The sequence below is a fragment of the Amblyomma mixtum genome, chromosome 1 (genome assembly GCF_055824585.1).
Source record: "Amblyomma mixtum isolate Tamu chromosome 1, ASM5582458v1, whole genome shotgun sequence".
NCBI classification, from domain to species: Eukaryota; Metazoa; Arthropoda; class Arachnida; order Ixodida; family Ixodidae; genus Amblyomma; species Amblyomma mixtum.
The window spans coordinates 198,255,304-198,377,199 of record NC_143012.1 but is presented as its reverse complement, the minus strand read 5'-3'; the positions used below and the strand labels follow the sequence as shown (position 1 = coordinate 198,377,199).

General features: G+C 45.3%; 1 protein-coding gene across 1 annotated transcript; it reads right to left on the bottom strand.

The window, feature by feature from the left end:
• Nucleotides 1–2,785: 2,785 nt before the first annotated feature.
• LOC149370510 (MAM and LDL-receptor class A domain-containing protein 2-like) lies at nucleotides 2,786–96,850 on the bottom strand. The gene is made up of 28 exons (XM_089577884.1): nucleotides 96,821–96,850; nucleotides 94,931–95,030; nucleotides 88,864–88,995; nucleotides 80,225–80,475; nucleotides 73,129–73,219; nucleotides 72,103–72,240; nucleotides 67,232–67,396; nucleotides 66,509–66,615; nucleotides 65,000–65,096; nucleotides 62,550–62,705; nucleotides 58,594–58,739; nucleotides 54,100–54,216; nucleotides 53,043–53,166; nucleotides 49,546–49,683; nucleotides 45,300–45,583; nucleotides 44,200–44,308; nucleotides 40,320–40,442; nucleotides 34,771–34,910; nucleotides 34,067–34,177; nucleotides 27,607–27,823; nucleotides 24,883–25,047; nucleotides 19,273–19,488; nucleotides 18,593–18,787; nucleotides 15,291–15,422; nucleotides 11,517–11,663; nucleotides 10,097–10,205; nucleotides 3,519–3,574; nucleotides 2,786–2,799 (listed from the first exon to the last, which is right to left on the bottom strand). The coding sequence occupies exons 1-28, from the start codon at nucleotides 96,848–96,850 to the stop codon at nucleotides 2,786–2,788; spliced, it is 3,810 nt and encodes a 1,269-aa protein (XP_089434010.1).
• Between the last annotated feature and the right edge of the window lie 25,046 nt (nucleotides 96,851–121,896).

The following is a 121,896-nucleotide window of genomic DNA, read 5'->3' as shown; positions in this document are numbered from 1 at the left end:
GCCTCTTTCATGGAAGGCAAGCAGAGCTGCCTGCGAGTCTGTATAGACAACGTATTGGGGGGCGGGGGGTAAGGGGGCAAAGTGTGTGATGGCATCGGCGATCCCGTGTATTTCTAGGGCGAGCGTGGAGGGTGGGGAGGTGTATGGACTGGTTGTGTGAGTGTTGGTTGTAGAGAGGAAAGAGTAGAGGAAGAAGGCTGCTGTGGATCCCGCGGTTTCCGTGAGGCAGGCGTCTGTATAGGCCACCGCTGCAGCGTCCAAAGGTGGCTTGTCGTTGTATGCGTCTGCTTCGCGGCGGCCTGCGTGTGTGTGCGGACATGTTGCGTGGAATGGGTGCGAGGCGGAGGTTAGGGGGGTAGATCGGAGACTGCGGTGGGTCTGGAAAAGAGATTGGTGCGTAGGGAGTATGGGATAGGATCCACCGCCCAGCTGGTGTACTGGACAGGCGGATGATTTGCCTCTCCCGGTGCAGGTTAAGGAGGGTTTGAAAATGGTGGAAAAGGCCTGTTCTGTACAGGGTGTCTGTAGAAGCCTGAGGGGGGAGTCCTAGTGTTGCTTTATATTGTGTTTTGAGGGCCAGGGTTAGTTTGTCTTGTTGTACATGTAAGTGGGCAGTAAGGTATTTAGTACAGGAATTTGTTCAGAGCCAGCGCTTGAGCAAGGCGGCTGGCGTGTGTCTCGGAGAGGCCTGCATGTTTTAAAACTACGCGGCGCAGTAAGTGTGTTATTGAGTGGCATGTGCGTATGGACTCATTGATGGCAGAGGTGAAAGTGTTGGAGTTGAGTGGCATACCCAGGACGCGACAAGATTCGACGCGGAGGATGCGCTGTCCGGCAAGGGTGAGGGAGATGGAGGGGTTCATCGTCCGTTGATATTTACTGCGTATTATGAGTAGAAGTTCTGATTTCTCCGGAGCGGGTTGCAGGCCCGCTTGGGAGAGGTGTGAGGAAATGGTGTTAAGTGCATGTTGGAGTGTGGTTTGGACCTCTCCCGGTGAGCCAGTGGTGACCCACAAGGTGGGATCGTCTGCATAGAAGACAAAATGAAGGTCGGGAATATCGGCTTAGGCCCGGGCGAGCGGGACCATGCCTAGGTTAAAGAGAATGGGAGAGAAAACGGCACCTTGTGGAGGGCCACGAGTGAGTGGGATGGGGTGAGACAATTTGTCGAGGTAGCGCATGCGGGCTGCAGAGCGGTGGGAGAGGAAAGCTCTTATGTAATTGTGCATGCTGTGTCCGCACTGCGTGTCAGCTAGTATGGTGAGGATGTGGTGTCTGATAGTGGTAGTGAAGAACGTATCCATTCCGTAGAGAAATAACGACGAGGATTAAGTGATGATCTGCGTAGTGGTGTTAAAAACAGAGGTGAAGAGAAGAGCATGAGAAGAACATGATGTCGCCGTTTACTTACATGAACAGCATGTTACTGAAGGCTAAATTGAAGCGCTCGCTTTTGCGATTCGTCTGGGGATTGATGGCCTCGTGCGTTGCACTGATACATCAGCATTACCGACCGACTTCAGTTACTCTGTTCATCATAAGTCACCTGATCCTTTGCCACGACGCCCTGAAAGAGCAGCTCCTCGATTGAGGTCATGTATTTCATTGCGGTTTTTTAACTGTTTTAGTTGTGGAAGGGTAGTACCGGAACTTGAATGCACCAATGTGAGCACGCGATAAGCTTTTGATCACTTGTGAATATAAAAAAAAGACGCTGCTTGCGGAGCATTCATATCGTAATTTATTTTAAAAAGTGGTTTTAAACATGTGAAACTGAAGTTTACTACGCGTTCCCGTGAAACGTCTTAGTCGTCATAAGGAGGTTTAAGCTATCGCAGATGCTTTCCATTCGCTGGCCATAAGAGGTTTATGAAATTAAGAATAACGATGATAAGTCTCCCTACTGCCCGTGTTTGTTGTGCGGTTGTGAATCATTAACGCTGATATTTGGGCAACAGTGCTGATCACTGCTCTGAATAGTTTGCAACTGTTAACTTTATATGTTTGAGACGGTGGCAGGCAGTAAGTGTGGGGCACATCAATAAGTGAGTTGTGAAAGCGAATTTCCATATGGCACGGAATAAATTTTCATATTTTATACTTTGAGTCAAGAAAAACAAAGGCAAAATGTTATAGATCCAAAAAGTGTGAACTGAAAGAAAATTGGTCGGGTATAAATCATCAAGTTCGCTCCGATATAAACATCAACCACTCAATGCTTTATGCTTAGTCATTTCATCGAATTTCTTAGAGGCAGCTATCCTTTATCATGTATCAAAATTGTGTAAAATTGCACCAAGCCGTACAATTTCAATTTCGATTGTCAAGGCTTAAGAAGAATTGCCATCCGAGAAGGTTGCTCCATATTGGGAGAGATAAAAATGGCAGGAGAACGAGAGGTTTCCATAATGGTATTCTAGTTGACTACACTATTAATTCACGTCAGAGGAATAGCATTCATAAAACTAAAAGAAAAAGCATCACTCACGTTGCTAACTGCTTGCCTCTTAAACACCTCTGTATAAATCAAGGCATTCTAGTTTTTCACAGCAAACAGTCCACTCCAATAATGTTTTTTTTTCCACTTAGTAGAAACAATAATATGAAGTATTTTCCTGAAGATGAAGTCGAAAACCGGAAAATATACGCAGAAACTTTTAAATAATCTACTTTATTGCGCACATAAACTTGTACACTTTCTGCCCCGCAAAGACGTTTACATTTTCAGGGAGCTACACGCCACAAAGCTTGCAGCATTATAACCATGGCAAACAGTTCCTCCGGGTCAGTTCACAAAATCTGCAAAGAAATGAAAGTTGCACATATGACAATCGCTCGTGACCTAGAGTTACACTGTTCGCAGTGCTCTACTTCCTGAGGAACGGAAATGATTTCTCGTTTATGTAAAGTACGGGATTGAAATTAACTCTGGTTTTTGCAGAGCGAACTACTTACTTTAAGCCATAGAAATATCTTCCTGACCTTCTCTAAGAAAGCGGCAGATAAACTTTGTAATAAACGTCTATTTATAGAAATTAGTTCAAATGTCAAGCGTTATTTTTATACGCGAATTTTCTCATATATACCAGAATACAATCGTGCAGTACCAATTTCAAATAAAAATTCCAGCATTTTTGTTGTTTTTATTGGCAAAACATCATGCAGTTAACCCAAACGATACGATGCATGCTCTTCGCAACTACAGAATATTTTAGCGTGTAATGTAACGGTGGCGGGTCTGTTAAGGAGAGGGGGATAACAGAATGATAGCTCACACTGGCAGCTGACGCCGATCAACTGATTCTAACAGAGTGCCGCAATAAGTTCAATTGTGCCTTAAAAGGCGCAATATCTAAAAATGCAGTCAAATGAACACACGTGTGTTCAAGATAAGCAAATGCTTGCAGCAGTTCAGTGCAGTACTGATAGAATAGCCACATATATTTGGTAATAAAAATAGTGGTCTTTTCTTCGGCCTTGACCGGCATTTAGAAGCGCTAATAGGCTGAAACGCTCACGTGTTTCCTGTGTGGATGCATCATATGCTGTTGCACCGAAAAGCATTTCTGAGCGCCTGCAAGAGAAGAACAAATGGTGCACAATGCACCCATTCAAAACACTTCATTTTTGCTGCTGAAGTTAACTTACCCGAAAGCAAAGGTAGGCAGTTTTGATTCGCTTTTTTAAAATGAACGACCTTCACTTTGTGCTAGACATGTCCTACTAGAATTGAAGTTGCGTGTGGATTATGCCGGGCACCATCTCGGTATGCTCCACACTGAACAAAAATCTAGTCTTGGGTACCTCAAGCACTGCATTGATATATGCGATGCTGGGGACAATAAATGGTGGTACAAGGAAACAATTTTGGCCACCAGATGGTTTTTTTTTTCTTTTCGTTTCATGATTTCAAGATTTTCCGCATTGGTGATTCTGGATACTCGTTCCCTTAGGTAATGAATGTAGGCTGTGCTTATTTTTAGAGTGACAGTGAATAGCACATGCTTGTTTTTACATTCCACCATCAACCATCATAGTCACAGAGAATGCTCTGAATGCCGCAGCCCCGTGCTCTGTGGTTAGAACGGTTATGCAATTGCAATGAGTTGGTTTAGTTCGAACCATATCATCAGGAGGAACACGACTCGAATTCGCTGATAGCACCATTTTGACCTATCTGCTCGCGAACCATGAACTCTGGAGCTATGATTGGTCGAAAATTTGAGAATATATGCATGTTGCGATATCCCACACCTTTTTGTCACTTTCAGAGAAGGAATATGTGGAAATAAATAAGAGCTGTGTTGATAAAATGGCAGGCTAGGAATATTCCTTTTCCGGACTAACGCTCGGCTCTACCCCTCATAGGAATGCAATAACTGCGAACTAAAAGCACATTCACACCGGCCATTTGCGGAAGTCGTGTGACCGCTTCCGAACGATTCCTTACGCTCCTCGAGCACTAGAAAAGCGCGGTCGTGCCACAACTAATCGGCCAAAACCAGCTGAACGAATACCGCGACTCGCAGGTGTGAATGCGCCTTAACTCATCCCCATGGCATGATTTAACGCGCACCAACAATTGAGCACACCAACGTTCCTCTCGCTTTGCATCATACTCTACTTCTCCGCGTATGCACGGTATTGAACATGCAAACTGTTTCCGAGCAAAACAATTCCCTATGTACAGAGCCAGACCGGAGTCCCAAAATCCCTCTTGTCATCATTTCAACGTGGTAAGCTACGTTGTAAGCTTCTTTGTTTCTTGGATCAATGGCCTGCCGAAGTCGGAGCTGAATGTGTTCAGCTGCTAATTATCGCCGCTACGTGAGCTCTGGAGAGCCCTACAATTCCGTTAGCTTCACCACAGCTAAGTTTCCTCAAGATAGTGCTGTGATTCGCGATACCAACTACAAGCTTCTTCACGCTTGCTTGGCCTCGCAACTTATTCTTTTAATATGTTGCCGCGAATCTTTGTAGTGATTGTTTTTTTATTCCTCAAATATGCCGGCACGCCGCTTTATCTCTTTGTTTGTGATGCAAGACGCGACCAGATTTATCTCAATTGATCACATCCACGAGGAGCCGAGTCTACATTGTTTCAGAATGTCCTATAAACTTGGCGCGCTTTATCTCGGAAGTTCGCTATCATATTTAAATTGAGCACGTCTGATAACGGCAGGCATTAGGTTCCACGATCGCCGAGCACGCTTGGTGCTACAACGCCGCCGATTGACTCAGTTATTTGCTGGCGCAAGTCTGCATCTATAAAGTTTTGCTTAGAAGCCATTTTCACCGTCTTCTTGCTCTCCGGACTGAAATCACCACAACGTGACATCTGGTGGAGGTGCTAACAAATGTCCCTGTCGGCCTGACCCCCTGGGAACCGCCAAAGCAGCACGAGCCGTCTCGAAGAAGCAGATCACGAGAAAGCCTCAGAAGTCGTCATAACCGAAGGCGAAGTGCGAAGCAGCCGTTGTCTCCACAGGCGTTCACCTGGGTACGGACTACTACCGGACCGCATGCGAACAAAGAAGGACTATTTAATTCCGATGTCAACCATGGCTACGAAACCAGCCGCCTTTATTTTTCTCCACCCACCACTGCCGCCGACGTTCAACGGCTCACCGGGCGAGGATCCTGAAGAATGGCTGGAACAGTTTAACCCTGTCGCCGTATTCAAATGTTGGGATGACCAGACTAAAGTAAGCCACCTTTTCTTCGCCCTGGAAAGGGTAGCCAGAATTTCGTTCGAAAACCATGAAGCTTCTCTGGCGACGTGGGAATTACACAAGCGAGAGTTCCTGAAGGCATTCACAAGCATCATCAGGAAACAAAGAGCTCAGTTATTTCTACAATCACGCATCCCGCGCCCGAATGAGTCAGTGACCGCGTACGTAGACGACGTGAAGCGCCTTTTTCAACGTATAGATTCTGACATGGCGGAAGAGAAGAAGGTGGAGCTTTTGATTCCTGGTGCTAAACAGGCCCTTTTTGGTGATCTGACCCGCAATCCTCCTAAGACGGTGGCTGAATTCACTAGCAAAGCAGCCACTATTGAAAAAACCTTGGAGGCGCGAGCCCGCCATTTCTATCGATAGCTCCAAGTGACCTCCACTACCCTGTCAGCATTCGCAGCATTCGCAGGCAACCTGCGAGATGTCGACCGCGCAGTTGTGCAGGAAGAGCTGCGTCGCCTGTTACCCCTGAGGAAATCGTCCGCGAAGAAGTGCAGCATGCGCTTGGCACCCCGTCATCTGCGCCTTCAGCTGCTGCTCCAGCCTTGACCTACGCCAGCTGTTCCCGAACGCCGCCCTCATACCCCGCCCTCCCAGCCTACGAACGACGCCCGAGACCCAGGAAATGAGACACCTGGAGGATTTCAGACAACCGCCCGCTGTGCTTCCATCGTGGTGGAGCCGGTCATATTCTTCCTCACTGCCCGTACCGCCGTATCGGTCTTCGTGGAATTTGCCATTTTCTTGCACCCTCCGCCGCATTCAAGACAAGTATTACTAGCCTCGACTGTCTGCCGATGTCGAAAATTATGTGGAACCCTGCCGAGATTCTCAGCGAAGAAAATGTAGATTTCACATAGTGGTGATTGCAGTCTGGAGAGCAGGAAGGCAGCGAAAATGGCATCCAAACGAAACCATTTGGGCTGGGTTGCGCCTGCAAAGAACCGAATCAGTCGGCGGCGGCGTAGCAAGAAGCGTGCTCGGCGGTCGTCGAACCGAATGCCCGCCGCTCTTGGTCGTGCTCTATTTAAAGCTGATAGCGAACTTTCGAGATAAAGCTTGCAAAGTTACAAGGACATTCTGGAATAACGTAGAAGCGGCTCCGCCTGCATGCGATCAATCGAGATAAACCTGGTCGCATCTTGCACCACAAACAAAGCGATAAAGCGGCGTGCAGGCAGCTTTAATGAACGAACAAACAACAACTACATATATTCGCGGTTATATACAGGTTATACAATAACACTGGAACGGTAGGTAATAATGACAATGTAGAATGAAAGCTTGAGCTTAGAGCAAAAGTAAGTGAGATCTGCAGCTAAATGTTTTTTTTTTTTCTAAAAACCAATGCCACAATCATGTCTTATCTCCAGGGAATGTACAGTCGTTGTCAAAAATATACAGCCCAAGGGGTTTGCTTCCAAGCAGCTCTTAAGCCCTTAAGCAGTTTTGACAGTCCTAAACTTGGGAGGATTGAGGACTTAAGTTCCTTTCCCCTTCACGAGATTAGGGTCCCTGAGTATTCAATAGGAGCCGCACTGCGGGGCTCAGAAGCAGACCCCTTGCGCTGTATACTTTTGATACAGACTGTACTTATTGCGATGAACGATGGGAGATTACATAGATTACGAGGGTCACATTACAGCAGTTGTGTCACATCAATTTATCGCGCGTTTTGGGTTTCCTTCTAATAAATTTGACGTATCCCTATAATAGTAGCATGCGGCACCGGTTCCTAACTAGTATAACCACATGTAAGTAATATCTAGGTTATTAATAACCTTTATTTGCAGAAAACATATAGACATTGTCAGTCTAATGTGCAGGATTGATGCGATCGGTCCAGGTAGTTGAATTTGTCTCGATGCGCTAACTATAGCTTTAGAAATTTGCATACAACGCAGGAGAACTCGAACTTTACTGTGCGCAGACAAAAAGAAGCGAAAACCATATTAAAAAATGTAGCACCCCACATAGCTGTGAACTGAAGGTCTTGGAAGACGCTCAAGAACCCCCCCCCCCCCCCCCCCCCCCCCCCCCCCCACCCCGCCTCCACGATAATTCCTCGAACCTCGAGAAGGCGGCGCATAAAAGCGTGGAACTCTAGAATGTACATACCGCCACAACGTAAAAGGGAACACACGATTACCATTGAACGAATCATAACTCTGCATATATAAGGAACAAGTACACTTTCATCTTTTCTCGGACAAGCTTGCTTCCGAACGAATAATACCCCGAAAGCCTTTTCTTCTTCAGTGTAAAAGTAACTGCAGAATTCATTATTCTGGGCATACGTGATGCTTCATTTTGTATTGGAGTTCCCTGTACCTGTTCACCGCTTCTCACGGAGTGCTGATTCACTTGACCACACCCCCTTCTGGCAAGGACCATAAGGGCGTAAACATTCAAGCACATGGCAGCGCTGCCTCACTGCTGATGAGGAAATCTTTAGATGACGTGACCTTTTTTTGGTAACGTGTCACAAAAACATTTTTAGTGTCTCTACAAGTGGCATATTTCTTTGCCAAATTTTATTGAATTAGTAAGCCTTTTATTCCAGTTCGTGCATACAGACTAGAGGTACCGAAGAAAATGCAGCGAATTATACACTGCTTAACAGGCTTCACCACCCATACAAGTCAGGAGCGGCACAAGGCAGTAAACTAATGGACAGATAATTAAAATGTTATGTGCACTTCAATAGAACAAAAGTGATAATGACACAAATATTTCACACAGTCGGCAGGAATAGTTACTGTAAAAAGTAAGCTGAAACATACAGTTGCGCAATATATGTAAATGTGAGCATGTTTCACATCATGGTAGCATATTGCTGAACTGCGCTCTTGCGCATGGCCGAAACATATTAAATAATTGTTCATGACTGAACACAGACTGTATTATTCAAATTTTATAACATTATAGAAGGCGATATCATAATGTCGGATACTAATCGGCGCCAACACAGAGCACACATTCAGGCTTATTGGTTTCGTTTGGTTTATTGGGGCCACATGGGGCCACTGGCAACCAGTCCGCGAGGTCATCCTAGCTTCTTCAAACGTCTGCTTAAGGCAGAAGAGCATGGAGAATTGAAGGCCCTCTCACCGATGTCCCTACTAGAGCAAAGAGACGAATTCTACAACTGGAAGGACACGGGAGAGGAGATTCTGACAAAGTAGGCATCTCTTCTTTCTTCTGAAAATGAAACGACCAGCTGCTGTCTACCTTGATCTGATCAATGGGACATACAGCGTCATGGCCTTGACAGTTTACTTCACCCTGGTGTGAGCGATTTCCACAAATATAGCAATATAAATAAACACTACTAAGGCGTTGGGGCAAGCGACCATATGTAGCTTATTTTTAAATTCCCACCATAGTGTGCATAACTCACTATATATATATATATATATATATATATATATATATATATATATATATATATATATATATATATATATATATATATATATAAATCAATCCCTATTTTTCGTTTCGTTGCTCGTAGCTTGTCTCCACTTGATCGGCACTGCACCGCCAGCGGTGGTTAGGTATAAACCCAGAATCACTATTGTCCGCGTAGATTCGCGCAATCCACTATTTAATACACTTCAAGCACACTCCATGAAACGGCTGCGGACTGGCTCTTCTGTGGGTTGAGCGGTGTCGCTGTCGCTGCAAACGATCATGAGACCACGCTATGCGCAGAGGCCCTGTTTTGTGGATTATGAAATTTACAAGGCCTTCAGTATTGGGTTTTGCAGTCGTAGAACGTCACCACATGCCTCACAGAAATTCTCAGGCATTGTGTGCGCAGCGGTGAAGGAGTTGTAAGCAGTTATGAGGAAAGGAATGGCAGGAGCTACTGGGGCGAGAACAACGGACTATGGCTAGGTATTTCTAGAGCATTCCTAAAGCACTCGTAATGTTTGTTAAAGCGCCGCTGGGCACTACACCAAGCGTGCTTTCAGGTACTGTCCCACATTTTTATGCAATCGTTCGGTGCCCGTCTCTGAGATCAGGTCCCCCAAGGAATAAGAAATATTGTATTGCGCTCATGCCATGCTTAAGGGTTCAGGAAGTAAACTGGTTAGAAAATTTTTGTTATAATAAACTTTGAACCATCTGTATCGATGAAACTTCTCGTAAAGCTGTGAAACAGCGCCTGAGCAGTGGGACAGTATTGGTGCGGGATTCTGTACAACTTTTTTAAGGTTTTTAGCTATTAGTGATTCCTCGAATGCGCGTACGAGCTTATTGTTCCTCATGTCGCCTATTGCAATGAACAGGGATTGATATCTAGTCTCTCAACGTTGCAAATAACATATTAACATTACAGTAATAAGACTTACCGATGTTTAACGGGTCTTCTCAGGAACAAGAAAGCAAGTAGCGCTCCGAAAATGGTCACAGCTGACACAGCCACAACGCTTGTCACAAGAGTAACGGTAGTGCTGGAACCTAAAAAAATAAGCGAACAAAGAGAAGTTTCGCATGCGCTGTCATGTTTGAAATGAAGCTGCAAGAGCATGTAAACATGGCGCTTTCGCGGTATATACGGAAACCACTTATACCTTCATCTCATAGGGTCGCAAATAAGAATTACCCCTAGACTGATAATATTATGCTTTCTAGAATGACCAAATCTAGCATCGTTACCTAAACTTTTTGAACAAAACGTGGTGTCTTACTACGCGCGTCTTCTCATCATGTTGCACGAACAGCTTTGCACTTGTTATCACGGACGAGTGGTGTGTACAAGCGAAACTCATCAAGTGCCGTGTTTTAACCAATTGGAATGGTGGGAGACTAGTGTCAACCAGAATTAAATAAAATTTGCACAAAATGCAGGTACGTTTGAAGAGCGCAAGGTCAGGAACAACTGGCAAGTTTGGACAATGTCACCCTTACAAACATCACAGATTTCTGTTATCGAACATCGACACACACACAAACACACACACACACACACACACACACACACACGCGCGCGCGCGCGCGCGCGCGCGCGCGCGCACGCACGCACGCACGCACACACACACATTGGATTGAAACTTGTGACGCTTACACCAAAAATGACTCCGTGATGACTTTTTTAACGTTAATTCTGAGGTTACAGGCACTGTGAGAATTAACACCATTAGTGTCACCCCACGTTTCAGCATTGCGCAAAAACCTTAAAAAATACACCTTTATATTGCCGGGCACATAACAAAGCTTAATCCTCCGCTCCTTTCACATTTCTCTTCTGAGTTGAATATTAGGCGATACTACAGTTAACTGGGCACGAGAAACCATATGTTTTCGAGTTAAACTTTTCTGCATGATGATTTGACTTACATGCTCTCACGCGCAACAGTAGCTACGGTATGAGAAAATAAGTGCATGAGCCTTGCCCGGAGCATAAAGAGACAGCTGTATTATAAATTTCCTAGTTATCACAATCCCGCCGACATTTTTTTTCTGCATTCACCAAGCTTCATCAGCGAGTGTTCAGTATTAAAGGAACTTTCCCGAGACTGACAAGCCTGACTTGGAAGAAGGCAGCACGATCTCCGTCGATAAACTGTAGCTTTGAAGAGAGAAAGGCATTAGACTGCCCGTCTTGAGCCTCGCGTGCGAGACAAGCACGTTGCATGAATGCTGTCTGATCTTAGGGGATATTTTTGCTGAGTTTTGTGCTACTGATTTAGTTTCACTACCAGCACTCTTTATTAAAACATGACTAACAAATGTTGGGATTAAGAGACTATCTTATCGCGATCAGATTACCTGTGACGGCCTCCTTGTCTCTCGCTGGCTTGGAGACGAGCTGGCAACGCCTGCCCTCGTAGCCATTGGAACAGTTGCATACGGGGCTCCGTTCGTAATAAGTCCACGTGCAAAAGCCTCCATTCAAGCACAGCTGGTTTGGGCAGACTGGCGGGTAGGTCAGATAGAAAAAGGTAAGTATTTTGATGAAACAAAAAAATGTAATAGTTCTACTCTGTTTCCTGGAACAAAGACAGGTCTGCCGAAGCACGACTGATTAGTACAAAATTTTCGAGCCAATGCACTCTCAGGTAACAACAAGCTTTTTTTTTTAGCTCTGAGTACTGCCATTAAAATGAAGACGCAGCTTCCATAGGAGCCCTGTTGCTCGAGAAACTATAATCAAAACACAAGAATGGACTGGAGCACGTCTTCAACAGTTTTGGAGTATGCCGATGTATGAGCAAACGAATATAGCTGTCTCTGCTTCGTGCTCCTAGTCTTCGTCAGTACATTGCAGCACATGCGATGGTGCATGCAGGTTGCTGCCCGACGATTGCTTCCTAAAATGGTACGTTCTTGTGTGCAAATTATACCATGCGAAACAAAGCCTTAGAACACAATCTTCGGCTTCGTACGACAAAAAACAACAGTACTTTGACCGTGTTTTAGCCGAACATACCCGTTGCTTTCTATTATGTCAGCTGTCCCGATTGCAAGTTAGTTTTAGGTTCTTTCTGTTTCAAGCCATAGCCAGCCAACATTTGGATGCACAATCGTGTGTACTTGGATTCGTGTACCTTGTTTTTATAGAGAAAGCCTGGGCTGTTGAAACCATGGCGGTCACCACTGAACTAGCAGCTAATGCGTCGAAACAGACTGTTTCATTTTTGAACATCAGATGACTACTACAGCCTTGTCACTATGAAATCACTTATTCTTATTAGATAAGAACCTGCAGCCAAAAAAGAAGATCATAAGATTCAAATCTGACGTGCGGACCTTTCTTTGTGATAATTTTTTTTTTTTACTCTTTAGGCGTAGCTTAAAGGACCTGTCAAGAAGTTAACTTTTTACTGACGTGGAAACTTCAACATTTCACTCCTACAGTTCTTACTGCCAGGCACTTCTAGGAATTAAAATGAAGAGCAAAGCAAAAAGTGAAGGCTTACCCTAAAATATTTACTTTTTTTTTAAAGTAACTGTTCTACGCAACATGTGGATCCGGCTGATTACTGTTATTCAGATTCGCCCTGAGGTTCGAGGACGCAGAAACATCGCTAAATTCTTGTTCTCCTGCTTGACGGTTTGAGAGCACACTGCGAAAATGGTGAGCATGACTCGCGAGAAAGGCTATAAGATGACCCTAAGAGACATTGGGCTGGCATACTGAAAAATATTGCGTCAGATTCGTGAGTGAATAACCTAAGTAGTCTATCAAGAGTTCAACCGCGCTCGTAGTACCATATTCAATCAGATAATGAGCGCGCGTTTGTTTTCTCTCAAATCTCTTAAAATTAAGAGGTGCATTCGTTACGCATGGTTGAAGGTTCGGTAAAATGTTGAAGCGGTGAAACCGGGACAAAAAGTGGGCCAGTGGAATGAAGTGGAAGCATGATTTTCGTGCGGGAGAGCATAGGCAAATACTTTTCTCTTCAGCATGAAAGCTTAACTCGCGTCCCGGCCAATAATGCTGTCCAATGAGACCGAAACAAGACTTAATTCTGGCACAACTTGCTGCATTGAAGCGAAGCCCAGTCGCGACAACTGTCTTCAACAGAGGACGCGTTACAGCATGGCCTTGTTATTTTGCCGAAAAAGTGAAGTGCATTTAGTAGGCAATTAAAAAAAAAAGCACTTTCTGACATCCAAATACGGTGGTGCATTCTTTTGTAAGTGCGTTCATTACGCGAGTAAATACGGTATGCCGTAATGCAGGAAGCCGTTGGCGATAACAGTCATGCTGCTTTGTACATATCGCGCTATGTAGCAATATCCCGAATATCATTTATTCTTATGTTTCTTTCAACAGCTCGGCCTAACGAGCGGCGTGTGCCCTCTAACATGACTACACTCCGTTTTATACATCAGGTGCAACGCCGTCAAAGCAAGCGATCTTTTTCGCGCTGACTAAACCCGCGATAAAAAAGTAATGCGTACTTTGTGGAGAGCAAAAAATAGTCAGTGTTTTGCTTGCAAGCTTCTTACATAATATATTTGTCATGAGCTTGATTAAACTGGCTCTTATTGTTGACGACACGCTGCTGCTTTATCGTGTCGGACAACTCAACCACAAAACGAGGGCGGAGAAACAAGCCCTTCTCTAGTTTGTCATGCGGTCCTTCCGTACCTCTGACAACGTTGCACCTTATTTATGTCAGCAACTTTAGGTAAGCGTGCGTAAAAAACATTGCGAGAATCTTGGAGCTCCTCCAGTTTTTGTTGATTTCGAAATATTATTCCTGTTTAACTGAAACTTTGCAAACTTAGCACCCGAAAAGTTTCTTTGCTGACATTCAGTCTTTATCTCTAAGTGAAAATAAGCTGCACGAGCAATCATTTAGCGCTCCATTTTAGGCACGCATGTTTACGGCTCAAGAAGAAATTATACGTAATTTTTATTGAAAAGAAAATATTCTTTTTCAGACTTTAGGAAAGCGCACAAGCTCAAGCGGCAAACAAAAGTATTTTTGTTATTTTTTACTCGGTTTGAAGAGTCTTCCTATATATATTCTTAAAAAAAAACGTGCTGCATAATATTACTGGTGTATAGGCGCAGCACACCTCACGGGAACTTTTTTGTCCACCCTGCTGCCTTCGCCATCTTCAGCTATTATAAGCTAAACTATCCATAAAGAACGCGCCTGAAAATTTTTGAGAGCAGTTTCGTTTCCTGTATAGTGTTTCTGGTTATTATTAGGAACTTTTCAATTTTCTTCTTCCCTTCGAACTTTACAAATTTACTACACAGGATGTTTTTGCTAAATGCTAAATATCAATGTATTTATCTTTGAAAAAAAAAAACTAAAACCCTACCTAGGTTACTCTGCGCTCTGTATATGCTTATCTCCTGAAGAATTTAAAATTTACTAGATGATGTTTTGCGCTTATGACATTTAAGAAACCACTATAAAATAAACGTACTGAATGAAAAAAAGCAACGCATTTTTAATGTACTGTTTTTATTCATTCTAGGTATCCCAGGAATGAGCGGTCTTTACTTCGGCCAAATGAACCAAAGCGTTGAAGTGCGTTCTAACTAGAGAGCAACAGTCTACGATTACCAAGCAAGCGCTGCAATTACAAAACAATAGTCTAGTTTTCAAGATCCTCATTTTAACAGATGGTCGCCCATAAATGCATTCGTAGATCACAGGTGAACGACCGGGAGTCTGCAATCTGCAGTAACTTCACAACGCAGTCAAAAAGGTGAAACGCCTATCCAACAACTTTATAGGTAAAAAAAAATTTAAAAAACCGGGCTTCATACAGGAAAAAGTAGGAACAGAAAGACACGCGAAAGTTTGCAGACGTTTAATTAACATTGCGTTCAGAAACATTTAGACAATGATGTTGACAGTGCGTTTTTTTTTCTTTTTTTAGACTTAAATATCAGCAGAAGCCTTGTTTTGGTCGCAGTTTTTCGCAACGAGAAATGGGCTACTAAGTGATAATGATGATAGTATTCATATCAAACTCAGGCCAAATGCAGTGATGCAAATGAATGCCTTCAAATGTTGTCGGTACATAGTTGGTTTCAACTCTGAAAGCAAAAAAAAAAAACAATTTACGCACCCCCACACAAGAACTCATCCGCACCGCCGAAGCAGTCGTCCTGGCCGTCGCAAAGAAGTGAACGTGGCAGGCACCGAGGAGACGCTTCGCCAGCACAGAAAAATTCATCTTCCCGGCACTGGTCGACGCTTCCTGCGTTCAGAACACAAAACTATATTAAAATGAAATCAGATTCGCAACGTTATGATTATTTTTATTATTCGAACAGCAGTTTCTGATTCCTACTTCCTAGCAGCAGCAATCATTTGTCACTAAATCCTTTCCCGCGAAAATGTCGAAGTCCCCCTGTCTCGACTTACCGCTATGAAACATAGAAGTATGCTTTTTAATTTACCATACTTCAGTAAAAGCGTAAGAGAGTCTGAATGCAGTCTAAATGATCCTCTCTGAAATTGATATCTTGAGCAGACAGATTGAGTATAGACACAATGCCTATCTGCACAACGTACTTTTAAAGGTTAAACAGAAAAGAAATAATCCTAGCCTGAATTCTAAAAACTGTGCAAACCAAGTGGTTTTATGTTAATGCGCGTTCCTGACGCAGCCGACATAGTTGCTTCAATCAAAGGCACTCTCAACTGAACTATAAGTAGACGGCGCTAGGTGCTGTACTTTTGGGGGCAGATGTCTCCAGCACGCAAGAAAAGTAATTTTGGTGCCTAGGCCATCCCAAGACTGTCAGGGACCACCCCGATTTCCTGAGATGGATGCCAACCTATGAAGTGTGGTCTCGAAGCACTGGCTAATGACAGAAAGTATTTGTTTCATCTGTTGCTCTACCGCCCTACCACAACTAATTCATCATCTCCAAGTGACTTCACACATTCGAAGTTTCCACGATAATCCAATTACAGCTAACTTCCTCGCCTTTAACACCGCTGTCCCGGGTAAGAAAACATTTCACATCGTCAAAAGCCTCAGGAGAAGGCAACATCTTGCAGCAACCATACCCACTGAAAGTCTGCCCTACCCTTACGCATACACCTAATTTGCGCGTGCCTTTAACGCGCCGGTACTTTCATGTGACTAGTTGTGCAGCCTCAACAAGCTCTGCTTCGTTCCGCAGCCCTGAAACCATTATCTCGTATTCGCATATAGACAGAAGACACAAGCACCACACGAATAAAGAAAAGAAAATCTCATGTAAATTAAATAAGACAACCCATGCATGCCTCTGAGTGCTGGCCGTTCCCTTGCTTGCGGAGCTGGTGATGTTGCATCCATCTTTTCCTCTTCACCTCCCCTTCCTTGTTCATCTTTTTTTTTAATAATTCTTTTCTGCACTAGACTAGTTTATACATTTTACAACTGGATTCTTTCTAACCGCGATATATTAGCGGTGCAGGCGACGTTTTCTCCGTTACCTCAACCTAATATGCGCAATTTTCAAGCACAAAAAAAGGAGGATATCAGCAACTTGCGTGCCGTTTTTTGATACCAGGATATAATACTGCGGATATAACACTGCAGGCTTCGCTGGAGTTTTGGAAATTTCTACACGCAGTGCTGGTGTGACTTCCCTTTAAGCATTACTGGCCTCGACCCAAGGCTTCGATCCGGTAAGCTGGCGATGTGCTTTCATATATCCCACTTCTTTTGTGCCATCGTTCTATACTACTGACATCTCACTCACTCACGAAAACAAATCCTACCGATTTCGAAGCAACTTGCAGTAATTTCGAAAGATGGTAAATACTGTATGATAAGGCAAAAAACCTAGTTCCTCATCGATGCTGGCGGGTTAATTAAAATGAAATTTATTACAAAACAAAGTTTTCAAAAGATTCGGTCATTCAATACAAAAATAACTCAAAACAATATCTCCATCCCCCCTAACCTTACTTCGATGCCGTCATTAACTTATGAAAACAGGTGCCAGGTTATCGAAAGCAGCCTTTGTCTCATATATGTCTAATGTTCCTCTGAACAGCGCTGCTTCTAGGAAATGTGTAGAAAGTTTCCGGCCGTGGCATGCTACGACAGAGAAGGCATTTGCGCGGAGAAAGTCGTTCATGAATTTATGGTGTGAACGAAAAAATTTGGACGTGCACGTAAGCTCCGCCTTCAAGGGTGTGTCGTTACAACGTTAGTGTGTCCCGTCACTGGCCCATTTTGCCCACGCACACGGTTGCTATGTTACGTGAAAGACCACTGGACACACATACATAAAGCGCGGCTTTAACGAAGCCGTACGAACGTGCCTGCGGCACCTAGGGGTAGCGCGTGATGAGCACCCGAAGAAACAGGGGTTTAATTTTCGAATAATTATTCCAGTTTTCTTTTCAGCGCTATTTATTTTATATACTTACATGTCATGATGACGTTTCAGTCATAGTGAGACATGTGACCATCAGTTTTATAATGCTTTAACCCCTTTTAACTCCACATCTCCGCGCGTGGCGTCACGACCTATTAAATCAATTGGGCTTTCCCGCAAACAATGGCGACGACGGGCACGTCGGATTCTATCCGGAACGGGATCCTTAACAGTGTCATAAAAAAATCAGATACACGACGAATTGCGCCCGCGTGTAATCATTGTCCCTGAAACCGAACATGAGCTTCAAGCATGAGTCTTTCCTTGGCGATGGCAGCTGGCACTTTCAGCACCGTCTGTCGTCTTTGCAATCGATATATTAAGTTAAATACCTTTAAACTTATGTTTATTTCCGGTCACCTTCCAGACGACACACTTAAAGTGCGCTGTATGAAGTACATATGCATTCTAATGTGTATTTCCTCTGTAACTCTCGCTTTTTTTTCCTTATGTGACCCAATTCAGTTTCAGTCCTGCCTTCAAGTGATCGTTTAGTTAGGTAGATGTGCTATGCTACTTACAGTAATGTGGAGCAAGGCCTACACATATTGAGTTCGCCGAATGTTTTTGCTTCAAGTCACTGTAAACTGCCGTCTCTAGGCGTTTTGAAGTAGGACGCATTGTTCCTCCATTAATGCTCATGACATAACCTTTTCACGCATTTCCCCTTTCCAGATTCTGGGTGTTATCATGCGAACACACATGCGCCCACTCGGTTTCATCGCCAATAATGCGGTCGCAGTAAAAAAATAATTAATTTTAAATGCATAGACTGCTCTTAAGATTCCCCGTAAGCAGAGAAAGACTTTGGACTGGCCTTGAAAAAAATTGCAAAAATTGAAACTAAGTACGCTCATTTATATTTTTTCTATGCGGTCCGTCTTCTTTACCGCCAGACCGACCATTACTGTTCGAAGAACTTTCACTTTAGCTGCCGGTGTCGTAAAAAAAAAAGTCCATATTTCTTATGCCCGTGTTCACGCACCGCAGTTTTCGTCCAGTCGGTTGGGACAGTCCTGGACGCCATCGCACAGAAACACCGCCGGGATGCAGGTCGCACCGTCACGGCAGCTGAACTGGCCGCGGGAGCACTTCACCGATGTCTTCGGCGTTGAGGGAGTGGGATCCGTACTCGTCACTTTCGAAGGAGTAGCGTCTTGGGACGGGGAAGTGTGCCGTTCTGGAGCCAGCGAGGAAATCGTGTTTGAAAAAGTGTTACAGCAGCGAAAATAAATACAGCAGTCATAAAGCATTGCAGCCTCTGGCTGCAGAAAATAAAGATTTTTGGGGAAAAACGGTCTTTGAAGGCCGGAAATGCTAGGAAGACCAACACTACAAAAATAACTTCGAAACATTTGTGTGCAGGATAGTCTGTCTGTGTTACTACAGAGACGCAATAACCGCATGCCGCCTGACTACATCGTTTTAACCCAGGGAGCAAACTCAGCACCGTTAACTATTACTGTTCTAGTGGCAGTCCAATTAGATTTGTTTGCATATTCACGAAAATCCCTTGGAACTTCCACAATAAGCGTATCTTTTTTTTTCTTGCCTTTACAGGCAACGGGAGACTCATGTGAATTGAATGCACTTGGACGATAAGCATCTGAGAGCGTTGCTGCTGGATGCGGTGGAGGCACAGGCTACCGAAGTGAACTGCCTTACCTGACACAGGTTGGATGCGGTCCACGGCCATCGCCCCGTCAGTCCCTTCTCCTCGAGTGACTTCCACTGACAACCGGCAGTTTGTACCACGCTTGAGTGGCACGTCCAACGCTTTCCATTCCGACACTTCGTCTAACTCCCGAGAATACTGCATTTCGGTTTCTACCAAGGCGCCGTGCCCGTAGCATAGGACGGAGACTTTCGCTGCCACGATATCTGTAGAATTAAGAGAAGAGCGAGGAACATTAGTATTTTAGTGGGTAGCTTTTATTGGTAAATTCTTATTAGACAAGTAAGCCGAACCTGGCCACGCTTAATGCTAGAAACATATCTGGTTTGCCTAGCCTACAAGTGCTGTTATAGGAACTAGGGGGTAATAAATGGGATATCCCAGGGCTTAGCAAAGTTAGGAGGCCAGATGGGGAGCATAACTAAATACTAAGGGGAGTTAATCTACACTGCTATCATCGATTCGCGGACAGACGAGAATTAGGAGTGGGATTCCTCATCAATCAGGATCCTGCCTTGGCCACCAAATGGAGGCTGGCAGTATTGAATAAATAAAAAAAAAATATAGCTGGCAACGTACAGGACTTCTATAGTATTAACGAGAAGTTGGCAGCTATCGTAATTAAGCTTAATAAGAATTACAAGCTGAAGGTGGTGCACGCCTACCCGCCTGCATCCGGCCATAATTACCTGATGGTTGTAAGATTCTATAAAGACGTGGAATCGGCAATGAATAAAGTAAAATCAAAGCACACTGTACTGATGGGCTACTTTAATGCAAAGGTAGGCAAGAAGTAGGCCGGAGACCAGGCGTTAGGTGACTAGGGCATAGGCTCCAGGATTAGCAGGCGCGAGTTATTAGTAGAGTTCGCAAATAGATATAACATACGGATCAAAAATATCTTCTTCCTGAAACGAAAGAACAGGAAGTGCACATGGAAAAGCTATGAATTATGAGAGTAAAATGAAACAGACTTCTTATTATGCGCTCACCCTGGCATCATGCGGGATGTGGAGTTCCTTAGAAAGATACGTCGTAGAGACCACTGAATGGTAAGGTCTCGATTTAGCTTAGGCTTGAACCGGAAGACGATCTTATTGCGTAATCAATGAACGATAATCTAAAAGCTATTAATATCAGTGAGCACTAGAAGCAGGCGGAAGGATATGGTTCGACAGAATACCGGCAAGCTATGTAAGGAGAAGAAATACTTGATTAAGAAGCGCAAAGGCATGAAAGCATTTAACCGCACAGACAGAACAGAACTGGCAGCGTCATCCGAGTTAACCAATAAGCACAAGCTAGCCGACATAAGGAAATATGGAGAGAATCGAGAGTACTCCAAACAACGGAGGAAGCCTAAAAGAGATCAAGAGGAAACTAGGCAATGGTAAAAGCCATGTGTATGCCTTAAGTGACAAAGAGGGCAATGTTATTAGCAATATGAATGAGATAGTTAAAGTATCCGGAGTTCTACACAACTCTATACATTAGCAAATGTAATCGGAACGTTAATGAGAGAGGCACAGTAATGGGACATCCCGGCAGCAACGAAAGTGGAAGAAAGCCTTAGGAGCAATGGAAATAGGGAAAGCAGCTGGTGAGGATCAGGTAACAGCACATCTGTTGAAGCACGGAGAGATTGTGCTAAAAAAAACTAGCCACCCTATATACGCGATGCCTCATGACATTGCGCGTGCCAGAAGCTTTTAAAAACGCTAATATAATCTTAATTCATAAGAAAAGATGACATCAAGGACTTCCATAATTACAGACAATCAGCGCAATGTTCGTTTTTTACAAGGTATCTACTAAAGCAATGGATAGTAAATTCAAGACAACCATATACTTCAAGTTACTAAATGACCAGGTAGGCTTTCATGAAGGATACTGCACAATTGACCATATTCACACTATCAATCAGATGACAGAGAAATGCGCGGAATACAACAAGCCCCTATATATAGTCTTCACTGATTACGAGAAAGCATTTGACTCAGTGTAAACCGCGGCAATCATACAGACAGTGCCGAATCAGTGTGTAAAAGAGTGTTATGTGAAAATACTGGAAGTTATCTATAACAACCGCCCAGCTACCACGTCATTCCTTAAGTCAGCAATAAAATTGTACTAAGAAAGGGTGCCAGGCAAGGAGGCACAATCTCTCCAATGCTATTTACCGCCTGTTTACACCAGATATTCCCCAGCCTAGATTGGGAACAGTTGGGGATAAAAGTAAATGGAATATACCTAAGTAATGTGCAATTCTCTGATGACATTACCTTGCTAAGTCAGTCAGGAGATGAACTGCAAAGCATGATCAATGAATTAGACAGGCAGAGCAGTACGGTTGTTCTAAAAATTAACGCGCAGAAAATAAAACTAATATTCCACAGGTTCGCAAGGGAACAGCAGTTCACGATTTTAACGAGGTGCTGGATGGGCTAGAGTAATGCGCCTACTTAGGGCAGGTAATGACCGCTGATGGGATCATGAGAGGGAAATAACAAAAAGAATAAAAATGGGGTGGAGCGCATATGGCAGGTTCTCTCAGAACTTGAATGGCAGTTTACCAATATCGCTCCGGTGAAAAGTATTGTCACCTACTGGAGATCGCAATCCAAGCAGTGAGGTAGACAGCGAAAGAAGGCTTCCAAAAGAAACTGTTTATTGGGCTTACCTGCCCCCACAGTGAACTGAATGACTCGGCGGCAGCGAAAGCAACAAGCGTTTTCGGCGGTCGCCGAATGGAATGCCAGCCGCTCTTGGCTATGCTCAATTTAAAGCTGATAGCGAGCTTTCGAGATACGACGTGCAATGAAACCACAACAGTCTGGAGCAATGTAGAATCGGCTAGGCCTAGATGCGATCAAACGAGATAAATCTGGTCACATCTTGCATCACAAACAAAGCGATAATGCCGCGTGCTGGCAGCTTCGACGAATGAACAAGTAAACTGAACAAAGATTCGCGGCACTATACAATAGTTTTATCTTATCGATGCTGACCTATGGGGCAGAAACATGGCGGCTAACGAAAAGTGTTCAGCTTAAGTTTAGGACAACGCAACGAGCTATGGAAAGAAAAATGATAGGTGTGACCTAAGAGACCGGAAGTGGAAAGAGTGAGAGAGGGAACAAACGCTGGTTAAGGATATCCTGGTCGAAATGAAGAGGAAGAAATGGGCTTGGGCACGAATGCAAAGGCAAGATAACCGCTGGTAACTGAGTGGGTTCCGAGAGAAGGCAAGCGTAGCAGAGGGTGGCAGAAGGTTAGGTGGGCGGATGAGATTAATAAGTTTTGGGGGATGAGAGAGGCCTTTTCCCTGCAGTGGTCGTAGTCAGGCTCAGGATAATGATGATTAGTTAACGAGCCGACTAGGTAGCGCGTCTTGGCTGTATTCTGATGCTCAGCGCAACTGATAAGGCTATGCCGAAAAAGCGCTATTTTAAACTTTGCAGAACATCTTCAGCGAAACACCCCGCATAAAGACTACACTTTTCTGAGCACTCTTGACTCTGCTTGATTGCATAGCTGATGGCTTCTCGTAATTAGTGGTATGCCTGAAATGCACACATCATGCAAGTGAAAACTATCGCGAGGAACAGGTGTCAATCAAACTTTGTCTTGCAATATTTTTGGAAAAACGACTAGCACCATTGAATCCAAGAGAAGGCAAGCGTAGCAGGGGTCACCGGAAAATTAGTTCGGTGGATGAGGTTTAGATGTTTGCGGGGATACGGTGGCTGCAGCTGGCAAAAGAAAGGGTTAATCGGAGAGGCATGGGAGAGGCATTTGCCCTGCAGTGGGCGTAGTGAGTCTGATGATGATGATGATGATTTTGCTCACGACCAGTTGAGCTGTGCATTCAGCGAACCGTAAGGTCTTTCATGTTCTCTTATAACAACACCCAATATAGTAACTCCAGTCATAGTAGGATTATATTTTGAGTAAATACGAGTAGATAAGGTTCTATCAATTTTTCTGACGCTTTCGTAGGGGAGTATAACTGATATAATAACCAGTAAAAGACGACAGACCCGCAACGTAACAACGAACACCTGTCCTCTCAACTGCGTTTTGCCTTAATAGCCAAGGTTGAGAAAGTGGCTTATGCGCATACTATTGTAGAAGGCTCCTGACTAATTTCTTCAATCAAAGCTGTTTAAAAACTTTCAGTGTTACAAATGATTTGTTCGATGCCTAATAATTCAACCTTTATCTATTGCTAATAATGGAAACAGCAGCTGATGTTTATTCACAGCCCACTGCACTTTGCTCAAGTGTAGCACGCAATGCGACTTCCGAATTTGTTACTGCTAAATGTTGGGAAATCAAACAGGACCATACAAAATTAATTTGAGCCCTTAATGGCATTAATCCATGTATGCCTTGGGTTCTATATTGTGGAAAGCGCTTTTTTCAGCAGTAACTCAAACTTTCATTGTGTAGAGAGGTTTCTGCCGCTATCATGTAATAAGGGAGTAATTACTCATTGGCATCCACCCAAGCGCAGCCATACGGCTGCAAAGGAAAGCTGCATATCTTTCTAAGAACCTTCTTAGTTAAAGGAAAATTCGTCCTGGTCCGAGATTCGAACCCGGGACCTCTGCTTCACCGGAGCAGTCGCTCTACCAATTGAGCTAACTGGGACGAGAAGCTTAACCAGGGCGAGAGCGAATTGATCATTGACTCGAAGAGGGAACAGTGTTGGTCAAATCTTTAAGGGAATCTCCCAAGGTGGAGTAGATCTGTAATAAAGTAATTACTCACTGGCATCCACCAAAGCGCAGCCCTAAACCTGCTTACGTTCAAAAGGCTCTAAACTTTTCCAGTAGACGCTTTGCGTTTTGTGCGCTCACTTTTTGTACTGTGTACGTACAGTAAGAGCTTCTAGTCTACTCTGGCAGCAGTGACCTGATACGACTGCATTGTCTACGCTGTGATTTCTTAAGAAAATCAAGTAAGACTTGAGCATTCAAATAAAAAAGACACCAAGGAAGGAATGGATAAACTTTATTCCAATCAAAAGTGATTATAAATAGGTCTATAGAGCCGCTGAACAATGTTTCAAGATTTACCACTTGCAAGAGGTAGCGCATTTGCCAGGTCTCTTCCTACAGAAGACGCTACTGAGAGAACTATTTCTATCAGTAAAAGCTTTATTCTCAATTCTCAGGTGAAAAAAAGAACATTTCATATAAGAAATATTTTATTACTTCTGATTTGCTGAAGTTCAGGCGTACATCGGATAAATTTTGCGGATTCGCTTTGTCAGTAGACCGAGTAAGGCGACTGAGAGGCGCCCAGTTGGGCTAGTATAAAGGGGAAAAATAGTCTTTTTATTGAAAGGATTGGAAATAGAATGATTGAGTGCGAGGTTGGGTGTTTATCCTACTCGCACAATCTAGACCTTTTCCTGTTCTGAAATAAAATAGGTCGTATAGAGATGAAAAGTTTTAGAGTGCCAAGCATTGCACAAAATACCGAAAGATAAGTCTGAATGGCATACCGTGAGGAGTAGCTTCTCCTGGTTGTGCAACAGGTGCAACATGGCTACAGATTTATTAACAGTGACGAATCAGACGGAGTCCACTTACCTGGCCCGTTCCTGAAGTACTTGACGGCTATCTTCGTGTTGTCATCAAGGATATCAAATGGTGCACTCAATAGGCCCGCTGTTTTCGCCAGAAGAGACTTCGGAATCAGCCGGTTGCCTTTTATACCTACTGTCAAGTCGAGGTATGCAAACGACGATGATTGATCTGCACATCAGATTTCGGAACTCAGACATAGATCATCCCTTTTGAGATTCCACTTGTCTCATGCGTTTCCCACACACCCGCACACGCAAAAACCCTTAAGCTTGCGCACTTAATTTATTGTCAGAAGTGTTTCAGAAGTTAAGTCCGCATTGTTCCGCTCTCTCCCCAGTTGGCTATGTTACGCAGTAAATTGAAATGGTTTAACATGCAGTTATTGACATCCGACTCTAAATCAAGAAGGAAGTTCGAAGGGCGGCTGTAACTGGTATAGACCGCTGTTGTTCTGTGGTTCTTAGCAGAGGCATACGCCCATCAGTGGAAGTGCTTGCGCTAATTATGGTGATTACGTTAATGGCGGCAATGACGACGTCAGCATCTGATGTCAATGTAATTGGATAATTCTTGCCATGATAGTTTACTTTGTTGCGCCCCATGACAGACTGAACGAGTTACACTGTATTATAACACCGTGACAGGAGCGGATATATGCGGGCCTGTTGAGCAGGCAAGAGCAATATTTGCAGAATGCATTTTTTGCGCTTCCTTAGTCAAAAGAATATAAACCAATGCCCCTTAATTCCGAATTAAAAACAATTACGGCCCTCTTAAATCTGCTTTGTTCCCGAGCTGTATTCGGCGTACGCACTTGATTCGGAGGAAAAAGGGGCTAGCGTGACATGCATCGAATCTTTCTTTCTTTCTTCCTTTTTTATTGGAGAAAATTTAAAACAAATTGTCTCAGGAGGCAATAGCAAAAGGCCCGGATGCGGCCTGACCAGACTATGCCGCTCTGACAGCATAGGCAGCATGTGTGTACTTATGACTATACATCATGCGTAGACCCAAGTGTAAAACATCAATCAAATATAGTAAGGCACACGCCGTCTTAGGTTACACTCTAATCTTTTGTAGAAGGAAGAGGAAAATAACTTATTTGAATTGTGATAATACAAAAGCAATCTCTTATCTGCTGCATTAAGTTTATCAGTAAATAAAAATGTTTCACCAAACAAATCTTGATAATGCTGAATGTAATCCGGTGTACATAAGTAATGGGATATGATCTATAGTGCATGATGGTAGTACAACATAATAATGGTTAATAGCACCAAGAGTTTGCTCAGTAGTTTAACCCATGCACCTCCTGCTCAGATAAAAATATTACTTTAATTTGCTTTTTGAATCGGACTGCAGAGACTACATAACTTAGTAAGTTTAATATGTCAAGGTACTTACTGAAGAGTTCTGGTATTTGCGACAATAACATCTGTATGCCGTAATTGGTACGTGATGTGGTCTAAACTATTTCGCTCTGTCCAAGTTCATACGGGGACTGTCTAGCTTGATAGTTTTCTTGAAATTTCGTTATATCTGCACGGTATTGGCGTAGCTCTTCCAGAGATAGTTCTTGTTTAAACAGTTTTTTTTATCTGAAGCAAGCTATATATGGTAAAATATGGCGCCGTGCTTTCCGTGTAGGGCACGTTTCCAATCGCCCGCATAGCTCGCTTTTGTAATGGTAATTGGCATTTCACATTTGTCTCAGTTGTCGTTGACCACACCGGAGAACAATAAATGAGACGGGAGTGGACAAGTACATAGTATATTTTACGTTTATTCTCTTGTGTTGCATCGATGGCTTAATAAAAGATTACTGAACGCCAAGTTTTTCGGCCTGGATACTGGGCGGTGGCTCAATGTTAAAAAGCTTGCTTACTAATTTCCGACACTGAGTCAGAAACCTGAAGGTGCTGCAGGATGGTCACTATATTGAACGAATGCTGTTCAGAACCGGTAACTAAAGAACTTCTGAGTGGAAACTAATTTCAAGCGGGTGTCAGTCCATATTTTTTCTTCACTATTAATCAGAAATTTGCATCAGTTCCGTGTGCTTAGAGTGCGCAGTATACCTTCCTGAGCAAGCAGGCATGCTGTCTTATATTACGAATAGCGGAGTTTTGCTAGTTACCGAACGTTCCTGAATACATTATCTTCCATTCGAAGAGTCTTTTGTCGTGCAGTGTTTGAGTGTTGTCTGATTATGTTGGTGTCAAATCTACACACTGACAGAAGCTACGAGGATTTGGTACTTACTATGCGTGAACAGTCGCGACAAACTCATTACGTGTCAAGGCGGACATCATGAACAAGAAGGGTACCAAGTGGCCTCAAAAGTGCAAACTAAATTAGTCTGACTTGATGGTAATGGATTCTTATGGCGCAAGGGAACTGTGGCCAAAGCGCGCCATGGGACAAGGTTTTTTTTTTTTCAAGCTGGGGTCAAGGATTCATTTCCCAAGTATTTCACCCTAAAGAAGCCGAGCACCAGCCATGGGAAAGCTTGTACCCTTGTGTCACCCGTGGGTACTCGGTGGCACTGGGAATCGAACCCCGCACCTCCCGCATGCGAGGTGGATGCTCAATTGACCAGGTCACCAATTCGGTTAATTGGTCTGACTTAAAGTGTCCATTTATTCAGCGGCCCCTAAGCCGATTAAGCCCCTTTCATTTCGCTGTATTTGCATCGCCATGAATTGAGCCGTTTCAAGCCGTTTATACCTGTAGGAATGGGAACATTGGGCTTGAGGCTGGGATTTTCGAGACGGCCCGTGCCGACAAGCCAGCGGAACTCGTCTTTGAATTTGTTGATGTAGCCGCAAAGCCCGTCAGTGAAGTTGCACTCGACAGGGTGGACACATGGCTCAGGTCGTAGTGCCACGTCGTCCACAGCGAAAGAACGGTAATCTTCAACAGGAAGTAGAGCTCGGAACACGACCTGCATGAGGCAGTGTGACAGAAAAGAAGGTGAAGGTTAGAAGGGAACAGGAGTCCTCAGTGAGTGCACCTTCAAAGCGCGATGTAAGAAAGTAGCCTGCCTTCAAAGGCCTTATCGAACACGAAGGTTTCCATCTAGTGGTTATTTCTGTAAGCCGGTTATGACATCTCAATACCTCAGTGCTATCCATGAGGTTATACTGACGGCTATTGACTAGGACAATCTATCTCATAAATCGGTGGGGAGAATAATGATTGCAAAAACGTTTGCAGACACATCAACTTAATTTAGGATAACTTAAATTCCGGCTAGCTGGTGCATAGTACTTGAGGCAGGAAACAATAGCTCTTACAGAAACAAACATAACGGAAGAACGAAGCAGGGCAAGCGCTAACTTCATCTATCTTTATTCGCTGCGAAGCGAGCAAATATAAGGAAACCCACGGCACGCACTGGAGCAAGGCCGCACACAATCAATCAAACCGCTCAAGATACGACATCTCGGTCTTAATGAAAGGTCACAGAGGTATCGCTGACAAAATCTACTCTCATGTGCAAAACTTCCAAAACCTCCGCTGCCTTAGTATCGTTGCTCCTGCCCAGAATCATTATCTCATGAAACCATGGTTCACTCTTTATGAAGTGGTAGCATTTTTCCAGCGGCGAATGTGGTGCCGCTCGGTGACATATATTTCATTCTGCACAGTACTGCTTAAGTTAGTGCATGTTGCTGCGGTTGGGCCTAGTTGGTACATGTTGCTGTGAAGGTGAAGGTTGCGCAAACACGGGACGAATTACAAAGAAGAGACACAGAGACACATACAGGCACACTAACAACTGCTTTTTTCTTCTTGAGAACGCAAACTTATGCACCTGACCACGCATGCTCAAACGCTATCTTTAACCACAATAGTCATGCAAAGGGCTGTTAAAGCGGACGCGGACGCCAAAAAAAAAAATTGATTTCAGCTGCGTACAGAGCCTCGGACGTATCACTAATATCCGGCTTTCGGCAGCAGGTTTGCCTATGTCGCTATTGACGGTGGTTGCCGAGGCCCTGATACGAGAGATGAAGACCGGTATGCCAAGCATGAGGGGTACGAGTGAACGTGAAGCATTCGGACCTGTGGTGGTACCTTATCTGCATAAGGTGTCTCATCGCCTCAAGAGAGTTGCAGGCAGGCATGATGTCCCTGTGGCGTTTTCCGCACCGAATAAACTGGCAAAGCTGTGGTCGTCCCGCACGTACGGAGATAGAAGGAGTGGCTGCCTAATCAGGCACGGGACATCATACAACCCTTGCGCCGCCGGGGTGGTATATGCCTTCCCTCTTTCATGTAGTAAGACCAACATCGGGCAGACAGGGCAGTGCATAAACGAGCGACTCAGGGAGCATGCGAATAAAGTTAAGAACAGCACAGACAAAGGGGCACATCTTGTGTCCCACCTTAGTTATTGCAGCAATTGCGCAACGCGAATTGACGAGACCGTGATACCTGGCAAAAGCAGAAACGAACACGCGTGCCTAACTTTGGAAGCTTTCCACATAAAGGAAAAAGCAGTAGACTGTAATAGTGATACGTACGTGGCTCTGTACGCAGCTGAAATTAATTTTTTTGCGTTCACGTCGTCTGCGTGTACAGCCCTTGGCATGACTATTATGGTTAAAGATAGCGTTTGAGCATGCGTGGTCAGGTGTATAAATATGCGTTCTCGCGAAGAGAAACCAGTTGTTAGTGCGCAGTGTGTGTCTCTATGTCTCTTCTTTGTGGTTCGTACCGTGTTTTCGCAACCTTCACAGCCTCCTTATAGCGACCACTCGTACTCAGCTGCCCATTCATTCCCGCATCGCCCCCTTTGGCCCGCATATGCTTTCCCGCAAGTCAATGGTATCTGATACGCCACACCGGTGCTGCACTTTGAAAACGGTTTGTCGTGTTTTTATGGCAAGCGCTCTTAGTACCTTCCCTCGTAATGCGCGCGCAGAGCAAGTTTTCGTGGAGACGAAAACGTGATTAGTACGCTGTCTATTCGCCACCTTTTTCACATTTATGGCGACCCTCTGAACATACGGGAGCACTTCTGGTTTCACAGCTTGCTTTCTTGGCTCACACGGCTTTTCAAACAAGGTACCTTTGATTTTTCGTAGGAGTGCATCAGCAACAGCTGTGATGACCGAGCTTTGAAGCCTCCGCTACCTGCTCCTGGATGACGCGCCGAATCGAGAGCGCGAAGCATGGCGTAGGCTGCTCGGAAACAGGCAATAGGGAAGTTGGTGTCCCCTTCGCATATGAATGCCTGGATCTCTAGGAGCAACGGGGACGGATCGGCACGGAGACCGCCAAAGGCCAACCAGGCGGGGGACTAGTCAAGAACACAGGAAGGGTGAGTAGAAGCCCGTTGTTTCTTCAGTACGTCGTAGCTTTTACAAAGCTTAATCACGTTGCCGATGGTTTGGGAATTCTTGGCTAGTAACATGTGGAAGGTTTCGTCAGATATGGCCTTCAAAGTGTTGTTAATCTTGTTGCCTTCAGTGATCGAGGGATTGAGGTTCGTTTACACAGATGGACAACATCCTCGGTGTAATTGATAATTGGCTCTTCTCCCTGTTGAGCGTGAGCATAGGAGCGTTGTGCTGTGCGTAGCTCACTGAAGGTATTTCGGCCGAAGACATCTGAGAAAATGGTCTTGAAAAAATCCCACGTATGAAGGTCTGCCTCATGGCTGTAGGACTAGAATTTGGCACCGTCAACAATGTAGAAAGGACGTTTCCGAGCTCAGTCGAATTGTCCCATTCGTTGTAGACGCTCACGTGTTCATATAACGACTACCAGTCGTCGGCATCGTGGTCGTAAGTGCAGCTAAAGATGTTGGGGTCGGGCTAACGGAGCACACCAGAACAGAAGACGACAAGGGGGGGGGGGACCTGGGAGTTAGTCGGGCTGGCGTCATTGGGAATGGCTTACTCCAAGAGCAGGGGGTTGCTTCGAAGCTCCAGTGTGAGGTGGAAGAAATATCCGCACCTCACCAAACGTAAAAAAGACTTTATTCAGGCCAGCCGCAGCAATCGGGAAGCCTAAAGAGACCAATCCTAGCATTTGTTTTGTATGAAAGCCTCGGAATTCGTTGTCGTCATCGCCTTCAAATCCAACTGCGTGGGTTGGCTGTGACACTTCTCAGTAGGAGAAATTGAATATATTTTACTGGAATGTCGCAGTATAAATCCAGATCTTGACACAACCACAGTCACTATCCAAGTCGCCCTTGGGTTTAGCGACAAAAAAGGTAATGCGAATCTGCAGCAGTCTTGATCAAAAAGCTTTTCGAAGATTGGCGGCTTAAAACTACTTCAGCACAGTAAGGGCAAAAGTTCATGATTAAAAATTTCTCAAGCTTGAAAGTCAATAAAATTTGCATTTAAAGAAAGATGAGAAATTTTTAGAAAGTACCTGTAAGTTTGACAGGCAGGTTCAAGAATTATAGCCAAAAATGCACCCAGCATGGCAGCGCCGCCACCACCTTATTTCAAAGGGGACGCTCCGAATATCACCAGTCTATCCTCACATTCATCCACCACAGAATGCGCTGCTGCATTATTCATCCCCTTAACCCAAAATTCACGGCGTTCGTGTAACACACAAGGTCGCTGCGTAAAGTGCTGAGCTTCGAGGTGGCGCTGTCCAACCGTGGCGCAGCGAGCTGTCGTTGCGCGGTGATATACTGTATAAAGAACACTTGTGGCATAGCGCGGTCTTCCCGTGCGGCACACAGGAAGCTGAAGAGGCTTTTGCTCGACAGTGTGCTTTGGAATTGCTGCCCAATCGACGTCACCGCGTAGCTACCGTTTAGAGGGAAGCTCAGCGCACAGCAGATAAGCATTGAGAGCCTAACGACTACCGGCAGCAATGGCTTCGTGATCCAGTAGGGCTAGTCCGTAAAGGCGCTTCTGCATGTGAGCTACGTAAATGAAGCGTCGTGAGAAACGTCGTCGCCGCCAATGGGGCCTTCGTCTTTCATTGCCACCGGGGCATAGACATCGGCTCCTAGTGGCCGTGTAATGGTAAAGTGCAGCATGCAAGTTTGTGCTAAAGTGCCTCACTATCCAGTAGATACTCATGCTTTGTGTAAGACATATTGCGGCTCCTGCGAGACCTCAAATCTGGCATAACTCAGCTCTTGCTGTATTTCCCTTTTAAGCATCAACAGTAAGCACTAGTATTTTTTTTTCGCGAGTTCTTGTTATTATACGGGTAAAAACGAGCTGAAAAAAAAATCTTTTGCTACTCTCATTGAAAACAGTCGAAGCTTAAATGACCTAAGCTTCGCGTCCGGTGGCGCCTCTAGTGCTCTTCGCTCATACTCTGCCACTGCTGCACCTTGTAAAATGAGCAACACTGGCCATTATTGTAACAAATATTCAAAATTCCTTTATAACGCCTCATATCCATGGTCGACAGTCCTCACTGGAAGGAGTACAACTGAACTGGCCTTGAGCCAGCATGTGGAAAAAGCATGATGCGATAAAAAATCAAGCCTCGCGCATGTTTCCTTTATTCGTAGTCATTAAGGAATTCTTTGCGGCTCGTTTTGAAGAGTGTGCTGTTGAAAAGCTTAGATCATCAAGAAATCTTAACTGGCTCTGCAAGCCAGCACCCCAATGCCTCTGCTACTGTACAAAGAGCAGGTAACCACTGGTCATAATCAAAGGAGGTGTGTAATTCTAATTACTGAAGCAATCTTCAAAGCTCACTCTATAGCAGTCAGCGTGAGCCTCAGGCTTCTTGATCTTTTCTCGACCGAACACCTCGTTCGCGAAGTTCTTCTCTGATCTCTCAAAAACGGAGCCGATGAGGGCACTCACGACGCAGGAGAAAATGGCCGTATATATCGCTCTGCTTCAGGGGTCCAAAAGTCTTGTTCCGTGCTCAGCACACACTAGGTATTCAACCGCCTTATCCTGAAGGCTGTGAGACAAATAACACATGCTAGGGCTGTGAAGCCTTCGGCGGCGCTCGGAAGTGATTTTAGTGCAAAGTATATTCAGCCGTCGGGAGGTACTCTACACACTGACGTCGATTTAACTCATCTGAAGAGAGATAACTGCTTCAGCGTCATGCAAGGCCACAATTTTTAAAATCTAAAATCAATATATCTATCACAAACTGCCATGTGCCGTCTTTACGGAAATGTGCCCATTTGCAGTAGATAAAATTTGCCCGTGATATATTAGTTAACTAAATTTTTACGCATGTATATACCAGTTCCCAAACAGTGGAATAAGCGCTTTGATACATTCAGCCAGTCCCACGCGAGGCACTTCACGCCTGTAGGAGACAGCGTCGACTCAAGCATAATATTTCATTTAAAGAAAGCAAAGCCAGTCTAAAATTGGTAAACAATAATAAAAGAGTGCTCAAGCCCACCTCACAGTGCGATCATTATTGTTAATATGAACGAGTAGATCGCGGAGAAATGGATGCATTCAATTGGCTGACCTTGCGCTCTCTAAGGAACTTGAAGAGGCCCTTGATCCACAGTTCACTTCAGTATCACAGTGGCTCTTGCGAAATTTTTGATAGAAAGAAGCAGCGCTTAAAACAAAATGAGTTCCATTCTTTCACTGAACGCGATCGCAGGCTTGTTCTACGCGTTACCAAAATTGCACAATGCCACCCGGCACGACCACTTCTTTCAGATGTAGGAACTTTTACCGATAACTTTCATCTTTTATTGACTGCCTAGTCAGGCATATCCCTTCTACATATCCATGGTATGTAAAAGATGGCGACCACCTTTGCTGGGTGGTACAGTTTTGTGAAAAGTTTAGAGCCCAGGGGGTTCACTTCCGAGCTTTATATTGGGACTCCAGGAGCATTCATGGAAGTCCTATCTATTGCAGGAGGCAGTACCAGAAATCTTCTCATGGCCAGGAAATTTAGAGTGCTAGAGATCCATTAAGAATGACAAAGTGTGACTCAAAAGAAAACCCCCTGGGCTCCAAACTTTTGACAAAGGCTGTAAATGCCCACCAACAGTACTGCCAAGAAAATTAATGGAAGGGGATTAGCTTGATTTCGGGAGGGGGACGGGCGTAAGAGATGGCGCAAGAAAAAAAGAAAAGCAAGAAATAGTTCAATTTCATCGACCCGTCTACTACATTCCCAACGAATTAATATTTCCGCAACAAAAACAAAAGCCTTAGAAAAAAATGTGGTTTCATTTTTTGCTTGACATTATCCTCACCTGAAAATCCTCCCGCTGAACGAACTGCACTCGCGCCAGCGTCCATTCTCTGTCCGAATGAACTGGAATGCTCCACAGAATTTCGCTCTTGCCGTTCGCCAGCATTTCCGCCTGGGTGAAAGGAATTTCACACCTTTTAAGGCACTCAGGAGTAGAGCACGTCTGCACACTAAAATAGATCTGAAAGAGCCGTGGCATGTGAAGCTAGCGGTATACAGTACAAATACCTGACTGCACAGCATGCGCTGAAGCAACAGGCCTGAACGCTAATAATGGGAGCCCGGAAAACCGTAAATATTTTTCGCATAAACCCGTTCCTCAAGTTTTTTTTCATGTTTCTTTTATTATAATATCATTTTTGTCTTGAACCAGGTCTGTATTTCTCCAGAACACTTACAGCGGTTCTTACACTGATCTATGAAGTTTCCTACAGGTAACATGTTTATCAACCTGGTTGGTGCTGTCATTTATCAAATCTCACAAATCGGTCAGTTCAGTAGCTGTCCAGATGTTTTCATTCTTCTGGTTCCGTCAGCGCCACCCAGCGGCAATAAAAATGAATGGATGTCCTGTGCATGCCGTCCATGAACTTGTCCATGCGATGTGTTAAGCAACTTTTTCTTCGGCACAATGAAACCGTGTGTATAGCGATTTGTTTATTACGGTGGCAGTTCACTGAGCTTTTTTCTCCCTGTTAGGCTCACCTGCAGATGAGCGTCTTTGTTTTCGGCAGGCAAGTACCAGAACTCGAGGCACTGCGCACCGCTCTGGCCCGTCCACATGGGGCTCTTCACTGTGCAGCTTGACTTGGGGCAAGAGTACTGGTTCGTCGCCAGGCCGTACTCTGCGAGAGCAAGCAATATTTTACGAGCAGCACCGTTCGTATGTTCAGTACAAACAATTTTCTGATCTTCAGACTGCCCCCCTCGAGGATGCTGTCGCAAAATGGAAGTATGAGTAGGGCCTGTTGCCAATGCAAGCATTGTATTTTCCGTAACCTGATGTGCGAGTTCTGAGTTCGCTTCATTATATGACAGTCCAGCGCAAGCTAACAATATTATAAAAGTTTAGTATGTACTGACTCAGTATAAGCGTCCCTTTTATTCGATTGCATTGGCCTGTTCTTAACAACTTCTGCCTATTGTTTCACAGGAAATCGACGCGGCATGTTTATCTCTCGTGCACAGGGGCAGTGGTGCACAGTGAACTTGTGATTTCGCTGTGGCGGTGCTCCGAGGAGTCACAGAGACCGACATTGAGCCCGTTGCCTAGCAACCGCCGCAGCTGGCGGACGCAGTGCGCTCGTCGCGCCATCTGGCATGACGTCACACCGCGCGCCTCGCTGCGGAGCCACCGCCGCCGATTGTTATGACGTCACATGCTCGCCTGCTCCTTGCGCTCGCCTCCGCTCGCTTCGCCAGCTGTGTCGCATGCCTGATAACATGTCGGAGGATTGAAAAGGAGAGCTTGCATGCGCCGCAACCACAATTGAGGCGGCAGTATGGACGGCGACAAGCCTCCTAAGCAGAGGGAGGCCTGGAAACGACATCGGGACGAGATGAAGAGGAAACGAATCGCCCAGAAAAGAGAGAAACAGCGTGTCGAACGGCTGGCTAAACGCCGTGAATATGCCGCCGCGAGACGGCTTTCGCTACGTATATCCTGGCATAACCGAGCTAAGCCACTGCCAATTTTTTATTGCATGCCACGAGTGCCTTTACGCTGAAAAAGCACTGACGGTAGTAAGAAACCAAAACGGAGCTTCCGAGCACTCACACAATTTGATCGCTGCGAGCCGCTTGCCAGCCTGTTCTCGAAACTTCCTCCCATGTATGGGCAGGGATGCTCACGTGCTAACTTTTTCATGGCTTATTTTCAGATTTGCCATGTGGAGTGACGCTTTATAAATCGCCGCTGTGCTTTGGTGTCGGCCGGTGTTGCAGTTTCCAGTGAATCCCTAAGATAAACTTTTAACACATGCGGCTACGATGCTTCCATGGGATCCCGTATAAAAAGCGGCTCGTCTTCTCGAGGCACTAAAGCTTCGTGACCTGTCGTATGAGCAGCTATTACACGATTATCAAGAGAGGAATAGCGTCGCTATGCTTGGAATCTTATCTCCAAAAATCGTGCCCACATCAGATGTTTCAGAGCTTTAATTATCAGATAAGCCGGCTTGTGGCTGCAGGGTTTCTCTGGTCGGTTCGGACAGCAATCTCTGAGGCCATCCTTCAGAAGCTCAAACGTGGAACGAGACGAAAAACGGCTGGTGCTCTTCAAGAGGCCCCTAGGCCAGAGGTTGTGCCCTACCATCACAAAATCTCACATAACCTCAAAAAAGTTGCTAGCAGGCATGGAGTACCTGTTTTGTTCTCGGCTCCCAAGAAGCTGCGAAAGCTCTGCCCGCGCATTTGGACTGCAAAAAAGCGCGAGCGCCTGAAAAAGCATCAGAAGGCGTTTGTAAGGTGTTCCACTGGAGTGGTTTATTCCAATTCCTTGTCTTCTGGAAAGTTTTATGTAGGCCAAACTGGACGTTGTGTCAACGACTGTCTAGGGGAACACGCCCTCAATTTAGAAAACAAAAACGATAAATACAAGCATCTTGTTGCCCATGTAAGTAATGGTGGAGCATGTGTGGCCCGGTTTGAGGAGACGAAGGTTCTTGGTAAAAGTAAAGACAGGACAGCACGGATAAACTTAGAAGGCTACCACATACAGAAACTTGGCAGCGAGTGCATCAGCGAACCTTCTTTATCTCTGTTCCAGGCTGAGATTGAGTTCTTTAATGCCGCTACCTGTTGATTACATGGAAGAAAAACGGAAGTGTGATGCCCTTGCCTACCGGCGCATGCGCTCGCGATTTGATGGCTCTGACACAACCCTTGTTTTTGCTTTTGGTCATCTTTTCTGTCACGATCCTTCGGCCTATAAAAGGTGTGGCTTTCGTCGAATAAATCCAGTTGACAGTTAGCGCTTGTGTGTGTTTCGTCTCTCTTGTCCGTGTCTTTGTTAGCGCTATAACATTTCTACTTCAAGATGAACTACCAGCTCGCCCGACAGGAAGTTTTAATGAGCAGCGAAAACTGGGATATAGCCTTGTACTTAGCTGAGAGGGGGAAGCAGGGAAAATTTTATACGAGCATGACTGATATTCTCAAAGGGTAACCAGAACGCTGGGGAGCACCGCGGTGCCGTCGGTCAACGCCTGCCTTCTCCCCATACGATTTTTATTCAAGTATGCTCTCCCGATTATAAGCAATATGCGTGTATTTAAGGAAGTAGACATCTCAATCTACGATGGGAATTCGCGTTCTTGTTTCATGAGGCTTCCTAAGGGATCACTATTTCCGCGAACGTAAGCTGCCGGAACATGCAGATAACAAAATATTCGTTTTCTTTTTATTTGTGTCCTTCTCAGCAAACTATCATTAGTCTTGTGAGTATTGTTCTAATTTTGTCAAAGTTAATTCATTACCAGGAAACGTTTTCATTCGCACTTTGAGAAGGGCAGAATGTTCTATAGTACTTTAAAAAAACGTTGGAACAACGGGCACACATTACAAGGGCAACATAAATCGAGGGAAGCTGCGATAATCGAACAGAACAAATGCCCTCTGAAAGCAAGGAGGAACCAATCTTTTTTGGGGAGCTCTAGCACAGATCGCAAATTGTGCTAGGCTTCACTTTCCATTCAGCGTTCTTAGGGTCGGAGGAAAGCTATCTTCCGTGCTTTTCGAGACATGCACTAAGAAGGTAGGCATGACCGTTTACATGGAACTGGATGACAACTTCAGTCCAAACCGGTGCCGATGTATTTAAACTGCAGATCAGATACGAGGTCTGTTAGAAAAGTATCCGACCTTTGGCCGAAGAAAAAAAACTGGCATAACTGGAGCGTTAGAAACCTCATAACCTTCAAAGTAGTCTCCTTGGGGCTCCATATACATCTCCCAGCGGTGCTGCCATTGTTGGAAGTATTCCGAAAAGGCCCTTTTCGGAATAGAATTTAGCTCTGCTGTCGTTGCAGCCATAATGTCCTTTCTTTTCTGAAATCGCGCTCTTTCCAATGGCCTCTTGATTTTAGGAAACAGCCAGAAGTCGTAGGGGGACATATCAGGAGAGTAAGGAGCCTGTTGAACTACAGGATGCTGGTTTTTCGCCAGAAAATCTGAATCAAATGCGAGGAATGTGCAGGAGCAATGCCGCTAGGGATGCGCCAATTTCTTGTTGACCTCAATTCCGGTCTCTTGCGCCGCACAGCACCACGTAGGCGATGGACGACATCCCTGTAGTACTCTTTAGTCATTCTTTGACCCTGTGGGGTGTGTACTCGTGGTGTGCCACACAGAGGGAGTCAAAAAAGCAGCCAGCATCACTTTGGCAGTGCTGCGCACTTGGCGGGCCTTCTTTGGTCTTGGTGACGTGGAATGCGTCCTCTGTGACGACTGGGATTTGGTTTCCGGGTCGTACCCGTACACCCAAGACTCGTCACTAGTGATTACGGCGTCGGTGAAGTCAGGGTAACTGTTTGTGGAATCCAGCATCTCCTGTGGGACTTCAACACGAAGCTGTTTTTTCTCGACCGTCAGCAGCTTCGGCACGAATTTCGCTGCCACTCTTTCCATGGCCAAATTTTCGGTGATAAGGGAATGTGCAGAAAAAATGTTGATGTCCACCTCTCCCGCAATTTCTCGGATAGTCACACAACAGTCCCGCATCACCACAGCGTTCACTTCGGAAATTACCTGGTCATTTCGGCATGTTGATGGCCGACCGGAGCGTGGCCCTCTCTCCACGGATGTGCGGCCGTCTTTAAACCAGTTGCACCACAGCTTAATCAGTGTGCTGCTCATAGTATCATCACTGAAAGCCGTCTGAACATTTCGAATGGTTTTCACTTGGCTATCGCCAAGTTTCTGGCAAAATTTGAGGTAGTAGCGCTGCTCCTCTCGCTCCGCCATTTTCCTTGCAACAAAAAACCGACGAGAGCACTGCGCACTGCTTCACTCAAACGCTGCTTCCCAGCGACTGACGCTATCGGCAGGCGGGAAAAAATTCGTGCATGCGCACGAGGGTTCAAGGTCGGCTGCTGTAAGCGCACTTGTTTCATATCCATCAGGTGTTCGCAAAAAGAATAAAGTCGGATACTTTTCTAACAGACCTCGTATACGCCAATTTGTCACAACGCCCGTTAATATGATGTGCATTCTCGAAAAGCCTTGCCTTTTCGGAAGCCCAGAAATGAACACCCTATTCAGTGTAGCCCTCAAGATAGACCAGTAAACGACCGGCCTAGCAGTGTTGGTTGCATGGGATCTGTTTTTGTGTAGTCCATATGCTGGGGATAATCTTTAGTTTTAAACAACCGGTAAGTTCATACTTGTTTGTATCACATGCTGACCAAATGATTAGTAACAAAGCCTTTGAAATCGAAAACGCGTACTTAGTTGTTTGAAAGCAACTTAGAAGGTTTAGAGAGAGGGTCATTTGGTGGTAACTTCATTTCAACATACTGCTGTGTGTTCTCTGCAACGCGTTCTGATTTATTTTCATGGATTTAACATGCAAAAGTGTTCCCTTGCGTTTCTTTTCATTTTTTATTTTCTCTCCACGCGCGCGAAAATATTATAGGAGATTTTACTACTGTCTACAGCATGATGAAAAAGAGCCTTTGTGGCTCTACTTACTTTGAAGACTAACAAAAATCAAAGCAAGCATGCGAAAAATAACCGCATTGTTATCTAAAGCATGCGCAAGAATTGCCGCGGAATAAGTTTTTTCTAAAAACTCTACACAGTTAGTACTGACCGAACGCGAAATGCTAACGGTACAAGCAACAAACTTTGTGTCAAACGCGTGCAGTTTTTTACACTTATTGCCGCCAGACTCGTTTAGGTCAACCGCGCATCCAACCAATGGTGCTAGAACCATCGAAACATTGATCAATGGGACAGAGCTCTCCCCAGCTGTTGTTGGAATGCCTAATGAAATGGGGTTAGACAGCAATTATGTGTTGCTTCCAATCCCTTCTGTTTTTCAGTGTGCACTGTACGCATAACTTCCACTCATTTTTGTCTTGCATGGTTATGAAACAAATACTGAGGCACTTTCACAAACCTGTCTTGCTTTATATCATTTGTGTTCTGCGCCTACTAGTGACTTTATGTTACTAGAGTGACATAAAGGGTGCATGCCGATGCAAAGGGTGCATCGGCATGCCAGCAACGAAATACATTTCAATAGGTTCACTTACCCGAAGTGACAGGACCGGAATGTAAATGTGGATCCCGGTCGAAGAAGAAATAGCGCATCGTTTTCACACTCCAGCCCTTGCTGGCCACCCAGCCGCACAGGTCAACCTCAAAGTCGCAGTAGCCTGCGCAGGATTGATCAGATCATCTTTATCAAAGAATTAAAATGAATAACGTGCACACTGACAACATTTAGGTTCCATCAATATGCCTCCTTCGTTTCACGATGTCACCGCTTTAGAAAACTGTTTTCAGCACTATGCCTGTAAAATTGTATCACGTAGCAGAGAGACACGATCTTACAGCCGTTCTATATGCCTAATTCACTACAAGGAGGTTATTGTATATCCGAGCCTAAATAAGGTTCGTCGTGCTGATCTGCCCGAGAAATTGGTGAGCTCGTGTTTCAATCCTATCAGGCCTTGATGTATTTGCCAAAGTTTGTTATTCTGCTGTATTAGCAAGTCTCATTCTTTGACTATAATTTAGAACATTTTGAATTCTCCTCCTGACACTTACCAGTAAAATGCGCCAATGCTGAAGCCATCATAATAGCTCTTTCCTTGCCGTATATATTAGGAAGGGGATAGCGGTGGCACACTAACAACAGGTGCTATTTCAACACAGCAAATGCACGTTCAGATTTCTAACACGAAACTTGCATGCTAAGGTTTTAGTACTTCCGTCGAGATGGCTCAGTGGTTAAGGCGCCGGGCTGCCGACCCGAAAGACGCGGGTTCAGTCCCTGCCGCGCTGGTCAAATTTCTATGGAGGCGAAATGATAGAGGCTCGTGTACTGTGCGATGTCAGTGCACGTTAAAGAACCCCAGGTGGTCACAATTTCCGAAGACCTTCAAAACGGTCTCCATCATAGCCCGAGTCACTCTGAGACGTTAAATTCCCGTCAACTAAACTAAGATTTCTAGCCTTCATCTGAGAGCACTTAGGATCGAGGCCAAGCGCTGACGGATTTTAGCGCGCCTCCAAAGAGTGATGATGAGTGTGACTTTCGTTAGCGACAATGGCATATTCTCATCCACCCCGGAACTTTTTCAAGCAATCTCGGGTTCTTAATTTCGTTGCGTCTACGTAAACTTTTTATGCCGCCGGTAGCATTGAGTGTCATGATTATATCTGATACTCAGATGTGGGCGACGGAAATGACACGGAAAAACCAGCCCAGGACAAAAAATCTAACAATATTTTTTACAACCTTCTTTAAGTATTCGGGATCCTAGCAGTAATATGACCGATACTTGCGGCATGTCTACATGGTGAAGAAATGACGGCGCCTTCACTTCAAAGCGTGCTGTTTCTGCATGAGAAAAAGATCCTGCAACCATGGTTGACGCTTTTCGGTGACTACTTACGCCGTGCTCAAGTTTTTCTGTGAAACAGGCCTGGATGCCCGTCTGTGACCGCCTGTGCACTGCCCACATGGTTCACAAAGTTTATACGGTTTACATTTGGGTTTTCATGGAGTCCCTACTCCAGTATGTGTTAATGACATGTGTCGATGTGTGTGTTGAAGACCCAAGTTTTGCGTGCATCTACTGACCGCGATGCGAGTGACAGCCAGTGTGTGTGTGGACATCACCCACGAAACTCATTGTATTATGCCATCATCAACCTTCATTCGCACTTTCCCTTTCCTCCCCTTCTGTTTCCCCAATGTGGAGTAGCAGGCCAGGGCCATGTTACCACCGGCCGACCTCTCCACCTTCTCCTCTCATTAAAATTCCTTTCTCTCTCTCTCTGTGGGGCACCAAGTAGGATAAACCTAATATATTTCAGGATCAACCAAACTTGTCTGTCTTTTTGTCATGTAAATACGAAATTATTCAGTCACTATGAATAAGTACCTTTTGATGCGCATTCTGAGGAAGTGACCTTATCCTAAAGGCAATGACTTATAAAAGAGATCGCATATTACGCAAGTGATTTCATGCATGATTTGTGTAGGGAGCACCGTGGAGCTTCTACGACTGCATTTGTACTTTAGTGAAGTCAGCATGTTTTCTGGCTTCCTTATTTTCAGGTTATTGTTCACGACGCAGTATAGTGCTCTTGTGTGCATGATGAACGTTTGTGTGCTTCTTACAACCGTAAAGGTCCCTTACAGTTCCGTTTAGGTCACACGAACAGCCCGTACTGCGATAACTGCGGCTTAATAGAAACTGTGGATAATAATTTGTTAGAATGCTCAGCCTACGCTAAGGAGCGGGCGGGCCCATTATAAACATTCATTCAAGCTCCTCTAACACTGGACTGTGTATTAAGACCCTTAGCTTGCCACAGGCAGCAGAGACGCTGCATGAACTTTTTATTTGATTATTTAGATTGCGCTGGTGCTCTAGATATATTCTAATCCATCCGTTCAGCACTCCCACGGCCCATTCATATATTGGTTTCGTTTATGGGTTCGGTTTATGGGGCTTTAACGTCTAAAGCGACTGAGGCTATGAGAGACGCCGTAGTTAAGGGCTCCGGAAATTTCGACCACCTTGGGTTCTTTGACGTGCACTCAAATCACACAGCGCATTCATATATGCAATGAACATTGTCCTCCCGTTTCTCGCTCCGAATTCCTTCCTCACGCAGAGTAGCAAGTCAGTGGATTTAAACAGCGACTAAATTCTCTGTTTTTCAATTAAGGAGCTTTTATCGCTCTCTCTTTACGGATCTTTTTTCGATCAGTGGTACGCGAGCGCTGTTGATGATGATGATGATCATGTCTTCAGGCTTCATGGCACATACCCACTGCGGGGGACTGGCCAGGGTATGCAGCATAGCGGATACAAACGCACCCATGTACAAGGAATGGTGTATTTTGATAACTGTGCGGGCTCTCGCTTTCATCGTTGTCTCTTTCGCACTGAATTTTCCAGACATGCACGGGACCCTTGGCTCACAGTTAAGATTTTCTTCCATCTAATATTCTATTTTGATGCGTAACCGTAACTCACTTGAGGTATAAAGGCTTTGTCTATTAAATATATCTGATTTTTTTTTTGTTCAGACATTTTCCTATGATTCTATCACTAGCTGTCATGTTCATTACTTACTCATACAAGTAATTTTACTTTCTATGACAATTCCGTATTCATTCGAATCTTCAACTTTCAGAAGCATAGCTGTGGTAGGTGTGTCGATGTATTTAGTGCTTCCAAATTAAATTTCTGGAGAAACAAAATTTTTTAACCCGCCCAAAATATCGCTATACGGCCAGTAAAAGTATTTTACAGATATCACTATTATTATGTCAGCAAAATGAAACTTTCAGCAATTATAGAAATTAGCGCCGAGAACATTTTGCAGTTTAAGAATAGCTTAATTTTGTTTCAAGTCATAAGCATCGCGTTCAGAGTGTCTGTCAAAATTTGCGTAAGACCTCGAATTGGCGATATAACTAATATTCACCCTTAAAAGATGTATTGTGTAACAGAATACACATATTTGATTTTTACCGGATTAATATTACTGCAATTGGTGCACAAATTTATATAAAAATATTAAACAGAACCTGCAAAAAACGCTCATTTTTCGCTCTGTACGCGAAAGAGTTGACTGGCACCTGGCTTAGTTTTGGCGCCGAATACGAGCGTATCGACGATTCTTAAGCAGTTTGTCTCTTATAGGCTTCAAGGTCTAAGTCCAGGCTTTCAGTTCTGATGCGAAAACTTGTAAACACACTCCTCATTTACATCTGGAAACCTTTTATGATTTACTTCCTTTTTGCTTTTAAAAAAAGCAAAAATATTCGTTTGCACATTGGTTTCCGCGGCCGTCATGGGTTATGTCTTTAACAGCCATCCAAGAAGAATGTCGATCAAGCCAATATCAGCCAACATGCTGGAAAAAAAAGAATGTGGTTCCACTTACTTTTCGCATCTGTCAGCACGTCGCACGCACCAAGACTGAAATCTAGTGGCCCCAGGGCCACTACCGCTGCGTCTTGACTTTCGTCGGTGATCTTCAGATCAAATACGAGCTGCACCGAGATGCAAACATTGTCTTAATGATGCGATGTGCTTTTTTTCGGATATCAAGGTGAAAATTTAGTCACTGGTCACGCTTACAGTCATTAATGTCACCTTTCAATCAATACGCCGCTCAAACATGCAGACCGTGAAGCATCTTTTGGTTCGGATTCAATAACCAGCCCTTGCATATCAAGACAGCCGTAAGCGTAGTCATGGCGTTAGCTCATTCGAGGATGACACGGAATATAATTCTCAAATTAACACTTCTCTCGACTACTGTTAACGGGATATTCTGCCCTTAATTTCGAGAAGCATTAGAGAAAACTGTCATCCTACGTACAAAAAGAACCACTTTTGACCTGTGTGGCCAAGTAGTGATTAGCCTCTTGACTGAGTACTAAGCGACAAAAAAAAATTGGAAGCAGCGCCGCCAGGTTTTGAAATTTTAACGGCCTTATTACTATTGCGCAGTAGAATGCTCAAGCTCACACGCGATTCTAGATGGATACAAAAAATGAAATCTAGGTGCCACAATATCGGCGCAGATTTTAAATACGCGTGCATGGTGGAATGAAAAAGTTCACTGACTGCACTAGTTACATGCCCAGCTACGGCTTGGCGCAGTTATCTGTGCTGAACGTTGGTAGCACGTTGGTACGAACCGTACAAAATGCAACTTTCATGTTCCTTTATTTTTTGTTGTTGTGCGAGGTTGGCTTTGTTGCTCTATATACTTGGCATTGTCCTCATCACACTCTGTACGGAACGTGTAGATGACGATAGGTTCCCAAGGTTGACCAGTGCCCTTTGGGCGTCAGCACTTCATAAACAATCGCATGTTCGGCATCCCGATAAAACATTACGTTAAACTTCTAGTCGAAAGCACTAATATTCATAAACGCTTCGCGTACTGCAAATATAGAGGATGACTTACGTGTCATACAGATAGCAGGCATGCAGTAGATCGAATGCACTAAAATATGAGGGAATCTGGAGTACCTCATGATGTCGACCGTGGAGGCTGCTCACTGTCCGGCGTACGTTGTACCATCTGTCTGTCGCTGTGCGGCCCTCGCGCTCCAACAGCGGGTACAAATGCCAGCTCCAGCCCTCAGCGGAATCTGATTTATTAATGCTGAGTTCCATGTGCACTCCTCGAGCGCCGAACATGTGGAACCAGACCGAGAAGCAAGCGACTGCTTGCCGGCCAATTCTGGGGGAAGAGAGCCGCAGAGACCCACCGTTCTTCATAAGGGCAGATCCGTTGATGTAGATCATGCCACCTGCACGGGAATCAAGAACTTTTTTGTGTTAAAGGGGCAATGAGGACCAACCTGAGGTAGCCTGTGTCGATAGATTAGCGTGCTCTGGAGGAAAATATGATATCCATAATGAACACGAAGCTTCTTAGATGCTTGAAAATATCAACAATCAAATCGAGAAACCGCTGCCATCGTCCCATTTAGCAAGCAAATTCAGATAGTTTTTGTGGGTGAATCCCTGGGGCCATGTTACTCCGGCATTCACATCCAAGGGATGCTCACGGAGTTCTTTTAGTTCTATATGCCACAATATCGGGCAGAGTGGAAGGTAAAAATAGTCTTTCTTTGAAATTCAATTTCATCGATAGCCAGTGCGCTTTTGTTCCCTAACAGACATCAAAGTAGGCATAAAGAGGCATAGAATAAATTTTTATTATTACCAAGGATTATCTACAGGTTCCCTCGGAGTACCTTCAAAGGCGCAAACAAGATATTTCGCGTAAGTGCATGCTTTGTAAACGAACACATAAAGCTCGCACTTACTTCCAAGATCATGAACCAAATAGCCTGTGAAAAAACCTGACTCAACGTGAACATTACAGTGGCAGGATAAGCATGAGTGCAACGATATACTCTGTTCCTGTCAAGCAAGCATTCTGCATTACGCAGCGATAATCATACTATTGATACTACAACGGTATGGTTGCTGGCTTTCATTGAAAGCTGTGACCAAAAGGCCCCACGCAGCCTCAACGCGAGCGTTATGGTCTATAGACGGTCACTCCGCCGTACTGCCCAGGAAACTCAGAATTTCTCACAGACGTTCTCTGCCCTTTGTTTTTTTTTCACGACAGTAAAGCCGACAGCAAAATCTGGAGAAAATCTGCTAATGCCTTTCGTGTCATATTTCAATATCCAAGTTCACTTGCAATGTGGGCCAGTCATCTTGTGTAACAAGCATCTCCGGTGGTTTTGTATATTTTAAAGGGACTATGCAACGAATTAAAGGTCGCTTATAAATGTTTTCGATGCTTAGAAATGATGCTAAGAAGCATCCACACCAAGTATGAGTGTTCCGAACTAAGCTGTAATTAATTGCGAATTTTTAAAAACTGTTTTTTTTTAATTCGTGGGCCGATTGGTGTCCTCGTAGTGACTGATTTTGAAACTAAAATCGTGAAAATAGACGTCACTAGTCCCGTGACGTCGCCAGGCTACCACACGCTATCATTCGCTGAAGCCACGGCAGCCACAACATCACGGGCAAACTTCCGGTAGCCGTGACAATCGTCTGTTCCTGCCGGCGCGCGACCCCCTCTGGCAAGCGCAAGCCAGCTAGGCATTGCCTTCGCGCATATGGTTTCTATTTGCCTCGGCCGCGTCTTTCTGTCGGGAGTTCGGGAGCCACTCGCGATAATCCAGGAAGGCGAATAGAGACCGGAGAGACGCTGCAGACGCTCCTGCTGAGGTGCTGGGTGCGACAACCGGAAGTTGCCAACCGAACGTCAGCGAATGACGTTGGGCGCGAATGGGCGGAGCCCAGTCTCAGAGCTGTTTTCTTCGTTTTTTCTGGTGCCCCGCATGTACGAGTTGAGGGGGAAGAGGAGGAGCATATTTTTTAATCGTCTATTCCCTTGTTGTTATTTATGCTGGCTCAAAAATTCTTGCGCTGTGGTGACGAGTGATGGAATGCCTATCTCTCGTCTGCTTTACGTAGCCTCAATTAGTTTTTTTGCATAGTCCCTTTAACAAAGATATCCAACCCCACCTCACTAGCGTGTGGGTCCATAGGTGTGGTTAGTCTGGAATCGGCGGGCTTACAAACCGTTGCAAACGGCGCTGTTACAAACAAAGTTCAAAAGAACTAGCCTCCTCAGTGCACCAGAAACTTCGAATTTCAAAGCCGCTACTGTACTAGGTAGTTTAAAACACTAGCCGATGTGCAGTAATGTTTTCCGTGAAGGCTGTACTTTGCACTTGCAACGCTCCATATGCACAACCTTACGTCGTCCGCGCGCTCTGTCATGACGCTTGTTTTCGTAGCAATGGTGGTTTAAATGTACAGGTGGGTTAGCCTTATAGTGTTCCGTCGGAAATTGCTTCTACTGAGTCACTGATTTAAGCGATTGCGTCTATACCACTGTTCAAAAAGGCCAGTATCCTCTAAAAACTTCAAGAGTGGTTGTGACGGTAATCACTGCTCAGTTCGCAAGCCCTCTAGGTACCAGTTACGAGAGACGTCATCCAAGGGCACAAATATACTAATGAAGGAACCAATCATGCTGGTCACAAGAAATACGCTATACGCACGAGCCCTTACACGAGCTTCAGAGAAGGGATGACATCTTCTGGTCACTAGTGTGGTCTAGGCGCATGGTTTGTGCACAGGGTTGAAATTCGACTTCACACAATTTGTAAACCACTATCCCCAGAGCCCACTCGGCTGAGTTTCTTTCGCAGTTACCCTTTTTGCTTAAGGCTGCACGGCGAAGGCACATATAACAAGCTGTTTGAAAGTACCTGCAGGCATTCATTGAGGGGCTGCGCCGCAAGCCAACGAGAGTTTGTTCTGAGCAAAGTTCAACATGCGTGGTTCCCATTCTCTTGCACAAAGTGTTCATAACAAGTAGACTTTGATACAAGCAAAACTTGTAAATTGTGGACTTCAACGTCCCTAAGCGACGCATGGGCCAGGCGTGTCACCGTAGGGAGGGGCTCTAGATTAGGTTAGACCATCTGGGGTGATTTAACGTGCACTCATATCGCACAGTCAAGTGTTTGTGCATTTCGCCTTGATCAAAATGCAGCCGCCGTAAACGGAATCGCAACAGCAACCTCGAGATCACCAGCCGAACGACAAAGCCACTGGTCTCACGGCGAGCTTGCATATTATCTCTTTGGAGCCTTGTTGCATTACAAATGGTCCATGCAGGTGTCCTGCATCTCTTTTCCCTCCCTTTGAAGTGGTGCATGTATAATGGTCGGCAAACGCAGCTTACTGCCTGTAAGCGTGAAGTGCGCTGCCGAGAGAATCTCGAGCTGAGGGATTCCACCTCTCTGACAGGAATTTATCGTGGTGACTAATAACGCTCACAACTCCGCCGTTTAGCAGGTAGGCGTAAAATGTACATATTTCTGCAAAAATGCGCGACGGACCCATTCTTTTCACGCATTGCGTCTACTCCTCAATACTCGGTTCTCAAAAGTAGCAAAGCGTATAGTGGTGGTACGAAGCAAAAACTCAAGCGACTGCGTACAGTCAAAATTATTTCTCATTGCTACTCTTTTTCCACTTGCACTGCTTCGGCCACGTGTCTGTAGGTTGACTTGTCTTAGTCACTATTTGCATTTTGCAATAATGTGATTTATGCGTGCAACAAGCAGGAAATATAGCGCATTTTGTGTCAAACTTCTGGACACTATTCATCATAATGTCGAAATTGGACACAGGGAGTGGCATGAGTACACTAAATTATGCCATTGCCATTACTAACGTGAGATATTGCTTGAATCGCCGCTTTGGGATGTTGTCAGCGAATTATTTTAACATCTTTTTGGCATTGGGAAATCTACCTTTGAAATAAAGGGGGGGTTGCGGTACGAGGTGGTGGGCATGTAATTCATTTCAAACAGCCCGCATGCCACTCAGAAGCGACTGCTTGCATGCGCTTGTGATCTCGTTTATTACCCGGTTGAACAACTCGCGCAGTTGCAGTTTACCTGCCGAGAAGTCCTATTTTCATTCTCAAAAAAGTTTCTACCCAGTGTGATCCACGGTAACATGTGCGCCAGGTGTAGCTATTCCATCCAAGCAACCTTCCTTAGAAGAACATCCACATAACACTGTGCCGTCCTGGAATAGTGCTCACTTTTCTTGCTGCATGGTAAACAGTAGTCTTATATTGCCAGAAAGAACTCTCCTGGAAGTTTCACATAGATACAGGAACAAATGACGAGCTTCACAAAACGTTGAGGAATCGAACCTTCAGTGCCATGCGGCGGCTGCAAAGGGCCCAATGTCAAATCCATAGGCGGCCCCAGTGTCCAACCTCCCGATGGCCCACCCTCAGAGGTCCAGTGGCAGAGGTCCCCTTTGTCGAACTGACAGCTAAGCAATTCACCTAGAACGGGTAAAGAGAAAGAAAGCGGGTGAAGCATACGAAACAGTATTTCTGATGCAAGCTCAGCATACGTGACGCTGGTGTTTATGTACAGGTGAGGTTATCATTACAGTGGTCTGGCGGTATTTCCTCAACCTGAATCACCTAATTAAACGGATGTTCAAACCAGGCAACATGCATTCTCAAATAGAACCATGCTTGTTTAACCCAGTAGTCTAACTGGCGAGTGCAAAGAATAAAAACTTAAAATTTGAGGCGACACTGCGTTGGTCCTAGCATACTTCGCTGATGGCGGAGCTCAACATTGCATTTTCGCACATAAGCACTGCATCAGTCTACTAAGGAAACTAATAACGGCGCAAATAATCAAAATAGCATGCGCATAGCCCTATACTGATGTACTAATATCCAATAAACAGAATGTAACCGAAGAAGGAGTGATGTCGTCCAGGAAGAACTGCTTAATAGGTTGGTTTGGTTTGGGGGGGGGGGGGGGGGGGGGTTAACGTCCCAAAGCGACCCAGGCTATGAGGGACGCCGTAGTGAAGGGCTCCGGAAATTTCGACCACCTGGGCTTCTTTAATGTGTAGTGACATCGCACATTACACGGGCCTCTAGAATTTCGCCTTCATCGAAATTCAGCCGCCGCGGCCGGGATCGAACTCCTGTCTTTCGGGTCAGCAGCCGAGCCCCGTAACCACTGAGCCGCCGCGGCGGGTTTGAACTGCCTAATAGACGAGGAGCTCACGGCCCGTTGGGGCAAGGAATCCAGGGCCAATCCACGTCCAAATTGGGCAATGGGAGCTTGGAAGGAAGGAATACGCATGACTCATGACCTTCGGCGCCAGTGTGATCGTCACACCTGGTCATCAAGAAATTAAAGTTTTGTTAATGATGGCGGCCCGGCCACCTTGCTTCAGTCCCCTGTGCACTTGCTGACTAAACCATCATGAAAAAAAAAACTGTGCGTAGAAACGGGACAGAAGAAGAGTACACGCCATGCACGCCATGTCTATTTGTGGAAGGTAAACTAATGGGAAATTTTGAACGCCACTGTGTACAATGAGCATTATGCTGCGAATAGACACGCCGCCATAAGCCTTTAAGAAGGTCCGCCATGTTTCCGATGCTTTAAAAAGCATTTTAAGGTTAACTTGTCCAATGACTTCGAGAAGTTTCGTTTTCCAAAAAGGCATCCCCTTTCATTACTACCAACGTCATTTTGAATGCTGCAAAGATTAACAATTTATCTGTCTTCACGAAGCAAGGGAGTGCTACATCCTTAAGCATGTTTGAGAGCTAAAAACGAGATTTTGTGCCGTGTAGCTGAAAACTTGTGCAATGCGGCGGTAACGAATACAGAGCTTTAGATAAGGGGGTCCCATCTCCTAGGGGCCTCAAACAACTAGAGAATGGAGGTTTTCTCTACCCAGCGGCTCAGTTAGTTGGGTTCGCTGACTGCAGCATCACTGCGGCCAAGAATAGAAATGCTAAAAAATAAAAATAAACAAATGATAATTTTTTCTGCATATATCTGGTTACTTTTCTCCGGCACTAAATTCACATCAAATAACCGAAACAAACGGTACCAAGAAGGGATGCTTTTAATATTTTCTTGCCTTCTTTGTCACGTGCAGCGCCATTTCGGGCAGAACACGCATTGACAACTCTCCCAAATATAAGTATTTTATACTTTGTCCACATCCGTGCGAATAAAAATTACTGCATAAATAAGGAACCAATGTGATGGAGTGCCGATTCTTTGTGACCCCTTTTTGGACCAAAATACCTGTTTGAAGTGGAGATCAGTGGTTTTAACCTCCCTCGATTTCTAACATCAGATGGCTCGTACTCTCCAAGCCTATCATCTCTGTAAACACGGAAGCGATGTGAAATTTTGGCGAGTTTTACTGCTAAAATTTTGTTGCTCGGGCAAGTTTAGGCAAAGCGAAAGCTTTGTGCGCCTCTCGTTTGTCGTGAACGTGAGGCGCAGTGTAGCGGCAGCGAAGAATCGGTGGTGAAGCGAGGCCCCGCTTCGACGGGTGCCGTCATGTTGCCTGAATGTATAGAGCAGCGTTGGGGCGCACGCTATTTTAGCAAAATAGCGTTCATCGCTAACGATAGCCCAAGACTCAAGGCGTGCCTTACGTTCCGCGCATGCGCGTTTCAACCATCCCAGCAACTTGGGGGACCCCAATGTTTGGGGAAACCTATTTAAAACTCCCTAATATTGCATTACCGACAAACCTTAGAGCAGACGCTGGGGCTGTAGCAAACCATTTTACAGAAGATTTTGACGTACAGCCAGTGAATTCTACGCTAACTCTCCGAATAAATTTCACTTTTCGAAATCCAGAACTGAAAAACCTATTACATTTTCGGAACCTGATTATCGCCGAAGGGTGCTTTCAAATCAGGAGATTGAAAAAGTCTCCTTAAGCTCGCTTTGGGAATTATCCTGGTGTCTGAAGGAGCTCGTTAAAGGACCCAGGGAAAGTGCTTGCTGTTGGGGATACCGCAGAAGATAAAGATTAGGAAAATATGTGTTCAACTAGCCAAATAGAAATCAGCAATATACCTCTAAATACATTCAAAGCAGTGTGCATGTGTATTGAGACTCTCAGCACGAGCGACCTTCTCGTTTACAGGAACAGGAACTGATAATCAGTCAACTGGGTATTGTACGCGAGGAAAAAACGGGAGCTTTTTATTCTTTGCAGTTAGTACCTTGCACGCTTTCTCATGGCAATAATGATTCGTGTGTGCCCCTGATGAGCTGTGTGATGGAATGAAGGAATTGTACCTTTACAAGACAGAAATATAGCGCGTGGTTCCAAAAAGAAGGCTGCGCTGTAAAAGAAAATTGCCGTGTTCACATGCAGCCCAAACACAATCTCTGAGGCATAAGACACATGAGACCCCTTCTGGGCACGTCCGACCGTTGACGGTTTTTTCTAGAGAGCGTTCGCTTCCCTGTCCGCATAACCCCAGAAGGCCCGTAAGTCCCTCTTCGTATGTCCCCGGACGGCTCGTGATCAGCAGCACATCCACTGTTGATCCCGGCCTAGAAGTATTCGGTTCACTCTGCGTAGCACGTAATCTCTACATAAAGAATAAATATTAATTAATTGTCATTATTACTCCGGTTGCGCCCACTGCAGGACAACTGCATCTGCCATTTCTCCCCGATTAACCCCCTCCGGAGTCAGCCCTGGCCCCACTCTACCCCAAAACGACTTAACCTCATCCTTCCGCCCTGCAGTAGCCTGCTACGTTTACCGCACCACCAACCAATCGGAGTTCAGATAAATGGCCAGCTCAAGTTGCTGACAAAGCAAAACCGCCCTAGTAGAGCTCACCTACGTCCAAGGCATCGGCGCCACGAGGAAGGGTGTTGCACCACTCGTTCTCCGAAACGTTGACGTCATCAAGGGCAATATAGGCTGGCTTTGACGCTGATCCAACTATTCCACGAAAAATGGGCTTCAAGAGGGAACACAACATAGAAAAGCGAAGAGTTATTTTTCCGACACCAGTGTACATGCAGTGAGATCAGAATAATTGTAATCAGGGAAGCTTAAGTAGCGATCTGTGTTCACTACACATAATCAGTTAAGCTCCACATTTCAAAGCTTTCCCGCATATTTATATTTAAAAATAATAAGCATCGGAAGCGAAAGAACATTCAGTGGGTACTCATGAAAGTTTTAAAGTAATGTTTGGCAGTAGCGCATCAAATATTAAGATAGTGCTACCCTCTACTCGCTTATTTCGATAATGAGAGTGACAATGGGGTCAAGGAGTAATATGAGCGTCGTGCGATCGGCGCTCTTGCTAGCTGGTGGAAACTGTCATTCCGACAGAATCAATCCTTAGCGCGTGCCCATGCAGGAGAATTTAGTCGGAACGTATAACAGAAAATTATTTCTGGCACTGCAAATCTGTGCTATCTTTCGCCAAGCACTGAATACGAATCTACTGAGAAGAATCCCAAGATTGCTTGCTTAACGATGCTGCCATTTTAAACAAGAATCGATTTCAAATGCGAAAATTCTTGAATGGGATTAAATTCTATGCCTCAGCTACTGCAGCAGTTGGGTTTTTCTCTCAACAAAGCAAAGCCGCACTGGATGCAGTTGCACTAGTCTGAGAAAAATTGATCTAATTTATGTGTCTGAATTCTGCAAAACGTATCCTTGATGCACTTCGGGCTCCCAGGATAATATATCCTGATATTTCTTTTTGATAGGGCAAGCCATAAAATATCTGTGATTCAATAGTCCCTCGCCTGTCGCGCTTTAAAGCACGGGGAAATTAGCTACGCATCACAAACGAAACATGAGCACCCACGAAACCATTATTAGGTCGGTCATCTGCCACCATTTCACTTAAGCTTGGTTGATGTATTTTGTTTACCCTAGTGTCAACAGGAGCTGCAACACGACCCATCACCCAAGAGACTTGGCCACCTCCCCGCACCGTCCACAGCCGAACATCACTGCGGGACGGCCGCATTGGATCTGCTGTCAGCACCTGGGTATGCAAAAAGAAACCAGAGCATAAAATGAAATTCGTGTGACGCGATGTTTAGAATTACGTGCGCAAGCTGCCAGTAAAGCGCTCCATGTTCCGAAGCACGTCGCTCACTATCCAAACCGAATGTTTTCACCATTGTTGTTGCCAAGTTTCGTATGTGTCTTATATTCAGCCATTGTTACCAAGCTAGCCCACATATTTTGTTCTTCATCTGGCCCTGATAAGTTTTCCTGTCATCAGCTCTTGGTGCCCAGGTAGCACCAAATGAAAAATAACACAATATCGGCATTATCATTACCAGCCTATTATCAGCGTTATAGAAAACAATTAAGTCAAAAACACTGTATTTCCTTTTGTCAAATGTCTAGGGGGAATTCCCCAAGGCGGAGTAGATTTGTAATAAGGGATAAATTGCTCAGTGGCAACCACACCGGGGCAGCCATACGGCTGCAAAGGAAAAATGTATAACTACCGCAGAAACTTTTTAGTTGACGGAAAAAAATCCACTCCACCTTAAATATTCCCCAAACATTTGACCAGCACATTGTTTCCACTTCGAGTTATGATCAATTCGATCTCGCCCTACCATATGCTCGCCGTCCAGGATAGCTCAGTTGGTAGATGACTGCTCCGGGGAAGCGGTGGACCTGGGTTCGAACCCCAGGCCAGGATGGATTTTTTTTCAACTACGAAGTTTCTGTGAAAGCTATATAGCTTAACAACGCGATGGCTCGGGCTAGTGGCTCTGCGTTATGTTACATAGCGCAGCAAGAACTCAGGGGACAAACAATAAATTCTGTGTGCACCAAATAAAGCCTTAGTGGAAGTTAGCGCATGTGTTTGTCCCATGAGTTCTTGCTGCGCTATGGAAGATAAAGCTGTATAGCTTTATTATGTAGCAGTATGGCTGCGCTTGAATAAATGCCAGTGAGTAATGACACCCTTATTACGGTATTCCCTTTCTTCTCTGCAGTTTTTCTCTGAACACTGAATAGTTGACTGGCACTAGCTGCTTGGTGGATGTATACTGAGTGTCCACACTAACTTTAGCCAAGGGTGAAAAAATAAAATATTTGAGGTAGGGCAGGGAAACCATTTACATACACCTACAAACCGGCTTGCGCATCTTAGGCAATTTTTTGTTTTGCAATTAATTAATTAGCAAATAAGACCATTTTTCTAAACGCGTAAATCTTGACTTTAGACAGCAAATGTGAATAGCGAAGTTGGAGAGCGCCTTCACAAACCCCCATTTCATTTATTTGCGATAAAGAAAGCCTCACGTGTATCTTTTTTCCGGCCTCCAAAGAAAGCCCGCGAAATACAAAAAAAAATCACGTGACTAGCGCATTCGCGCGCCACGATTGTGCTGCTCTAAACCGTGGCTTGAGTGAACAAAATCAACTGCTGGCAAGGCGCGACGACCTCATTGCCCCGGCAGGCTGATATGTCGACGGTGGTTTCGGCGCCTGCGTGAGCCAGTCCGCAAGCGTGACGGTGCAAGTTGCAGTGAACGCACCGGGCATTGTGAGCTATGAAATGGGCAAAGGTTACAAACATAAATGCGACGAGTTTTATTCGCCACTGAGGGGCCAAAGAAAATAAGCACGTTCGCTGCAACTTGCACCGTCACTCTTGCAGACTGGCTCGCGCGGGCGCCACAACCACCGTTGACATATAGACCTGCCGGCGCATTGAGGTCGTCGCGCCTTGCCAGCAGCTGATTTCGTTCACTCAAGCTACGGTTGAGAGCAGCACAGTTGTGGCGCGCGAATGCGCCTCACGTGATTTTTTTTTTGTATTTCGCGGGCTTTCATCGGAGCTCGGCAAAAAGATACTCGTGAGGCTTTCTTTATCGCACATCAATTGAATGGGGGTTTCTGAAGGTGCTCTCCAACTTTGCTATTCCCATTTCCGGTCTAAAGTGAATGTTTATGCGTTTAGAAAAATTATCTTAATTGCTAATTCATTGCAAAACAAAAAATTGCCTATGATGCACAGGCCGGTTGGTAGATGTAAGTGGTTTCCCTGGCCTACCTCAAATATTTCATTTTTTAACCCTTATCTAAACTTAGCGTGTACACCCTGTATATCGAAAATGGGGATAGTGCACTGAAAAACACGGACAGCAGAAGAAATGGACACGACGCGCACAGAGTCAGGTATAGGATTCGTCGTACACGGGAATTGTTCGAGGCATATTTTATGAATAAAAAAAAACATGTGTATGTGTTAGCGATCCATCGGTTGCACTTGTTTGCGAGCTGCGGTTTCTTGATCCGAGGTTGTGACAGTAGCAATTTCGGTAGCTTGTGACCATATGATATTTGTTCACTGTACATATGTCATCTTTCATCTAATAAAATTCAGTTGTCAGTCTGCGCTCGTCCTACCCACTTCTTGTGTTTTCCGCGTTTTTTGGCGCAGTACCGCCATTTTCAAGATGCACATTTAATACCGGAAAGACACTTCGTGCTTCAGAGCCGAAGTAATAACTGAAGCCTTTCCGGCAAACTGACTGCACAATTTATCGTGGTTTGAAGGTGATCACTTCAGGCTTAGCTTACTCAACTTGAACTGTTCTGACACGCTCTGTTTTGACAAGAACGCTGCACTAAATATATGAGCATGGCTACCAGAAGGATTGCTCTATCCTGCACGGTCACGTCTGTGAACTAAGTGTTCGACCGCTACGAACATAATTACCTTGAAACCTCCCTAAACTGTGCATTCCACATTTGGACCACCTGCATCAACGTGTGCAAAACTTTACTAGCGACAGTGAAAGAACCAAATAGAAAAATCAATTCGTCGCGTCAGAATTTTTGTTCTGATATACTCTTGCACTCCTCTTGTTCTCTTTTTCCCCATGCTTTGTTTTTCCTTAATTTTCTTTCCACAGTGGTCTTTGACGGCACATGTGTGCCAAGGTATGATTTATGTTGATCATTCGTTTAATTATTCTGATTTCTGATGTAATTAAGCCATATCATGTCCGTTCTTGCTGTGAAATCTACCTGCACAGACTGCATTAACGTATCTATCACAGTTTTGAAATAAAAATCTGTATACGTTTTTAACGCTCACTGATCACAGTATCAATGGGCATATTTTGTCACTCAAGAGCACAACCCTTTGTGAAGGCCCCTCATTAGCTGAACGCGCTTCCACAGGCCTCACCGCCCTCTCTGTGTCCCAGTTAAATATCTGTTCGCCGTTGTAAAACATTAAATGGGCTCGAGCCTCCTCAATATAGTTTCTTCATGCAATCACATTTTTTAATGACTCCCTATGGCAAATGATACCTTCTCTACCTCCCGCAAACTGAGAACACTTTTTCTGAAGCACAGCATAAGTAGCAGCTGTTTACAATACAGCATGATAGTTCCACTGAACTGAGCTATCCAATAAATAAAAGCCTATGCCAGAAGAAATGCAGATCTTCGCAGATGAAAAAGAGCAGGTGCGGGGAACACTCGTACCCAAAAATTCTGGACAAAAGCATTTTTGAGCGAGAAATCGCTTGCGAACGCGATTTTGTCATATAATGTAAAATTTTACTATAACAATTCATATATGCACGAATTACCGGATGGCAGTCTTCCATTTTTTTTTCATTAACTTTTTCGCTATAGACAAAAGTGTTCCCATGGGTTTTCTATGGCAGTCTTAACTCTTCGATGTGATCGATGGAAATACATTAAAAGATATACTTTGCTAGAACCAGAACAATAGACCACTACCTTCAATATTTCCGTAAGAGTATCTTACAATTTTCTAATTTTCAACATTTTTGTTCGAGAACGTTGGACATGAAACCCAGAAGGATAAAAGGCAGTAAGCTGTTCTCCAGCGCACTCTATTTTATAAAAGGCAGTGCGTTAGAGAACATCTTCTCCCTTTTTACTCCCATATAGGCGTATTCCTGTTTAGAATTCATGTACTGTCAACTCAGCGTAACGGTGGAAATCCACCCCCTTTTCCCGTCCAGCAAAGATCAACCGCGTAAGCTATACGGGCCGCATTGTTTATCGCGCTACCGTGTACGCGAATGTTCGGTGGTGTGCCGTTCTAGAAAATCCCTTCACTACGCTTTTAGTGCACTGTGTCTACAGTTCTGGGCGCTTTTATAATTCGAATTGGTTTACTGCGTAGTATCCAATTCCTTGTAAAGTTGAGGTGAGCGTGCAAAACCATACGCCCGACTCGACTGGCGCCCGCCAGACTCTTCAAAGCAGGTCTGCTTGAGATAATAAAAAACACGCAGTACTACTCATTCTGTTTTTCGCTGTTTTTATAGAGGCGCCCAATCCCGCACGACCTCCGCACTAATAAGCAGGCAGACAGGTAGTGACGGCGATAACCGAATCATACCTCAAGAATCGTATCTTCACCGCCAGAGATAATGCTCCAAAACGTAAGACACTGCGTCAGCATGGTGTCCTTTGGTAGAATCTCGCCAATAAGATCAGCCTTGTCTCCGTCACTCCGTCCGTGGTTGCTGAGGAACAGGTACGAACCTAAAAAGAAGTCGGCCGGAGTCGAGTCTCTTCTGTTTCGCGACACAGTGAAGGAGCGTTTTAATAGACTCACGCAATGTGTACGAGCGTAACTCCTCCTGCACACCACTTATACAACACCGCTCTTTGAAGCAACTTACATAGTTATGTGTAGCGATAGTTATAGTTAGTTATATGTAGCCCTCTCTGAAAACGAGGTTTTCCCTCGACGTTAGCCACTCCCACTTAGCGCGTGCTCTCGACTATAGCTTGTAATTTCATTCAATGCACATTTACCGTCGGGAAGTGAGGCCTACGCGATGTGTAGCGCATCAAAAAAACAGAGTTTATTCACAAGATACGTCCTCCTAAAGACCGTCCGAAAGAGTCTTTCTGCAAGACTCATTGTGACCACCCATCACGCCCCCTGGTACAGCTCGTCCCCATCATAGTCATTATCATCAGTCTAACTGCACCTACTGCAGGACTAAGGTATCTTCCCTATCTCTCCAGTTAATCCATTCTTGTGCCAGCTCCATAGCACTTCCTCATGTTGTCTTTCAATGCATTTAGTACAGCCCTGCGAGCCTGTATGCAGATAACTTATGCACGCTCTCGTTAATTCTCGAGTGAGCATACAAGGCTGCAGACTGTACATTGAATGAACATGAGAGAACAAGTTCACCACTTGATAGAAGATGGCCACTGTAATGCGAGGAACGTCTGTACTTTCGAAACAAAAGACGTGATAAACATTGGCCATCAAGTTTGGGCTACCTGGACCTCATCGCCGAAATCGTATAACTAAAAAAAAGACAGTTGCTAGCCGCACTTCATTTAACATCTGCGCCAAAGAATTGAATCGTAGATGCTCTTTCCAGTGCTGCCATGCCGCATTCATTCATTTTGGAGTTAGAATATATGTTTTCGACATTTACAATAATATATAGTTTGACATTGGGTTTCACATACATATTTTGCGCAAAGTGCAGAAAAATTATTTTACAACATAATGCTGCCGCCATCAACGAGCATGGATCCACTTTTGTGATTTACTATGTATCGTGTACACTCTAAGAACAAAAGGAGTGCGGGGAACTCCTTTCGATGGAGTATACGCTTGTCCCATATTTCACTCCTTTATCCAGAGTCACCGCACTCCTGCTATACGCACTCCCTCTGCAGGAGTAGAAACACTCCTTTATTACGAATGGCTGGGGAAAAAAAAGCTGTGCCGGAGGGAGGATTCGAACCGGGAAACTCTGCATTGCGAGCCGAGTGCGCTACCTCTCGCCTATACCTGGGACGGGTGGTAATGCTTTTCAGTAGTTATATATGCTAACATTTTGAGTCCAACGGCAGTTTCGTGCGTATATGTCGCGAGTTCTGTTCTCTAAATTGGTAGATCGCTGGCTGGTTAGAGTTGGCACAGCTCAGTAAGTGATGAAACAGTAAAAGCAACATCTGAACGCCACAACGCCACGGTAAATCTTTACTCGACAGCAATTTCATGGTGCACAGTACGTTGACTCGCCCTTCGCGAACGAGTTAACTGGTGTCCTGATGCACTAATATTCGTATTAAAATGATGTGTAGCTTCCCTAGAGCACTCGTCGATCATTCATACCGTAGTAGGAATGCCATATAAAGTGTTTAGACTAATGTTTCGCCGTCGACCGCGAAGGTTTACGGGATCTGACAGAAGTGTTTTCCTTTAACAGAAGCATCGCTCGTTTCTGCGAACAGCTTTTTCTTGGAGGTTGTTGTGCTTAAATAGATGTTGCAAAATGTGAAGGCGGTTCCGAAGGGCATAAAATATATTCACACAGCAATAAACTAATGTTTAGGATAACTTGCGACAGTTACCATGACAGACTCTTCTTAAACGCATTCTACGGAAGTGCATGACTTCGCTGAATGGTATAGACTATTCAGAACCCCGCGGCGGTCGCATTTCGATGAATGCGAAACTCCAAAGCCTCATGCACTGCGCGATGTTAGTGCACTTTGCTTTGGGATGTCAGTGCAGTTGCTTTGGGACGTAAAATCCATTGAAATCAAATCAAATATGCTGTATGAATGCAACGCAATAATCTCCAAAGTGTACACTGCACGTATCGGTTATGTACAAGGTCTGGCTTTGTGGGCGGAGCACAGCGCACTTTCTTGTTTGGTTGTTTTTGCTTATCACTAGTTTGCATGAGATGCGAGTCACAGGTCACTATATATATGGCTCCGCTGCAGTACAAAAGCTAAGAAAATAAACAACCTCCAACTCCCTCAGGCCCTAGAGGGAGTGCGCTCGCAGTTTTACTCTTTACCGAAGGAGTCGTTTCACTCCTTAGGCAGTTTGGGCGGAGTAAACTGCTGCTAGAGAGAGTACAGTAGCCGGTATACTCTATCATAGAGAGTATCAGTTCTTAGAGTGTACTACTTTACTATGTATTACTGTGTGTTTGGCAGCTGCAGATAGCGCCCGTAGAGGCATATTAGTCGTTCAAGCGGACAGTAAGGAAAGGGAATGTTTTTATAGTATTATTATTTCATGGCTGTACTGATTTTTCTAGAAGTTATTTACACTTTTTGCTTCGGTAATAGGCCGATTATCGAACTTTGATGCCAGGCATGGTTTCATATGATAGAGCGTATTTAACTTTCTTAAGACACGGGCGTGTTTCGATGTATTTTATTGTATAAGCATAGTAGTGCTTGCCAGTTGTTCACTGGCATCGAGCACAGGCCGGGTGATGCTGTAGGTTTGTCACCTTCGGAGAGCGTAACAGCGAAAGAAACCAGAGCCATTTGCCTGAGGTCTTTGGGAACGAACTGCAGCATTCGGGAAATTTCAGAAACAGTTTAGAGAACGAAAGACGTATATCAAATATCCCAGCCTATCCCGCTATTTGTCGGTCTATCTTATACCCATGTTACACGGGTATTTAAAGGCCGTTGAACCTATAGTCTATCGACTGAAAGGCCATTGAGCGCTGCTACACGCGCATTTTCGCTGGCCATCGAGTCAATAAGCTAAGTCAACGGAGCATAGCGCAACTATATCGAGACTTCGAGGAGATTTGAGCATTGCCGATGTTGCTTACGTGGCTTCTAGCTGCTCCAGCGTGCACTTTCGTGCACGATACGTTCACGATTCAAAAGCACGAACAAATATTAATCTCTCAAACTTTATTGCAAGCAGTTAAATATTAGTTCGTTAAATAAATTTAAAATTGTGTTGATCTGGATTAAAGCTCGTTAATTTTATACTCTATCACCGATGACGGAGACGCTAGCTGTATCAATGTTGCTAGAGCGTTACATAACTGCCAGAGCAAACCCTACAAAAGGCAGTATCTTTCAAGACAACACAATGGACCTTTAATAATAACTAGAAAACGTCTCATGACCCACAGAAAGTGTACAAAAATTATTTTTGTTATTTGCGTCAATTTGAAAGCAGCGATTGGGACGCCACACCAGCTTGGCGTAAAACATGAGAACTATTTCAATGGTCATTGAGATTTGCCCTGTAGCAGCGACATCACTCCTTCAAGTTTGATAGCGATGCAGAATTTCGAAGGCTATCGACTCGACGACCATTGAAACTGACCGCGTGACAAGGGTATTACTTAATAGCCTGTCGCTCAGCTGTCTGTTTAGGTTAAGCAAGAATATTTTTTTCGATATTTGCATCTTTTCAATAAAACTGCCGTATTCTTACCTCTGCACATCGAAGTGAAGGTTTTCTACTGAACGAGCATGAAATTCCCGCCACATCCTTCGTACGTGAAGGAGAGCTAAACTTCTTTCGGTAAATAAATAGCAGCGTCTTACCACTGGCGTTTCCGAAGGTTTTGTCCTGGTTCGGCCGTGCCAGTGTTGTCTTCACATCTCCTCCGGCTAGAATCCAAGCGAACTTTCTTCCCTCACCTCCGCGATTCGTCCATGTGCACCAGCCATCTTCGAAGTCACAACTCCGGTCGCCTTGCGCTGCCCCATTAAGAGTGGAACATTTTTATTACGCGCGATTAAACTAAACGAAAAAAAGAAAAACCAACTCAGCCTTGTCAAACCCAAAAAGTTATTTTTTTTTTCAAAAATAGTGTTCTCGTCTCGAAGAGCAGTGAGTCAGCCGGCTTTTCTTTCCGTTTAGCAAATACAATAGCCAATGGAAGGTGAAAGCTTTCGTGACGAAGGCAAATTTAAGAAACATCTGCAGCGAAAGCCGGGTCAGCTGCAGTCCGCGACCCTCTCGAGCTAGGAAACTTGAGTGGTGTCACGTCTCCGTAACCAGCAGAAAAGAACAGGCAGTGTGTACCACATTCCACTGAGTTGCAGGACGACAGCACCGTTCACCGCGCGGGTCTGAGAAATACCTCGCTTCGTTAATCGGGCCTTATGGCTGATAATAAGCTGGAATTATTGCGCGCCACTAATTATTCTGTGTGTCGTGTTAGCTCAGTAGTTGTGGTGCTCAGTTGCTGAGCCGAAAGACGCGGGTTTGATCCCTACCACGGTGATCGCACTTCGATGGAGACGAAATGTAGAGGCCTGTGCAATGTGCGATGTCAACGCACGTTTAAGAGCTCCAGGTGGTGAAAATTATCCGTAACTCTCCAACACGGCGTCCTTCATAGCATGAGTCCCTTTGGGACGTTAGATCCAATAAAACCTTAAACCAATTGTTGGGTGCATCATATGACAATGACCATAAAAGAAATAAAATCGGGCCCCGCATATATGCTCAGCAACAAAGAAATTATGCCACGCCACATTTTGAGCATATTCCCCGCAAAATTACTTCATGCTTACTCTATTATTTATTTATTTATTTATTCATTCATTTACTAAGATATATACAGCGCCTTAAAATTAGGAAATGTTGGGTTGGGGGCAAAATACTGAAATACCATAGAGGTATAACACAGTGCAAGCTAGTACGCTGACAAAGTCGTCGAGGGCTATTTACTTTCGACCACTTAACGCGACCTCTCAACACCAAGCTTTTCCGACGAATAAAATGTTTTGCAATAAATCGCTGGCAAACACTTCAATTCTGTATCGTGAATTCGCACTCAAGTACAAACCGTCTATCATAGTGCTCATAACTAATCTCATGCAAAACAAAACGAACAGAAAACCTTCGGTTCTCTATGCTCCAGAACAACTGATTCCCCTTGTGATTTGGCTACAGAGGTGGCCAATATGCCACTATTCTGGTGCGTGTTCATCCACTTCAGAACGGTGATATGAAACTATGCACTACAGATGGCTAGGTTTTAGCAGAGTATGTGGTAGTATTCCATTCGATGCTATATGTTAGGCCTGTTTGGTTAGCACTAAGCTTTTCCAGCCTTCCAGCCAAAGATTTTTCTCGCTCGAAGGCGGTCATGGCCGCTTGCGTGCCCTGACCATGGAGGGAAAAAAATTAACGCGAATGCATAACTGCTCATGCGCAAAATTTGCGCTAGCTGTCATGTGTTAATCATTAGTCAGAGTGCGATTCAGCCCGTGCGTGATGCCTAACAAAAGTGGAATTAGCGGGCGTATGAGGGGTACCGATCACACCCACCGCGGTGGCTCTGTGGTAAGGCACCCGTCTACCGAGCCGGAGTACCCGGGTTCGAACCCGACCGCGGCGGCCGCGTTTCGATGAAGGCGAAACGCAAGAGGCGCCCGTGTGCTGTGCGATGTCAGTGCACGTTAAAGATACCCAGGTCGTCGAAATTATTCCGTAGACCTCCACTATGGCACCTCTTTCTCTCTTTCTTCTTTCACTCCCACCTTCCCCCCTTCCCTTATGGCACGGTTGAGGTGTCCGCCGAGATATGCGAGACAGATACTGCGCCATTTCCTTTCCTTACAAATTAATTTACCATTTTATTTACCGATCACCAACGCTGTCTGACGACATTGGGCCTGTTGTTGAGATACGCAAATGATTCCCTGCCTAATAAGCTGACCTGCTCTCTCACAGACTTCTCTCAGGGAATGTTTTTTTCTCTATAAAACTGCAACCGCCTTAATTCGATTTGACTCTCTAATTTTGCTCGCGTGTGTCGATACTTCATTACCCGTCTAAGACGCTTGTTGCAAATCTAATATCCACCTGTGCCGCTTCATGTAATGGAATGTCCTGTATCTTGAGTTTCTGATATGCCAAACACATGCGTGTTCACGTAATTTGGGCGAATATTATCGCGATTTGCGAGCCCTATAACTTCTCTGTCAATATGATTTATTGCATAGTTCATACGTAGGAAAAATAATGGACTTGGTCTTACTTCTTTTTCCCTTGCAGTCGTCCAGCCGTATGTCGTCTATTGCACAGAAGGTTCTCTCTGTCGCACTGTCAGGCCTCATGGAGCACTTGAAGGACATCTGTGAAGGGGACAGCAATAAAAAATGGCAAGAGTGTGATTTATAATATAATAGCATATTTGGGCGAGTTCCTAACGGTTGGAGTGAGGAATAATTGTTGTAGTTTTTTTTGCGTGACTTTCGATAAGCCATTCCTTTGAAGCCCAAGCACGCCAGCGAACTGCCATATGTCACGCTACACTTGTGCTGCTGTCCACAACTGATAGCTTTCTTCCTTGCTGCATGTTTTAGATGGTAACATTTTTTATCTTATCGCGCATTCTATCTGATCGCGCTTCTTGCGCATTCGAGAAGTGGCATCAACAGGCAGCTTCATGTGTCCGGCACAAACTATGAACAAAGTAGTGCCCTATAAATGTCGTGCAGGCCTGACTCTAACTTCGGTAGAGTACATCCACGAGAAGTTCTCATTGCCGCTACAACAAAGCGCGAGCGATCGCAGAGCACCTCCCAAATAGATCTCCGTTGTTGAGAATATGTAACTTAGTTAGAAGAGCTCTCCGTAAGGATTCCAGCCCAAAAACTGCCCTCTGTGTAAATGTTTTTTTTATGATTCATACTAGTTGCACAAAATGGACTTTATGACCATTGTGGAGAGCCTGCGACATATACCTGGTTTTCAAAAGGAACCAGTGTTGCCGAATTCTAAAATCAACCATTTTTTTTTTCAATCAGGGTGCATTGCCTGACATATTCTAGATTTTCGTTCTAAATAATTTCGGTAATTAGTTTTCAATATGTTATTATAATACGGTTCTTAATTTACGGCGACTCTTTACAGGATAGCGAGTTATACATGGTATAGCTACAAGAAAAACGCGGCCGTCATTTTATAATTCTAGAGAGCTAGTTCTCAGCAGCAGAACACCGTACAACCCAGCCACTGGGACAGCTAAGCCTTCTTTTTGACTACATGCCAGATGAAGGGTACATTGCGATCTCGTCTTCCGTGTATTTTAACAATATTCAGTCGAGCGTAGGAAGCCAAGGGCATATTTAGTTACTAGAATGGCCTCTCGTTCGCCATTCCCTACCTCTACAGCAGCCTCTCTGGCCATTGCCACTGACAAAGCGGGTTATTTTGAAGGCTTATTTCGTCTGTGAATGCCGATTTCTGGGCTAAACATTGCTTTCATTTCCCTATGCGATGGATTTCATACCAATAAGAGTAACCTCATTAAGCAGTCGCCTTGAGCAATTTGGTTACATGCCGCCGGAAAACTACGTATATGGAAGCATTTCAAAGCCCTTCAGAACTTCATTTTACTCACTGGTGTGAAGCATCGAAAATAAGCCAAAGCATAATCGTATCGACAATAAGCCATTGAGCAACCAGTCGATGACACACTGATCCCCGGCACCTTCTAAAGCACTCAGGTCGCCCTCAAGTTGACCCCGCTGCAGGTTCTCACGTTAAAGTCTTTCTTCTCCTTGAAGACCACGTCCGCTGCGGTCCAGACACCCCTAATCAACTCTTTGGAAGACCGGTGCCAAATCGGCTGATACTCTTCTCGGCCACCTGCTAGATACGAGAAAAAATAGAGATGCCGTAATGTAGTTCTCATTTCTATGAAGAGTGAGACTGACGGCAAGCTAACGACGCACATTGGCGCATAATTGTGGTGGTTGCCCTTCAAAGGGCTTTAAAAATGCTAACATGTTAAAATTATGGTTTCAAGTTTTCAAATGAAGTTTTATAAGAGTACTGAAGAAAATTCGCAGAGACATCCGAGACTGCTCATGTGTGAAAATGCAAAGGCGTATAAGTGCTGAGCCATACTACTATGTAGAACGAGTCATGACTATGGCTACGAGGCATGACGATGCATGCTTTGTACAAAGGCTATACACGTCGCATGGCGTAACTTGTAAAGTGTTGACTCACGCTACGTTGCCCAATTACTGAGTCATTAGTGTCGATTTTCACACACTACATTTAGTCATTCATGGCTGCACATCTTCGCCTACATGTGCTGCGACATTATGCACTGAACATCTCACATATTCTGAATATGAACGGCGACAGACGCCTGCTTTCCCACTATTAGGACACACAATGTTTTCGCATTAAAAAATGCATAAGCGATAGACATAAAAAAATTCTGAACTGTTCCTTATAGCTGCAATAGGGGTACCTGCTAATGTGACCTTTAGTAGGTAGTCCTTCGCTGTCGATGCACTTTTTGGGATGTAGTACTTGAAGTGCAGGCACTGCACATCGGCCCGACCCGGCAACTTAGGCGCCATCAGGACGCTTTCGACAGGATGCTTTGGACTTGCTTCTAAGTATGCAAGACCGCCTACGTAGAAAAAAATGTGAACATGGATTTCTGTAAAATCATATTCATATTTGTGACAACATTGCTCGAGGCCGCAAATATATCACTAATACTGTCCTTACTAGTTGTCACGCTACTTTGAGAAAGCAAGCTAGAGACCATTAAACCATAAACTTACAGGCTTCTCTTGGCTGCACTAGGGATCCATAAAACTAAGATAATAAAATTATTGTTTGGGGAAATGTGCTGACTCTACCTTATACACCATGTACGCATAGCGTTCGTTTTCAGCCCCTGGTATATTAATTAGATTTGACATGCCGCCCAAGTACTGGCAACACAAAACTTCAATGATAGCATTTGGGCACCATGGTAAAGTAAGAAAAGTAATAGTCGGTTCATTATATTTTCAAACAGCCTGAGAAACTTCAACCTCAACCTACTTCAAATTCAGCATCGCTATTTCACCTTAAAGGGCAACTCCGGCGAATTTTCGATGTGCATCGATTGAAATGAAATTTTAAGTCTGTATTCTTTATGATAGTCTGATGCCTCATGTAAGATTTCGCACTTGAAACCGGCGTAGTTTTTCCGCAAGCGAATTTTGAAGACAAGCGCTCCTCGACGCGAGCTGACGCGAGCGGCACCCACTGATCGAGCAACTTCTACAGGCCACCCTGTACTGTGACGTCACTGGCGGGGCGGCGTGTCAAGCTGGTTGGGCGCGCGCTGGCGCTGGCGCAGTGCAGGGAAAAACTGAAAATTGGTTTTAGGAAAGTAAATGACGCAGTGATGGACACTCGAACCGCGACGTAAGGGAGGAGTGAAAGAAGAAAGGAAGAAAGAGGTCCGTAGTGGAGCTCTCCGGAATTATTTCGACCACCTGTGCAATTTCGCGCCATCTCAACATGCCTGATGTGATGTGTACGCCAGAGTGATGGCTCACGGCAACTTCTGTTGTGCTGTGGGGTGCACAAATTCTTGATCTGTGACAACAGGCGTGATCTAGCGTAGGTTTCGTAGCGATAAGAACCTTCGCGACAAGTTGGTGAGAGCTGTCCGCCGTGTAAACTGGTCTCCAAGGAAGCATTCCCGCTTGTGCTGGGAACATTTCGCGCCAGATTGCTATGAAGACAGCATGTACTTCAAAGAGAGCTTTGGACTCGCTAAGGCTTCGTTCAACTGGCGCTTGAAGGCATATTCTGTGCCAACGTTATTCTAGTACAACCGTCTATCACAGCGGCCAGCTGAACGAAGCGCGGCCGTCAAGAAGAAGCGGTATGTTGGATTGTAGAACTGTAGCTGGCGTGAACTCACTTCCAAAAGCTCTCCTTCGAGATAAAGATTCGCAGAGCGGACTGTTGGTGATGCATGCCCCTGTAAGGACGTTGTGCACCGCGGCAACGTTCCGGCAGCAGATTCTTTCATCAGGCTGGGTCGGCCGGCACTGGCCACACGAACAGCTGTCGGCGGGAGCATCTCATTAACTTTGATCTGACGACTCTCGAGAAATGACTCATGTAATCACTTCTCCGAGTTCAGACCGTCTCCGTGCTGCAGGTGACGCGGCCTGTGGTGTGACTCGGCTGGCTCGCGCGGCGGTGGATCATACCTGAAAGGCGACTCGTCCAGTCCAAAATCGTCCAATGAGTCGTCTTCTAAAGACTCGCTGGTCTCGGAAAAGCTGTCCTCCGTGCTTTCAGTCATGTCGACAGCGCGGCTCAGGGTAGTTGTGATATCTTCGGGGACTTCACAGCGCGGCGGACCCGCTCGTGACGTCACAGTCAATGCCGCACGAAGGCACCTCCCCGGTTTCGGTTTCGAGTTTTGCGTTTTTTGCTGTTTAAAAATTATTTTACGGTTGCTTTTGAAAACCTTGTATCGTACACATTACAGGAGGTTCTTAGGAACACAAAACAGCCATTAACTTAAAATGGCTGAAAAATCGCCGGAGTTGCCCTTTAAGCCCAGCACAGAGATCCTCACCACAGTTATCAGCGTCTTCGAACGGCATCGCCGCAGCAATTCCAGTAATGTCAGCACCGTGGGCTAACCGCACACAATTAGCGTGCCAGTAAATTGTCTCAATATTTTACACGCCACTTGCCCACTTATGAAGTCTTATGAGAATGATCTTTCCACAATCCCCGCGCTCCGTACCCTTGCGCAGCCTTCGCAATTCATTTACCAGTCTCGGCCACCTGCCCTTCTTAGAAAATACCCTCAGCGAATATTTTAACTATCTCTTCGTATAAAGTGCCCAAACATATTACCACCTGCGTACCTTAAGCACGGTTATGACATTATGCCTATTGTATTTATACAAATTCCCTATACTATTTGCCTAATCTCATTCTTCAACAGAAGCAGGATTATTATATCCATAGTTTTTGAAAAGTTGCTTGGCCTCTAGTTTACTTCTGAAGCCTCAACTGATAGCACCCTGCAGCTGCTGAACATGAAAATTAGGATTAAAATTGATCACATATGCCTGATGTTTTGACTTTGATCAGCAAAACGAACGTTAAATTAGCAATCGCAACACTAGTAGACATTTATGAATGGTCTTGCTTCAAAATGTTTTTTCTTTCACGGCATGTAAGACCTGTGTGCCCTGATTAGCTGGTATTTTTTATAAAACATAAGCGTTGATTAGAACTTCTTACCGGGAAAGTAGCTGCATAGTCAATGTTAATGACTAGCTGCACATACATAAAAGATGAGCACCAGCCACAAAAAAGCGATGAAGATGGAAAGAGTGCCCTTTCTGTCATCATCGTTTTTTTTTTCCATGTTCGTATTTTATGTAAGCGCAACTCGTTCTTAACAGAAGCGTTTACTTCAGGACGTTCGTTATGCTTAAAGTGCCCCTGTTTGCCTCGACGAATTTTTTTTTATTATTTCAAGACGGCAGCATTGCTTCGCGAGAACTACCGGACGCAGAAAAAAGGTTTGTTGATATCGCTTGTGTTCAGCAGATTCTCAAAGGCCTCAAGTATGAAACAAAAGCTTTTTAGGTTGCATTCGTCTCTTCCAATCTTAGAAGGCAGAGTTCGGGGCCGTATTAGGTCACGTTTCATGAAGGCTTTCTATCATTTGACCCACTGATATTGGTCTCTGCTGCCGCTGGCCTTCTTCGGGGGGGGAGGGGGGGGGGGGGGGGGGGGGCAAAATTTAACGAACACAGCACTGGCTGACCGGCGCGGACACCAACGAAAGACTGAGCATAACGACGAGTTTCACGCCTTCACGAGCTTTTTCTGCGTTGTGTCCGTCTCGGTGAAAAAGTTCTCATTAGTTTTAGAGTACAACCCATGTGGCATAGCTGGATTCAATACGGTGGCAATAGGGTGGCCAGCGGCGGTGCGGCATCCGATCAAGATTGAAGTCATGATCAGGAAAAAGAAAAAGCGAAAAGGAAAATATGTTACGGAAAGTGGCCCTGGTTTGTTCTGGGGCCAGTAATATCCCTGAAGCACATGCTGTCTCCATGCCCATCGCGTCAATGCTCCTCGAACTGAACGGGAGTCACCCGATATCACTCGGTGGTTTTCAATGACTACTGAACTCGCACTCAATGGGGGTTCGTGAATGGCTACTGGAATCTTAGGGGCCCTTGAGAACAGCCTCGCACTCACCATGCGTTGAACAAGCAAGGCAAAAAAAATAAAGAAATATCTTTTCTATTTAAATACAAATTTCACACTCTATTCACCAGTTCATCAACTAATTTTTGTTCGTTAGCCAACACAACAGCTCCGCAGATTTTCCTCTTATGAAATGTAAACAAACCAACTCGTTCACCGCAGCGCTCTTTCAGGCAACCGAACCCAAGAAGTTCTCGGCAATGTTGAAACGATAGTAATCATGAACGTGACAATGACGGTCACCGATCAGTAGCAGCTTTGCCGGTGAAAAATGAGTGCTTCTGAAACGAAGGCATAATGGTTGCTTCATTGCTCATCGTCGCCCTGCCGTCGCTGTATCTCAACTGCCGAACTGTTATTTATTTAAATACTTTATTTCAAACGAACTTTTCATGAAGATGGCACTTACTCCAACATTCACCTCCCTGTATTCTCCCTAGCGCCATTTATCCAAACGAGTGCTCACTGCTCTATATGTTCACTGAAATTCACCGTGTGGCAGCGATGCATCTGGATGAAGATCGAAAATTGTAACGGTCGTTGGCCCAGTAGGCTTTGAGATCACCCGTGTGACAAGGATGTAACTCTATTTGGAAATGTGACGGCGAAAATGAAAGGCTGCTTGAGGAACCAAAGGATTGTAAAGAATGAGAGTAGAGGCGGCCGAGGTGATCCATGCGGAGAGGAGAAAGCAAGTGAAAAGAGAGAGAGAATGTAAAAAGGGCGGACCTGCAGTGCCCTGCAGGATTCAATGCGTTCAATCCAGGCCATAACAAGGGAGCCCGATGATTCAAAGGCATATGTGCCACCGACTTCAAGGGAAAACGAAGTAGGCGAGAAGATTAATCAATGCGTATAGCATTGGAGAGGTCGCTGAAATCCACCCTGCTATTGGCTGCAATTCTGTCGCAATTTTATCGTCATTTATACTGCCAAGGTACGCCTAGTGACGTTCCTGAAAATTTGCTCTGAACTAGGTGCAGATGTCAAACTAACGAGGCTGGTGTGCACATTTTGAGGGAAGGTAACAATAGAGATTAAAAAAAATCCATTATAGGCGCTCATCAGCTCCGTACTCACCAAGCATTCCTCCGGAGGAGTAGTCGTGCAGAGGAAACCCTTCTCGACGGTTTTCGAGCTTCCACAGGGTGCCATTTTGGCCGAAGGAGTAGCCGCACGTTTCGCCCCAGTCGAAGTCGCAGGAACCGTCCTTCGGCTCTGAAAGGATTTATTTGGACCGCATCTTTATTCAACGCGTCAGCGAACTTACCAGCAGGACTTACTATCACTAAGGGAGAGGGCTATTTGATGGACTTACTGTCGCTATAGGGTAAGGAAGGCGGGCTAGTTGATGATCCGTGACAAAGAATAGCAGTGCAACACAGAACAGGCGGCACGCAGAGAGAAAAGTTAACACACACGCTGGCGTGTCACCTTGTCGCTGTGTGTTGTTGTCCCTCTGTCGCGCTGAAATTCTTCGTCTACTTGCAATCAGTGCCCAATTTCGGAAGACAAGTAACGAGGAAAAGTAAATAATTTCCAAATAAATAAAGGGTGTTTTTTGATACAGAAGGGCTATAAAAATTTAGAGGGAACAAACTCAGGACTAAGAATGAGAAACTTCATCACAACTTCTTTTTGGGTTTAGTTGGTGTATTTTGAACTTAAGAAGATAGTAGCGCTAAAGCATGCAATAACAGAATAACAGGGCACAAGCGCTGTGTCCTGTTCTTCTGTGGTTGCATGCTTTAGCGCAATTTTCTTAGGTTTAAGAATGAGAAGTACACAACACTTCTCATTCTTCGTCGTGCGTTCTTGTTCGAGCTGTGTTTTTTTTTTCTTCTTCAAAACAAACGTCCCCCAGCTATCCCAACTTGTCATCCTATAGACGCTATAGAGAGCTACAGAAGTTTTCTCAAAATGTAAGGACGTGAAGTAACTTCTAGCCTTTAGCAATTTTCCTTCAACTCAGTGAATGAGGACCTATGGGTTCTGTTAAATTATAACCGCGGTAAAGTTCCCAAGTGCAGAAAATACGAATATTATACGTTCTGCATATTGCAACGAAAGTTTCGTTATTTCACGTTTCTCGCTGGAAGCTCTTACCTGGCGGACACTCCCCCCTTTCCACAGTCAAATCATCCACGGCCAAGACACCTCTTTCCAAGTTATCGGTGACGTGGATTCGCAGATGGATCTGCATATTTTAAGAAGCAGAAGCTCGGTTTCGACAGCAACATATTTCGTGTGCTGCGCCGTTTTCTCCGCTCAAACGCTGCTTTTCAGTCAGCAAAGGCGTCAGCAGTGAACCTGTTGGCAGGATGCGGCTCAGACTAAGTATGGCTACACCCACTGCAGGGCAAAGGCCATCTCTAATATCTCTCCAATTAAGCCTGTCCTATGCCGTCTGCGGCCATTTTATCCCCGCAAACTCCTTAATGTCACCCACAAATCCAAATTTCGGCTGCCCCCGTTATAGTACAACCTTCCGTGAATGATATTTAAGAGCGATTGACAAAACAAAAGCTACTTTCGGATTTCTTATTGAATGACAATGCGCACGTGGCTACGCACAAAGCGTCCTCAGGGCCAAACCCCAAAGGAAGCGTTCAAACACACCGAACTCGCAGAATGGAAAGTTTTGCAGGTCTGACGCGACTGAGCGCCATGTTGCACTTCGTAGCCTTTATAATGACGGCGCGCGGACCAGTTGCAGCTGGTTGAAGGCGCGCTGGGATCTCACCTGGACTTAAATTTATCCTATACTTATTGTTCATTCTGTTTAACATGCTACAGTGACATTCAGGTGATGCCCCCTACCATCCTGAACTCAAAAGATTACTGTTCAGTTCTGACGCCAGGCGCTAAGTCCCAGCTCGTAAGGAAGCACATTTCATCAGTTTGTGACCGCAGTAAAAAGCGGGATAAGCACGCAGGATATTTAGAACATTGGATCGGTGCTCTTGCAATGATCATGTGGATTGAGCCCGTATCTAGAACACATCACAGGCAAAACTTGCCAACGTATCGCTAAAGTAGAGTTAATTGGTGGGCCAGCTGGTAATCTAGACTTATGTTCATAGTTTTCCAGCGCAACTGCACACGTCCAACGGAGGGCAAAAGAAGGACGAGAAGAAGGAGGAACACAGCGCTCACTGGTAACTATTTATTCAGCGGCGCACACCCAGCGTAAATACCGTATTTTCCGGTGTATAAGACGCGGCTTTTTTTCGAAAATTTTGCTGGTGCGTCCTATACAAGGGTGCGTCTTATATGCGAATTTTTCATCTTTTTTTGCGCGTTCATCGATTACTCCAGTTCATGCTCAAGCTTTTTTCACCTAAAAAATATCACTACCAATAACGCGGTTGTAACACGGTTAATACTTCAATACCGGGACCGCCGTGCGCGACATTCTAGGTGATCTATATTATGAAACGGCGGGGATGACGACTTCCGGGATCACAAACGCGCGGCTGTTTCGGAGGCCCCAAGCAAAAGTAATGAGAAGCGCCAAAAGATGGTGACAATCGCGCTTCTCGCCATTGTCAAGACAAGCCGGCGTTCTTTTTTAGTCACCCTTTGCAACTTTTTTTTGCTCCGTGTACGTAGTGCATGTTTCAGCCGAGTTGCTTCCAGAAATGGGTGAACCTTTTGATAGCGCATCTGAAGATGAAGACTTCGAAGGTTTCAAGTAGAATAAAATGTTATGGACATATGGGGAGCTGTATCGTTTTTCCGTTCTTTTTTGCTAGAACGTGGACGAGTATGGCATGAGTGTTGCCTTTTTCGATCACTTAGCGTTGCTTAAGAATTGCTCACAGGTACGGTGCATTTCGCGATAGTCGCGCAAGCGTATTTAATTAAGCCTCACTGGCCTAACTGGGTAAACTGGGGTGCGTCTTATACACGGGTGCGTCTTATATACGAACTTTTCCAGTGACAGCTTGCATATATGGCAAGTGCGTCTTATACAAGGGTGCGTCTTATACACCGGAAAATACGGTACCCTCAAACCAGCGCAGGCGCACACCGTGCAAGGGGAAAAGAACACATCGAACTTTTATAACAAAAATTCTGAAAGAAACGTCTTTACTTGGTTATACAATACAACTCAAATGGCGTTAACGCATTGTGAGCTAGCTTTTTTTTTTATATAATTCGCCTCATCATCATCATTTATTGTACCCTTAAAGGCCTCTGTTGAGGCATTACATAAGGGGGGGGGGGACAAAGCAAATGCAACTGAGAATAATACGTTAATACAACAAAACATAATGCAATACAATAAAATGAAAAACGATACATCACAATACAACGTTGGTCAATAATGAAGGGCGCAAGGCTGAATTAGGCGGTAACAACAACAACAACAACAAGAAAAAGAATAAGTGTAACTGGGTGAAGTTTGTGAAGTGTCTTTTATTCAGTACAGTGATTAATTAATGCCTGTCGAAATTTAGTAGCGTCGCGCTCGTTAACAATGTAGTCGGGAAGCAGGTTCCAATTTTCTATTGCAGTTGGAAGAAAAGATTTATTAAATGCCAAGGTCGATCCATGTATACGTTGAATGCTGAGGAGGTTAAAAAGGCGGCGCGATGTTCTGATGGGAGCTAGTAATAATGTGTCACGAAGATCAGGAAAATTGTAATATAACTTATGAAAGAGGCAGAGTCGTGCGATTTTCCGTCGGAGCTCTAGTGGCGGGATGTTAAGTGAAGATTTAATACTGGTGATACTGCTGTGTCTATTGTAATTTGAGGATATAAAACGGGCTGCTCGGTTTTGAACGGCTTCTAAGGTGTTAATTAAGTATGCTTGGTGAGGATTCCATATAGCCGCTGCATAATCAAGTATGGTACGGGTGAATGTTTCGTATACTAATTTTCGAACAGAAGGAGGGGCTAGGTACAGGGATCTTCGGATGAGGCCAAGTGATTTTGATGCTCTAGATGCTAGATATAAGATGTGTTCCGACCAGGTTAATTTGCTGGAGATAGTGATTCCAAGGTACCGATATGATTGGACTTGGGTTACCGTGTTTGACAGGAGTGAATATGCAGATCTGATGTTGGAACGTTTTCGCGATACTTGCATGAATTGGCACTTTGAGACATTCAGCTGCATAAGCCAGTCGGAACACCACCGTTCTATTATGTGTAAGTCATTCTGAAGCGATAGTTGATCCCTGTTAGTGACAATGCGACGATAAAGGATGCAATCATCCGCAAAAAGCCGAATAGTGGATGAAACACCGGAAGGAAGGTCATTAATGAAGATTAGAAAAAGAAGTGGGCCAAGAACGGAACCTTGGGGAACGCCAGAGATAACGTTAGTAGTGCCTGAAGGATGATTGTCGATTACTGTGTATTGGGAGCGACCTGTTAAAAAGCAATGTATCCATGATAAAACGAGAGGATCAATGGACAGTCCGGAGAGTTTAGACATGAGGCGAAGATGGGGCACGCGATCGAAGGCTTTAGAAAAATCTAGAAAGATAATGTCAGTTTGGAATGAAGAGTCCATATTTAAGTGGAGGTCAGTGGTAAATTCAAATAGCTGAGTTTCACACGAAAAACCGGAACGAAAACCATGCTGCTTAGTAAAAAAGAAATTGTTCTGATCGAGGTGTGATGCGACATGTGAATATATGACGTGCTCTAGAAGCTTACAGGCAATGCATGTAAGAGAGATTGGGCGATAATTGGAGGGATCTGATCTGTTACCTGCTTTAAACACCGGCACAACTTTGCTTATTTTCCAATCTTTCGGAAGCAAACCCGTAGACAATGACTGCTCGAAAATGACTTGAAGGAATAGGCTAGAACTTTCCTTAGTGCTCTTAAGAAATTTTGCAGGAATTCCGTCAGGGCCTGGTGCTTTCGACGTTTTAAGCCCATCAATTATTTTCACAATGCCTTCCGCTGCAATGTGAATGGGGGGCATTTGGGGAAAATTTGAATTGGGAACTGGTGGTATATTTTGAGGGGGCTCATGGGTGAACACCGATGAAAAATATGAATTCATTGTATCTGAGCGGAGTTCTGTGGGAACAGATGCACCACGTTCATCAAACAAGGTGATGTCTCGTGAACGGTGAGTGTGTGGTGCCAGTATGGACCAAACTTTCTTTGGGTTATTACGAATAATGTTCTTCAAGTCCTGATGAAAGAATTTTTTTTTACTGTGTTGTAATAACCGTGTATATTGGTGAAGACATGCCAGGTATTTTTGCCATTTAGAAGCGAAAGTAGAATTTTTCGCTTCACGGTAGAGGCGTTTCTTTTTATTCGATAGTCTTTTTAGTGCGTTGGAATACCACGGTTTCCTAGCATCACCGCGAATACGTATGAGGGGAACAGAAGCATCAATAAGCGATAAAATTTTATTTTTATAGAGCAGCCAGTTTTGATCTATTGTTCGAGCAGGAGAAGAATTTAGGAAGTACGGAAAATACTTATTAACCTCGGAATTAATCTTAGCGAAATCGGCTCTTTTGTAACTACGGATGTATTTTATTGACGGTTGTTTCATGGGGATTGGAATAGAAAGATCACACAACAGCAATTTATGATCACTGAGGAAATCAACACATGACAGTGACTGGATAAAATCTGGATTTGATACCAGGATAAGGTCAAGAATATTAGTGCCCCGGGTTGCTATTTTAACTGTTTGCATGAGGTTAAATGTGAGTACCATGTCAAGAAATTCGTTGGACTGACGAGAAGGTGCATACAGATTGTTCCAGTCAATGTCTGGGAAGTTGAAATCCCCACAGACCACATGTTCAGCATTTGGAAAGCGAAAATGCAAGTTTGAAAGGACACTGCAAAGATCGTCAACAAAGGTACTATCGGAATCAGGCGCACGGTAGCAAGCAGTGAGGATAACAGTGCTAGAAGGTAGAGATATTCGAACCCATGTTATTTCGTGGCTACAAGTAATCTTGACTGGAAATGAAGGTATACTAGATTTTACAAAAACCAGCACTCCGCCTCCTCTGCGTCCAACCCTATCAAGCCTATGAATAGTGAATAAGTTTTCATCGTCAAGTAACTCGCTGTTATCAACTTCAGAATTCAGCCACGATTCCGTGAAAATGGCAATGTCGGTGTCGTTGTCATGAAGGAGGGTTTCAATGGCCACCCTCTATCATTTCACGTGTGGTGTGTGATCTGCGTCTGCTAATATTACCCACACTAGTAAATTTCTCTCCACAATCCTTGTATGTCCTGCAGTGCTCGACAAGTTTGACACCCTCCCCGTTCTTCAAATCTCTTGCGTGCTCCCAGAGCCGGTCGTTGACGCAACGCCCAGTCTGCCCATTGTACGACCTGCAACACTTAAAGGGGATTTCATACACCACGCCAGTGGCGCAGTCCACAGAAAGGTCCCTGTGCTTCTTTTCACAGCCCGGATTGTTCTCACTGGTGATGGGTCGGCCTAACTGGCCAAGCTTCCGAGAGCCTGAAAATGCCAACGACATGTTGTACCGATTCGACACCTTTTAGAGGCCATGGGAAATCCTAATGTACGGCATCACTTCAGGCCTTCCTTTATCCGGCGGAGGGCATATTGCCTCTTTGTCAGATCCGGGCTTTAAGTATTTCAGGGGCGTTTCTGCTATAGCCACAACAGCCAACCCATGGCGGCAGCCGCGAAAGCTGTTCGTTTTCTTCCCTCTTTGCTTCATGCCGTAAAGTGGGCCCACAACACAGTGGGGGCAACAGAGCGAAGAACTACCAAAGAGAATAAACCAGGCGGTGCGTTATGCCTTCACTTTGTAGAGGACGCGGACGCGGAGATCGTAGGGAAAATGTGACATTTTAGTTTATAGCAATGAAAATTGGCACACTTATGAGGAATTGCACGGAATGCTTTAATCCAAAATATCACTAAAATCTCTGCAGCAGTTCTAATGTTATTAATTTTTATATGCTTCATTTCTGTGCCAAACTTGCAGAAAGCATGGTGTGAAAACGAAACATAGTAGGAGCTTGCATTCACTCTCAAGTTTTGCAATAAAAAATGGTTGATTCTCTGACATTCCCCATATATTATTAGCACCCTGGTTTTCTTCTACACGCAAATGTTACATCCGCGCTTGCATAATGCACTTATTATCGTCATATGAAATTAGGGAAGGAGTGAAAAAATCAGAAAGCAATTCAGAAATACAGGAAGTCGCCACATAAAGAGTTCTTCAAAGAAAATAATGCAGCAAAACGCTTGAAAATCTGTGAAGTCATTGTCATGCTATGCTTCTCCATGCAGAAAGTTTGTTCAAAGAACATTTCATAGAAAACTGCAATTTTCACCGAGATTTCAGACAGATTTTGGCTAGCCTAGGGTCATAAAAGCAAGCTTTTGTTTCACATCTGTGCTTTTTGCGATGAAAATTTTTCGGGACATAAATAAAAACTTGTCCATACCCCATCTAGTGTTTCCTAAAATCTGGTTATTTCGAGTTTTTTCTAATTTCACCCCACGTCCCATATTGAGGTGCGCGCCCTGCGGCGCAACTCTGTTAGATAGATGGCATAAAGTACAAAATTTCTCATGCAAGCACCAAAGAGTTAGCGCGAAAAACAATTTTGTTGATTCTGCGCCTCGTTGTGACGTACTGAGGGGGTGTTAGAAATGGTTTCAATGCGCTTAGCTTGAGGAGCCCTCGCACCATAAGTCTTATTTTGCCTCACGCAACTGGGATAAAACACAGCAGTCTGTCTAGTACCCATAGTCACGCGCAATTCTCTATAAAAAACGCATGCCACAAAACCAGCTAAGTGAAGGTGCACTCACTATTTTGATAACCTCTCATGCACAGTGAATAAAATGCTTTACTTCACCAAGACACCAGCATCAAATCCAGATGTCGCGCAATACAAGCATCATTCTGCACTTCGGTCCTGGTATGAGGCCGCTTATCTTGTGCAACTCCCTTTATGGGGTACTTAACCAACGCTTTCCGGCACACTGCTGCTAACTGAAGCGTTCATAACAAGAAACAGGTAACGAAAAGCCTTGAAAAACCCATGAAAAACTATACACGCGTCAACAAGCGCGGAGGTGAAAACAACAGTTCCGAGAAGCCTCGTTCGTCCATCCTTCTCAAGTGCTCCGTTTCTACGCTATTGAATTCCTTGACGTTCAAAAGCATGCGCAAGACGGCAGCGCAACGTCTATCGCGAAAACTCACCTCAACACTCCCGTTGTGTTTCTCCGAATAGCGCACGCGATGCCAACGACCTCCAGCCTGGCGCTGGCTGGCGTAGAAATCACTGCACACGCCGTTGTCGCTCTCTACGGAGAAGAAGACACGGCTGATGTCCGTGCCGAACTGGTGGTACCACGCCGTGAAGCAAAAGGGTCCCTGGGCCTTGTGAGCAAGGGTGGCCACACGGGACCCGCCGCTGGTGCCGATGGTAGCGTAGACACATGAACCTTCCTCTGTGTTTCGAGGTCAGAAAAAAAACTCCCTGAAGTATGCCGCTTTCATCTGAAGTTACTCCTATCCCATTAGCTCCTTGTGTGGAGAGGGTAAATAACGATTCTTCGCCACTACAGAAAATATCTACACAAAGTTTGTTAGGAGTAACTTTCAGCTCATGTTTTACAATCACTAGTTAAATAGTATCTGCAGTATAAGGACTTCCTTTCATCTCTAGTTTTCTTCAGAATTTCCAAACTGCGCACTCCACGAGTGCTCAGTAGTACATATGTGCAAAGCATGAAAATATATTTTCTCTACTCATATAATGGAGTGGAATCAATAAACTATTTCCAACCAACGAAAAATCTGCATTCATCCTCGATCACCTGCACAGAGAGGACTTTTAAACTCCAGGGCGCTTCAAGTGACAAAGTGAAAATAATGAAAAACCATGAGTGGACGTCCGACACCCACTCCAAAAGAGACGTTCATTCTTTGCAAGGAAAGTCATTTTTTTAATTTCTTTCAGCAGTCCGCATAGAGAAATATAAACCAGAGGCTTAGTAAAGAAATGGTTCTATTTGTGGAGCTGATACACAGGGTGTTTCATGGAGACATTTCAAAAATCTCTGCAGATAGGCTGATGCCAATACAAAGAAAATGCTTTCAGGCAGAAACTGTCATCCGTGAAGCGCACAGTTTTCCAGAAAATTGTTGTATTTAGTTAGTTGAATAAGTTGTATTCAAAATTCAATTCTCAATCTGCACAGGGCGATGAATAATGCCAACGATGAGTTAGTGTCCACGTAGAAGACACTGGGTAATCAGTTCTTCAACTGTAGAAAAAGCACTCTGTAAACCCCTGCAGTGCGAGAAATCCGCTGCTTTTCTCCTCACAAACTTGAAACTGAGGGCACAAAGCGCACACCAAGTTCAGTGCAAAAGCAACGTCCACTGCAGTTCAGTACCCAACTTAAACTACCTTCTATACTCTTGCATGGCATACACTTCCTTTATTTTTTTCATGCTGTCAAAAATGGCGGCTACGCAGTTGGCGATGACTATATTTTCACTTGCGCCAAGCGCCGAAGCAAAATGTTCAGGCAGCGCCAATCTGAAAGGGAACCCTGGGTTCGACCAAAAGAACGAATTCTGTTCTTATTTTGGTACTGAAGTTAAGGATCTTGAACGGATGTCTTCATCCGGAGGAGAACTATTTAAACGAAAAAAAATTGCTGCGGAGTGATACCTGAATAGTAATCATTGGTTTAATGCTCATAGTTCATTCTCTTTCATTGTGGAAGTACCTGTACCTATCGCGTTAGAGGAGCGCCGGAAGTTCGAATTTGGACGCTGTAGGCATCAGAACACGTCTCCAGAGAGCGCTGCTTTTGAACCGCTTTCTGCGCTAGCCATTCGGTCAGTTTCGGTTTTATGCTAAACAAAACATCGTATACCCTTGCGCTTCAATATATTACAAATTTCTTCTTCGGCGTTTAACTAACCCGTTTAACTAACCTTTTAAAATTCAGAAAATGCTGCCTCGTCTTCAATGAACCGCAAGTGATTTGGCGGCCGCACAGGGGCCAAACTGAAACAGCGGAGCCGGAGAGAGCGCTGGCCACGCCCACCAAAACAGGTCACACAGTGGCGCGCATGTCAGTACTGTACTCCCAGCCCGCTCGCCGCTCCCACCTGGGCGCCTCGAAAAGACGAAAAGCGCACGCGACACCCGTGCCGTAGTGTGACAGGCGTGGCTAGCGCTCCCTCTGGCCGCACTGTTTCTGTTCCACCTATGTGTGGTCCCAAAAATATTGTCGCTGTAGCGACGACGAGAGCGGCATATGTTTAAAATCTGAAAATGATATTAGTTACAACGAGCTACATACGTCTCCAAAATGAAGAACCTATCTGTGTTAGCTATAATAGTTGAAAGTTAGATATTTAATATTCGTTAATCAACCTGCCAGTTAAAACGTTTTTGCTGTATTCTAATATACACCACCAAAGACAATGTTATGTCACAGAGGATACGTTTCTCATTGAAAAAGCCTATTTATAAATATTTCTAATATTCCTAGATGAAACACCCTGTGTAAAGGCGTAAGGAGCCACAAAGATCAAATAAAAGGAAATGTTTCAGGTAGTATAGTTTCTTGTGAAAGTCCAGCTCATGGCATTGATATTGCCGCGTCTACAAGAAACGGGACCTTCCATCCTCGCCGTCTCGGTGTGCTGTCGCATCTTCCCGGTGTGAACGTTCCTCTGTCGTCTAGACGCGGCGCTACCAGTACCAACTGCTACGTGACAATATTATATGTCGTACGTAACCCAAAAGTTCACATACTTTGACGTAAAAAATCCGTTTGCAGATTTTTTTTCTTTTAACAGTTTCTCAGAACCAGACATTATTAAAGGGAAGCTGAAACGGTTTTTTGGGTATTCGAGGTTATTCAAGAATTCGAATCAATCAAGCTTCTTGATAAACCATGCAAAGCATCTTTGTACGAGCATTTAAATAGGTGACATAATCGTCGATTAAAACTGCGACGATGTTTAGGCTTCTCCTCACTACGCTGGAGGAGTGCGAGGAAACTCGGCAGTGACGTCGTTGTTGCCGAAGTTTCAGATGTCCGCTGCTTACACCTGCATGCTGCTGTGCGTCGTCAGATGGCGCCAAACAATGCATCGTGAGCTTCACATTCGATGGCGTCGGTTTTCTTCCATGGAATAACCGTTTCTTCGCTATAAATGTAGTGCCGTCATACGTGACGTCATTTTCGGGGCCCCTGCCAGTCGCTGTGCACTTCAGAGTAGCCTGAACGCCGACGACGACTTTATTCGGCGATTACGCCATCATTTCAAATGCTAGAGCAAAACGATTTCGTAGGCTTTACAGCACATTTCGCACATTCGGCAACCTTAAACTCATCGAATTCTAAAACCGCTTCAGTTGCCTTTTGGGGCTTTTTTGCAGCATTTTTTTCACGCATCCTTTTTTTTTCAATGAAGTTAAGGAGAGGTAGAGTAAGAGTCAGCCTATAACTCTTGTTGCACAGGTCTGTGCTTCCTTTCCGCGGTCCATGATGCTTCATCAGCAGGGGTGACTCGTGAGAACAGCTGGCTGCTATAAACACCAAAGGCTACGAATTAAAACAAAAAAAGTTTTGACTAGTCCACTTTCAACCCTAATTCATTAATAACGCACTGCTCAATGGAAACACAGGAAAGTACGCAAATGTCTAGCATGAATTCGTATCGCGTGCATGACTCTAACAATGGCTATAGTGATAACCTAATACGAATACCGTATTTCCTCCCAAAATGGTCAATCAGTCGTACAGGCCCGCATTTAACTCATTTAACTCCATGAGCTCAAACAAAAAAGGCAGTAGATGTTGGAATATGGTAGAGTCACCTAAGTAAATGTCTGAGTCACCACCGTGCGATTAAATAGCCAGATGGCATTACCGCTGCCATCGATCATGTCTTGCAATGCGCGAGGCATGCAATGCGTACGACCGGCACAAAGCCTGTCGTGCGCATGGCCATTACAATGACATTTACCTTTGGATTAAAAAACATTCAGTGATTTCTGTACAAATTCTTCTTTTTCTGATTAGCTCCACTTAGATGAGGGAAGGAAAATTAGCCGAATGGAAAATTGCTCGTTTACGGGGAAGGACTGAACCTTGCGCAAAGGTGCGCATTAAGGGCAGAATGGGCATGCGCAGAATGATTCGCACAGTGCGTTTATAAAGGCAAATAAAACAGCTGCTGTGTTAAATTGTTAATTCGCAAATAATTGTCTGTCACTGGGAGGAAAAAACAGTTCAATCGTATCTTTTCTATTCGGGAGCATCACATTTCCGTAACACATGGAAATTACGTGCAGATTATTTATTTATTTATTTATTTATTTATTTATTTATTTATTTATTTATTTATTTATTTGTTGATACCCTCAGGGTGGGAACATTATAGAGGGTAGTGGGTTAATACAACGATATATACGAACACAGCAAAAATTTCACAATATAAGTAACAAATAACGTGAATGTCTGGAATATAACTGGAACAGTGTTAAGTGTGCGGGCATACAATAGGATGAATGATTGCAATCTAAGAGGCAGTTTCTAATTGTAATATCACATGTCAGTACAGCCGCCGCGGTGGCTCAGTGGCTATGGTGCTCGGCTGCTGTCCCGAAAGACGCGGGTTCGATCTCGGCCGCGGCGGTTGAATTTCTTTGGAGGAGAAATTCGAGGCCCGTGTACTGTGCGATGTCAGTGCACGTTAAAGAACCCCAGGTGGTCGAAATTTCCGGAGCCCTCCACTACGGCGTCTCTCATAGCCTTAGTCGCTTTGGGACGTTAAAGCCCATAAAACCAAAACCAAACATGTCAGTACACAAAAAAACAGCAAAAATACAAATGAAAGAACTAGGAAGGTGATCTGTTATACCGTACAAAACTTGTTAGTAGCTACATATTGCGTAGCTACTAGTTCCAGTCCTACCTGCATGCAGTTATATAATTTGAAGATTTAGTGTCTAGTAAGTCCGACTTCTTCGCTCAAAAACGGCTCGTGTTATTCAATTACGTGTTTAGTAGTTTGGTTCTGGTGGTATTGGAATAATCACAAGAGAAAGTGCGATTCTCGTATTTTTCTTGTTGAAATATTCTTTTTTTTCTTACCGTGATAACATTTCAGGACACTCTTCTCGTGCGGTATCGTCATAAAGAAAGCGAAAAAGGAGGAAATCCACTGCAAACACCGCTGACTAGGGTCGCTCAAATTTTTCCAGGTTCTCTACGCTGTACGTATTAGTGGCTCCCTCTTTCATCAGAAAAGCGAACTAAAGCTTGCTTTGTTTGCGCTGATCGCCACTGGGTGGAAGGAAATTCTTTTTCTTTGAAATGAGGCGGTGGCGGGTTCTGCAAAGATTGCCACTTCCACAGCGACAGCACCTAAGCACCTGTTCCCGGGTTTCTCTTCGGCTTTACATGTAAAACTAGTAGCAATAATTGGCGTAACCAGTCAGTGTTTGCAATGGGACGTACACTAAGGAGATTGCGTGGGAGTAGAAGTGTATGACAAGATCGTAGGAATGCATAACCAACGGGTGGTTACCATTGCTACCATCCGGCGGATGAGACCGTGAAAGAGGGAGGGTGTCGCGAGAGCGTTGGAATCCCCAACAGGAGTATGGTTAGCGTGAAAGGAGAATGGTATGGCAAGAGCTTAAGCATGCGTAACCGGAGAGTGGTCGCCATGAGGACCACCGGGGGCATGGTTATCGCGGAACATGGAGGATATGGCGAGTGCTCAAGAATGCGCAGCCGGTGGGTGGTTGCCACGTGAACCACCTTTTAATTATTTCTCTGTGTACTGCTCTTGAATCCAGCTTTATTTGATTTAGGTCACAAGCCGCCGCGCTGGCTCCCTGGTTTTGGTGCTGGGCTGCTGACTCAAGGAAGTAGGTCAGAAACCGACAGCGGCGGTTACATTTTGATGGAGGCGAAATTCTAGAGGCCCGTGTACTGTGCGATGTAAGTGCACGTTAAAGAACCCCAGGTGGTCGAAATTTCCGGAGCCCTCCACCACGGCGTTCCTCATAGCCTGAGTAAATCTGGGGGCTTAAACCTCACAAAAGGGGGGTTAAACCTCACAAAAACGGCCGCTAACACTGAATCAAATTATTTTCTCGACGTATGTCTTAATTCTAACCTTACGCAACTCATTACGGAGCCGACACGTGTAGCAGAAAACTCCGCCACTATTCTAGACCTGATACTAACAAACCATCAGAAAAGCCTAACGTCTATTTGTTTCCTACCAGAGATCAGTGATCACAAGGTAATCCATGCCACATTTTCCTTTGCTCGAAAGTGTAGTTTCGAGCAAAGTTTCGATTTCTAGGTTACAGCCCTATTTGGCAGCTGCCATTCCTTATCTCTACGAAACATTAGGGCGCTACCTTCTGAACTACATCATGCAATGGAGGCGAAATTCTAGAACCCCAGGTTGCCGAGATTTCCGGAGCCCTCCACCACGGTGTTCCTCATAGCCTGAGTCGCTTTGGGGCGCTAAACCTCACAAAAATCATTACGTAAAAGCCCTATTTGCCAGCTACCACTCCTTATCTCCACGAAACATTATGGCGCTACCTTCTGAACTACATCATGCAATGGAGGCGAAATTCTAGAGGCCCGTTCACTGTGCGATGTCTTGCACGTTAAAGAAGCCCAGGTGGTCGAAATTTCCGAAGCCCTTCACTGCGGCGTCCCACACAGCCTGAGTCACTTTGAGACATTAAACCCCATAAGCCAACCAACATCATACAATACTTCTTTCACGACTTGCCAGTTTCATTTTCGATTAGGTTCAGCGCATTCTATTCTTTTTTTTCTCTCTTTGAATCAATTTTGGTCTCACCCTCTACCTACTTGAGCTTCCTTAAATCTCTCTGTTTCTCTGTTCTTGTTGCAAGCATACTTACTGGTTAGTTTTCAAGTCCTTTTCCACCACTGTGAGTCAACATTGCTTCTATACAAGTACTTTATCTGGCCGTTTGTTGTCGTTCAATTTCGGCAGGCGTCATTCATGCAATATTACACCTTGTGCATCCCACGCTTTGAACGATGCAAAGCCCATGTTCTGCTGTACTGCAATGAATGTGGATATAACGTAAGCCCCTAAAGCTAATCCCCAACAAATGAACTGATATATTTTTAGAAACGACTGAACTTCTGCCATTAGGTACAGATATGGTTTCCCAAAAGTAAGCCCTGGCACCATTCTTGGCTGCCAAATACATTTCACTACTTAACATGTGTTGAACCCCCCCCCCCCCCCCCCCAACGCCTCTCTGCTCTATGTTTCATTATTGGGGAATCTATTCTTTTCGCACCAGTTGTCAGTTCGTGCGTTTCCATGTATATCTGGCTTTTTGATTACCATACCGTGAGGTATTCATATTCTGCCGCACTTTATATCTCATGACTTTGTAATTTGGAGCGTCGCACTACGAGTATTGTTAAAAGTGATCTAGCTAACTTAATTGCACTAAAAGCACAGCCGATAGAGAGTCACCTTCTTCTCCGCAAATCATGCCTATTGCCTTCTTGGCTACGAACTAACATTACAATATTGTCACCATACTGAGACCAGGAACAACTTCTCTACGATCATTCCGGATTATATCCTAGATTACTGTCTTGTAGCCTCCTTTACATATTTATGAACAGCAACTGTGATAACAGACAACCCTCCCTTGACCCTTTCTACAAGTCAACTGTTGTCCCGCATTTAATCGCTTGCTATACGTTTAAAATTTAATATCTGGGTAAATTTTCTTGAGCAATCCATCTATCTTGGTACCGGCACCTTCATCTTTGAGTATGCTCCACAGGAGCGCCGTATTCGCGTGGTTGTAGGCTGGTGTCTAGGAATGCTAAATACAAAGTCCTATTATCCACCCTAGCCAGCATTTTGTGACCAGAAACCGGCTATCATCTAAGCGCTTACTGCTTCTGAACCTCTTTTGGTGTCTTGTGGTAAGTTACTATTTTTTTCCAATCCTGTGTTTTGAATTCTACTGCTTACATTGCCTGCCAATAAGTGACTTCATCGTAATCGGTCCCAAGGAAATCACCCTCCTGGATTTCTGTAACCCTCTCTGCGCAGAAATATGAAAGGAAACAACGCAAGCGAGAGCGTGGCCGCCCCGCCTCTCTAAGCGCTTGCATCAAGAGCCAACGAGAATCGGCGAAAAAGGCTCATGCGCGGTAAGCACCTCGGCTGCTCATCTCGCACATAAGGCCTGTTTACATGAACTCGATAGAGTCGAGTCGAGTTTGCTTGTCGGGTAAAAAACCTGTTGTCGGGTTCGTGTAAACGCTGTCGGTCGAGTAAAATAAGCGGCAGAGCGAGTCGAGTTAACTCGCCTGCAGGGGGTAGGTTAACTCGCTTGACCCGCCTTTTGAGTCGAAGAGTCGGGTTAGCGAGAGGGAGAGGATAAATGCGAACCTGTTTTTCGCCTGCGCCGTTGCGCCTCCGAGACAGCGATGCCGACCCGCCATCTTGGAGGCTGCCAATGCGCTCTCCCGCTTGCGCTGTTTGACGCTTGGTGTCGCTGGAGTTGAAGCGGTCTAGACTCGCTAAAATCGAGTTCATGTAAACATGCAGTCGTCGAGTTGAGCTGACCTTGCTCAACTCGATCCCCATGACTCTACCCGCCGCTGTCGGGTTCATGTAAACGCCGCTATATACATGGCGCCGCCCATTCTCGCCGGCTGTCGACCGCAGCGCTTCGCGTGCTCCCTGTGAAACTGCTTCTGCCTGTACAATGGGGCCTTTCGGCCTTCGTACCCAAAAGTCAAATTAGAAATATTGATGCTCACCTGTGTGCGTCGTGTGGTCTACAGAGGGACCATGCTTCATGTCGGACACCTTGCGTACCTCGAAGCAAGCCCCTTGGCTGCAGTCGCTGGACACCCACTGGTCGCAGTGGCCATTCTCGAAAGTGCACGTATCTGTGCAAGGCAGGGAAGGACGCATGCTCTCGTGAACAATTTGTGGTATCTTCAAGTTGTTTCTAGCAAACCAACCGGACTTCAAAACTTTGTAACGACTGGGTTGCTTTACCACGTGAGGTACCATAACTTCACGACTGCAGTCCACTTCAGGCGTAAAGTTCGCAATGAATGAGTGTACAGTCCGCGAACTCTTAAGACCTCTTAACTGACAATGTGTCTCTTTCTGTAATCTTCGGCGAGAATACTCCCCGTTTAAAAGCTAGAAAAAAGTTACACTGTCTCAGAGGCCGCCATGATCAGCATTTACTATGTAGGCTTTTAGAGGAAGCAAAGCTTATCATTTCTTCATTCGCAGAAGACTCGTCGTCACTCAGATTTCCTTCATCATGGGCCGATGTCTACATCAATGGCGCCTCAATCCTCTCTGAGAGGCAATACAGAACCCATTATTTTGCCTTGGCTAAATGTGAGACCGGCAATGTAGTACCGATGCCTTAATAAGTTAGGCATCGATGATCAACCATGTTCTTTTTTTCTTTTGATGCATGTTTTATTTCCCGTGTGTGTCGTAGGAAACGTACGCGTGATACTATTCGAGTGGAGGATGCTGCTAGTGGTAATAATCGTGCGGAGAACCACCAAACTGTGCAACGGCAATGTAAATAATGCAGTACTAACTTGGCCGCAAAAACCCATTTGTTCTTTATAATTGCTTATGGAATGGGAGTGACAAGTTGTGATAATTTTGAAACGAAATCTCCCGCATGTCGCCCCCCCCCCCCTTCCTTCTGTAGGTATTCCACAGAAGGTAAAATTTAAATTAACAATATATAGGTACGCGGAGTGTATAAAAGATGCTACAGTAGTAAGGAGCCCTATTTTGCCGTGGGCAGTAATTGTAAGCACTTAAAGAAGGTTGTCGTTCACGGGCACTCTGAAAAAACCTTGCTTCTCGGCGCCTGGATGCGTTTGAAATGAGTGTTGTTGTATTAAGCGCTGTGCAGTCTAGCAGCTTCCCTCAAAAAGCCCGCGTTGCACATCTGGAACATAAAATTTAGTCTAGCACTGCGCTATTAATTCCTACCTAGAGATTTCAGCGACTGTAAAATATATATTGAATCTTACATACTGTATAACGGTACACGTGGGCTAACAACGGACGCACAGTATTAAATCCTACTTCAGTAAACCGTAAATGCAGCAGTGTTCAGTATTAACACTTGGAGTACCTGCTAGAACAGCGCGTTCATCACATTCTTTGGACTAGGTAAAACGTCCATTTAAATATTTTAAGCCTAATCTAAACTGCCTTAGACAATTCTAGGGCTGAGAGAATGTTGTACTCGAGATATCGATTGCGCTGCTCTGCCTGTTTGTGGGCATGGAGACTAAATTATGCACATCTAAATTTGAGAACCAAGGCATTGAATCAAATGTTCAAAGAGAAGTGCATTTATATACCCTGGAATTCATATTAATATCCTTTACGTAGTGGCATACCTTCAATCAGCGAAGTAAATGACCCTCCGATTAGCCGGTTAGCAGCAATGTAAAAATACCTTAATTCATCACAGAAAGATAGCTTTCAAAGAGAACATTCCTTCTTGCTCGTTCCCATACTAGTGGTATCGCTATCATACCGCACTAGGATGTGGTATCACTGCGCTGATCGATTGCACCAGTAAAAGCGCTGTCGTCACATGTTTTCGCTTTATCTCCACTGCCACGCCTAGGGGAGAAAATGTCAGAAGCTGACTGATATCGCGGTCTTGATGCATCAAAGGTGAACGCCTCGGTTTATCCGTAGGCTAAAAAAATACCTGAACCAGCCATCCATATCGATGTCAACTGCATTAGTTCTGCTTCATTATACCAAACTAAGTTATTTCATTTCATTTCATTTCGCTTTATTTTTCTAGAATGTAAGTTACATCCTAGAGAGATGCAAGGGCTAAAAGCTGCTAAAAAGCAGCTTGACGGGGCCCAAGCACCTCAAATGGCAGTACACGACAGAACGCAAAAAAAAGGTTTACAAAGATATACAGGTTAGAACAAAGAAACACAACGAAGCAAGTGACATATTGATTCAATACAATGAAAACAATGGCAGTTTACAGACGCACGAAAACAAAAAGAGGACCCTCCCCCTCCCCCCAAGGTTCAACTAATATTTTATGCAAGTAATCTATGGTTAGCTCAGCTACGTATGCCAACAACTCACGGTGATGCAAAAGTGTCGTCCTAATGCCCATCGACCCCAGCACATTTGGTATTGATTGAGCAAGACGGACGCACGGCTTCTGCAGCGTGATCAATAGCAAGTAGCGTTACTCGGTCTAGTACAATGCTCATTGATGGTCCAGTGCTTACGAGAATCCCTCAGAAGGAGTAAACTTGTAATAAGGGAGTAATTAGTGATTATCATCCGCTCCAGCGCAGCCATGCGGCTACAGATAGAAAGTATACCGCTTCCCCAGAGACTTCCACCGTGTGGGATTCCACCAAGCAGTCGAGCAACACCGTGTTCACATTGATATGTTGATCAATTCCCTCCCACCCTACAATATGTTAACCGTCCCGATCAGCTCAGTTGGTAGAGCGACTGCTCTGGTAAAGCAATGGTCCCCGGTTTGAACCCCGGACATGGATGAACTTTTCTTCAATTACGAAGCTTCTGGAAAGTCCCTACATTTTCTTTTAAGCTAAAAGTAAGAATACAAATCTTTCCAACAAGATAAGTTAATCTCTTTCTTGCCAAGCTGGGAATAGGGTGCTTTTGATTGCAAAATCTATTATTGTCATGCGCAAAATGAACAGATACAAAACATTTTTGAGCGACATACAGTTGAGCCCACTTATAACGAACTTGATCGTCACGCGGCATTTGTTCGTTGTATCCAAAAATCGTAGTAAGTGGACCACCTATAATACGGGCAAAAAGAGCAAGCGAGACGAAAGTTAACTTCATTTTTGAAAAAAGTCCGTGATGCATGTCTGCTTCTTCAAAGCTGATAGCATCACTGCCGTTTCTATTTTTTTCAGCGCGGTAATATGTTCATCGCCAAGGCCTCTGCTGCACACGAGTTCCTTAAGCGACGCGATGTAACCGATCGCGGTTGAAGCGTTCACAGCAACCGGCGGTAGAGCAGCATCCTCGTCATCGTCCTCGTCGGTCTCTGGGCAGTCAGGAAGGGCTCGCACTTCACGCACAACAGCTTCGTCAGTGCATGGCTCCGCAATGTCGGCGTCGTCATCAGCAGAAACGAAATCGTCCCAGGACACGTCAGGTCCGGCCAGCTGCGTGTCAACGACGCGTTGCCACAAGTCCTCGTGTGACCGGCCTTCCGGTGGGTCATCTATGGCGTCCTCGGTGCCTGGGCCCATAAAACCCGCCTTGCGGAAGCAATTTGCTATGAAATCCGCGGTGAGTTCCATCCACGCCGCTTTCAACATCTCCACGGCGGCAAGCAAGCTGATGCGAACTGGCATGGCAGCATCAATCGCGATCAACAAGCGTTGGATGACGCGCCGCCGGTAGCACACCTTGAACGCATGAATGATGACCATATCCGCGGGTTCGCCGTCGAGCGAAACCGCGCCAGACACCGCCGGCTCGGTCAACTACGGGGGCCCGACAGCTTCGCGTTCGCTCTAACCGAGTGTTGAGGCCACAACAGTTCGTTCTATGTGAGACACTGTGCCATTGCCCCAATATATATTTTGACGGTAGCACCGCCCTCGTTCGTACTAAGCGAGCGTTCGTTATATCTGCGGCTGTTATAAGTGGGCTCGACTGTAGTTTGCTTTCTTCAGGAACTTTTGCCAGACACCGGACGCGAGACCATTGTGTGAGCCAAGTAGCCAGGAACTCACGAACATTATACGGCTGAAAATGGACACGTACTTGGCGTGCAAAAAATAAAAAAAACGTTTAGAATTCTGTATATATAGTACAGAAAGTGGTCACTTTAGACTGTTTTTACAGAGCACCTTAAACAATGCTGTTGGCCATGATTATTCTTTCGAAAGCAATATTTACAGGTTCTACGTTCCTTTTTTAGGCTCAAAAAAAGAAGATAGACCTGATGAACTTGATAGATAAACCTGAGATAAGAAGATGTATTTAAGGGCCGTGCAGGTAAATGAATGAGGGCTGGCAAGGGAATGAATTTCGTATGACTCTTTTCCAATCATTTTTTTTTTTTGTTTAAGCTGACGAATGCGGACTGATTGGTTGGTTGGTTTATGGGGTTTAACGTCCCAAAGCGACTGAGGCTATGAGAGACGCCGTAGTGGAGGGCTCCGGAAATTTCGACCACCTGGGGTTCTTTAACGTGCACTGACATCGCACAGTACACGGGCCTCTAGAATTTCTCCTCCAAAGAAATTCCAGCCGCCGCGGCCGGGATCGAACCCGCGTGTTTCGGGTCAGCAGCCGAGAACCATAGCCACTGAGCCACCGCGGCGGCGAATGCGGACTGATTGAAAGGTTCTTGCCGAGTATGTGCGCGGGGCGTTCAGTTTTAATAACATTGCTTTAAAGGGCCTCTGATAGAGGCTTCCAATAAATTTGTGGTATGCCTAGGATGTTAATTAAATGATGCCACTTCACAAATATCCTCCAGAAATTTTTTTTTTCCATGCGTTTCCTGGAAGCGGAGTTACCTGCAGTAAACATTTGAATTTCCGCGTCTTCCCGCCTTACTCTCTCCTCTAGTCGCTTTTTGCGCGCTGAAGTGTCGACGCTCCTACACCGGCCACACTCAATCGGCCCTCTGCCGGCTGCTTGCTCACGTAAGAAGCGCTGCACGCTGCGCGTGGATTCGGGCGGAAACCCTTCACCGCATGTGGCTGCGACAAGCGGAATCCGAAGTTTTTTAAAATGCATTGTAAATTATCTGCTCGCTTTTGAGGTCTTGAAAGCGGCATGAACGCTCGGTGTCCTGTATTCGACATAATGGAAGAATTTCATAGCCAACCTCAAACGCCCTTTTTAGGGACTCTTTAAGAAACCACTATCGAGTAGAGTTGAAGAAAATAATCAAATAAACGTGAAAATCACCCAAAGAGAATCGAAGTATGAACTACTAAAGGCGTTCAATAGTCGTTGACCTTCAAGCTACGAAAAACACGATTATTAAGCACGAGAAGCGCTTCTGGGTTATATAAATTCCAGCAGATTGTCTGTAACTCCAAACCCATTCGGTGGCGCCTCTTTAAGATTGCTTGGGCTAGCCTTTTGGGATACGAATCTCCATTCATTCGTTTCTGCATAATACTCAGAACTACAGAATACCAATTCCTGGTGAAAGTTGGATAACCGTTCAAGCTATCATCCTGATACGCAGCATATGACAAAGTTTCAAGGAGTGTGCCTGGTCGCGTGTTTTGACTTTTTCTATTCCTGGAGTTTAAGTAGCCGGGGACTTTCTTTTCCGTTTATGAGAAAACGTACAATCTATGCTTCATGACATGAGTCCTAGCTCACCCGAAATTAAGCGGTGCAGAGATCGGTTTTGTAGCCATGCACGCGGAGAAAAACAATGTAAAAACTCATTGTGTCACTTTCCATCTGTCTACGGGTCAGCGTTTGAAATAGTTATCATTAATTTCTTTTCCACTTTTTCGCCAATATTGTGGGCTTTTCTTGAAATAAACGTTCTGGAAGTATTCACCTGAATTCCACGAAAAGCTTTCGTTGGAAGTTCAATATACTGACCCTCTCGATCACTTTACTGTAGTGATAAAGGCACGAATTGTGATGAACTCCTTTCTGAGACGATTAAAATCTTTGAAGAAAATTTTGTTTTCAGTTTTGCTTTCTACGATTATGAACATCGGTAAGCATTACAATCATAATGCTTTTCCTGCGACACATCACTTCCTCTCTAATGGACACGGAAGTGAAATTTACTGAACTTTCAACACTTGCCTGCTAAGGTTGTCGAGGTCTGTGCCCATAGCAGCAGGACAATCGTAGCCACGATTCGAAATGGCCTACCGGCCGCACCATGTGTTGAACGCGAAGACCGCTGCATTGAAATGTGCGGGCGTCGCCTCACCAGCTGCCTAACACGCAGCCATACAGCCTGGCGTCTGAGGCAGGGCAGTTAATGTATAACGTGCCAACCCTGGTGACCGCTGCTTACCTCCTACTGATAAGCAAAGCATGTAGCCGTGTATTACTTCAAATGAAAGGAACCGGACGAAATCGGTTCCATAGACAGCCTCGCTTAATTGTATGGTTTCCGCAAAACAATGGCAACCCTTGGTCTCTTGGGAGCGTTACCGCATATTACTCGCTGCGACGAAGTTATCCCCAGTGCGATAAGAGAAGGAAAGAAAGAGGGCATGTTTGTACAAAATATTTACGAAGGTTATTTCTTTCGCCTGAACGGGGATCTTTTGTTTCCTAATGCCAACTTATTTTATAGTTACTACGTGACTGCAAAAATACAAAGGGCACTTTGGCTGGAAAACAATGAATAGCGAGTTTACAGCATATTAACTGTACGTATTCAGAAACACTGCGACTCAGGTAACCCTTAGGGGTGAGGAGGGAGGGGAGGTAGCTATTCTTTCCCACATCGCAAAGATATGCTGTCAACTGACAAGATAACACGCCAAGTGTTATGCGTAGCAACTAAATTGAGTTTTTTCTTGTTATCTGTTCGTTAGAAAGACAAACAACAGCTTTTATCCATAGCCACTGTAAACCTGGCTGCACTGGGGACTTTTATTACACAAAAGGCCTCCAACCGGCCTCTCAGCCCCTTAGCAGGCATCGCGACGTCTGTGCAGCGTAAATAATGCACTTATGCCGCTTCTCAAATAGATGTTGCGTAATATTTCACTTTGTGTATGCACCCCCTCTTACAAGGTAGCTTATCCGTTATATATGAAGGAAACCTAGAGTCACCGGAAGCATGGAAAGCTTAGGGAAATTGGTATTGTTTTCTTTATTTACAGTGTTGACAAATGGGAAAGTAGTTATGTAATCATTTACGCCTAAACCATGATTAAGTTCACGAGTTGAGAACCATCTGGCTGTACGAGGTTGTTTTTTCTTCTGCTTTTTATTCATTTTCTTTTGAGCCATATCAGGGGGAAGACGGGAACACTTGTCTTAAGCTCTAAAACTTTTATTGAGTCATCTTTTCGCCGGCAAGCAGAACGAACTCGTCGACGTCGGTGGCAACGTGAGCTCTCACTGGTTGACGAGGACAAGAATCGTCGTCGCTCTGAAACACGATACACAGGGTCTGTTCTGAAAGTAGTAGGACTGATTTTTTTTCTAAATTTTATTCATGATAACAGTACAAATGATTAGCATTTTTCAAAGGAGCACCCTTCCGCATCTATGCACTGGTGCCAATGAGTTTTCCAGTTTTCGTACGCCTCCAGGAACGCCTGGACCGGAATGCTGTTTAGCTTCCTCGTCGCGGCCTATTGAACCGCCTCTACCGATCCGTGATGCTTCTCCTTGAGCGTCGACTTTATTCTCAGCAATACAAAAAAGTCTGGCGGGGTCAAGTCGGGGCCCTAGGGGGGGCGAGGCAGCGTTGCCACCTTCTCCTAGGCAAGATACGCCATTACGAGGAGCCCTGTGTGGCTCGGCGCGTTGTCATGGTGCAGCTGCCATTTGTTGGCGATGGCTGGGCGGACACGAACAATGCGTTCTCGCAGTCTTCTGAGGACTTCCACGTAAAAAACTACAGTAACTGTCTGTCCGAGTGGTACGAACTCTTTGTGGGTGACTCCATGCCGATCAAAAAAGCAAATGAGCATAGACTTTTCCTTTTATTTGCTCTTTCGCGCTTACTTGGGGCGTGGGGAAGAAGGGGTGGGCCATTCTGAGCTCTGCCGCTTGCTCTCCGTTTCGTATTCAAACACTCACGTCGCGTCACAGGTCACTACATTATCCAAAAAATTGGGGTCCTGATTCACGTGATGAAGAAGATCCTGGCAGATCGCTTTCCTGCTGGCCTTTTGCTCCTCTGACAACACTCGCGGCACCAACTTCGCGCACACTTTCCCCATGGCTAAGTTTTCTGTCACGATCTCAAAAACATGGGTTTGAGGAATGCTAAAGTCATCAGCAATAATTCTGATACTCATCCTGCGATCACTGTTAAGTAAATTTTTCATTGCGGCACATTATCGTTGGTCTTGTTGGTCGATGAGCGCCCGGAGCGGTCGTCGTCTTTCACTCATTCCCTACCTTCTTGGAACAGCTTGTGCCACTCAGAAACACCTGATGTACCCATGGCAGCATCCCCGTAGGCCTCCTTAATCATGTCGTGAGTCTCTTTGTCCGTTTTACTAAGCTTTACACTAAATTTGATCGCATATCGCTGAACCAGTAAACACTCCATGATTCTGCGTGACGAGGCGTTTCGATAGGGGTCCACAGTACAAGCGACCTCCTCTCATCAACGGCCGAGAGCAGACTGCCGATTTTCCCAAGCGTTCCCAATGTCCCCCTTCGTCGATCCTGCGAGCGCAGACAACCTTTCGTCCGCCCGTTCGCCCAGGAAAAAACCAGTCCTACTACTTTCAGAACAGACCCTGTATTTATAGCTGACGAGAATCTTTTACGCCGAATTGAGGCAAGCACTGTTAGCAATTTCGAGCGTTGTAGACACGGTTGCGCATGGTTATAATCTATCCGGAGGAATCTAGTCGTCATTGCTTTGGGAAACAAAGTAAGGCACGAGCTCGTGACCTAAAAGCACGAACATAAAAAAATAAGCATTGGAAAGGTTTGCGTCATTGGGGCCATCTTAATGAAGCTCAGTTAATAGGAGGGATATGGCAGAGGTCTTCACCCCGCAGTTGGCTTAGCAAGGCTGCTGGTGATGATGTTGATGGTGAAAGAAGAATCAGGCGGTGCTTGAAGCGAAAGAACGTATGCCAATATAAATGTTGAAAACTCAAACACCAACACCTACTAGCGTTTGTAATGAGGCGCTGGTGCTCGGCAAGCGCCGCTTTCGGGGGCGTCCAGCCTTGCTGGGATTCGGTCACGCTGTTGGGAGCGACTTGAATGCATAATAATGCGTGGCATCGGTATGCTTTCGAGGATGTATTCGCCTATGACGTTTGGCAGCATGGCATCGAGAGAGGTCGTGGCCTTTTTGCCAAGGAAGATCACAAAAGGTTCCTGCACTTGGTGACTGTGGTGCCTTGTACTGAATTCTTGTCGCGGAGGTGCCCTTAGGCATGATGACGTCCGAAAGTATTGTGTTTGGCGTCGAAATACAAGGCAGCTGGGAATGCGATCACCTTTTTCAAGCGCTCTTAAAACACCTTCGGTTCTCCTCTGGTGACTTGTCCGACTGTAGTTTAAGATGCCATGCGCCTATACCTCCATGAACGAGGTTTTCCTGCCCATAAGCTCTACTTCTATCGCCTTCAACCTAGTCTGTGTGACAATGATGTGTACATCAGGGGGCTCGTGTATGCAAAGAAAAATTTCGTGACCTTAAGTGCAGTGACGTTCAGTAGGGCTCGGGGTTCAGCGTATTCGGTCGCCACTATTATCCGCTCTATTGAAATTTCTTCCTTATTGGTTCAACTCCTCTCAGAAATGCAGCCTACCACGTTGGCGGTGTTTTCCACCATTGCGCGTCTCGACAAATCCTTAAGTAGAGTGCTGCAGAATGGACAGACGAGGCCACTATTACTTCTTTATTCGGCGGAGAGTGCGAGAGAAACCCTAGTAGCCCAGCGGACAGTTCGTCACAACAGCCGTGCAGAATTTCCATTAGAACATATGCAGGGACGATAAGAAAGCAAGGGGCCTTGGTATACGCGATGTTCATCAATAGGATGCCGTTCTGTAGTAAGCTGGAGGGAAATCCACGCCTGAATGGTCTAACAGGTGACGATGTTATACCAGAGAGGTATGCGATGTGGTGCTCCAGTTGATGAGGTGAAGGTCGGAGCGTTGTTGCAGGTCTCAAGTGCTGGCGCTGATTGGTGCCAAGAAGGTGTCAGCATCCTGAGCATTGAAGGTGAGTTGTCAAGGCCTCCAAACACGTAGTCAACTTGGAAGTGCATGCGCCGAACTTAAGACAATGGTGACGTCAACCTCTTGGAAGTGCAAGCTCCCGCAAGCGAGGCGACCCTGCGGGCCGTTCAAGTTGGCAAGCCAGAACAACTCATGATCCTTGAAGACCTTGACTCATCTTCAGTGGAGATATGGTTGGAATTTTTATAGCTGACGAGAATCTTTTACGCCGAATTGAGGCAAGCACTGTTAGCAATTTCGAGCGTTGTAGACACTGTTGCGCATGGTTATAATCTATCCGGAATATGTACCACTTATAGAATACGGATACAGGGGCCGTATTCTTAAGCTGTGCATTCTAAAAAAATATATATTTTGCTCTCAAATGGCCCTCTGTCATTGGTAACTCAGTTATACCAGCGGCTTTCAAGCGTCAGTGGAAAGCGACCTGGCCATTTGGTGCTTGGCGACCGGACCTCGCCATTAGCTGCATATAGCAGCCAAGGTCCGGTCCCCTGGTGTTCACAAAGCGCCGTAATTCTCCTCACCCTTCAGGCATATCGCAGCCAAGAGCAGCCAATGGTAACGTTCGGTCGCCAGCCACCGAATGGTCGGGTCGCTTGCCACGGACGCTTTAAAGGCCCGGGTATACGTGAGTGACCAATGACAGAGGACCCAATGGACGCGAAACGAACTAGGAAAGATGGACAGCTTATAGATTACGGCCCTCCGTTTCTCTTTTTTCTTCCACGTGAAGACAATGTCCTGCTTTCTGCCTATCTACTGGTGCAGTCAACATCATCATCATCAACCTGACCATCCAATGTAGGGCAAAGGCATCTCCCATATATCTTCAGTTACCTCAGCACTGCGACAGCCACAGCCACCCTATTCACGTAAACGCCTTATTTCATCCACCCACCTAACTCTCTGCTGGCCCCTGCTAAGCTTGGCTTCTATTAGAAACTGGTTCGTTATTCTTAAGTACCATCGGTTATGTTCCCTTCACAATAATTGTCCAGCCCTAGCCCATACGTTCTTTTTTTTAGCGACTAGTGTATCATTCACCTGCATTTTTTACCTAACGCACTCTGCCCTCGTCCTGTCTATTAACGTTGCACCTATCATTTTCCTTTCCATAGCTCTCTGCTTGTCCTTGATTTAAGTAGAATACTTTTCATTATCCTCCACGTTTCTGCCCCACAGGAGAGTACAGCTAAGATACAAGTCTTATGTACTTCTCTTCAGGGATATTGGTAAACTGCCATTCATGACCTGAGAGACATGAGAAATTCGCTCCACCCCATTGTTATTCTTCTAGTTATTTCGCTCTCATGATTCGGATCTGCGATCACTACCTTCCCTATGATGATGCAATTCCCTACCACTTCCAGCATCTCGCTACCAACTGTAAGATGCTGTTTCCTACCAAGACTGTTTGACATTGATTTAGTTTTTCCATATCCATTTTTAGAACTACCGTTCTGCTTTACCTGCCTAACTGATTCGTCATGCTTTGCAGTTCACCTCCTGAGTGACTTACCAAGGCAATTTTTACTGACTATTAGCCTTGCTGCTGAGTGCAGCAAATAATTTTATTGCTGACCTTATAGAGGACTATGGTAAGTGTGCAGCCATTACAGATATCTTCCAGTATTTTTACATAAGGCTCGTCTACACTCCGAATGTGAAATGCGTGCATGACTGCTAAGGTTTTAACTAAGTCAAATGCTCTCTCGTAATCTGTGAAGGTTATACATATGGGTTGGTTATATTCTGCACATTGGTCGATCACCTGTCTGATATCGTGAATACGGTCTATTGTTAAGTATCATTTGCGAAAGCTTGCCTGATCATTTGGTTGACTGAAGCCTAAGGTTGTCCTGACTTCACTAGCGATTGACTAAGTAAATACCTTAGAGCAACGGACAGCAAGCTGATCGCCTTCTAATTCTTCAAGTTGTTGACGTCTCCTATTTAACAGATTCAAATTATATTAGCGCTCTTCCAGGCTTTTGGTACGCACAAAGACTTAAGGCATTGCGTATACAGGGCGGCTAATTTTTCTACCAGAATCTCCCCTCCGTCCTTCAAAAAATCAGTTGTTATCTGATACTCGACCGCTGCTTTCCCACTCTGCATTGCTCTTAAGGCTTTCTTTACTTCCTCTTTCGTTGTTGGCGGGGTGTCCAATTGCTGTCTGATATTTCATTTACGTCCTGATTACATTGCCTACTGTATTTATTTGTGTAGAACTCTTCGGGAACTTTAACTATTTTATCCATATTGCTAATGAGATTGCCCGCTTTTTATCTTAACGCATGCATATAATTTTTGCCTATACCTAGTTTCTTCCTCGCCGCTTTTCGGCTACCTCCGTTCTTTAGAGCATGCTCGATTCTGTCCCTATTACACTTCCTTATGTTAGTTACCTTGCGTTTATTGATTAACTTTGATATCTCTGCCAGTGCTATTCTTGATGTTTCATGCTTTGACGTTTCCTAATGAGATCTTTCTTCTCCCGAAAGAGCTTGCCGGTATCCTGTCGAGCCATCCTAATCGGTGCTTTGTGTGTAAAAAGAAAATAGGTTATTCCTTGACAAACATTCGAATGAGTATATCAAGTCTTGGATTAAATTAAGATCTAATGGCTCTTCACGATGAGACAAAGACTCAAAACGAATTTTATTGTAGACCTCAGGAATTCACAGACATGTGTGCTGGTGTTATTGCGATTCGCAACGGGCTATCGCTCGATCAAGGAGTCAACACTCGAACCTGGTGCACCCTTCAACATTCTTTTCTTCTGTTTCAAACGAAACTCAGCAAATGCGTGGCTCTCTTTTCCGGCAGTGTGAATTACATCATCGACTGCAAGATATTGTAGAGGAAGGTCGATAATCCTAGCTCGCTCTGGTTAAGCAATGCCCGCTATTGTCCCCGCTCCGCGTATCGTAGTTGGTGGACTGACGCAGGTTTCATTATGTTGGACATTTCCCACTGGCAAAGACAAATAGTGGGCGTTAATAGCGTAAAAAACAGCGACCTCATTACAAAAAAAGCAAGTTTCTAGGCATCGCACGCTTCTTCCAACATACTCGCACCCAGCTTTACAGCAGGCCTGCACGTCCAATTAAAACGGCAGGAAATACTGCAACCTCAAGGACTGATTTCGATAATTAGATTGCTCTCCATGTCATGTTTGAATGCGTTTAGTTTTTCTGTCTCAGGCTATCACGCTATCGTTCATTGTGAAGACATGGGAAGGGGGGGGGGGGGGGGGGGGGGGGGGGGGGGGGCTTGTGAACAACATGCCAGTGCGCAAGCTCGATTTTTGAATGGCCATCTTGAAATGAAAACAAAAAATGTAGCGAAAATTCACAGGGACAGCTAATTCCGTTAGTGTTAGCATGCTCGAACATTAGGAGCTGTTGATGCCTTTACGGGAAGCAGTGCCGCTTACAGTTTGGTGATGTCGCTTCCCTCAAGCCAATAGACGAATTTTCTGACAAACGAAAGGTTTGCCTCCCATAGGGCTTCATTACAATTTCTTTTCACCATCTTTCGGCGATTACTGTGCACGATGTTAGTGTTATGTCTCTTCTAGAACAAGTTTGCCTATGAGCGCGTTCAGTACGCTTAACATTATGTGCACTGCTGAAACCGGAGAAATCCAAGAAGGAACAAAATAGCGGCATTCTTACTTTTCCACTGCGCAAAAATATGCATCTGTTGACAAAATAGGCACGACCCACCGCTGACCTGTCACGCACGATAACATGATATTTCAACATGCGGACGGTGGTGTCATTCAAGCCGAAATTATTTAGGTGACATCTGGCGAAAATGACACGAGGTATTTACAAACTCATGCAGTAAAGAATGTTTCCACAGTTCCATATTCTATAATATTCCATAAATAATATTCCATATTCTATAATATTCCATAATATTCCACAATATTCCATAAATATTGATGGCACTGATGAGTACAATAATATGTTTTCATTGAGAAACGAAAGCAAAAAAAAAAGAGAACGATGTAAAGCTTTCCACACACCTGCACAACCAGTTCTCACGAAGTCACTTATTGACGACGCTGGACATTCTACTTCATCATGATCAGCAAGGTTAGGCACCACCAAGCAGTCCTCTGCTATACATTCTTAATTGCGTCCTGTGCCAGCATCGCGCTCTACATGGCCGAAACTTTCGAATTTAGAATTTTTTTCCGCGCCCTCTTCGGCCTTCTATCGTGTTTTTCTCTCCTTGAAATCTATCCTGTTACCGTCAACAAACACAAGCTATCTGCTGTTTGCTATGCATGTCTGAAGTGCATTTTTTATCTTGCCGTCTGCTAGGTTATACCTGTAGCTTCATTCGATTTTGATATACCATGCAGCTGTATTTCTGACTCAGCGTTGCGTTAAATACTTTGTTTCCACAAGCGAATGTACCTTCTTTATCATGATATTTAGGACTTCTCGTTAGCTTCCAAATTTCGACAGAGTGCTGGACTCGTACACTTATTCAGTATTTTACTTTTAATTATACTAGTAAACGGTTGTTTCCTACTTAAAAGTATCTGGTCATCCACATTCTTACTTGTTACTACACCTCAATCTCATCCTCCCAGTTTTTCTTCTTTTTGCGTTACGGATTCGTCAAGGTTAATGTACGGATGCATGCATTCAGTGCTGCTACTGCCTGAATACCTCTTACAAACTGCTGTCCTCTCACTAGGTTTTCGAGCATACCATTTCTCTTATTTTTATCCCCTTTAAACCTAGGATTTGTATTTGGTGGTTTGAACATCAGACATGCGTTTGAACTATTTCCTTGCGTTCGTTAGCAAGGCAATGTGATATTCAAATTGGAATTGCATGTGATGTAGAGTAAGAGTATAAATCTTGAAATCTGACATTTTTTGAAGAACACAACAAGGTGGTACGGCCTCATGCATCTATTAGGTGTCGCTTAGGAGGACAACACAGCAGCGACCGTGTATTCGTTCTGAAGTAGACGGGCTGTACACCGTATTTCTGCAGCGATGTTGGCGCTAACCTTCCACAAGGCACAACGTAAATTCAGGCACATACGGTGCACATGCTGCCCTCAAAGCTTTCTGTTAACTAAGGCATGGGGGGAACAGCTTTTTACAGCATAGGGATATTCCTTATGCTGTACTACAGCTCCCCAGTTCAGCAGCTCGCACAAGTCCACGCGTATCCCGCTACTCCTTATACGTATTTGTTGAAGACGTTTACTTATGAACGCCTTGGCCAGACACGCATATCATTAACCAGAAATTTCAGCAAACAAGAGTAGGCAGCTGAGGGGCTCGTTATGATATACATATGAAGGAAGCCAACAGTCAGTAAAACCAAGGAAAGACGAGCAGAATGTTTGTAGTGTTTTTTTTTTTTCAATTTGTGGTCTTAATTTTGAGGAAGTCGTGGGTTCGAACCCTACCAGTGGCACACGGTTGTTTCGTTTCTAATTTATATCAAATTCTCTTTAAGCCGTCAAATAATTACGCAATTAATTCCGCATTGATTAACGCCACAAATTTAGAATATAGAAACATTCCCCTATGCTTTTCTTGGTAGTTAGCAGCACGTGGCACGGATCTTTCCCCTGGTCAATGTGATTTTCTTCTGTAAAATAGGGACGTCCTTAAAGTGTTTCCTGCTTATCTAAATGGGAACCGTCAAAAATTATTTGCTGTCGCCATATAATTACACCGGGGTCATGTAGGGCTTCAGACCTACCCATTTGTTTTCAAATATATGTGAGGGTACACACAGAAAAAGAATGTGAAAGTGATAGATTCTCGGCCCTTTTCTCTTTTTTTATTGCTTCTGGGAAATTGGCAGAGGCACAAGTACGTTTTGCAGCTCGATCATGGTTAGTAACTTACTACTGACTGTAAAAACCAACATTCAGTTTCCTTTAAGACAAGCCAGACTGGTATCAGAGATCAGGCTTAAGCGTCGTTAACATTTTGCTCAAAGTCTAATCCTGTCAACAACTTCGGGCTGCGATTCTGGTAATAATCAGCGGCGCAAAGTTCAATACAATCCTTTCGCGATTTAACGTATGTTTCTACGTAGTTAAAACAGGGAGAATCGACCCTGGAGTAAAAATACCGTCTCCATGATTTCAGTGACTATATAAACAATGCTGCTGCAGGTTTGTTACGTTTACTTTTTCAACAGGCTTCCTTTGTTTACAGCGACTAGCATTCTGGTTACCTTATCAACCTTTTCTTCGAAACGAGAGGCGAGTTATCATGTGTGGGGCCGCCGCTGCTATCGTTCCTGTTAATTATCGCTTAGGTGCAGGTGCGTCTGCACCGCTTCCTATTTTCTAATATACTCGTACGTACGCCCCTTGTCCAGCAGCTCTGAGTCATCTAAATTAAAGCTTGGACGACAGCCTCGACCAGTTTCATACCGACGACAACCTAATGCGCCCGTTGTTTTTGGTGTCGCAGATTGGCCTATTTTGTTACAGCACAAATCATCAGGCTATAAGCACGTTGTTACCAAAGTCTTCGTCCATAGTCCTGCCAGCTTATTGTCAGATCCATTTATCAATGTGATGTCTTAATTCTTTTAGCAAAAAAGCATGCGCAAAGAGCAGTAAAATCAGCGAGGGTTCGACGATAACATCCGGTTCGATAGACACCCCTGATATTCGTAATCAAAAGTAATAAATTAATATAAAAGTCACTGATCACATAAGACTTCTTTTGCGCTGTAGTTACGTGCGGTTCTTGCTGCCGACAATAGTAAAATGCCGGTGTACCAGGCCGTTTTTCCACAATCTTAGGTGAAGGCGTTAATGGTTTCCATTATATTCTACTGTAATAAATCGATGCTCTGGCACTAGAAAAAGATGCCTGGGACAATTCGATGCCGGCTCAGACATGTTTTCATAAACTGGCTAACACAAACTTTGAAATTTCCGCCTTACAAATCGTCCATGCGGTATTGTCTTCCTCAAGTTCACATAAAGTGAAACTGTGGTGTATTTTCACATTTTACCAACTGAATTTTGGCTGATCGATGGAAGCATTTTAAAGCTGACAGGCGCGCTATATCAGTTTGGTTGTGCGCCTGGTAAGGTAGTATTGTTATATAGAGAGATTTCAAAACTGCATATAAGGTGCCAGTGAAACCCTGAAGTCAGGCTTGGGTTCTGATTGTTGTATTTACATATATATGAAAAAGGACAGGCTCTGTCCGAAACGTCGACTCCCAATAAACGAAGCGTTTCTCAATTTCGCATCTTATTTTAAACTAGCAACCAAGTACGTTTACCTTATTGTGCTATATATATATATATATATATATATATATATATATATATATACATATGGAGGTTGAATATGTCTGGTAAATTACTGGGATAGCGCCACACTACCAGAGTTGAAGATTCAAACTATCTAAGAGCAGTTTTTCTTTCCGGGGACTTTCGTCTTTACGTCCTGCTCAACTTTGCACAGAGTATTTAACACTTCCCTACAAATGGAATGATACAAGTCTCGCACGGGGACAGAAAATAGTCATTGAAGCTCGTGAACGCCTGCGCAGAGCAAAGCTTGCCTTGCTTAATTTAACGAGATACGTGCACGAGATTCTTAGCATGTCGGGAGCTAGCATGGATTGCTCCTAGAAAAAAAAGGCAGTCTACTTCTATTACAAACCACACTTCCGAAAGTGCCCTCAGAGATCTGAGTTAAATTCGGGCTTCCCGGTTTTTACTGGTGACTACCGTGGCTCCAGCTCTTCCATGAACTTCAAGGGATCTTAAATAGCGTATGCAATGAGCTTAACTACATATGGTTCGCTGTTCACTCTACTACCGATCACAACAGGTATACAAGCGGCCGTCTTTTGAAAAATATCTGCAGATGGAACAGGGTGGCAGTCTGACAAGTGTGTGATGCTGAGAAGGCCATTTTGGCAACGAGAAGGAACAACAATGAATAGCGCCAGCAGTGGTAAAAATTCCCAGCGATGGCGGCTCACGCGGCTGAGGGCCATAATGCTGTTGCGCTGATGTGGTATGTTGCCTTTGGTAACCGACTTTACTGTCGGCAGTATTTTACCGGTACTCACCTATCAGGAAGAAGCGAGGAGGATTCGAAAAGGGTTCAACTTAAACTGAAGGCGACGCTGTGAGCTAAGGAAAGGAAAATTATAGGTATAGCATTAAGATACCGGAAGCGGACAGAGTGGGTGAAGAAACAAACGCGGTTAATGACATCCTGGACCAAATCAAGAGGAAGAATTGGGCTTCAAGAGGGCATGTAACGCGAAGGCAAGAAAAACATTGGTCCTTAAGGTTAACGGAGTGGATTCCAAGAGAAGACAAGCGTAGCAAAGGGCGTCGAAAGTTAGGCGGGCGGATGAGATTCAGAAGTTTGGGGGGATACGGTGGCCGCAGCCGGCAAAATAGAAGGTTAATTGGAGAGGCATGGCAGAGGCTTTTTCTCTGCAGTAAGCATATTCAGGCTGATGATGATAAAGATGAAACGCTTCCACGGTTCCACTGAATGCCACACGGAAATCTGAGAGCCACGAGTCGACACAGCCTTCCTGTTAAACTTTGTGAATGCCCTGTTGTGCACAATGTCTTATGAAGCCGGAAATAAGGCAGGTGGCGTATTGTCGCGAACGCTTAACTACAGCTCGTCTACCGTTGCTGCGGCCGACAGAAGTAGCCTTGAAAAAAGCAGTAGTGGTAAATGCAAACGCCACGCACCTTCAGGTCCAAACTGCGAACCTGGCTGACTTTTTAGGTGACTCATCGCGGGAGCGTTAGCTAGGAAGATCTGTTACACATGTCAGGGGCAAAAACCAAGGACGTATTATATATCAAAGTGGCACATCATAAGAAAGTGTTGTAGAGAAAACATAACGAAAGACCAGAGCCTGAGCGAAGTCGTCTAGCTGTTGCATCGTTTTTGTCAGCCAAACTGAAACCTGGTTTAAATGAAGGCTGAGAAGCCCGCGTGTTAAATACATCTTTATGTTTCAGAACATCTAATCAGAAGCTAGAACAAGGAAAGAAGGTAACGAACGTTCATGCTCAACGTTGCCGATAGCTAGTTGAATTCACTGGGTACTTTATACGTTTTATTGTACTGAGCACTTCCCCTCAGAGGTAGTGGTGTTTCTCCATGTCATACCTAGGTACGTTAGGTTCCAACAGTCTAAATGAAAGATATGAAGCCTAACGGTTTAGCTGGAGAAAGAAACAAAACGTAATGGCAGCTGAAGCGTCTAAATCCACGCCTCACACTTTGTGTCGTAACTCTTCCCAGAAGGTTGCAATTTGCACGCAATCAGTACTGATTCCATGTCGGCAGCAATGAATCATTCTCTAGCAGCAGTGGCGAAACGTCTTTGTTTGGAACTCCTGTTCTGTTTTATGAAGAACAGATGACTACTCAGTACCGCGAAAAACTGATCGCATTGAAGGGGACAATGCGGTTCGCAGAGATTATTCGATTCATTGTTTCGCATCCCATGCAGCCAAGTCATTGCCCGGCATCAAAGGACCGCGAAATATTAATTGTTCTGTTCAGGATCACAGCATATGCCGGCATTGTTCCTTAGCATATCTGGTACGTATTTGTGTGCCACGGTAGCGAACAATGAATGCTTTTTAACGCGACATCGTTAAGACTCCCGTTTAGTGGAAAATCCGACGTCGCCCCGTGGCGTTGTTCTGTCGAAATACCCATGTCACCCGTAATGTCAAGCTTGTGTCTCTGAAATTAATGTATTGTTAATTTTTTTATTTATTCATTTCTGGCAATACAAGTATTGCCCACGAGGCAAGACAAAAGGAGACTATTGGTCTCCTGACTAGGTCTTGGCCTCACCGGGCGCTGCAGAAAAAAGATTACAAAAAAGTACCCGTACTTTGATTTGAATGTCGCCGCATGTCCCAAAGCAGTTACCTTTATAAATCAATCTGTTTTAAGTAAAGAAAAATTTCCAAAAATTTTAGTCCGGATTCGTACCCACGACTATAGGGTCGCCAGCCATGCATGTTATCGACTAGGCTCCATAGGAACGTTCATTTGGTTGAGGTGAAAGTATGGGGGGGAGAGGGGGTGATGTTTGTGTGCTTTTGGTTTAATCTGAAGCTTAGTAAAGTGTAATTAGCAGCGTGAGCTATAGTCGTGCTAATTAGCGAGATAATAACTGGAGTAACATTGCATGCGGAAACTCTAGCTCAGAGACAAGAATGCGGAAAGTATGTTGGGATAATTGAGATCAATGTGAGAATGTGAACAAACAACAGTTACGGTGTGTGAAGAAAAACCGCTGAAAAGAGCCATTAACGCTGTCGCATCGCACTCTTAACGGCGGAGGTTAAGTGTCCCCCTAATTTTTGTATTCTGAGGTGCAAAGAGATCCTACCATTATATTTTCACCACGCGACGTGAAAGAGATGGCATTCATCCAATCAATTACGTTGTGGAGAAATCATTAGCGTACAGTGCAGCGGTGTATGTTACAGTGTTCATAGATTACAACCAAGTAGTTCGTTCAGTGCGAGCATCAGCAGTAAAAAAAATTCGGTAGATACATATAAGACTGCTTACGTGTAGGCATGCGAAAGCTTTGCGTCCCTGGGTGCATTGACACCCACGCACACACAAACACACGCGCTCGTGCGACACCACACGGAACGCTGTACGATGAATGGTTTCATCGCAGTTTTGACCTGCAAATTAGTTTTTGAAAAAAAAGGAAATGGCACAGTAACTGTCTCAGATCTCTGTAGATACATCAACCACGCCTTAATGGAAGAGGTAATGAGTCTGGGAAGGCATGCAGTTGAAGGAGTATATGTCGTCAATCTGAATCGACGCAAGCTAGCCTCCACTTGGCTAGCACGGTAAGCTACATGCAACGAGATATCGTATGACACCAGCCGGAATGTTGTATGGCAAACCGCTGCGTCACAGTTTTGGTACGAATGTAGTCGGGATAACTGATTGCACGTTGAAGTCGGTCGGTGGGCAGTGTATATAGAAGAACGATATCTATATGATTGGTTGAAATGCGGTGCTTTTCTTCATGGTTGAAAAACAGCGCACAAAAGACTAGAGACAAGAGTAAAGGCGACGACAGGACAAGCACTGAACTCACAACTGAGGCTTTATTGCGAAAACCTGGGTATATAAGGAAGGCATAATACATGAAAACAAAATTGAACAAACAAAACTATGACAATGATAAAACTAGCAACGCAACGGAGCAACGGGGCTGCGTTAGCAAACCTTCGGTTGCTTTAATTGATAACGAGATCACGTTTCTTGGCAGATTTTGGGCTTCGGGCGCACGCCTGTTTTATCATTGTCATAGTTTTGTTTGTTCAATTTTGTTTTCATGTATTATGCCTTCCTTATATACCCAGGTTTTCGCAATAAAGCCTTAGTTATGAGTTCAGCGCTTGTCCTGTCGTCGCCTTTACTCTTGTCTCTAGTCTTTTGTGCACTGTTTTTCAACCATGAACCTATACCAACTCGCCCAACTTAACGTTCGACTAAGTTCTTTTCTTGCTGTGTGCGTCCTGCGGCCGCGTGTTGACGTCACTCTATTCTTCTTGCGTCGCCGAGGTTTTCTGTACCATCTACGGGTACACACACTAACACACGCCGCCGCCTTTTCTCGTAATGGAGCTAGTAATGCTTCCGCACTAATACAAGTGCCTGCATGACTAAGGGGATAAAAAAATGGTTGGTGGTTTGGCACTAATAAGCGCGGAATGTTATGCGAAAGCATTGTATTTTGTAGGTGGACAAAACCGGTGGACACCACCGGCACACCACTGGCATAAAGATGTATTCCATGGAAATTTTGGCGACTTCTGCTGCTGTTCCATTCGGCAGGGCTTTTGCCGCCGGAATTCGACCGCCGCGGCCAACTTGGCCCCAGATGGCTTGGCGTTCGCGCGTCACAGCACGGTAGGGGTATTGGTGGAAAGTACGGGTGTCTTCACCTGTTATAATGCAATTCTTTGCAACAGATGTTGGTTGGACCTTTGACAAGGCAGAAAAACTCTCCAACTATCAAACTCTAAAGGAGACTGTGGATCTGGGTTGTCTGTGCCAAAGCAGCGTTGGGTTGATGTCGAAGGCAGATGTTTGGTATTAGGAGAGCAGGTCTTTTCTGGATGAGACAAAAAGGGCTAAGGCATCTCCTAGTCGTATGTCGCTGATTTAGTTCAGAAATTCAATCACAGTGTATTTGTTGAGGTGTCGGCATTTGTCGCCAAAGTTTTTCAGTAGCACATCAGTTTGGCCGTTCCGGAAATGTGCGATGCCTCTTGCTATGCCGATTCCTCGGTATAAAAGCGACTGAGTGTTCCCCTCGATGATGGTTCATGATTAAACTGCGCGAAAAAACGGGGCAGAGTCAGGAAACACGTACACACACAGAGCACTCTGTGTGCGTGCATGTTTCCTGTCTCTGTCCCCGTTTTTTGCGCACTTTATTCATGAACGAGAAGCACCAACTAGCCAGCCAGAAAACCCTTCTCGATTATGGTTTTGATGTTCTTGGTTTCCTTGGCTTTTAGGGCACTCCGGGCAAAGTGATGCTCTAGGGTTGTCATCGAAGGGATGGATTCGTCCGTCGAAAGCATAATGCGTTAGCTTGGATTAAAAGTCGATGACCGCCTGATGCTCATTAAGGCAATCCATGCCGAAATAACGCCGCGAGAACATTGCTCTAGCAATGCGAAGGTCGCAGGATAGGAATGTCAGTTGATGGTCACTGGTGGTTTGCATAGTCGCAATGGCGCAATAAGGTAGCGTCGTACAGAGCGCCTTCGTGGGCCTCCCCAAGCTGTCTTTAATATCCTCAGCTGCGTGGCGACTATTCGATTGATCTCCGAATAATCGGCTGCTGCATCGACTAGAGCAGAACATTCCGGCCGTCGAGGGACACTTCTAAGTCGGATGTCCATTCTCTTGCATTCCACGTCGTCCTCGGCGTCGGGTCACGGCTTCGTCGGGCATGTCAATCATGGGCAGGGCATATCTTCTGGGCTTTTCTGAATGACGTCGTCCTCTTAGACTTGCGCCATCTTACACTTTCGGCTTATGTTCTCTTTAGGTCGTCGTACCTGCTGCGACATCTCCATGTGTCGGTGTCGGTGGAGGACCTTCGGCGTCTTGCTGTAAAGCAATCCTTCCTCCAGAAGTAGATCTCTCTAATTTCTCCTCCGGGCACGGGGACCATCCTCGCATAGCAGCTGCGTAGTGGCGACGTGGCGGCGCAAACTGTGTAGATTACTGTGACGGAGACCTCGAGGGGTATTCTTGCGTATGGTCGCAGCGACTCAAGTATTCAAACTCGCCTTCGCGTGGCCACTGGCCTGGTTGTGGTCGAAGTGCGTCGTAGGAGAAACCCCGAAGGCCCATTCTTCTGCATGGGCAGTGCCAGACGATGTGGCCGGGCTCACCAGAGTGGAAACAGACCGAGCGGCGCGAGTCGGGGTTCCTCCGGAGGTCTGTTTTCTTGACTAGGCTTGCTGCACAGGTGGGCAACTGTGCTCTTCGCGGTGGTACATAGGGCTCCTGGCGCAAATTGGCAGAACGCCTTTGGCTGCGCGCCGCGGCGTCTTGTGTCATTTCCTGGGGTTCTGTGCCTGGCGCAGTCAGGGTGCCTAGTAGCTGTTGCAGTCTTTCCCGTGCCACATCCACGGGAATCGCTGCTTGAGGTTGTGGGGAAGACAGCAGCAGTCGTCGCAGTTCGTGGCCAACGATTTCGTGAATAACTTGATGCGACTTGTCGCTGGTGGTGGTCATCGTGTCCGGGTGAATTGCATAGACTTGCGCCGAGCAGTTCTACTACCGAAGCAGGACGTAGATTGTTTTTTCTATCCTGGAGGCTTCTTGCTTGATTTCCGCGACGGTTTTGGGCTAGCTTACGAGGCCGGCCAGGAGCTGATCCCTGACGCTGCGCAAAAAATATCTCAGTTTTTCTTCTTTGGTCATGTCGAGGTCGGCGTGACGAGAGAGGTGCCCTTAATTTCTTCGGCGTAACAAGGAACGGAGTCGTTCGGGAGCTGCGTCCTTGACTCACGGAGTCGTTCAGCTCTTTCTTTCGCTCTCGTGAACGCCTTCAATAGCTCCTGCTTGGACAGCTCTCACGTCGTTAGGGTAGACTCGTGGCTTTCATGCCACGTACTTTCTGAGCCTTCCAGTGAGGAGAAGATTTACCCGCCGCGGTGGCTCAGTGCCTACGGCACTCGTCTACAGAGCCGGAGTACCCGGATTCGAACCAGAACCGCGGCGGCCGCGTTTCGATGGAGGCGAAATGCAATAGGCGCCCGTGTGCTGTGAGATGTCAGTGCACGTTAAAGATCCCCAGGTTGTCGGAATTATTCCGGAGACCTTCACTACGGCACCTCTTTCTCTCTTTTTTCTTCCACTCCAACCTCCTTCTCTTAAGGCGCGGTTCAGGTGTCCGCCGAGATATGCGAGAGAGATACTGATTTCCTTCCTCAAAAACAAATTTACCGATTTACGTACCTGATTTTTATCGCATCATCCCAATTGTTGAAAAATGTCATGCGCTCAAATTGTTCCAGCAATCCCTCTGAGTCCTCGCTTGGAAAGCCGTTGAATGTTGGCGGCACCGCGGAAGCAGCAGTATGAACGGAGTCGACGCCGGTAGCTGACTCATGCATGGCGGGTATCGTAACTTGTTTTCACTCTTGGATCCGCTCCGGTAGGGTCTCGAACTGAGGATGCTCCCATTGCAGACATCGGCTGACTCGATAGACCGGTGGCTCGTCCTCCGTTGAGAAACTAAGATGGCTGGCGTCACGGCATGCAGGGGATGTCCGGTACATGGACTACACCACCCTTCAACCCCACCAAATATCACGTCGTGGTGACGGCAGGCTGGTAGTGATGAAGACACCGAAAAGGGCATTTAAAAGAAACTGCTTATTTGGCGGGCATGCGCCCACAAGTAAGTGAATGTGTCGGCGGTGGCGATAGCAACAACCGTGCTCGGCGGCGTCAAACAGGATTCCCGCCGCTCTCGACCATGCTGAGTTTAAAGTTGACAACGAACTTTCGATATACGGCATGCAAAGAGACCACAACACTCTGGAACAACGCAGAATTGGTTGCGCCTGGGTGGGGCCATTCATGACAAATTTTCTCGTGCCTTATATCACAGATAAAGCGATGAAGCCGCGCTCCGCCAGCTTTGAGTAATGAACAAACAACCATCACAAAATTTTGTGTCAGTATTACTGGATGCACCGGCGGATCACCGAGCGCAAATTAATGACAAGCTTTCATTTTTTATTATTCTTATCACTTAAAATGCGCTGTAAAAACTCACCCTTAGGAACTACGAATAATAAGGAATTCACGACCAGCACGAAAACAAAGCGACTCCATGAGCAAAGCAATCCTTCCGCATTTTAATTTATTCCTAAGATGTAGCCACGCGCACTGCGGTGAAGTGAAGGAAGAAATGCGCAGCTGCTGGTATCGATCATTTTTTACTCCATTGTCACCGTGTCACCTCTTTGAGAAGAAGACTGCTGGAGTTGCCCTTACAGCAACTTGGCTTTAGTTTGAGCAGCCCACACTTGCTATCATTTGGCGCCACCACGCTTGGGTTCAGCCACAGGTCTGTATGTGACGCTGTTCAAAATTTCTTGCTGGAACCTCATCGACTTCCTTGCTAAAGCTTTCAGTATTTTCTTTTTTATGCTTCATTATTTTTCGAATTAATCGCTCTCTTTTCCCTCTCTCTCTCCAATCCAAACTCCCCTATATATATATATATATATATATATATATATATATATAAATATGAGAGAGAAACCAACAGCCACAGAAACCCAGGGACACGAGCGATTTTTAATTAATTTATTTATTTTGTGCTGTTGTTGGATTTAGAATATTACTGAGTATGTTAACGCTTAAAGCTTATTGTAATAAGGGGGTAATTACTCATTGGCATCCACCCGGGCGCAGCCATACGACTACAAAGGAAAGCTATACAGCTTTCTCAGAACCTTCGTAGTTACAGAAAAATTCGTCCTGGTCCGGGGATCAAACCCGAGACCACCGCTTCACCGGAGCAGTCGCTCTTCTAATTGAGCTAACCGGGACGGCAAGCTTATGGTAGGACGAGAGCGAATTAATCAATAACTCGTAGTGGGAACAGTGTTGGTCAAATGTTTAGGGGAATCCCCCAAGGTGGAGTAGATTTGTAATAAGGGAGTAATTACTCATTGGCATCCACCCGAGCGCAGCCATACGACTACAAAGGAAAGCTATACAGCTTTCTCAGAACCTTCGTAGTTAAATAAAAATTCGTCCTGGTCCGGGGATCGAACCCGAGACCACCGCTTCACCGGAGCAGTCGCTCTTCTAATTGAGCTAACCGGGACGGCAAGCTTATGGTAGGGCGAGAGCGAATTGATCAGTAACTCGAAGTGGGAACAGTGTTGGTCAAATGTTTAGGGGATTCCCCCAAGGTGGAGTAGATTTGTAATAAGGGAGTAATTACTCATTGGCATCCACCCGAGCGTAGCCATACGACTACAAAGGAAAGCTATACAGCTTTCTCAGAAACTTCGTAGTTAAAGAAAAATTCTTCCTGGTCCGGGGATCGAACCCGGGACCACCGCTTCACCGAAGCAGTCGCTCTTCTAATTGAGCTAACCGGGACGGCAAGCTTATGGTAGGACGAGAGCGAATTGATCAGTAACTCGAAGTGGGAACAGTGTTGGTCAAATGTTTAGGGGAATCCCCCAAGGTGGAGTAGATTTGTAATAAGGGAGTAATTACTCATTGGCATCCACCCGAGCGCAGCCATACGACTACAAAGGAAAGCTATACAGCTTTCTCAGAAACTTCGTAGTTAAAGAAAAATTCGTCCTGGTCCGGGGATCGAACCCGGGACCACCGCTTCACCGGAGCAGTCGCTCTACCAATTGAGCTAACCGGGACGGCAAGCTTATGGTAGGGCGAGAGCGAATTGATCAGTAACTCGAAGTGGGAACAGTGTTGGTCAAATGTTTAGGGGAATCCCCCAAGGTGGAGTAGATTTGTAATAAGGGAGTAATTACTCATTGGCATCCACCCGAGCGCAGCCATACGACTACAAAGGAAAGCTATACAGCTTTCTCAGAACCTTCGTAGTTAAATAAAAATTCGTCCTGGTCCGGGGATCGAACCCGAGACCACCGCTTCACCGGAGCAGTCGCTCTTCTAATTGAGCTAACCGGGACGGCAAGCTTATGGTAGGGCGAGAGCGAATTGATCAGTAACTCGAAGTGGGAACAGTGTTGGTCAAATGTTTAGGGGATTCCCCCAAGGTGGAGTAGATTTGTAATAAGGGAGTAATTACTCATTGGCATCCACCCGAGCGCAGCCATACGACTACAAAGGAAAGCTATACAGCTTTCTCAGAAACTTCGTAGTTAAAGAAAAATTCGTCCTGGTCCGGGGATCGAACCCGGGACCACCGCTTCACCGGAGCAGTCGCTCTAACAATTGAGCTAACCGGGACGGCAAGCTTATGGTAGGGCGAGAGCGAATTGATCAGTAACTCGAAGTGGGAACAGTGTTGGTCAAATGTTTAGGGGAATCCCCCAAGGTAGAGTAGATTTGTAATAAGGGAGTAATTACTCATTGGCATCCACCCGAGCGCAGCCATACGACTACAAAGGAAAGCTATACAGCTTTCTCAGAAACTTCGTAGTTAAAGAAAAATTCGTCCTGGTCCGGGGATCGAACCCGGGACCACCGCTTCACCGGAGCAGTCGCTCTACCAATTGAGCTAACCGGGACGGCAAGATTATGGTAGGGCGAGAGCGAATTGATCAGTTACTCAAAGTGGGAACAGTGTTGGTCAAATGTGTAGGGGAATCCCCCAAGGTGGACTAGATTTGTAATAAGGGAGTAATTACTCATTGGCTTCACCGGAGCGACTGCTTTCCGATGTTTGTGATTATTATTGATTCTTTCTCTCCCTGCCCTTCTTGTGGTAGACTCCCCGGGTGTTCCTCTCCCGTGTGCTTTTCTTCTGCCTGTACTATGTACAGGTGAATACCAACCTTTACCTACCGATTCTTGGCCGATCCCCCAGTGTGGGTATGTGCCATTCTGTCAAAGGCTACAACAACAACAACAGACCAGTTTCCCTGCGGCTTTTGTGGAAGCAGCGCCTGCACCCCAGCCAAACCCCCGCCGTGGGTATGTGCCATTAAGCCTCAGGACACCATCATCGTCAGCAGCATCAGCAGCATCATCTTCTACACCGGTGACCTAGAACATGAACAGCAACGCTGCGCCCCATGACGTTTCTCAGGCTGCGACGTCTCACGGCCCATCCGTTGTCGCCTACGCGGTCCGTCTTTCACCATTCTGGGCGCAACACCCTGACGTCTGGTTCCTACAAACCGGAGCCCTTTTTCTCCTGGCTAACATTACTTCCCAGCAATCCCGGCGCGGCCATCTTTAAGCCTCGCTCCCCGCCGAAGTCGCGCTCCAGTTCCGCGGCATCCTGGCAAGTCCCCCAGCAGCGGATCCGTATGACCAGTTGAAGGCAGCCATTCTACAAAACACATTTCAATCCGACAGCAAACGACTGCAGCAGCTCCTTTCCGCGTTAGAGTTCGGCGACCGGCATACATCGCGACTTCTTTGGCATATACAGGGCATTGATATGTTTTGCTGGGTTAGTAGCGTGTTCCACCAGGCATCGGGTCCAGGAGCACCGCCGAAGTGCCGAAGGAGGAAGGAACGTGGGCCGGAGACGGGGAGTAGGGGAAGCGAAGGAAAAACTGTATTCACATATTTACATGATTATTTACAAAAAGAGACAAACAGGGTAAAAGCTGAGAAGTCTCAGGGAAACGCTGAAGGAAACGCTCAGGGAATCGCTTCGGGAATTGGCTCCGGGAATCACTCCGGGAATGGCTCTGGGAATCGCTTCGGGAATTGCTCTCGATGAACGTGTCGAGCGCCTTAAATAGACCCTCCCGAGATCTTCCCGCCTTTTTCCGACCAATCGTAGGGACTTCGCCCGGGTGCTCCAAGGTCGTTCACCGCTTCGTCGTCTTCCTCGGCTGAGGCCCTTGGATACTCGGAAGTGTCCAGAAGAGCGTGTTGTCTGGCTAATCGGATCCCATATCTTGTTTCAAGGAAATGCCCCAAAGGCGAACACCTGCAGCGTCGTCAACCCGCTGTTGACAAAAGAGCGAGGCGCGGTTGAATGGCAGACGCTCGTCTCCACAGGTGGCAGCAGGCATTGAGTCATGTAACCCTGGCAGATGCACACACTAAGTCGCAGGGTCAATACTGCTGCGTTGGGTGCCGTTTAAGGGGAACTCCGGAAAACACGTCACGGCAGTTAGGCAGAAGTGGTGGTACGTGGAATCCAGGAGTCGAATGCGTCCCTCGTGTCGGTTCCACCTGTCAGGAGGTGGCATGGGAGCGCGTGCATGAAGAAAGACCACTTCCGCAGAACCACACACTGCCTCTGGGAATGGCCTATGTGGATACAGGTGTGACGGGAACACACCAAGAGAGTTAGGGGGGGGGGGGGGTAGAAACACAACAGCACGTCCGCCGCCCGAAGAGGTCTCGCAGTGGTTGCAGCCAACGCTGCTGCGCGCAGAGACCTGGAGTTGTGTCCGTTCGGCTTTTGGTCACAGCTGAGCCCAATGGTTTTTCTTGCTTCGTTGACAGCTGTAACGGTCTCAACCAGCAAAGTCCAAAGCCCAACAAGCAGAAAGCGCCAAACCGACTTTAAGAACTGCCAAGCTGTGTACGGTCAACAAAACCTCCTTCGAGAAAATGAGCTGTCGAGTGAAATTTACGTCCTCCTTCAAAAGTTTCCAAGTTTGACCAAACTAGAATGCACAGAGCTTGTTTAGCCAAAAGGGAGGACAAATTCTAAGATTTTGGGGGGGTGCCGTAGCACGGTTTATGTCACAGAAAGCCACCTCCCGTGAGAGCATAAAGAGAAGGTGGAGCTGCGGAACACACATACAAAACAGACAAAAAAATGATTCCCGCTAAACGAAAAAGAACATACAAATTTGCCTAGCGGATTAACGTCTGGGGAGTCAGGAAAGGGCATTACACGGGAAAGCTTCGGCTGAGGCCATCAGCGTTGCCATTACCTCGCACTTTGCCGCCACGAATGTAAATTGAGTCCCGCAATGCTAAGCTCCAAAATTTCGCTCTGATCTTTGTACAGGAGAGATAAATGTGCAAAAAAACAAGCATTAAACTGAACAGGATTATTCCTTGAAACCGTCCAGAAACAGCGTTACGATTAGAGGAATTTACTGGTTCCTATTCTTCAGCCGCCCCCTGTGCGGCCGCGGTCCGATAGCTGCTCTAGCAGGTGCAACAGGACACAAGGCTAGGAATTTCAGCTTGGAACCCTTAACTGTTCCTCGTCCAAGTCCCGCGGTTCTGAAGTTTGGCTGACGCTCAGAAAGCAGAACGCGAGAAGGGAACGAACGAGTGCGAATGCCGTGCCAGCGTATCCGTCTCTCTCGGATTGGGTTCGCGCGTTGCGTTCCCACGGGGCGGGTGCGAACTCTTGAGCACCGAGGTGCCAAATGGGGGCGGCTACGCGGTTCGGATTTCAGTCGAGCAGTCAACAAGAGCCGCACTTTCCCCTTAATTAACTCTTCCCGTTTGGCCACCTCTGTGCGCTGCCGCTCCGTGGAAACCTTCGCTGTTGATTTGCCTGGCGCGTCACTAGGAATAGCAGAACTGTCACGGGTTAAGTCCCCGGCGTCCGACCCGTCGTCAGTTTGTAAAAGTGCCTGCTCTAGCTCACCACCGTGAGAATTTATCAGGCTTACAGGGCCATGTTTGCCCACTTCACCCGCGTGCTCTGCTGGCGCTGCGAATTTTCGAGCCTTCGAAATGGTGATTACCTGCGCAGCATTATCTCCAAAACTAAGGCCTTCTTCTTTGGGCAGCATATCCGAGCGATTTGAGAAAATCGAGGGATGCTGCTTAGGCAGGTTTTGGGAGACGGCTGCCTCGGTCAGAAGCACCCCGAGTGGGCTCCCGATCGCGCCGCAGGCAATAGGCAAAGACACGCTGGTTTCGTTTGCTATTTCCCTTATGCAGGCATACTCGCCTGTGAAGTCTTCGGGCTTAATATTTGCCGAGTCGATAACATCGATGGTGGCAGCCGAGTCGCAGAGAACATGGCGCAGTTTTCTCGTTACTGTTGATTTGTCTTGCGCGCCACTAGGAATCGCGGAACCGTCACGGGTTAAGTCGCCGGCGTCCTCCTCGTCGTCAGCTTGTGATCCAGCCTGCTCTGGCTCATCATCGTGAGAATTTACAGGCTTCGGGCTTACAGGTTCCGGTTTGCCCTCTTCAACTACATGCTCTGCTGGCGCTGCGAATTCCCGAGCCTTCGAAATGGTGAGGACCTGCGCAGCGTTTTCTCCAAAACTAAGGCCCTTTTCTTTGGGCAAAATATTCAAGCGATTTGAGAAAATCGAGGGATGCTGCTTAGGCAGGTTTTGGGAGACGGCTGCCTCGGTCAGAAGCACCCCGCGTGGGCTCTCGATCGCGACGCAGGCAATAGGCAAAGACACGCTGGTTTCGTTTGCTATTTCCCTTATGCAGGCATACTCGCCTGTGAAGTCTTCGGGCTTAATATTTGCCGAGTCGATAACATCGATGGTGGCAGCCGAGTCGCAGAGAACATGGCGCAGTTTTCCCGTTACTGTTGATTTGTCTTGCGCGCCACTAGGAATCGCGGAACCGTCACGGGTTAAGTCGCCGGCGTCCTCCTCATCGTCAGCTTGTGATCCAGCCTGTTCTGGCTCATCATCGTGAGAATTTACAGGCTTCGGGCTTACAGGTTCCGGTTTGCCCACTTCAACTACGTGCTCTGCTGGCGCTGCGAATTCCCGAGCCTTCGAAATGGTGAGGACCTGCGCAGCGTTCTCTCCAAAACTAAGGCCCTTCTCTTTGGGCAGAATATCCAAGCGATTTGAGAAAATCGAGGGATGCTGCTTAGGCAGGTTTTGGGAGAGGGCTGCTTCGGTCAGACGCACCCCGAGCGGGCTCTCGATTGCGACGCGGGCAATGGGCAAAGACACGCAGTTTTCAATCACGATTTTAATTTCTTTTCGCGCCGAAACCTCCTGATTTAATATCGAATTCCTCTCGGCGTGCTTCGCTTCTAAAATTTGTTGCAACTCTAAACGCTTTAGAGCAAGCTCTTTTTCTAACCTGTCAGCCTCCTCCTTAGCGGCTTCCTTGCGGTAAAGGCGTTCTTTTTCAACCCTGACGGCCTCCTCCTTGCGTTCTTTTTCAACCCTCTCGACCTCCTCCTTAGCTTTCCTGATTCCCTCCTGAATCACCTCCCAGGTCTCCAAAATTCCGTCACCCTCAGCACCACATTCCTTAATAGCCTCAATCATCTGCGGCTTTCTGTGACTTTTCCTGACCTCAATACCCAGCTCTTCACACAGCAAAATCAAATCTGGCTTCTTTAGTTTGCTCAAATCCATGGCAACTTCCGAACGAGTACTTTCAAAACAAGCTGCTACGTGAAATGCTTAAGCGAGCACGTGCAGAAAAACAATATACAGGTAGTGATAAATTTCCAGAGTTATTAGCCTGGCAGATTCTTAAAGAAAGTCAAGCGCTCACCACTGCCAACCAGTTGATATATTTTGCCGGGCTAGTGGCGTGTTCCACCAGGCATCGGGTCCAGGAGCACCGCCGCTGTGCCGACGGAGGAAGGAACATGGGCCGAGACAGGGAGTAGGAGAAGCGAAGGAAAAACTGTATTCACATATTTACATGATTATTTACAAAA

Coding starts and splice junctions, on each gene's coding strand:
- LOC149370510 (XM_089577884.1), bottom strand. CDS start 96,850: ATGGCCCACCCCTTCTTCCCCACGCCCCAA. Junction 27,824..34,066: donor TTCAGCGGGAGGATTTTCAG/GTGAGGATAATG, acceptor TGCCTCATGCAG/GTCGTGTTCCGAGCTCTACT. Junction 18,788..19,272: donor CCGCATCCAACCTGTGTCAG/GTAAGGCAGTTC, acceptor CGCTGGCTCCAG/AACGGCACACTTCCCCGTCC.